The 144,179-nt window shown below is 36.6% G+C and overlaps 2 protein-coding genes across 3 annotated transcripts; one reads left to right on the forward strand and one right to left on the reverse strand.

Moving 5' to 3' along the window:
- The first annotated feature begins 8,258 nt into the window (after positions 1-8,258).
- Positions 8,259-74,354, forward strand: LOC131075961 (sec14 cytosolic factor). 2 transcript variants are annotated; one of them, XM_058012958.2, is made up of 6 exons: positions 8,259-8,901; positions 12,217-12,475; positions 12,645-12,681; positions 12,810-12,915; positions 47,046-47,156; positions 73,890-74,354. In XM_058012958.2, the coding sequence occupies exons 1-6, from the start codon at positions 8,782-8,784 to the stop codon at positions 73,989-73,991; spliced, it is 735 nt and encodes a 244-aa protein (XP_057868941.2). In that variant the 5' UTR covers positions 8,259-8,781; the 3' UTR covers positions 73,992-74,354. The 2 variants fall into 2 exon arrangements, with proteins under 2 accessions (XP_057868941.2, XP_057868940.2); XM_058012957.2 differs by lacking the exon at positions 73,890-74,354 and adding an exon at positions 72,778-73,355 and having other exon boundaries at positions 8,269-8,901.
- A 66,307-nt stretch (positions 74,355-140,661) lies between these two features.
- Positions 140,662-142,414, reverse strand: LOC131075962 (reticulon-like protein B8). Its single transcript, XM_058012959.2, has 5 exons — positions 142,108-142,414; positions 141,605-141,785; positions 141,328-141,469; positions 141,149-141,218; positions 140,662-141,040 (listed from the first exon to the last, which is right to left on the reverse strand). Exons 1-5 carry the CDS (start codon positions 142,298-142,300, stop codon positions 140,883-140,885), a joined length of 744 nt encoding a protein of 247 aa, XP_057868942.2. The 5' UTR covers positions 142,301-142,414; the 3' UTR covers positions 140,662-140,882.
- Between the last annotated feature and the right edge of the window lie 1,765 nt (positions 142,415-144,179).

Consider the following 144,179-nt stretch of genomic DNA (forward strand, 5'->3'; position numbering starts at 1 on the left):
AGAAAGAAGACCGTGAAGGAGTAATAAGACCCTTTTTCTAGTAGCTGATTGACTTCATTATGACAATTTTCAAATTTTGTCTTGCTCATTGTAAAATAATTTGCTTTTTCTTTTGGCAAAATTTCATTCTCATTTTCATCTTTCTTAAAGGTAAAGAATAGATTAATTTTCGTTGAAGCTTAGTAAGATCTTTACTAAAAAACCTATTGCCTGAATTCCTCTTGAAGTTTGCTAAATTCAAGTTGAAGATGGTCAAACTGTTTAGAAAACTATATGCAATTATCTGTTTTTTCATGGACTTTTCTTATTTGATATTTCTTTGATGTTGTTGCCTTTTCAGAAGTGATCCTTGACACTATTTCTTTTCTTTCAATGATAAAAAATAGTCTGATTGAATGGTTATTAGTTCCCAAGGTTGCACGATTAAACTACCAATGATACCATCATAACCATCTATTTCATAGTGCATAAATTTAAGAGATTGTTGTTTTCCATTTTGAAATTGATAGGACAAAACAAAGATAATTGGATAGATGAGCAACTTTACCAAAAGTTAAATTTGTTTGCATTGGTTGCTACTTATCTTCTGGGAAGCAAATACATCTTGCAATATTAAGGTTAGCACCAATGTTTAGTAAAAAATGTAGTACATAAGTTTTTATGGATGGGAAATACATTTGAAGACTACTACCAAGACAACTAGTGACTGTAAAACTTTTCTATGTTTCCATATCCTTTTCTTCTACTTCAATTGTAGCTTTAAGATTTGGAGAATATCTAGAAATAGTAGCGAGATATTCATTTGTTTCTTCTATTGTTAGTCCTTGGGAAGATTCAAGAATATCTGGCATTAATGTTATTTTCTAAATAAATCTTTCTAGCTCTTTTGTTTGCTTTTTTGCTTCATTCATCTCATCTACTTGTTCTTGCATTCTTAAATCTTGTAATTCTTGTTGAGCCTGTCCAATAACTTTATCCAAAAAATCCATTCTTTGATGATGCCAAGTACACCTAGCTAAAGATCCTATTGGACCTGGTATGAGATTATCAACTTGCTAGAATGTGGCTGAGGAACCACTTGAGGTTACTTTGTGGGTTTCTTTTCTATTTCTTGTTGTAGTTATTGTTTTTGAGCATTAAGGTTTGTAAGAAATCTATTTTTTTTCTCCCATAACCCATAATTTCCTAGCATCCCTTTCTCTGTTGTTTCAAGTTCAACAATTTGATTTAAAACATCGGTGAGTTTTTCATCAACGGGCTTAAAATGGGAATTACCTCTCATCATTATACAAAAATAAGAGATTTCACTCTCATCCGAAGAAGTATTATCTGAACTTGATTCAAGGGTTTTAGATTTGGTCGATTCAAAATGAACTTTGATCTTTTACATCAGAAAAAGGAATATCATCCTTATTACTAGGATAAGCATTCACACAGACATAATCATCTTCCTCAGTGATGCCTAATTCTTGTACTTTTATAATTTTTACTTTTCCTTTGTCCTTATATTTCTTAGAGAATTTGTTTGCATAATTGTTCCCCTTGCAAATGTAATATGTGGGAGTCCAATCCTTATTTTTTATGAACTTTCTCTTTTTAAAGAATCCCTTGCCAAATTTCTTGGTTTGCTTCCTTCTCAAGAAATGTTTTCTTGGTATTTGTAGTGTGCATTCAAAACACTTATGTTTCCTTCGTTTTCCAATAGACCTATGTTTATTTTTCTTTTGTTGGAAATAACCATTGTACCCATATCCTATATTGATAGACTTATAGACTGCTGGAGAAAGAATTAGTTTTAATTTTTTTGATCATTTTCTTTTGATTTTTATATCTACATATTTCCTCATTTACTTCTATGATGTAGTTTCATAATTATGGGAAATTAATTTCTTTGAATTCTCTTCCATCTTTGACAAAGGCTTTCAAGAACTTTTGTCAAATAGAAATCTCCAACAGGGGGAAATTTTTTGAGAAAAGTAAAATGCATAGACTCAAAAGCCTGTTCATGCCCACTATAGTAAAAGTTCAGATACTATTCTTTGAAATATTCAAACAATTGAGTAAAATCACAACATGTTGTGATAACAAATATATTGTAATATTGCCTTTCCATAGCTCTTGTTTTTCTAACAAACATGGCAGTTAACTGATTGCATACAACATCTAGGCCAAGATTGAGCATATCATTTTTATAATTAGAATCCAATCGATCCCATGTTTTTGGGGCCAAAATTGTTATCCTATTGAGATCTCAATTTATGACATCTCTTTCAGTCACTCCAATGCTAGTGTTTGTGTAGTTTTGAACCCATTCTCTCAAAGCTTCAATAAGTCTAAGATTCTTAATGGGATAAAATCATCAAAATTTGATCATGGGGGACTTTCAGCCTTGGAGTTCTAGAGATTGGAAAATGGGCCTCGAGGACTTGAAGATTGTCCTTTGGCCATATTAATGACCTAACTTAACTTTTTGATCTTATAGGATCTTGTGTTAGGATCCCATTCCTTCCTTATAAGAGGATGATCCTTGTAAATAGTCAAATGCTTTTATTTGGCTAACATGCTCTGAAAAGAGATTTCATTACCCAAAAAAGATTATCGTGATTCTTCATAACTTTAAGACTGACTCTTGATGCTAGCTGATTCTTGAATAACAAGTTATTGAGTTTGTTGAATAGCTTGCATTGTCATTGCCGAGAAGACAAAGGAACTATCCATGTTGTGTTATGTACAACAGTGTGTAAGTCTAACTTAAGTGCTTTGATTGCTTGTTCTTGCGTGATCCACCGGGGTTCAACTTATGCTTTAAACTAACAATAGTCATTGGAAAGAGAATAAAATTATTGTTAGATAGTATATTGAGACTACAGTTGATTTTCAAGAGTTGCAAGCTAGGCAATAATGTCATGGCGATTTTGATTTAGAGAGGCCCTATACTTAATATTATCAATTTGAGCTATTTTTTTGGCAATGTTGAATATATTGAGTATGAAGAAGGTATTTACAACCAAAAATATTGTTCCAATTGAGAAGATTGCATCCATATGGTGCTTCTGGTTCACCTATTTTAGTAACATGTTGTGGCCAAAAATGGATTTGATATTTGTCTTCCTTATCATATTGCATGAAATCTTTAAATTTAGGAATGATACCAAGGATAACACTTATACTAGTCCATATAGGTGCAACTTGTTTTTCTTTGCATTGAACTATGAGTTCAACAAAGGATACTGACCCAGAAGATGTCATACGAACATTACTAGGTTGATTGAAAAGATATAAATAATTTTTACACCACATTTTTCCTAAACCATCAAATTCTTCAAACTCAATATGTGGACAATTTGGACTATCTAATTGGGGAGTTTGAACAACAATGACATGTCTTGAAGTAGGGAGAGATACACATTTATGACAAACTAAACATTTATGAGTACCCGTAGGATCTAGAACATAATTTCCATGATTACAAGAGGATTTACTTATTTCTTAGATGATAACTCTTGGTGACAGATAAGACAATTTTAAGGATGATTGTGTCCTAATTAGGTGTTCAGGAGTAAGCTCTCTTTTGAGGCTTGGAAATGGGTCTTCAAAGTTTATAATGGATTTGTTAGTAAGTTTTGAAATACTTATAGCTTCTAACTGTGGACACTTTTGTGTGCAATCTTCATCATACAACTCAAGAGCCCATTGTTTAGGAATTTGGATATCCTTCCATTTGACAATTTTTGGTGCCCTAAGTTTTGAGGTTCCACTTGTAGAAGTCCATACTACATTAAAATTATTATGTTGAGGTACATTATGGGGATTATCCATAAGAGACATAATAGTATTGAAGAGTCTAAAGTGGACAACAAAATGTAAAGTATGATAAAAAAATACCTCTTTCATTTCTAGATTCATTGTTTTGAACCGATAGGTCATAACTACATTTAGATTGTCATCTTGCAATAAAATTGAGAAATTTGGGGCAATATCAAAGATGATAGGTCCATTACTCATGGTATCACAGGTAGCCCCTAAAATTTTATTAGAATTTTTAATATGGCAACCATCTTCCAGAGTCATCAAGATGATGACAAGTAAGCCTTGTCTATAAAGTCCTTCAAATCCTATCCGGATATAAGATAGGTGAATATACTAGTAGGCTTGTGTATTGCTTCAAGCCATTTGCCTATATTTTTGAATTTTAGAATTAGAAAATAGTTGAAGATTTCCTTCACTACCATTATGAACTTTATGTTGAATTTCACAGACTTTATGACGCTTCTTAGACTGGTAATGTACTAAACCCTTGATGCCTCTAACATTAGGATAAAATTCAGATGCAAACTTAACAGGGACTTTAAAACGACTAGATCAAAAATTACTTTTCTTTATATTGTCTTGAACTTCCTTATCGAAACTACATCTTGAATAGTAAAAGTTACTTCAAATTGAGTTAAGTAATCTTGATAACTTACTTGGTCATTCCTTGCATCTGACTAATCATTTGATTTTGGGGTATGCTCCATTATGAAATAGATCCTAGAGATTCTCATAGAACTTTGATTGTCCAATATGATTTATTACGTTGAAGATGCCTCTCAATGGATTAAAATTGAGACTTACAACCTCAACAAATATATACTTATGAGAATAATAAAAGGTTCTTCAAGCAAGGAGTAGAAAATAGATGCTTTATGAATGAAGTTTTGGATTACAAAAAGCACACACTCAAAATACATCTGATATAACTGTCATGACTTGGATACCAACTAGAAAAGTTAGGTGTTTGGGATGTAATTGAGATAGTGATTTTATTTCAAGGTGTAATTTTATCTAGATTTTTACAATACTATCTCCACAAAATTTTATCTTTGATAAAAGTTCAGTTGGTAATATCTAAGATGAGGAAAATAGTGATGAGGTTAAGGGGTCTTGTAAGGCTTGTTGTTAAATGACTAAAGTTAAGGACTTCCTTGTACCTTATGACTAACATAATTTTTATGATACAAGAGATAAGAGGTGACAATGAATGTTAATCTGAGGTGGTATAAAATGATAGAGAATTGTTTATTGTTATTGATGCCCAATGAAAGCTAATGGGTAGTTGTGTCAAGGAAAGTACTTGGAGTGTGCATTAATAATGGATGTTACTCATTGACGTAAATAAATAAGTCAATAATCTCGACCTACAAATTTTAGTGATAAATGCACACAATATTGACTTAGTTATCAAACAATGCTTTCTAATAATTTTGAAATGCCTTAGGATGATGTTTTATATACATGATAAAGGCATGATTCAAACTCTTTTCACACATGTGGATGGATAATAGTTACATTACGAGATTTTCAACCTTGGAAAATAGGATTTTAAACTTTAAAAATACGTGAACACAATCATGCACCTACTTTATTTTAGAATATGTAGATTGATCAAAATTCCAGTAGGCAAGCTTTAAATAGAGTGATGTAAGATAATTGAAAGATCAATTAGATCCTAGATTAGTGAAGATACTAAAATAGCTAAATTATACATGTTAAAAGTGTACATCCAAAATATCAATCTAAAGTGGTGTAAAATGAAAGGAAAAAGGTATGACCTTCTCTCATCCATAATTATATCATATTTGGTAGAAGCCACCGTACTATTTTATAAAAGAATATTGAAGAACTATTTGGTCGAAGAGCTCTCTTTTTAAGATATGGGGCAACCAACTAAGAAGAATTCTATTTGTTCTTTAGGTAGGTAGATCTAGAAGGGCCAAGTAGATTTAATTGACAAGTAAATCCCTTTAAATTGAAAAAAAGAACTTGAGATCATAGAACTTTCCCTCTCCCTTATAAATAATAGTAGAAAAAAATGACTTTGATTTGATGAATATAAATAACATTTATTTAAAAATAAAATAAAATTCATATTATTAAAACTTTAAGTAGATATAAAAAAGTTAAAATATTTTAGATACCCATTAAAAAAATAATCTTTAAGTAGATATATTTTACAAGATTTTCATCTTTATACTTTTGTCTTGTAAAAAGAATAATACAACGTATTCAAACAACTCTTTTGTTTGAACTATTACATTATAAAAAATAATTTAAAATCATATAATCATAAAAAATAATATTTAAAACATAAAAATCTACTTTTATGTTTAAGATATATTATATTATATTGTATGGTACATCTAATTGAATAAATGCAATTGATGTTTTTTTTTAATAGGAAGGCATTGTAAGAGGGCAACTCCCATATATCAATAGTTCAAAAACATCTATCAAAGAAGGGATTACATGTTTGTTGGATTAGGGAGATTAGAGGTGAACAAGACTCTTTTTCAATTCTTTCAAATGTTTAGTTTGTGGAGGGGTGAGGAGAATTGATTGCTTCACCACTAGCTTCCAAATTGACCAAAATTCCTTGTGAATAGTCCCACAGATAATAGATCAAGGCACCACCTTAGGTATACATTATTTCATATGTCATTCTAACTAAAAATGTACCCGATGTTTCTAATTGAATGCTTATGATCATAGTTTGAAATTGTCACACATGCCTTTCGGTGATCATAATACAAATCTTATCCAACCTTTTCTACAATTTCTAGTTTGACAATTTTTTTGACTTGGCAAAATTGATACAGATTAGGGAGCCACCTTTAATATTGACCGAGTCTATTTTCTTTGAGATGCATAAATTTAAGCCTTCATGTAGTGCTTTGAACTTTGTCGTGTTGTTAGAGCTTGGTGAGAGTCACTTCAAATATGCCCACATGAGCATTCCCATACCATTTATGATGATAAATCCTATTCTTTAGATCTCAAGATTACCTCATGAGGCCTAATCAAAAGTTAATTTCATTATTCCTCTCGGGGGGACAATAAATGTAATTAATTAAGTGTATATAAATCTAAATAAATTAGAGTTAGGATAAATAAATGTAATTCATAAATTAAATTAAATTTGTGGTTTGATGAAAATAGTTATAATAGTAATGGAATAATAATCTTAAATTTGTGTAGAATAAATTAACCATTATCTAAAAAATAATGTAATTTATTACATGACTTGCTTGAATCTATATTAGGTAAAAAATATCCATGATTCAATTCTAAGAAACATGACGATCTAATGTGTGAGATGGATTTATACCATACAACAATGATTGGACAATTAGATTAATGATGTTGAATAATATAAAAGACAACACTCACCAATATACAAATCAAAGTGCGCCCTTGTGATATTTTCTCTTGCATATCAATTAACTAAATGCCAAATGCCCTTCAATCACATGACACATAACACATTGCAAGTGGATTGAGTTGGCTATTAGTAGTTAGTAAAAAGGGATACAAAAGCTAGAGTGAATTTGAACTTACTTTTTGGGGTCATTGCCAAATATTAGGGAATTTGAACTAAGCCAGTCCAAGTGATGCAAAAATGAACAATGAGAATAAAGTGAGAATTTTGACGTTAGAAATGAATGTATAGAAATACGTGCAAATGAAAGTGATTATAACAGACAACTGATGAAAATAAAGATGAAACAAATGAAGATAAGCTACATATAACACTTAGTGATATATTCAAAACACTCCATCAAATAAACACTAAACTTGTCCAAGCGGTTGAGCTTAATTGGTTAAAATGTTGGGTTTCCATTGTGGAGGCCCAAGTCCAATTCCCCATAGGGACATCCAAAATGGAGTTCTAAGTTGTGACTCTTGGTCTTCCATAAGAGGTTGTTTCCAAATATAAGTGGATTTCTAAGTAGTGACTCTTTGTCTTCCATAAGTGATTTTTAATGTGTTTGCTATTAAGGAACTTGTATTGATGTAATGTTGATGATCATATGAACAAGATATTGTAATCGACATTCAATTAAAAGAAACTAAACCAAATAAAAAAGATATAATTTCACTATTACAAATATTTACTAACTATTTAGACAATATAAAAAAGTTTTTTCATGAATTTCTCACCCAATAAAATAAAAAATCAACAAATTAACAACTTCTAATTAAAAAAACGAAAAAATAAAAATAAAATATCTAATCTAACTCGGCAATCTTTTCATCATTTTGTAGACTAGGTCTAACTTCCTAGACATTAAAAAGTCTTCTATTTTATTATATTATTTCTACTTATAATTCAAAGAAAAGGAATTACTTATCTTTTGGAATACATATTCATCAGATTCAACAAATCTTGAAATGCAATTCCAACTACTAACTGACAACATATTCAAACCTATTAAATTCACAATGTAGACTTTCCAAAAATTATGGACAGAAAAGTAACCAAATTCTTTCTGCAAGAAAAATTGGAAACTGAAAATTAAATGAAAGCTTTTAATGCAGTTCAGAAAACCGGACAATCTATAAAATAAACCCAGATTTTTCCTTTTTTTTAAACATTTACCACAAACCTCCAATTATGGAAGAATATCCGAAACAAAATCCGTCGCAGAGGACCTGGGCATTCGCTAATAAAAAATTTGAAAAATCGCCCACGACTAACAAGTACAGAAGGCGCAAGGCATAAAGATCTAGAAAGAAACAAATATGATCTTTAGATGCCATTCGTCTTTGACTGTTGACAAAATATAGAAGTCTGTCTCGTGCTGCATGCTTTCGTAATTTAATTACGAAATTACGAAAATCGTAATTTAATTACGAAAACCCAGTACTAACTGATAGAAATTCTGACACCCCATGACGCATTTATTTGCGCTTGAGCTCCATTACGATCTTCGACTTCAGGCTTGAGCTTCTATTTTCAAGAAAATGGAGTTTCACAGCGCTTCAAGGCAGAATGGGACGAATGTGGACTACATTTCTGATGCAGATCGAGTTAAGATAGTGTCCATGAGACACGTTATTGAAAAAGAGGACCCCGCCTCTAAGGTACCTCCTGGACATACAAATCATTTTAGTTAATAAAGTTTGTGGTCTTAAAATGTAATGCTCCAATTTTGCAAGGAAGGATATAGTTTTATTCTGTAGCATAATCTTTGGATATAGTTTTATTCTGTAGTACAATCTTTTGAATTCTATGGAACTGGTTTAAAAATAGGAAGAGCCCTTGCTTTGGATGAATTCCATTCGCCCACTTAAACTGTAAAACAGTGAATAATTACAATGTGATTCTAAGCAGAGGATTCCCAAATTTTCAGTGTAGAAAGAATTGCTTGCTGTTTTTGGAATGTGGGTATCATTTTTCTTTTCAATTACAGCTTACTTTTAATCTCTCATTAATTTTTTTTTGGAGGGATAATTTAAAAGATAAATTGGGTATCATGTTTCTTTTCAATTACAGCTTGCTTTTAATCTCTCATTATATTTTTTTTGGAGGGATTATTTAAAAGATAAATTTAGAGGGAAGAGAGAGAATAAAATTTGGAGGTAAGAGTAATCTTGTAGGAATGTGGCAAGAAAGTAAAATAGTGGTTGCAGGATTCGAGCTCCTTTTCTGTCCAGGGCTGGAATATTCATTCGTAAAGATTGTCAACTTCTGTTTTCTAGAAGAAGATTTTAATTTTTCCATAGGTATTGAAGAAATATGTATAAGGCCACTTTTATTTTAAGAATATAAGCAGTTGACCAAAGTACTTTTTTAAATTGTGGGGCAAAGATTATTTAGGGAGAGCATTTCCATGGATGAAGGGAGATTGCTGCAGTAACTAGACAACATTTTAGGATTTCTTATTAGCAAATGGTAGCAGCAGGGTCCTCTGTAGCCACTTAGCTATTTTTTAAGCTGTTCTAAATTTGTAGGAGATTTGTTTAGAGCCAGACGTCCCATCATTGTAATTAAGAGACTATAAGCTTTTTAAATTTTTTTAAATTACCAAAATTTGGAGGCTAAAAAGAAATATACAAAATGAGGGAAGATTATATTTACATCCATGTAGCAGATTTGAGGTTAAGCAATTGCTTGATAAATTCAGCCCTCATTTTATCTACGTCTGAAGTTTCAAATTCTGATCTATAACGCTCCACTATTTTAGGATAAGATTTCAAATTACACTTCGTTAATTAAAAAACTATATCAGACCCCCTGCACCTTAAACAATTAAGCAGTAAGCAATGCATGGGACTATGCTATACCACCGGAATTCATTGTTTTTAATTTAGTTTTTTTTAAACCTTGAAAATACCGTAGCAAAGCAGAAAATTGTATGAGTCATGCCACCATTGCCGTGCAAATTCCTCTTAGAATTTCGTTGTAGTAACAGCACAGAAAGTTTTGGTTTGCCCGTCCATAGGGCCACATTGTTAGAGAACTTTAAACACAGAGAAAGGTGCAAGGGCAATTTTGTGAACCTTGTTACATTTTTCATTTTGGGGAAATAACTGAGAACGTGGTCCCATGGATTGGCAACGACTCCCACTTTTTTTCGTTTGAAAATTGTATGATCTCATAAAGCCTCTTTGTCCTCTATTGTTTAATTTATCACGCCACACCGCTTAAATGGCTTCATGTCCAAAAGTCAACTGCTGTAGGAAACCTGGATTCTGTAATAACTAATAAGGGGTTTTAAATTTGGAGAAGGGCCCATAAAAACGTCTCAGCTTCACACAAATTAGGGAACTCAAGTTATCTAGATAGGAAACTTATATTTCTTTCACTGAGCGAGATGATGATACTCACAGCACATGGAGGAGATACAAAATGCCCCTTGTCACTATTGGTAGTCCAAATGGATGTTATTTGATACTTGTGCTATAGCTATACATGTAGGGTTGTCAAGTATAATGGGCTTTCAATATTATCTATGCAAGACAAAATCAAATGCACAGTGCCTTTGACCCTTCAAGCTATAGAAATGAATCTGTAATTTATCCATCTGCAGCCTACATGGATTTAGTGGTTTACTTCTCCACCTTCTATATAGGAGGTGAATATCATTGCAAGGATACGTGAAGAGTAGTTTATTTTTTTTGGATCTCTTGAAGATATAGCATGGAGTGGCTTCTTTTTAAGAAGTATTGTATGGTGTTACCCTACCTCAAGTGTTGATTCGATTTTTGCATTATCATATTATATTATATAAATACAATATTATATTTTTATAATATATGCATACATGTATATGTATGTATGACATATACATACATATATATAAATTTATACATACATACATCCATATATGTATGTATAATGTATGGATGGACACACCTGCATTGAACCCAGGGAAAAAATCCACTGTATTGTGAATCCAAACTTCAAATCTGTACCCGAACCAGCAACCCGACAATAAAAAAGTGCATTCTTCAATTATTGCCATATAGAATGCTGGAATGCAATTCTCAAGTATTTCATTATTATAGTGAACCCAAGCTTTGAATCCAAGCCTGAACTGGCAACTTAGCAATAAAAAAACATTGTTCAATTCTTGCCATTTAGTTTGTTGGAATACAAATCATCAAGTATTTGATGAATATAGAAAATGAAATGCTTATGAGACATCAATTTTATATTCACATTAGGGAAATTACAGCGGTGGATACTCTCTAGATATTAACTAATTCTTCCTAGTGTTAGGAACATTTGAAGATTGATTCCCAGTCTACAAGAAGTAAAAAGGTTTTAACAGTCTGACTCTGAATGCAGCAACTAATGCTCTGAAAAGGCAATATGACTTCCATGAGGTGACTACACTCTGAGGGTTTGCATAAAGCCTTAGGGTAAAAATAGTATGTTTTGGGACTGAAGATCCAACATATTTTGACTGTATGACACTGTTCTTAAAACTTTATTGCAGTCCCATCTTACCATTAGGATAGAGACATGTCACAGATGCAAGGATGTGTAAAACTACCTTAAATGGTCTTGTATAGATCAAATGCTATAATAACATGGTGGATTTGTTCGAAATCTCTGAAGCATTTTTTTTCAAAACCATTGAAACTATAGATATAAATAACATCTTCCTTACCCATAACTTTTTTGATTGGCTTACTGCTGGTTTTCTTTATTAAGTTTTTACCATGGTTTCATCATCAATACTAAGATTATCTTCTTTGCCATTTAATGTTTTGACTACATTTTCCTGTTTCATATGAAAATTGTCAGTCTTATGTGGGTTTTGTGTTTTTCTCTTACATCCAAATGTGCTTTCGCTTTCTAGTTTTATGAATGCAAATTTTATTATTATACTTTTACACATTTGTCTCAAGAATCACCTGTATCTCTCATACTTGTTAGTTTTCATGCAGGTTGCAGATGATGCTACACTTCGGCGGTTCTTATATGCTCGGGAATCCAATGTACAAAATGCTTCTGAGTTATATCTCAAGTATAGCAAATGGAGACAAACTTTTGTACCCCATGGCTATATCTCAGAAACTGTGATCACAAATGAGCTTAAGAAGAACTTGGCCTGTATGCAAGGTTTTGACAAAGAAGGAAGGCCAATAGCAGTTGTTATTTTAAATAGGCATAAACCCTGCTACAATGCTCTAGAAGAGTTAAAACGTAGGTCACATTTTCAAATGCTGCTAATGGTGTTTAGTTATAATCTTAAGATTTCATATATTTAGTTAAAACACATTCAAGTAGGATTTATCCTGTGATCTGTAATTCTGTAGTCATTTGATCTTTTTCAGTTCCACATTATCTTAATTTCTTGATAATCTTTGTGCAGGTTACTTTGTATATAGTTTCGATAAAATGTCTTCTAGGTATTCTTGTATTTAAAAAACTTATTTGATTTTGTTTGTTCCTTAGTTGTAAACTTGAAGAATCTCCATGCATTTTATTTTTTCATTTAACTTTTAAAACGATATTTGTATTTGTGCAATGACTACAGTACATCAAGAGAACAAGAAAAGTTTGCCATCATAGCGGATCTTGAAGGATGGTCATACAAACATGTGGACATTCGTGGATACCTTGCAATCCTTGAAATCTTGCAGGTTGTATCATCTGTAATATTTTGCAATATAAAAAATTAAATTTATTTTCACTCATTTGTGCCTGTAGTTTTTTATGCTATTTAAAAGTTAAAACATAATGTGTGAGGCTTTTAAGCTAAATCTATATATTTGGTATCTATATTGGTTGTTAACAATGTACCAACATTGCTTGGTTTCTGCTTTCAAATTCAATTTTTTTATATTATTTAATTAACAACGGTCTAGTGGTAAACTGTAATATCCCCCTTGATTTTTTTTAATTATTTTAGTTTACAATCAACACAAACACCCGTTAGGGTTAGAAAATGAAATCCCAATATTGCTGAAAGTAACCCTTTACACCTTTTGATCATTGAGAGCCCAATTTGGGAGGGTGAGAGCATACAATGTTGAGGGGATGGTTAGATGCAAGAAACTGAAATTGATTACAATCCTTGGGCGGCAAGCCAGCCCCTTCCACTTTTTAGCGGGATAATGAGAATACGGAAAGATCGCTTGGCGGTAAACCAGCCAAGGACAAGCCAAGAAACTGAAGAAGCAATCACTCAACCGCTTATCTAGCGGGAGGACTAGACATGAAATTACAATCAACTCTACCGCTTATGCAGTAGGACAGTATCACGATATTCAAAATAAGTGGCAAAGCCAGCCTCTTCCACTTATGCAGTGGGATTAAGAGCAATAATCCAATTAGATAGCTGTTAGTACTTCTAACCAACTTTACAATACACAATATGGATTACAATTTAAGGGAAATCACTATTCCAAAGATAGGCGGCAAGACCAGCCTCTTCCACTTATGCAGTGGGACAAGAAAGAACAATAGAAACTGCTGTTAGTACTACTACCAACATTACAATATGAATCATAGCATATAAGAGTGATGAACCAAGTGCAATAACATGACCAACAATCACAAATGAAACCAAGTCCTTTCTCTTCACACCAATGAACTCACACACCCCAAAACCAACTCCAAACACCAAAAACTCCAATTCTGATATACTCCCAGCACGCTGAAAACACACAGACCAGCAACACCAAATCCCTCTAAAACACTCACAACTCGCTCAATTCTTAACCAAATGACATGAAACTGAAAGCATAAGATCACTAGGAGGTAGTTAATCAATCCCAAGACAACAAAACATGGCAAACTGACCCCGATAATTTATGCACGCATCCCAAAGCACTCAGCCACATGGTACGACTAGCTAGGGTACGATTTTGCAAAAATAAATTCCAAAACACCATTTATGACACTACAAACTCACAAAATGAATCACCCAAACCAAAAAGAGAGATAGAAGAAATACCCAGAATGAGGAGAATGACATATTGAGACCTGCGACCAATAATCTACTTCAGCACACTCTGCGACCAGCAACAAGAACACTTTGAAACCACACAAATCTTCACCAACGTTGAGCCCAATCTGCTCCTTTGGATGAGAAATAGTCATACATTCAGCTAGGTGCTATCGTTCAAGCACAAAACTGAGGCACTAGGAGGTATGCATCCCTCGAAGTAAGAGTCTGATGTCATTTCGACAACCTTTATGTTATCATAACAAGATTGGATACCAAATGAGAGCCCGAGGCCTATATTTATAACTTTTTGCCAACCAAATTCAAATTCAAATGCTCTCAAAATGCGCCCAAACCAAATGCCATTCCATTTCATCCACATTTGGTGTTGCATTCATTTCATTTCCTTGCACAAGTTTGCCCAACTCACATTCACCCAAACTCGCCCTTTTTAATAAATATAAGTGTTATAAAATAAAGTGTAAAGTGGGCGCCCAACTATGATTTCCAAATAAAAAATATTACTAAGGCAATATACTTAGAAAATTGCCCCATTTGCCTTGAGTTATAATTTAATTAATAACACCATGACGACCCCCTTGAAGTCATGCAAATTTCGCCCAAATAGACTTAGGATAAAATTAATATTTTCTCCCCTCCTAAGTCATCCATCCATAAAATAATCAAATATTAATACCTCATGCCTAAGATATTAATATATTAAAAATACCTTCTCCTCAAATACTGATTATTGCCAAATTGAGCCGGATACTGAAGTGCTGGAAATCACCAAAATTGAACTGAATTGAAGCTCTGAACTGAATTGCTAAAAATAGTCATCTGAGTCAATACAGGATCCTGCCAAAATAATACTGCCAGAAATAGCCATTGAGCTGAGTTGCAGAATCCCTGCCAAAAACAGCACTGCCAAAAATAGTACTTACTATAAATAACATACTGCTAAAAATAGTAAATGTTTCCAAAGTGATTTTTACCACATTCTGTGCAACTGCCAAATTTACTAAAAATAGTAAGTCTCGAAAAAGGTCCTCAGATTGGTTTGCATGTTATACCATCGCAGAGCTCTCAAAAAACCCAGAAAAACCCAAAGAACTCAACCGCTTCTGCCTCTATTTACTAAAAATAGTAAGTTGGTCAAACTCCATAACTTGCTATGCATGTACCCTCATTGAGAAGCTTTTTGAAAACCCAGAAGAAATCCAGATTCCAAACTGACAAATTCCAACATGTAAGCCTTCGAAACTGCAGAAACATCCTCCCAGAGGTAGGATACCCTAATTTCTGCTTCCAACTAGCCTACGGGTCTCCGAAATATGCTAACGGTCCCCAAAACAAACTAGAGCGGAAAAGGGGACATTACATGAACCAGTGAAAGTTTCCAATGAATGGCCCAGGTTCAAATGTCTACCTTGAGTTTGACCCTTTCTGGATAGAAAAAATGATTCATTGAACCACAAAGAATATCGTTTGTCCATCCATAGTTTGAGAATATCTTGAATCAATACCAATTTTATGAAGGCATATATGGGCATGAATGAATATCTTGAATGCATCCATGGGCATTGTTGTCAGAAGAAGGCAATACGGAAAAATGGGCAAATTGGACTGTTTGTGCATGCTTATTTATTAATGAAGGAGGAAGTTATATCTGTTGTAACTTATATCATGTAATTTAATTATGGTATTAGACATAATTAATATATAAGACATTTCAACATTATAAGCATATCTCTTGTCATTCGTTAGTTTTTGTCTTATACCCCTTAATGACTAATTAGAGACAATTCAAGCTTGTCTTGAACTTTTACAAATTTGTCAGGCCCAAGTGGTTTAGTAACTATATTAAGCAGCTATCAAATGCATTGATGATGAACTTCAATATTTTTTGTCCCAATTTCAAAACACTTATATTATTGCAGGATAGAGGAATCGGTGTGATTTCAAGTCATAGAATAGCTGTTGTAACCATATTGCTTCAGAAGCTGCACTCTACTTCAGTGGAAAATGACTATGCTGGAGTTTGCCTGGCTATGAATCGTTCATGAATTCATAGCCAGCAGTGGATCTCCTTGTGTCAACAAAACTGGCCCAATCAGATTTTGTCCCGATAGCCTAAACTCTGAAGACTTAAGTTATAATACACGATACCAAAGTCTAGAGTACCTTTACAGATTGGAGGACTTGTTTTGCTACTTGTTAGTGGACTTGTTGTTGTCACAGGAACCAAAAAACATGGTTGACAACAAAACACAAACATGATAAAATTGATTAAAGTGACATCAAACTACCCATCAATGCCCGAATGCTGATTCACTAACTGATGGTGAATTTTATTGGGCAGAAAATCTTAGCTCAACATTAATAGACGTAGATGAGGGATTAGTATTTGCCATCTTGAACTTTTCCAGAAGCAAAGATTATATTATCAAGTTGCCAAAACTCTACATCTAAGTAATTGTCTAGGAGGCCAAATCTATCATGCCAGAAGCTGATTATAAATCTGATTTCACTTTATGGATAGCATTGGCCCTAGCAGTAGTGATGGAGAATCATCACTAAGACAATGAGAATCATAATATCATCAGCATTGCTTTAACATAGAAATTTCAATCAGAGAAATTTCTGATTTCAGAATCTTGAACTGCTGATCGATTTTAATGTACACTGTGGAGCTTGATTAAGTTCATAGAATAAATTCACCAACTAGCACATCTGATGTTCTTTCCCATCATTTGAAACCCTTCAAGTTGTACTGTATAAACCTTTTCATCTAGATCTCCATACAAGAAAGTACTCTTCACATCTTTGTCTGATACACTTTTAATCCAAATTGTGCTGCAATGGAGAGAACTAATCAAAAGAGATCAATTTGACAGCAGGAGGAAGGTCCTCACTGTGAATTCCTCATTGTTGCAAATAGTATTTGGCAACAAGATGGGCCATGTTTTTATCTGAAGTATCACTTGCCTTGCATTTCACCTTATATGCCCGTTTGCATTTAATGGGCTATATATTTGGAGGCAACTCAGCCATTACCCAGGTACGATTCTTCATTAATGCATCATACTCAACCTTCATGGATGCTTTTCACTCCAATCTGCCTTTTGCTTCAAATAAAGTGGTTGGTTCACCTAAAATTAGGCCAATGAGAGCGAAATTCACATCCTCCTCAAAACCAACAAGTTGGTTTCCCAACCTTCTAAGATGTGCATTTGGTTGGAAAAGTTCATCTTCTTACAATGTGGTGTAATCCCACTTATGTCTCCAACACTTAATGCAATACTGCCCAAAACTAAATGCACTTAGTGTCATTAGATTAGGATCCAACAAAGAAACAAGTTCAAACAACAATAGGACTGGTATCAATGATCAACAACTGATTTGAGTGGTTTGGATCAAGATGGTTCTAAAGCTGAGCACATGTTTGAGCAGTGTTTTAGAATAATTGTTAGCTACTTTCAGCAATATATTGATTTTCAGAATGAATATATGGTGAGTTCATGAGTGGAGGAAAGTTCTATGGGATTTCTTGTTGATGGTTTGAAATGTTGCTACAATGTTTGTGGAATTATAATATTTTCATCACTTGTAGGGGAGTTCTTTTAGTACTAAAGTATTGAAAGGGATGTGTTGTTGCTGAAGATCGATTAAGATGCCAAAGTGACTTCAGTTGTTGCTGAAGTTTGTCCATGTTGCCAAGGTGTTGTAGGTAGGCATATGATGCTATTGAAACACAAAAGTTATTGCTGAAGTATGCATGTCACTACCAAAGTGCACAATTGGCGGGAAAATAGGCATTTTGGTTGTTGACTGGGGAAAGGCCATATATTTTGGTTTTTTAGCATGTGTGGATTGCGTTGGATTGGCAAAACACCAAATGGTGTGGGCTGTTGGTTATTTGCAACTGTATCATTGATTTTAGGCTGTGGTTGTAGATCTGTGCTAGTTGGCAATTGATTATCTATTGATATTCCTTGCTGGTGATTGTTGAATTCTCAAGGATGGAATTTTGGGTGTTGTTCTTGGACAGTTGGATGTTGCAAATGTGCATCTTCCATTGCAACCATCTATCTTCCTTAGAGCTAAGTAGCCAAAGAGGGGATAAAGGGGGAATTTTGAGATAGTTGAGGGTTTTGGTTGGCCTAGGAAGTGACTCTCATAGCAGATTCAAATATGTAAAAAATGTGTTGTAGAGTTCTTGTTGTAGCAAGAGTAGAGAGGAGGTAGGGAATTGTGTTTATTATATTGTAACACTACAAAAGACCATTGTAATGGCATTACTACGGAAAGTAACGACAAAAAGATTTCAAGATATTTGATAATCGATATTAACAAAGGAGCGAAAGTTTACCACAATAATGACATGTGATAGACTTAAGATTTTTTGAAGTATCTTCAGTCTGTCCTTGAAAATTCTTTTCAGGCCACTTTCCCTTGCCCTTGTGCTTGGCTGCAAAAACTTGTTTCTGCACTCAGTGAATCATTGCTGTTACCGAACCACTTCTTCCATTTTTTTTGTTGCATATGTCATCGAACTATAGGTCAACATTGCTAGATGTGATGTTGAGTGTTTCTATGAAATGCTTGTAAGACTGGTAAACTTTTTCACCGTTATGACCACCATGTCTTCATCTTTCATTGTGCGATCAATAGTAGCTAACTGATCGCGAGTGTCTTTGATCTTCATCAAATGATCCTGCAAAGACACCTTCTCGTCCATCATGATCAGGAACAACATATTCTTCAAGAAGAATGCTTTTCCTTTATTTGATGTCTCGTATAGATCTCGTAGCTGTGTCCAAATCTCCATAGAGGATTTGCTTGAAGGAATATCCTGAAGCATTTCATTTATGATAGATAACTTCATGAGCATAACTGCTTCACGATTATGCTCATTGTACTTGTCTTGTGCTTTTACCGCAATTGTTGGTCGTGTGTCAATCCAGAGGATAATCCAATCAAGGCACCTATACTAAAGTGAGCATCCTTTGTTTCCAGGTATTGTAATTTTTGCTAGTGAACTTCTGGCTGCCTTCCAACGTGATGTTGGTCAATGAAGCCATCTCTCCCAAACTCAAAAAACACGAAAAACAAGAAACCCACTGATTTGAAAAGAAGACTTCGAAAAATTTTAGTAAGATATTTACAAAAACCCTAAGCAAGGTAAAATCCTCGATTTTATCAAAAAATAAAAAAAAATCTGCAATAATAATTACAATTTTTTTTTGAATGCCCATGTTTTTTAAAAACATCAAGAAAATGATTGAAAACACCACTATTTTTGGAAAAAATAGAGCAAAACCCTAGCCGTCCAAAGAACACCATTTAATGGAGAAAATCGTTCAAATCAGTTTTGGAAAGACATGATTCTGGACAAAAATCATCAAAAATCAGGTCAGAAACCCTTGATTTTATTAAAAAATAGCCAGAAAATGTCTCTAGCCTTGGCTGAAAACCCTAGTCGACATTCTGATACGAGATTGTTTATTGCCCAACTCTACCAATTACAGAAGTAAACGGAATTACAAGTACAGAGCAATTATGCGTTTACAACAGTCAATGAAATGTATGTCATTCTCATTCTTTATTATTCAATGATATGCAGTGATTGCAATATTCATATGTCAGCCTACCAGTCAGTCGCGAGTCTCCGACTATGAACCAAAGATACACTATAAAGTAGGCTGACGTTGGTTAAGATAACCAATTGTCGATAACTACTAATTGACAACCGGATAACCAATTGTCAATAACTACTAATTGACAACCGGTTGGGAACTACCGATTACAATGCATAACAAATGACTAGCAACACATAAGGAAATAAACTCTCAACCAATACAATTATATTTACTTTTAATACTTGGCTGACTACAGAGTTTTACAAACAAATCTCTTGCATGCTTGAGAAAATCATAAAAAATGTTTAGTAAATTGGTCATGTCTGCAGAAATCTGCCAAAAAACCTCGTCGCCTTTGTTGCAGGTTGTCCTAGGTCTGAAACAAGTTCAGAAAACAGCGATTTAAAAAAAAAAGTGCATCTAAAAACTTTAGTAAACCATCGTAGGCTTGAAACCCACAAAAAAACCTTGCCTAAATCTACAAAAGAATGTGTGTGATTTAGCTGTAAATATACACGATTTTATTGAGAATAAACCCACAATTTTTTTTAGAAAAAATTCACGAACTTTAGATAAACATGCATGATTTGTTGTAGAAATGAATGATACAATTTCGAGCAAAACACTACGTGATTTCAACTAAAAAGCCCTTGATCTTAATTCAAAAAATAAATTAAAAAATGTCTAAAAACCCTCTGAAATTTTTCAAGTAAAAAAACCCACGATTTAAAAAAAAAATGAGCCAAAAAATTGCCCATGAATTTATAAAAAAATCGCCAAAACTTCAGACCGAAAACCCATGAAATGTTTTGCCAAAACTTCAAGAAAGAACTCCGAGGTTTATACTTCCTTGGTAGATCCATATGGCAACCTGCAATTTCATATGAGCCCTTTTGATAAATTCTCCATCATTGATCTTGAGGTTCCATCAAAACCAAAGCTTCCTTCTTGTGGTTTAATACCATATTACGAAAAGTAATGACAAAGAATGATTGTCAAGATATTTGGTATTCGATATTAAACAAGGAACGAAAGTCTCCTTAAATAAGAGTTACAAAAAATCTTGAGACAACTAAGAGAACAAAGAATATTCCTTAAGTCTATCCTAACCATAGAAGCAAAAATCTCCTAAAAATTCCAATTATACCTGATTTTTGAGAATCAATCCTACTGATGATTTCCTCCCCCCCAAAAATTGTTGATTGCAATTTTCAATAATTTTTGAGTTTAAATCACCTAAAAATCACATTTAAATTGTGTCTAAAACCTTAATCAATCTCCTGCCAACCCGTGAAACCCTCAAAAGCTAGGAAATGGCAAAATTTAATAAATAATGCAGTGATGGGATATTTTTAGGGCACAACTACAAACAAGAGTTCACCAAGATGTGCATAGAAGGTGCAACTAGTTGCAAACTTGCAAGGAGTCGGGAGGTAGTGCATTTGAGTCAAAGGTAGGCAATATTTTGTTGTAACACTACTACAAATACATTCTATAACTAAATGCCATATAAATAGTATTTACAGTTACACAATTCAACCAGGGCATACAAATAGATGAATAATTTGTTAAATAAAATTTTCAATATGCACATCACGGGGATCTTTCAATTTAAATTAACAAGATGAAAAATGTTAAATCTATTTTATTTTGGTGGGGCTTCCTGTTGATGTTACAGTAGCTATGGTCGGATTCCTTCAGGCCGACATAGAGAATATAAATGTATAAGTGGCCTATCGGCCTTATACATTTAAATGAGCCGACCATGAAGGAGCCATTTATATGTACTAAAAATAAAATATTTAACTAATGTTTATTAAGGGCCGACTAAACTAAGTCCACCACCTCCTTGCTTAAGACGTGTTCTTTCATTAAGGGCCGACCCTTTGTGAAAGGGTGCTACGCACATGTATATATGAGGAATGATCTCATTCATTCCACATCATCCATCGAATACAAGAGCGATACAAATAATAGCAGAGCAGATCGACATTATAAGTGCAGATCGCTATCTATTATAATTGCAGATTGAAGAGGCAGATCAACTTGGTGATAGAGTGGAATTTCTGAAATTGCAGATTGATTTGTGCTAAGGGCGAACTTCATTCTTACATTGTGTGATCTGTGTAAGGCCTTGATTTTGGCCATTGTAAAAGGCATCTTACTGCGTATATTTGAGATATAAATAAAGATACTTGTTGCTGGGTTTTTCTCCGTCAAGTTGGAAGGTTTTCCCAGGGTATATGCTGTGCAAACTTGTGTGAATTGTCTCATATCTGCATTGTTCTAAATCTGTTCATAAAAATAACATGGTAGCAGAGCGGGTTTGAGAAGATCGTGATCAGATTTCCTTATAGCAGTGAAGTTCTCTTTCATCTCTCACCTTCAAGGAGCAATACCAAAGCCTCGAAAAAAAATAAAAATAAAAATGGTGAACGGTCTCAAAGTCGAAGATCGACTTGAAGGTGCTTCAAACTTCACTTCGACTTCGTGGAAGTTTAGAGTTCTTATTGCACTTGAAGAAAATGATCTTCATCAGTTTGTAGAAGAAAAAGATTTATTTGAGCTAGAAGATCAAGCGGAGAAACTTCTATTCAAGAAGAATGCCATAAAAGCGAAGAAGATCTTGATTGACTCCGTGAAGGTCTATATGAGATCAACAACACAAGTAGGGCTCTTGCATTGAGGCAACAACTTCATCAAGTAAAGATGGCAAAAGGAGAGACAGTCATATCATTCTTCATGAAGATCTTAGAGCTGAGGGATCAACTAAGCGCCATTGGAGATCAAGTTGTGGATAAAGATCTTGTCATGTTGGCATTAAATGGCCTTCCTCATTCTTGGGAGCCATTTATTCAAAGTATCAGTGGGAGATCCAAGTTGCCCAAGTTTGATCATCTTCGTGTTGATTGCATACAAGAAGAATCTAGGTTGGCTGCAAGGGGAAATGGAAAAGGCTCTCAAAATGAAGACACTCATGTTGTAATGTCCCCATCCTAGTTAGGGACTTGGGATTGAGGAGTTAGCCTATTTTTGGACCCTTGTAGGCTAATAGAGTATGGATAAAGGGGTTAGTAATGCAGTATCTTGAGGAGTGGTCTATCTATTTGTTCTAGTTCAATGTTGAGTTCAGTTCTGGTCTTCGTTTCATCAGTTTCTGACACTTTATGAGGATTTCCTATTTTTAAGGGAAAAATTGCTAAAAATAGACATGGTCCTATTTTCATTGGCATGACGAACTGTGGCCCTAGCTTCTGACAGATTCAGTTTCCGAGCAATAATGAGAGAGATATGAATTTTTAAGTGGTTCCACAGGCAATTAATATTTTAATGAAATATTAATATAAAATTTATAAAGTGCATCACTTAAATTTATTTTTGTGAAAATTTATTATCTCCTAAGCTAGGCGTTGCTTTTAGGGTTAAGTTGGGAACCCTAAAAGCAAGTTATTATTTTTAAATCCCTAATTGCCAAAAATCACACCTTTTGGGTATTTAGGCAGCCAAGATGGAAATTAAACCTCATTCTTGATATTGAGCATTTGACATTTTCTTCTGAGCACTTGGCTATGGCGGCTAGGGCTTGGACCTGTTTTGGAGAGCGTGCATTCTTCAGAATTCAGTAGCTTTGAGATTATGAAAGATCAATCGAATTGTTGCAGCTTGGTTGGCTTCATTCAGAAGTCAAATTGAATTGAATTGGGGCAGATTTGACTTCTTACAAGGCAGATTTGTTGTAGGGTTTCTCCTATTTACTATTTTGTTGTTGATTCTTCTGTGGTTTGGAGGCTTCTTTTCCCAAACACACAGTTTGCTCATTTATTGGCACCATCTTCCACTGTTTGGGTGTCTTAGTATTTAAATAAGAGCAGATCTGAATTGTTCTAGAATAAAAATCAGAACTTTGTAAGTTGCTGATTTATTCTTTCTTTTCAATAAATTGGCTAAGGACCTACGGGTATGCTTCTAAATTCTCCAATTCATTGTTTCAGTTGATTAAATTCATGTATTATTCAATATGTGTTGCAAATTAAAGAAACCCTCTTCTGCAACTTCTATCTATTTTCTAAAAGACCATCTTAATAATTAAAAATTACAAAGATCTACAAATTACAGCAGGTTGAAGAGTTGAACCAGCAAGGGTTCATCACACATGTTCTAGCCACTCAATCTACTAAGAGGAAAATAAGAGATTGGAGAAAAGACAACTTCAATAGGAATAGAGATCAAAGATCAGATTCTGCACCTGGTTCAAAGAAGAAGAAGAAAGATCTCTCCCACATTCAGTGCTTTAGATGTGACAAGTTTGGTCACTATGCAAGAGATTGTTTAACAAGGCCAAAGCAACAAGTGGCGAACATTAATAAAGTCTCAACTCAAAAGGAAGGAGGAGACAATTCCAATGGATTCCTCTTCATATCTGCCTTATCAAGTCATGGATAGTGACACCTGGTTGATTGATAGTGGAGCTTCTTGTCACATCACAGGCTATCAAGAACATCTTTCAGACTTGGTGGAAAGAGAGACTAATCTTCAAGTGTTCATTGGAGATGATGCATGCTATTCCGTGAAAGGATTTGGTGCCACTTCTCTCCATCTAGAATCTGGCATTCCCCTTCATCTAAGTGATGTCTTGTTCGTGCCAGGAATCAAGAGGAATCTTGTATCTATTTCAGCCTTGGAGGACAAAGGTTATCAAGTAGCATTTTTCAGAAGGGAGAGTTCTTGCATGGCCAAAGAACTCCAGCATCAAGATTGCGTGTGTGATCGAGAATCGACATGAGAGTTTGTACAAGCTTTCCATTCGTCCAGTTCAAGCTCTTCTACATGACTCTTCCAGTTCCAGTGAACTATGGCATAGAAGACTTGGTCATCTACATTACATGGCTCTTCCATCATTGGAAAAGATGGTTAAAGATGGTTTCTCTAGGAAAACTTGGATTTTTTTTTGAGGACTAAAGAATCTGATGAAGTCCTAGGTAGATTTAAAGAGTTTAAGGCCCAAATAGAAAACTTGTCTGGTAAAAGAATTAAAGTTTTAAGGTCTGATAATGGAGGTGACTTTGGTAGCTTTCGTGATTTTTGTATTGAGGCAGGAATTAAGAGGGAGTTTTGTGTCCCTTACAACCCACAACAAAATGGGGTTGCAGAAAGAAAGAACAGATCCATTGTTGAAGTTGCAAAAGCCATGATCCATGCAAGACCTTCAAACATTTCTTTGGGCCGAAGCATTCAGGACAACAGTTTATGTTCAGAATAGAAGTCCTCATCGAATACTGCAGAATATGAATCTAGAAGAAGCCTTTACAGGTGTGAAGCCTGAAGTCAGTGGATCTTTGGATGTCCAGTGTATGTTCATGTACCTAAAGATAAAAGAACCAAGTTGGATCCTCTGGAAAGAAAGGGATATTTGTGGGCCACAGTGAAACTTCTAAAGCCTGCAAAATCTTCATTCCAGGTCAGAATCATATAGAGGTTAGCAGAGATGTCACCTTTGAAGAAGATGTTGCATTCAGAAAATCTAAAGGTTCATGCATGGAGATAGATGATGAAGATCAAGAGACTCCTCAAGTCATGGACATTGATCATACTCCCGAGGTTTAGAGGTAGTCTACTGAACCAGTAGACACTATTGATCCAATTGAACCCTTTGTTGGTTGAAAATTTTGTACACTTGGGGAAATATACAAAATTGTGGTTTCAACCATAGCGTGTGAGTATGATACTCTCCTAATTAAGGGAAGGCTCCCCCTATCTATCTAATACTAAAACTAAAATAGGATGGAACAACAATCTTTCTTCTTTTTTCAAGAAAGCTGATATCCTTTTCTCTCCACAAAAAAGTGATAGCAATTTAACGTAAAACAACAATAACAACTTTTGAAATGAAATGAAGTTTCCTGAAAGCACAAAGACTTCCGTCACTTTCTTCGGGACAAGACAACAATATCAAGCTCAAAGTCTTGAATATGTGAAGTCCTATCTACCCTTTTCGATGCTAATGATATCAAAAACAAATTATAGCAGCACAAAGTCTGAAATATCTTACTCCCTTCTACACAAGACAACAAGAACTAGTATGAGCTCAAAGTCTCACAGCTATTTCCTGTTATAAAATCTACTTCTAATCTCTCTCTCAAGAATAAGTGTGAGCACAAAGACTTATAACTCTTTCCAAGAGAATATTTACTCTAATTTATATTAACCTCCAATACTTGTAGCACAAAGACTGCAAATCAAATTCGATTAAGCTCTCTAAGAAACACTTGCAAGAAAGATAATATGGAACACAAACTCAAGAATGTAGCACAAAGACTCAACACTTGAGTAATCTTCTTCTATTTCTTTCAATTATTCAATTTACACATAAAAGCTCAAAGACTTCTTTGCTGCAAATTTGGCAGAGTTTTTGCTTGCTTTCCAAAAGATAAGGAAAATACAATAACCCCCTCAAGTATTTATAGGAGAGGAGTCTTGAGAAATTCTCTCAACCACCAAGACTTATTTAAAGTTACAAGTCTTATTCTAAATTGACTTGTAACTTGTCTACTTGTAATTACAAAAGTGCAAGTAATGACTTGACTTGCAATTTACAAAATGTTTTTACAAGTAAACATGTCAAAAGAGAAACTACAACTAAGAGATTACAATTCTGAAAATGCAACTAAGTGTTGAAAAACACTTAGGTTGCAACATGTGTAGACATGAATCCTTCAAACTTCTGGATGATCATTTGCAGTTCATCAACATTCGGTTCATGGGTATTCTTTGTCATGATCATGGTTTTCACAATAACATCGCTGCAACGAAGGATTGTGGCATTATTCTTCTCGAAGGAAGACTGAATTTCTTGTAAGAAGACTTGGTATGTAACCAAAGCTTGAATAGATGCAGCTGAAAATGGTTCACTCTTCCACTCATGATGAATCTTCAACTGTAGATCTGAGAGAACCCTTTCTTCTGATAATAATTCTCCATTCTGATCTATGATATTACAAGAAGCTTTCTCACAACGAGAAACAATATCTTGAAATACTTCCAGCAGTCTCATGGCATCATCAATGTCTTCAACAAGTGACTTGAGAATAAGGGCTTTGTTCTCCAAGAGTTCCTAGTATTCTAGATACACAACCCTCGAAGGAATAACGTGATGTCTAGAAGAACACTCAACTTTTGTTGAGGAATCTTGAGCCATGCTGTTAAGCTATCTTCCACCTTTTCCAAGTTATGTTTGAAAGTGTCAGAAACCTGGTTCAATTGTTCCTCGATGGTCTTCAATTTGACCATCATTTGAAAAACCTCCTTCAAGACCTATGCACATAAATTATGAAGCTGATCTACCCAAGATTCCAATGCTTGTACCTTTTGAGCAACTCTCTCAACTCCTTGAATTGATTCTCGTGGACTGGAAGAACTTGAAGGATTGCTCCCTTCACTAGCAAATTTGGTGATCTTTTGAACAGCTGCAACAAGTTACCTATTCTCCTCTTCTAGCTTCGTTTGCCACTCTTCTATTCTTTAATGTCTTGTCAAATTGACACATTAAAAACCAAAGAATGCATCCTGAACCCTCCCGTAATGCAATCTGGTAGGTCTCAAAGGCAGCTGATCATAGTACTCCCACACAGGTATAAGCGAGCAATCACCCTTGGTAGAAAGACCAGGGAAGTGTCTAAGTGATGCTGCTAGATACATAAGAGATGAGTTCATATAGAACGCCATGGGACTGCCTTATAGACATGATAAACTGGTACATCCAGGGTTCAAAAACATTAGAATGCTCTAGACCCAACATCCTACTGAGGAGAGTAATGATGTCTCCAATTTACCACTTGAAGTCACAACGGTATAACTTAGCCCATCTTGTGAAAGCGGCTCGTGGCTCATGGATCCACTTGTTAATGTGGCGTTTGCAATCCTTTTCCCTCTCAACATAGTAATCAATTGCACTATCTTTGGAAATCTCCATATACACAGGTGCTGATGGTATTCAGAAAACCTTTTCAATAGTATCCGCTTCAAGATAGATTATTGCCTCCCTTTCATCATTTTTGATAGTTCTTGTCTCTTTATCAAAATGGTGAGCACAAGCAAGAATGAACTCGGGTTCTAGTGCAGCCACCGGAAAAGAAGAAGCATGGTGAATGTAGCTGTCCAACAATCGCTGCATATTACTATGCTACGGATCCTCCACCCTTTTGATGAAATCTGACCTGTCAACATGCCCTATTTCCGTATCCTTGATATGATCCATAGGAGAAGAAACTTGTGAAGGGGAGACCTCATTTTGGTACTTATCAAATTTGTATTTCATCTTCTTTAGAATGGAAGCTGATGATAAATCTGACATTGATGAACAACCTGATATGCTACGATGAAGACTTAAAAGTGTCAAAGCAACATCAATATCAACTGCAACTAGCATCTTTTCTCTTCAAATGGGAAAAATTCTTAACTCTTGCACTTCACAACTTTGTGAGAGGAGGATGGGAAATAAATAGGGATGCTTGGAACTTGGCTTTTGACCAATTTCGGATCTTGGGGAATGTTTTACAAGTATACAAGTGGGGAAGAACAAACGTGTAATCAGGCTTTTGAAACCTGATTGCAAGCATACTTGTAAAAAAGAGAATGAAGTAGTGAGTGAAAAATGAAATTTTGACTGTGGGAATGGTATGTATGGATGATGGCAATGAATATGAGTGAAAATGAAAAGATTTTGGGAAGATCATCTTTATGAAAATGGGGAGAACTTTCAACTTGTAATCAAGTTTTAAAAACTTGATTTTGAAAGGATGAGCATTTTCCAATTTTGAAACTTGGAATTTCAACAAAAGATGGTTAAGATTTTTCAACCGAAGGGGTAGATCAACTATTTTCATCTCACTTGCAATCAGGTTTTTAAATCCCGAATGCAAGTAAAGAGGGAAAATGGGGAAAGACAATGCACTTCACAAATTGCTTTGCAAACTTGGAACAAAGGGGAAAATCTCTCACAAAATCGATTTTAGGCAAGAACAAAACAAAACTAACATATATACAAACTGATCAAGGAAACCAAAACAAACTAAAATAAGAAAAGAAAACAAGAACAAGGGAAGAAAGCATACCTTGATCAACAAAACGACCTCCCAAGAATAAGAAGCAATCCTTGAAAGAAGAGATTGAATCTCTTAAATAGACAAGAGAAGGCAATTCAAATCCTAGCCACGTTTTTACAAAAACGCCATATGGAGCAAAACACCTATCAAATGCATGAAGAATCGGTCAAATGATGCTTCCAACCTCCATGCCTAAGCAAGACAAGCCAAAACGACTTAGGAGAATCAAGATTCGTGGCACTTCATGAAGTAAATCGTTGCATTTCATGAAACACGTGTTTGCTGTTTGAATGCCATTAAATCAGCAAAACGTCTTCCAAATGGCACAAAAAGAGTTTCAAGATGCATGAAAATAGCTATGATATCAAAACACCTTCCTCCTCCTTGAATTTCTCCACAAAAATCGTTGGAATCTTTCAACAAATCCAACTTCTATAGCTGGTCGGGTTCTTGGGGAAGGGCAACAAGTTTAAAATTGCAAAGAACATATGAAATCGGGTTTCTAAAACCCATTTGCAAGTTTAAAAATGTTCACTATGCATGCATTAAGGCAAAATCGGGTTTGTGAGAGCAAACTACAAGTTTAAAATACATGTAAAAGGGAAATAAAACTCCACTTACAAGTTTTAAACAACTCAACAAAAGACTAGTAAAGGGAAAATAAAATTCCTTTTACAAGTCACAAAAATAAATTGAAAATAAAACTTGTAATAGGGAAATAAAATCCCTATTACAACTTAAAGCGACTTTATAAAACTTGCAATGGAGGAGAAAAACTGCTACCATAACTTAAAATCACTTAAGTGAAACTTTTTAAATAAATTACAAGTTTTGTTTTAACTTTATAATTTAAAGTTCACTTGTAATATGTTCCAAAAGTTCCTACAATGACTAAAAAGCCAAAAAGCATCAAGGGGGAAATAAAAAGTAAGTTACAAGTTCTATTTTTCATAAAGTGCACTTGTAATTAACTTAAAATTTCCCTACAACACTAAAACAAAAGAAAAATAAAACTTGCAATCCAAGAAAACTTTCCCACCTGCAGTCAGGGAGAAAAAACCCGAAATTGAAAGAAAAACAAAGCAAACAAACTCGAAACGCGATGAAATTCGAAATGTGGTTTGAGGATGGACTGAGGATTAGTTTAGTCCAGGGGTAGAGCAAAATTCCACCTCGAGAAGGGTGCCTTAGAGTAAAAGTTTTTTTTTTTGACAAAAAATTCAATGTAATAGTCCATATTTTTTAAAACAAAAATGAGGACAACACCCTTGCATCCTACTAATGGGCCTAGAGATATTATCGTGAATTGAAAGAGACCTCTTGGGCAAGGAACACTATGCAGGAGGCAAAAAAGTTCGTGGCTTCTAGAGGCACATTCAGAGAAAGTAGAAGACCACAGAGATTCTCTAGCTATGTTGCATTGATGAGTATTCTTATTGAGACTGAACCTTCCAGTGTTGAGGAATCCTCAAATCAACAAGTATGGAAAGATGCTATGGATGAAGAATATCAATCCGCTATTAAGAATGATGTTTGGGATATTGTACCTAGACCTGAAGGAAAGTCAGTTGTATCTTCCAAGTGGCTATTCAAGATTAAGCATGCCATTGATGGAAGCATTGAGAAGTACAAGGCTAGATTTGTGGCATGTGGTTTCTTTCAAAAAGAAGGAATAGACTATGAAGAAACATTTGCTCCAATTGCTTGCTATACTTCCATTAGGACCATCATTGCCATTGCAGTAGCTAAGGAATTGGAAACTACTTCAGATGAATGTGAAGATAGCTTTTCTCAATGGCGTAATTGAAGAAGAGGTCTACATTGAGTAACCTGAAGGCTTCGTGATTCATGGGAAAGAGTCTCAATATGCAAATTAAAGAAAGCATTATATGGTCTTAAGCAGGCTCCTCGTGCATGGTATGAAAGGATTGACCGATATATGGTGAGTTTGGGGTTTTGCAAGAATGATGCTAATCCGAATCTTTACTTCAAGGTAGTCAATGGTGAAGCTTTAATCTTGGTTCTCTATGTTGATGACTTATTTCTTACGGGAGAAGAACATCTCATCTTTAGATGCATGGAGTTGACTTCAGAATTTGAGATGAAGGACCTAGGACTTATGCATTTTTTCTTAGGTTTGAAAGTGTGGTAGAGGCCTAATGAGATTATCCCGAGTCATGGAAAATACACCATTGACATCTTAAAGAGATTTGGAATGTTAGATTACAAGTCTATGTCTACACTTATGGAAAGTAACTTGAAGAAGTTGAGTGAATCTGTAGCTAATTTAGATCTTGTGGATCCTACTATGTACAGACAGTTGATTGGATCCTTGATGTATCTAGTTAACACTAGACCGGATATTTGCTATGCAGTGAGTGCACTTAGTCAGTTCATGTGTGAACCAAGGCAGATACATCTAGTTGCAGCCAAGCATATCTTGAGATACTTGCGTGGCACAGTTGGATATGCTTGAAATATTCTTCCAGTGTCGACTTGAATCTACAAGGCTATTCTAATTTTGATTGGGCAGGGAGTGTTACTGATCGGAAGAGCACCTCCGGTTGTTGCTTCAATTTGGGATCTGCTATGATTTCTTGGTGTAGCAGGAAGCAGTCTTTAGTGGCACTGAGCACCGCAGAGGCAGAATACATTGCAGCATGTGTGGTAGCTCGCGAAGCAGTGTGGCTTCAGAAGCTCCTTGCAAGATTGTTTTGACAATTGTTGGAGCCTACAGTTATTCATTGTGATAACCAAAGCTGTGTGAAACTTTAAGTCAATCCTGTGTTTCATGATAGAACAAAGCATGTAGAGATCAAATATCACTATATTAGAGATATGGTGCAAAGGAATGCTATTTAGTTGAGGTTCATTAGCACTAATGATCATATGACTGATGTTCTCACCAAGCCTCTTGCCAAAGTGAAGTTTGTGCATTTTCGAGACAAGCTTGGAGTTGTGGAGAATGAAGCCCTTGCTGGGAGGGTCTCAACATCAGTGATTTCATGAGATGTACTATAATGCATTCTTCTCTGTGAGGGAGAAGTTTGAGGTGCAAGCCCTTGCTAATGCATTCTTCTCTGTGAGAGAGAAGTTTGAGGTAAAAACCCTTGTTCCACCCTCTAGGAGTAGCCATGGTGGATGTCATATTGAGAGACTCCATGACTTAGCACTTGTGTTTATTCACACTCTGGGAGTAGCCATGGTGGTGAATGTCATGATGAGATGGCAACATCACGTTGAGTGACTCCGTGATGGGCACTTGTGCTCATTTGCATTTCCATACGTGGGAGTAGCCATGATGGATCCGCCCTCTGGGAGTAGCCATGGTGGATGTCACTACATGATACAGATATCGAGAAGGATTCCTCCCTAGCTAAGAGGGAGTGTTGATGTTACAGTAGCTATGGTCGGATTCCTTCAGGCCGACATAGAGAATATAAATGTATAAGTGGCCTGTTGGCCTTATACATTTAAATGAGCCGACCATGAAGGATCGATTTATATGTACAAAAAATAAAATATTTAATTAATGTTTATTAAGGGCCAACTAAACTAAGTCCACCACCTCTTTGCATAAGACGTGTTCTTTCATTGAGGGCCGACCCTTTGTGAAAGGGTGCTACGCACATGTATATATGAGGAACGATCTCATTCATTCCACATCATCCATCAAATACAAGAGCAGTACAAATAATAGCAGAGCAGATCGCTATCTATTATAATTGCAGATTGAAAAGGCAGATCAACTTGGTGATAGAGTGGAATTTCTGAAATTGCAGATTGATTTGTGTTAAGGGTGAACTTCATTCTTACATTGTGTGATCTGTGTAAGGCCTTGATTTTGGCCATTGTAAAAGGCATCTTACTGCTTATATTTGAGATATAAATAAAGATACTTGTTGCTGGGTTTTTCTTCATCAAGTTGGAAGTTTTTCCCAGGGTATATGCTGTGCAAACTTGTGTGAATTGTCTCATATCTGCATTGTTCTAAATCTGATCATAAAAATAACACTTCCATCCAAAGAGATAGTTTTTTATTGTTACGATAGGTGAATGGTCTACATTTCGAGGATATATTTTAGTTCACTATTCATACTAATTCTATCTATATTTAGATGCTAGGATTTTTGCCAATATTGTCAATACGTTGTCACACATGGTTTAATTTTGTGTCTACTTCTTACCTACATCGAATTTTGAATAAGATTTTCAATATGCACATTGCAAGGATCTTTCCATTTAAATTAACAAGGTATAAAATGTTAAATCTATTTTAGTTTGGTGGGGCTTTTGTTCAAAGAAATAGTATTTTACTATCATGATAGGCGAATGGTCTAGACTCTATATTTTGGTTATCTTTGAGCTCATTAGGTCTACTTCATATTTTATGTCTACTTTATCATGGTTTAATTGTGTACACTTATCTTGATTTTCGGCACAACTAAATTGCTATTGTGAAGATTGATTGGTTATTTGGTTCAAACAACATTTGATGGTCTATCTTTTTCTACAGTGGTAGCCTTGTAAACTAGTAATCTGGAAAGAAATAATCCATATTCTGGGCCGAATGGCCTGAATTTAATGCTATTTTAGGCTCTTTGTCATATCATTGCTTTGCTTGATGAATATGACAATGATATAGTTCATTTCTTTACAAAGTCTCATTACTAGAAGTGAAGACGTAATGTTATGTGTAGGTCATCTTTGTCTTCATAACATTTTATCCTTCTCTCAAGTTATAGTACAAAAACCATTGGCTGCATAAAACATCAGCCTGATGTTTATATGTAACCTAGTATTGCATCAAGATGTCCAATCTTTGTTACATCAAAATCTTGGTCATTGTGATTTTGTATGCTTATTTTAATATCATGCTTATGAATTCTAAAATGTGTTTTGTGTCTACTACTACTTTATATGAGTCAATACTTGACTAAATTCGAAGGTTTGGTTTAATAGCAAAGCTTTTTAATGTGACTTGGCTTTGTATCTTGAATCATTGAAAATGCATAAATCGTGCCCATTAGACTCTACCTATCATGAGAAATGGTTTCTCTTTTATCGATTGATTAGATTTTTATTTGGATGAAATATTCTTTGAAGTTTTCTACTTTAAAATTTCTCAGTGAAAATGTTTTTTTCTTTTATCCTTTTGGGATGCAAACATGTTTGTTGTAGTTGTTTTGAGGTCTTACTGAGATTTTGATGGTTTCAAAGTTTGTTATGATAGTGCAGTCTCTATGATTAAACATTTCTTTGATATTAATAATAATTTGAAATGCAGTGTTGTTAGTAGCATTTTACCATCCACTCACATCATACAACAAGACTATTACTCACATATCATTCAGTGAAGTGTTCTATTGTTAACTCAGCAATAACTTTATCAACTTCATATAGATCTCACCAAAGAATCATTTACTGGCAAAGCTTACATGTTACACTGCATTCTGCTATTTTAGACAAACTTTTCATTTGGACAATTCATGGCTAAACTCTCTATTTCAGACAATTCATGGGTTAAACTCTCTATTTCATTTGTTCTCTATATCTTTATGCTATGGAAATGCCTTTAAATTTCCAAAACAAGTAGTTTTGTCTCTTTTTCCACATTTTAAAACTTTTTTTTGAAATCTGTTTTTTCTTGATTTTTTGATTTTCCCATTTAAATTCCATTTTTAAAAAAAAGTCTCATTCTTTTAGTTTGCCAATTTTTTCCCCAAAAGATTTTTGCTGCCACCATCCTAACAACTCAATTGAACCTTATAACAAAATATTACAACATTATTTTAATAGGTATTGTTCTCCTTGTATTTATGCTGATTAATGATGGGATGTTCAATGTGTACCCTTATTGGATCTTTTCACCCATCTTGGGGTTTCTTGAGAGGAAACGTCGTGTCATGTGATCTGTATCTTGTATATGTGCCTTGTTGTTTATTGTTTCCTTCTTATTATTTGAATTGCATACTATTGTAGCTGTCAATTCTTTAAGAGTAGCTTGCTGAGAGTTGAGAGGAGAGTTATTTTGGAAGTCGATAGTTGGTGTCATTAGGGTTAGGAATCCAATGATTTATGGATCAATTAGGCATGTCATTAGATACTACATGTTGGTTACTCAGAACTGTCACTACCACCTAAAGAACTAAAAAAGAATGACTTAGTCTGCTTTTTTGTTACATCCCTTCTAACTATGATTTTGTTTGTATAACATGTTGCAGTTGGCAAGGATCCAAGAATCAGCTCTGTATCACTTTCTTGTCACTGTAATTTTTTGAACTGTTTGGAGGTAAACTTGCCCTCATTATCTGACCTATGAGTTTTGACGTGCCTACTAGTCCCATTTTTTACCAATGCTTTGGAATTAAAAATGTTACTAATACATCCCGACTTAAACTCGAGAACATAAGCCCACATTCTCAGAGAATAATCATCAACCAAAAGAAGAAAATACCCTTCTCATGATGTTCTTGCTGATTTCCACGATAGTTCACACAAATCAACTTGAATGACATCAAGAAATCCTTTGTCTCGTCATGAGCTTTCATTTAGAAATAGTCATCTTTTCTTTTTCCAGCCAAGGACCTTGCACAAATATCTTGTTTTTCATGCATGGAAGGCAACCTGTGAACTGTATCAGTTTGATTAAGCATAGAGAGATGTTGAAAGTGTAATTGATTGTATCTTTTCTGCCAAATAATGCTAGTATTGTCCTCCATTGCAAGAGGATGCAAATTTGCAATGGCAGGATCAACAAGTTTATATATAACTCTTTTTCAGTTTTCCTAATACCAAGGGCAACTGCCCTATTCTATTTTACATCAATGACAGAGACCAAGCATTTGTTGCCAATGAATATAACAGTAATGTTTGTGTTTAAGTGAGTTGGGTATTAAATATCAATTTTTTATTCATCTCTTGAACATGCATAACATAGTGAATCGCATACCTAATAGTATCATTGAGAACAACATCAACATCACCTGTTTTTTTAAATGAGTGAGACCATCAGTTTCCTAACGATACGGATTTAGAATTATTATTGGTTGTAATAAAATTTACACCAGTTCTTGTGACAAATGAAATGGCATGATGCATTTGGATCAAAATACCTGCACCCAGTGGCTTTTTTGCCATCTTTTGAGACAACAAAAACATATTCTTCTCCTAAATCCTCTCCCCCTTGTCACATCTGTCTGAGTTTCTGACTTCTTATTAGCCGAATTATATTGTGTTGGTAATTCTTGTTTTATTCAATTTTGTAGTCGATGGCTGTGTCATTCTGGTCATGTTAATCAATGCCCTAAGTTCTTCTTTTTGTCAAATTACAAGGTTTCCAGGGTTAGGCTTAGTTTGTCCTCTAAATGATTTGTAGATTACTCATGGATGAAGAATGATCAAATTCTTGACAGTTGGATCGTACAAGTACAAAATGGAAAAGGATGTAGGGTTGAAGTCTTCAACCAGCATGGCAAAGGAATTCTTTAGCACAAAAGTCTCATGGCAATATCAGCAAATGAACAGTGAAGGAAATATAGTAAATTGTTTAATTTAGGTGCAGTTGCAGCATGGTCAAGTCAATGGAAAATCCGTGCCAAAGGAGTGGCTAAACGACTACAAAGTATGTCAAAACACTTAAGTTGAATTACCACTTAAGTGGAAATTTTTTAGGGTGGGTGAACCACTTAAAATCTCCTCTAAAGCATGTTAAATGACTAACAAAACTGCACCCAAAATTGAGTGGATATGAGACATACAAAGCACAGTTTTACAGTGGCTTAGCCAATAAAAAAGCATGATAATTAAGTAGAAGAGGTGTTACAAAAGTGTGATAAGGAAGAGATGCATTCAACTAAGTGTAAATGGCACACTTTATTGATGTCAATGCAAGTCTAAAACTTTGATTAAGTTGTTGAAGTCAGTAAGAAAATGCAACCATGCATATGAGTGAAGGAAATAAGTGAATCACAACTTTCAAGTGGTTGTACAATTAGAAAATGGTGAAAGTGGTGAGTAAAATCATGACCAGCATGGAGTGTTTTAAAGATCAAGGAAAGTAGTTACACTTTTTGACTGGCAATGCTAGCTCAAAAGTGAGTTGAGCGGAAAGGCTAGTTAAAACTGCAGTTGGCAAAGATCATGGAATTTTGCACTTTTTGAGTGGCATTGCAACATGAAAATTTTGACAATGACAAAAAGGACTACTTAAGTAAAAAAATGCACCTTTTAGGAGGTACGGCCACCTCAAACCTGCACTCAAATCAAAAGTTTTAAAGCAAAAATCTTCAGAATTTATTTATTTTGTTTCATGAAAGATTTTATTGAGTTGTAGCCTTGATGATTTTGCCTCGTAAGACTTGAGTGCATTGTTGGTTTTTTATGACTGGTAATCATGTTCACTCTCCCTATTCCAAGGGTTGGAGAATGGTGCAAGGATGTGTCAAGATGTAATGTCAAAATGGGGAGGGGATGTTGGTGTTCTCTGAGCACTAAAGCACTTAGATGTCTCCCATGGCTGTCCAGACCCTTATAGAGGACATACAAACATTCTTGGGGTGCTCTTGACTCATGTAGGGGATGTCCAGGTCTCCCTAAGACTCTACTAACTCGTGGTCTGTCCAAGCCTTCTTGGGGTGCTCTTGACTTGCATGCGGAATGACTAGACTCCCTTGGGGGTTAGAGGGATGCATGCATGTCCTATATACATCTGCACTGCCTTGCCATAAAAATACTATTTTTATAAGGGTTATCTTTAGTGTTGACCCTCATTGGTCCTTTGTGGTCCCTTGAAATGTTGGAATCTCTATAGTGATCCTTGAACCCTAGTCGCATTTAACTTGTGTCCTTGCCCCCATAACTTGAGGTGGAACATAGTTTTCACCTTATCCTTCATCCTCATTAGCAAGTCTTAAGTGTAAATCCTTATTGAATAAATTGCCAATCTCTAATTTGCATACTTGACGGAGCAAGTGTGGCTTTCTTTTGAACTGTTGCCTTTCAAACTATCTATCTCTTGCCACTTTATTTATGCTGCTTAAAACTCTTTAGATTTCCTCTACGAGTTTTCCCATGTAATCTTTGAAATTGTTACATGGAGACATGGAGGATATGAGTACTTGTATGGGGATGAGGACTCCAATCAAATTAGAGTACACAAGGAAAGAGCACAGATATGACTATAATATGTATATACATGTAGCCACTAGAAATAATGGCTACAGGGACAAGGATGTGATCCATGCTCCTACAATGGAGTTTCCTTGTGACTTTTGTTTTGGCCTTTGCAAACAAATTATAACCCTACATCTCTTCATCTCAAGGCTTGCTAAGAATTTTACATTCTCATCTATGAACTCATCTTTGTGCATGCAATCTTGATCCTACCTTCTTGTCAAGTAGGAATGAGTTTATCCTTGGTTGTTATTAGTATTTCAGAAAGTCTGGGCAGCCAACTTCTCTCCAATTTCTTGAATCATGTGTATAATTGATTTCTTTCAGTTAAAACTCTGGTAGCCTCCTTTTGTCGTAATTTTCTTCTTCAAGCAACCCAACTGTCTATTTGTCCAGTTTTTATTTTGTTGGAATGGCTTGCAAATATGCGTTGGTTAGTGAAGAACAAATAGACTCCAAAGGTTATGACATACCTATAGTTCTACACTCAGTCACCGCATTTGCCGAATTTCCTGCTTCAAGTTTGGAATTCAACGAATCTATAAAAACTTAATAAAGTTCGGAAAAATTCGGCCAAAATTCGCATAGAAAGCCCAACCATCTTTTTTCTTGTGCCCTTGATGAGCCGTGACTTTCTCCCTAGCCGCTATTCTTGTGCCCTTGCCCAGCTGGGATTTTCCCCTCTCGCAATGCACTGTCGCCGTCGGGTTTTTGCTTTTTGTTTTTTGTAAATACATTCTACAGTCTACCAATTACTACTATATTATTATTGAAAGGTGAACATAAAAGTTTTTATTTTTGACCAAGATTAATGCTATTTTAATATAGTTTTAGCTATTAATATTTAATAGAATTAGATTTATTTATTGTTTTATAATTTTAATTTATATTAAATTTTTATTAAAATGCTAATATTTAATATATTTTATTTATTATTAATCTGTTTATAATGCTTTCAAATCTATTTTACAATCTTAAACTATTTTGATAATATATTAGATATATTATTTATATTTAAAAAAAGATTATATAAGGCAAATTTAATGTCCAATTTTTTTCTGAACTTTTTGCCTCCGCCAAATTTGATCTGAATTTTATGGTTGCCGAACTCGAATTCGAATTCGAACGCGGTGACTTAGGTTTTGCATACAGGTGAAAGAGTAACCATTTTATCCATGGACCACAACAAAGAATTAGTCACAATTGAGGAGGAAACAACAAAAGAAGGTTTAATGGAGAATATGATAGAAGAGATTGTAATTATGGAGGAACATGCCATGTTATGTTCTTCACCTGTCAAATCCTTAATACCTTACAGATATCTGATTTAACTTGACAAATAACTAAAAGGTCTATTGATATAGTGGATTTCAAGCTCAATCTAGGGATACAGGAGAAAGACACAAATAGATGTAGAACGTTATATCACTCTAAATGATAGCTTTAACCCTTAATGCATAGTAATAGTTTGAATCAAAGAAACGGGACTCGGACTCGGCAAGGCCGAATCAGACTCAAACTCGGGACTCGGAGTCAAACTCGGCTGGACTCGGGAAAGTGAAAAACTCGATAAATTTAGAGATTTTTAAAGATTTAAAACTTGTTTCATGCACCCTTTATTGAATACACCTTAAAGACACAATAACATCATCAAACTCGGCTCATTTGATTACATACACAAGTATACATCAATCACATTAGCATAAACGCAAATTGTAGCTGAAGGAAATAACAAACATAAATATATAAATATTGTCAAATGTATACAATATTACAAAACTCATGGAATAAAAAATCCATGTCATCATATGATCATCATCAAATGTTCCACACAAATACCAAAGGTAAATACAACTACAAGCCTATGGCTCAGAGGAGTGTGCACCCTCTCACCTTGGCCCCCTGCGAAGGCGTTTAAGGTAGGGTCTTGGATGATTCGGCAGCCATAGTCGCGCCCCGTGACACCATGCCATGCTCACCAACATCAGGAACATCTGTGTCACTATCAGTAACTCTTGTCTCTGCTTGTGCTCTCTGCTCCTCCTTTGCCATGGCTACAGCCTCAGCCTCTATATCTACCTGGTCGATCCAATTAGTGTCAGACTCGGAGGTTAAATTTTCCCTACTTCTATCAACGCAGTTTCCCCCCATATTTTTCAACGGGGGTTTGGGGGCAGTGCCCCCAAGGTGGGGTCAAGGGGCATCGCCCCTTGTGGGGTGTTATTTTTCTATTGGTTGACATGTTGTAACCCTAATTTTTCTCATTCTCAGGCGGAGGTTGTAGTGAACAAAGACGAGATTATTCATTTTAAAAAAACTTGAAAAAATGCATTTTTTTTGGCCTCTTTTTGGCCTTGCCACCGACCAAGCCCCAGGCACAGGACTCGCCAAGTTTGGCTAGTTTATGCCAAACTCGCCAACTCAGCGAGTCGCCAGACTCGGCCGAGCCCGAGTCCGAGCTCTAGAGACTCGGCGAGCATGTCTCGAACTCGAACTTGCCGAGTTTGGCGAGTTTCGGGTGATTTTATAATCTCTGGTTTGAATTGCAATGTTTTTTAGGTTTACCATTTTTTTAATGAAAGAATCTCATAATCAAATGTAACTAAGAACATAAAGAAAAGGATGGGATTGAGATATAGCACACTGTGCTCCTGGACAGATCTGTATAATGATTGGTGTTGGTGAGGATAACGTTTCTACATCTTCCACAACCTCTTCTTGCATTGGAAATCTTGCTTCTTCATTTGCCTTTTTATGTTATTCTCCTTTTCCAAAAGATTCCTATCACAAAACCAGCAAGTCTTGTGTTCGTTTCTTTCCATATGCAGTAAGCAATTTTTTGTACGATCATTCCAAGGTTAGAGAGTTAAAGGACTGAGTGAATTTCAGCACAATTCTTTACTCTCCCCCTTTAGTTTCTTCAAAATAAAAAGCCTAGGTACAGATTGTCAGACTAAAGGTACAAATTGTCAGACTAAACACAATTATTCTTTTTTAGAGGATTTTAAAAAGACTTTCATTTTGCCTTGTTTTCAAATTTTCTGCCTGTAAACTCCAGTATACTAGATATGCACCAAATATGTACATCCAAAGTTCTCCAATAAATAGTCAACGTGATAACTATGATCTCGGCATCACCTCTGCTTCCTTGGTCATCAAACTCATGTTTCCTGTTTTTTGATTTTTCATATTGCACATACATTACATTATGCTCTTTAGTCTTGTGGAGCTTCTCCATGTGTCTTGTTTCTTTTTTTCTCCAAGGAGTTTGTTTTGACGTTTTCACACATCGCCCCATTGCAAATGGGGACCCCCACTTTTTGCTTTTTAGGGTAGATGTTTTGCCTAGTTTCCTAGTGTTAGCCTTTGCTTATGAGAGGATGTCGGTCTGAATGTTGAAAGGATGTTAAAATGTTAAAATTGTCCAAAGTGTCAAGTTGCCTTAGATTTTGATTTATTTCTTGCTAAGTGTTGAGTTTCAATTTTGCCTTGAAATTTGAGCGGAAATATGTCTAAATGAGTATAAGTCGGTGATATTTTGTGCCTAAGTGTCAAGAGGTCCTTTAGGGGTTATTATCTTGCTCCTAGGAGGTAATTCAAGTCAAAATTGCACTTTATCCCAATAAAATTCTTATTTTCTTGCTCAAATTTTTGATAAATTTGGCAAGTCCCAATGCGTAATGATGAATTATAACATGTCCAAGAGTTTTTGAGTGTGGAAATTATTAAATTCCTGATGGAAATCCATTAAATTGATGTCTAAGGTTTTAAAATGCTAATGAGGGGCATTTTTCCCCCAGTTTTGAGCAAATTTCTGATGACCCATGATTTTTCCACACTCAAATTCTTGATGGTGGTCGATTGTTCCCCAAGTCAGTTGATGAACAAGTTTGATGGATTTTAATGCAGATAATTGTCCTGATAGGTGGTGAATTTTCCCCAAGAGTGTTTTATGACGAATTTTGATTTGGATAATCATCCTGATGGGGATCGATTTTCCCCAAAAGGTGAATTTTGGACTTAAAGAGATTTTTGACATGGATTTTTATCTTGATAAGCCACGTTTTTCCCCGGGATAGACTTTTGGACGAAATGAAGCAAGTTTTATGCATGAATTTTATCCTGATGGGGATCGTTTTCCCTAGGAGGCAATTATCATGAATTATTGAAAATTTTGATGTGGATTTTTATCCAAACATGGGGCATTTTTCCCCAATCAGCTCAAATTTGATGAAGTTGAATGAATTTAATGCAAATATGATTAGATTTAATAGTTTTTGCCTTGTTGGTAATTATTTAAATATCAGTAACAATTATTTAATGCCTAGAAACATTTATTTAATGTCAAGATCTTTATTCCAAGGCAAATCAATTTTCCTAGGCAAGTTTTATCCCACATTGCTTGTGTGGTGAAGTTTCAAGGTGAAAATGTGTTTAAGTATGCTTAGCCAGCATTAAAGTAATAATATAAGTTGCTGATGTGATGGTTAAGTGGCTGATTGAAGGCAGATTGGAGGTCTCAGCTGGGTGATTTTTGCCCGTGTGTCATTTTTTGACACCATTGCTAAAGAAAGTTGCAGATTGGAGAGGATTATTTGCCCAATCAGACCTGGGTGCCTCCTTTGGAGGGAAGTTACAGCAAGTTTTGGTGGCTGATTAAGCCACATTAGGCGAATTTGGAGGTGGCACCATTCTTGGAAGAGGCCACAATTTTGTTAGATGGAAACTTCAGACTATTGGGGCAATTTTTGTTGATTTTTCTGAGTTCCATTGATGATAAGGGCTGCCATTGCACTCAGATCAGAATTTCACACCATAGTTGGACATATTTGAACACCATTGTTGGGCACCATATTCATTTCCAGATCTGAAATTTCATTTCCAGCTATCATTGCATAGGGGCGATTTTATTTGAACACCATTTTTGGTGAATTTGAAGGCATTTTGCGTGGACACCATTGCTGGTGCAGGTCTGAAACTTTATTTTCTGAGTTGTCTTTAGACTGATTTATTATTTCTAGCCACATAGTTGTGCTCAGGTGTGGCCATTTCTGAGTTTTGGAGGGTGAAATACTTCAAGTGCAAGCATGTGACATTGCTGTGACTACTTCCAACCTAAGTCACAGGATACGGCGATTTTCATGGATGAGGTTCGAATTTAATCGAATTTCAAACTTCTATAAAAAAAATCGAATTTAATCGAATTTCAAACTTCTATAAAAAAAATCGAATTTAATCGAATTTCCTCTATAAAGCACTGCTATCCATCTCTAAACACAACTCAGCTGGTCGTGGGTATTCTTTGTATCTATTGGGTCATGGGTGTCTGCAACTGCTGGGTCGCCCTCGGATTTTCTCCAACAAGGGTCGCTATTCTGATAATTTATTAGGAGTATGCATATATTTAAAAATAAACAAAATTATAGAAGGCGAATTTGATCCGAATTGTTTTTTGAATTTTTCCCTTGTCGAATTTCATCCGATTTTCATGTCTGTCGAATTCGAATTCGAATTCGAATTCAAACCTTGTGACTTAGCTTCCAACCATTAATATTGATCATTTTCTGAGTGTCTTTAGACTTTTGGAGGACATTTTCAGACTTTGCGAGGTGTGTCTTCAGACATTGGAAGGCATATTCAGACTCAATCCTCATAAAACCAGACTTTATTACAGCTTTGATATAAAAAATCAGTCACTTTCTGAGTGTATTCAGACTTCCAAGTGACATTTTTCAGACTTGGGTATACTTTTTTGAGCTTCAAATCAGTCTTTTTTTGAGTACACCAGGGGAGTCTTCAGACTAATTTATTGCAACCAGACTTATCCTAAGCCTGAAAATCAGGTTTTCTTAAGGAGAATTTTCTAGATCTCTATCCGGATCTTCACATTTTCCATAATTGGTGTTACAATTTTCTAATTTGAACCTAAGTTAAATTGATTGATTATCTATCACAAGTTGGGACAAATGTTGGGAGCAAAGTCCCTATGAGGTTCGGATTTCCACTCCATCAAATAGTGATCAAATCAACGCAAGACTTTCAAGGACAATGAGTCCCGATGGGGATTGGATTTTCCACTTGAGGGTTGAATTACAAAGGAAGGGACAAATCAATTCAAATGAGGATCAATAACAAAGTTGTCCAGATAGGCATCAAATTTCCACCAAGTGAAGGAATGGATAGGGATAATGTGGATGTTTTGAGGACTGATCCGTCTATATGCGGATGGATTTCCCACCAAGGTTGAAATCAAGTTTATCCCATAGGTCTATAATTCGATATTTGTTTGTTTTCTAGGCTTGCTACAACAAAGGAAAGCATGATGATCAAGGTTTGAGGTGAAGGAGGATGCATATTGCAAGGACAACATCACAAATGTGGATAAGGAAGATCAACACTTCAAGGATTGGAAGAGGATTTCAGGATAAGGATTCCAAAGGCAAAGATGTGGACTATCTCAAACATGAAGAAGACTTTACCTTGATGGTGAACAAATGAAGGAAAGCAAGTTCAAGACATGAGCACAAAGGATTACATGAACTACATCAAGGAATTTCAAGGTCAAAGAACAATAAGGAGGAAATAGGTCAAGGAATTCCCTAACATAAGGTTGGAATGCAAAGTATCATAAGGAATTCCAAACGTTATGAAGAAGAAGAATGTTCAAGGCAAATTGATTAAGTCCACAAGGCGAGCTGAGGTGGCATTCCAATCACCATTCGTTCAATCAAAGAGTTCCAAGTTAGCATTCATTCAAGGAGAGAATTGGTGACATATGGCACTACATCAAATATTATTTATCTCACCTACCCTCATCTCTCATTGGTCAATTAATGGTGGCTGTAACAAACCTTAATTGGGGTTTCTATTTTTCGATCTTGGCCATTGATCTTGAATTGATCTGAGCCATTCATTGTAATGAGCTATCTATATAAGGCTCAATGCTCTCATTTGTAAAGGGGAATAATAGAAGAATAGTTAGCAGTAGAAGGGTAGAAGGCAATTAGGAATTAGAAGTTAGAGTAGGAGTAGGGTAGGAGAAGAAGAAATTGTTGCAAAGGCTTGTAAATGAATATACTCTTTTCATTGAAGATATGGTGAAATGTGTTCAACAAGTTGCATAGTTTCCAATTCAAATTTGCTTTTATGTTGATTAGATGAATGGAAGATTTTGTGGATGATTAGTGCTGAAATTCGTTTAATCCATACCACTAGCTTCTTGCTGATTGTAAGTTCGCCTTGTGTGGTCAACTGGAATTTTATGTGAACTTGATTTCAATTATTACTTGTCCATTGGTATGCATTGCCTTGATGGTATTGATGTTGATGGTAGTAATTTGAACATCTATAACTTTACCTTAGAAGATTGCACTAGCTTTGTGTAGTTGTTCATTGATGTCGAAGCAAAGTCTAGTAGAGTCTCACCAAGTCATTCACTACATCCTACATTCCTGGGATTAAATTAGACTCTCTAAACCCTTTCCTTTTGATCTTCCTTTGTTAGATGAGTTAGTCCCGAGTTCTAGCAACGTCCAAGTATTCAAGCATTTATGTACAATGTAAGTCCCCTTGTGATTCCAGCATTATCACTTCAAACCATTGAGCTTATCCACAAGTCAAGACCTGCCATTTCGTAACCTTAGAGTTGTCTCAATTGATCGTGAAGCATAGCATTTGAGAGACTTTGTTCAAGAGAGGATAAGATACCTTGGTATTTTATTCTGTGTTCATGTGTGCATTAAAAACACATCAACAAAGTCAATTTGGGTAGGCTTTTCAAAAGCAATTCCCTGATTTGGATCCTTAGAAACATATGGAAGTGCTTCGGCTTAAGATCAATGATGATTTTGCAGAGGTTTTGAGGGCTTATTGATATTCCATCATCAATGCATGTCGTATTTGTGCACAATTCAGCTTACTTCTAATGTGGTATCTTTGTCAGGTAACATTGTCCAATTGGCATGTGAAGGAGTGCATGAGGGTTGTAGGTGGCTTTACATATTAGTGTTGAGTTTTCTACATGGGCCAATTTTTTGTGTTAAGTGATCCCTATATTTGCCGCGGTATTCTATAATCTTCACTGTCAACAAATGTATAAATTGTGGCTTTAAGACAGTTATTATTGTTTTCTCTCATATATTGATGCTAAAACACAATCCTTGCTATTTAAGGGGATGATTTACTTAGCAAAGAATTGTAACTGTGCTAGGTGGCATCGTGAAAGTTCACGTGCTGTGTGCCTAGGACATCTTGATTTAGCTGTGTGAAGGGTTTCATAGTTGTGCTTGCTGCAGTCATCACTTTTAGGTTTATTAAACAGATGCTCTAAGTTGAACTTAATCATATCTGCATATCTCTACTTGCAGATGCACCTTGATGGTTTTTAAAATTTGTTTCATGCATTTATTTGTGCTTTGAATATCATAGACTTGAATGGCAAGAAACTTCATAAGATCATTATCTATGCAAGACATGAAGCTTTAAGCTTAAGGATAGGGCAAGGTATGTTTCTAGTATGCCTTATGTTTGGCAAAGACAGGACTGTTATTTTCTGAAATATTTTTGGGTTTACATTTTCAAATTTATATACTGAATTAAACAAAGTTGAAGACAAGGCTGCATTGATCACAGAAGTATTATTCAAGTAACCAGTATACTGCCTCTATTTATATCAAATTGCATGAATATTAATTTATTGATTCAGCATGAAAATGAGGTAATAATAAATAAAGAGTTGGTACTCTGTTTTCTGTGAACTTTTATTTATTTATAACATGTATATTTTGCTTGTTTGTACTAAAGTTTTTGTCCAACCTAATTTTGTTAAATTCTAAAAGCAAAGGAGAATATGTGATGCAATTCTATTTGTTTCTTTATTCCAATCTAATTCATCTGAAATTTGACAGAGTTACTATCCAGAGCGGTTAGGGAAGCTGTACATTATTCATCTTCCATATATATTCTGGGCAGCATGGAACATGGTATATCCTTTTATTGACAAAAGAACACGAGAAAAGGTACCTTACATCCTAAAACTATCCAGTTCAAATGCTAAACTTTGTGTTGCTTCAAGTTTCTCTGTCTGTCTGTCTATTTCTATTTCTTTGAAGATAAACAGCTTGTTCAAGAACAATTCATCGTTAAGATTAGAAACTTGGATTGAATAAAGGTCTAAAGGAATCCTTCATCTAAAAAGATTCTAAATAAATTTTAGCAGAAACTCATTATCTTGTGAAATCTTCAATTGTATCACTGTAAGCTTGTCACCAGTATCATATACCCGATTCTCTATATCCATATGGATGCTTGTCTTGAAGGTCATGGAAAATCTGGACTTAATATGTTCATAGGCATGTTGATTGACCTCTCAATTACCTTTAGTCTTGGCAATTTCATGTGGATAAGCATCCTATTATTTTGTAATGTTTCTATTGTACTATTGTGCGAATCGCACACCCATCCCCGTCTTGGACAGGGACCTATTGCGAACTTAAAACTCCCCAATTCTCGCAACGTCGCCTAAATGTGAAGAAAGAGTTAAGGCCTGCAATGACGTTGAAATGCCGATTTTCGCCAAGGGATACAAAGGAGATAAAGAATGCAAAGTGCCAAGGTTGACAAACTCGCCCAAGTGCCAAAAGTCGCATTTTTTAGTGAAAAGTTGGCAAAATGCCTCAAAGGGCCGAAATTCGGACCTTTTAGCCAAAATGTTAGAAAAGTGAAAAGTTGCCAAAATGCCTCAAAGGGCCGAAATTCAAACCTTTTAGCCAAAATGTTAGAAAAGTGAAAAGTTGGCAAAATGCCCAAAAGGCCCGAAATTGGCAAAAGGCCAAAAGGGTCCGAAATTTTCAAAGTGACCAAAAGGTCCGAAATTGGCAAAAGGCCAAAAAGGTTCGAAATTTTCAAAGTGACCTTTAAGTGAAAATGCCTAAAAGGTAAACGTTGGCAAAACGTTCAAAAGGTCCGAAGTTTGCAAAACACTCCAAAATCCCGAAATTGGCCATAAAGGGGTGAAAATGTGAAAGTTTTTTAAGTTTGCAAAAGTGCCCAAAATCCCAAAATTGGCCATAAAGGGGCGAAAATGTTAAAGTTTTTAAAGTTTGCAAAGCACTCCAAAATCCCGAAATTCACCATTAAAGGGTGAAAATGTCAAAGTTTTTATAACTTTTCGAACGCCCCTCTTGCCCGAAATTGCTAGGAACAACTAAATTTGCGGAAGGAGTAAAAGCATTAAAACTTAGGAAATTTTCAAATGACCCTCCAGGCATTAAATTTTAATATTTGTTAAATTAAATTAATTAATTTTTCAAATTGATTTATTGAAATGAAATTGATCGTTCGCAGGTCGCAGGACGTCATTAGAGAACCAGGAGAAAAAACCTGAAACGCAAATCGAAGAAGGATCGCAATCAAGGCCAGGCGCTGAAGACTGGAAAAGAAAAAAGATGTGGGAATGCGTTGCAGGAGCGCGAGAGCAACCAAAAATTGGGAACCGTGCCATTGAACAAAGATGAAGTCCAACACTGGGACCAAAGACCAAAGAACACACTGAATGCTGCAAGTTTATGCCTTCTCGAGAAAAAGCACACAACTGGATTTAATTCTAGGAATTCAATTTCTAAAAAGCTGAAATTGTTTGATTGTAAAACTGCTTGTAGGCCCCACTCAGATATTTTGAAAGAAAGGGGAAACAAGTCAGTTGTGGACAATTATGTCCAACTACCGGATAGACTCAAATTGAAGCCAAATAGTGGTAGGTAGTTGAAATTGTGGTTAATGGATGAGTGAGAATTTAATGGGCATGGGTTAAAGCTGCCAGCTTCTGGAAGGTAGATCAGGACCCTTGGATGGAGTTCATCCTAGTCTTTGATTCAATATTGTAAAATCTTTAAAAGGCAGAGGCCTTTCTTTTGTAAAGAGTTAGAGATTTTTGTTAAATAGTTAGACTCTGGTGAGAGATTTAGATTTTAGAGTTAGAATAGGTTAGATTTTAAGCAGTAGCATAGAGATGCTGCAGAAATTGTTGTAATAGGCAGTTGAAATCAATATATAGACATTGATTTAGTGTTTATTGTCTTGTTTTCATCCTGTTTGCATGGTTTCTTTCAACATTTTAGATAGATCTTTCTGTTATGGGTGTGCAGGTATTTGATAGATTCAAGCTCATACCATTGAGGATATACTGATTGTGTATCCTTTTGTATGGTTAACCTGAGCCTTTAATTGTGCTTAGTTCAATTGTAGGTGTCCGTCTGAGCTGTGCTAGAATTGGGTGCTTAGCCGTGCGTCTCCAGTCTGAAAACCTTCCAAGTCCCTTTGAAGATTGCACCGTTCCTGCAAGGTTGTGAGTTATTCTGGCCAAGCAGGGATTGGTTATGTTGAATCCGTCTACCTGCATACCAATCTTGTTAGTTTTAGGTCTCCTAAACCCTTTCCTTTTCCTCTTTATTACATAATTCGAGAATCGTAGCAGACCAGCTTGTTGCAAATCGTAAGTCCCCTTGTGCTCCCAGCAAATCACATCGACTACTGAGTAATCCTACAGTCAAGACCTGACAATCGAAACCTTGAGGTCGTCCCCATTGATCAAAGAAACAACATTAGGGATTTCCTTATCTCAAGAGAGCATAGGATACTCAACAAGTACATTCTATTCTGCGTTGGCCGTATGGAGTTTGTAGCAATGCGACTTTAGACACGTCAACATGTACTCAGATATGTATGATGTTGTACATATTTTACCTTTTCCAATCTTAAGGATCGCAGTTAATATTCTCTTGTTATTCCATTTCTCTAGATGCATTTTTTCTTGTGGCTTATCCTAGTGGATTGGATTAAATGTTTTTGGTGCATGCCAAGTTTTGAGAATTCTGTTAATTTAGTTTCATTCTTGTCATCTTTCTACTTTTTTAATTTTTGAGCATGCTGATGTCAGCCGACACGGTGCTGAAATAAGGCAAGGTCATGCTGATATCAGCCAAGCATTTGTAAATATTAATGGAATTTCATAAATATTCATGAATTCAAAGAGAATCTATCTTAATTCTTTTTGTGTTTTGTCTTCACTTGTTACTGGGCATTAGAGAATTCTTGGTGTTGTATTGGAATCATCATAGTTGCAAAACTCATGATTTCTTGTGAGCCAGATCCTAGGTCGAGTGACATCAAATAACTCACCACCAAGTTTTTGTAAAAACTTGTGCTTTTTCCTCATAACTCGCTGAAAAATCACCAAATCCCTGTTATTTCTCCATAAAAACTTGCCCAAATGATTTTTGCATGTCATGGTACAGCTGGTTCAGTGAGCACGGGATTGGCAAATGTTAAGTCAGTTATTGTTTTCCTTTCATTTTTGTGATTTTGACTTTCATTTCTGCCATTACCTTGCTTGCAGGTCAATTGAGGAAGTGTCCCAAAGGAAAAAAAGTAAAATTTTAAAACATTTTTTTAAACAAAAAAGTGCCAAATATCTAATTTCAACCTTGAGCGATAAAATTGTGAAAATGGTGTATGCAATGAGGGTTTGTGTGGTTTCAAAGGCTTTAATTTGGGCTTGGTTGTAGGTGCTTTGCCCCTCAACCTCACCTTCTATTGCGCCAAGGGTATGTTGTGACCTAATTCACACATCGCCCCATCACAGATGGGGACCCCCTATTTTCACTTTTTTTTAAGAGGTTTTGTCCTAGCTCTGCATTTTCATAAACCGTCATTTTGAGTGAATTAAGAGTTAGAGTTTTGAGGTCATCCGGGCCAGACTGAGAATTTATGCCTAGAATTGAGTTTGAGTGTTATCAAAGTGTTCAGAAGGTCTAAAGGACGAAGATCGCAATTGTTTTGGGTCATTTCTGACAACCTGCTATTTTTAGAAATTTTTGCTTTTTCTGCTTTTTTGAATCTGGCATCTGGGTTTTGTTCTTTGAGCTATTTTATTACTACCCATTTTGTCAGAATTCGAAAATCTTGCCTCTAGATATAAAAAACAGGGCTTCAATTTTTTTCTTCTTCTGAGATTAGGGTTTTGTTCTTTAGGTCGTTTTGATCTTGCCCATGTCTTCAAATTCTAAAACTTTTGCTTCTAAGTGTAAAAAGCAAGGGTTTGAATTTTTTTGCTTTTTCCAAGATCAGGGTTTTGATCCCCATGCCAAATTATTCCTACCCATGTTCTCAGATTTTGAAAATTATGTCTTTAAGGGTAAAAAGCAGAATGCAAACCCTAATTAGGGTTTTGTTCCAGAAGATCAGCTATAATAACAGTACCAATGTTCTTAGATTTAAGAAATAATGTCTCCAAGTGCACAAAGCAAAATGGAAACCCAGATTAGGGTTTTTGTCCAGATGAACCAGCAAGGTATGAACATGGCATGAACACTGTTGACCAAGTCAAAAGAAGGCAAGTGAAATGGCACATTGAAAATTTCGCCCAGGTTGAATAAATAAAAATGGCAAACAAATTCGACAAGGCTCAAGGTTAAGCAAATGAAATAGCAAATGGTTAGTCAAAATCATCCAAGAATGTCAAAGTATGGAAGATGTTTAAGCACAATCAATGTTTGCCAAGGCATTGGAAAATTGTCCAAGAAAAATTGTCCGACAAGTGTTTAACTCCTACCAAGGGTTAACTAACCCATGGCAAGGGTTACTCAACTCCTGCCTAAGGTTAGCTTATTCAAACACAAAAATGTCTGACAATTTTCGAAGTGCACCTCATGTCCAAGAAAAATTGTCCGATAGATGGCAAATTCCTATCAAGGATCAACTAACTCATGGTGAAAGTTAACAAACCCCTGCTCAAGGTTAAGTAAACAAGAAACCAAGGCATGAAAATGGCTAAGTATGTGCAATTTTTGCCATGTCCCACTTTCAAAATCCGCCTTAAAAATTATGGCAAAGATTCGTCCAAGGCATAAACAAACATGTTGAGGAATTTTCAAAGTCCACCTTGTCCATCATACCTTCAAAATACGCCTTGGCAAGTTTGATCATGGTACAAGGAATTTGGATAAAGTTTGCCAAAGTTTGAGAAAGAATAAAGGGCCAACTTGGATGAAGTTGAAGATGACATGGCAAGAAGGATGACATGGCATTCCAAAAGGGATTGAAGATGATGACTTGGCAAATAAAGCAATAAAACAATGTGACATGTCCTCCTCAAATTCGAGCTTCTAGAAGGAGATTTAAAACATATAAAACTTTCTAAAATATAATGGAAGCTTCCAAAGAAGAGTTCAAACTTCTTTGAGGATGGAATAAAACATTAAAACTTTCTAAAATTGCAAAATCCCTTCTAGAAGAAAGCAATGAAGAGTTTGATTAAAACCACTTTCTTGTGTGCCAAGTAATAGAGTTCGAATCTCTAGAAGGAGGAATAAAGCTTCTAGAAGCCACTTAGGAGGGTAAAGAAAGTTTCATCCTATTATCACCTCTCTTTGCTAAGCAAGTTTGAATTTCTCCAAGGGAGATCAAAGTGAGCAGCTTTCAAGCATAAAGATTATCAGATTCATACCAAAAACTGATAATATTATTAGATTACCTTTGCAGAAGTAAAGGAAATTCAAGGATTTGAAGAAAAATTCAAATTCGTCAAAGTAAGCAGCTCCAAAATCCAATTAGATTATCAAATTTTCAGAAGAATTTGGATGAGAAATAACGCAAATCAAGGGTTTGAAGGAAATAAGTTCGATATTCTCCTCAAGTTTGCCATTGATAACAGTTTGAAGGTGTAAATTCTGCCTTGATACTCCCCAAAATTGACCTTAAGGGATAGAAGCAAGATTGAGGGTTTGAAAGAGGCATTCAAGAAGTGCAGCATATTCTCCAAATTCGCCATTAGCAGCAGATTGAAGGTTTGATGATAAGACAATAAAGCTCTTTATATCTTATCATACTCAGAAAGATTCACCATTGTTCATCCTTGGATCTACTTAAGGAAAGAAAGATCAATCAAATCTGCACATGGACTTCTTAAAAATCTTCCAAATCTGCACTACACCGTATCCAGAAGATTATCAAATCTGCCTTTGATGAGAAAACAAGATAAATTGGAGGAAGATACATATCAAAAACTCATCCAAGACCATCCAAGACAACAAATTGAAAGTGAACTTGCCTAAGGAAGAATAAACTTCGCCCTGTCAATATAAACCCTGCCCTACCAAAAAGAAAGTAATCTAAAGTAACAACTGCTACAATCATGATCAGTAAGGTAGAGGGTAACAAATTAAGGGTTTGCTAAATATTCTAAGTTCTTTATCATCTCCAAACTCGCCTTGGAAGAGAAAGATTGATTGATACACATGTGATGATCTTCCAAATATGATACAAACCTGTCCAAAACTTGTAAATTCTGCCAAGGAGAAGACATTCAAAGTTGAAATATGTCTCACAAAACATGGCAAGACATGATCCAAATCTGCCTAGGGTTGGACAAATAGAGTATCACATGTAGACAAAGTAAATTTTGATCCATCTTTTCACCATGGACAACAAGTACAACAACTTCCAAAATTCACGAAGTATAAAAAAAAAAGAAGTCCAAGACAGAAGAGATGCATGATTATCCAAGCTCACCAAGACATGTTGGATAAAGATTCACCTAAAGATGACTCTCCAAAAGTTCTTCCAAGAATCGATCCAAGATAATCCAAGACATGAATTGTCAAGACGAACAAGATCAAAAGACAAGAAGACAAAATTGTCCGAACTTTTCGAACCCTAAGACATGAAGAAATTGTCCAAACCCTTGCAAGTTTATTCCAATTATCCAAGGCATAAATGGAATATGTGAAGATACTTAGCCAGAGACTTGAAATTTGAGGACAAATTTGTCATGCCAGGAGGATAAGATTCTGATCACAATTCACATGAAATCAGACCAGCAAGGTGGAAGATAATTTTATTTTCCAAAATTTTCAAAATTATTATTTTTCAACACGAAAGAAAATTTTCAAAATTCAAAATTTCTAGAAAGTTCTAGAAGATTCTTGGATAAAATTGAATTTTTGAGAGAAGAAATAAAACTTTCCATTTTGGAAAGATTAAAAGAAAAAAAAAACAATAAAAAATTATTTAAAAAAAAGCAAAACAATAAGACAAATAAAAAACTTCTAAATTTAAGAACTCTAAACTCTATATATTTTCAACCAATTCACTTTCACAATTCATTATTCAGGTTGAAAATTTTGGAGAGCTCTGAAGAGAAGTTTTCTCTTAAAGTTCTGAAGAATTGTCCAGAAGTAAAGGTCAAGAAATCAATAACTTTCTCTGAATTTTCAGAATTAGAGGTAAATTTCAGTCATAAAGAGGATTCAAAACCTCAATTTGACTAAATTTCCACACCCTTTTGTCTTAATTTTATCAATTTCTTGGCCAAACCCTTCACTTTCAATCTGCTTTTTTCAAAAAAATTAACCTTTTTCAGGCTGAAAGTGAATTTTAGGAAGGAGAATTAAAAATTCAGAATTATATTTTGGAAATAATGTTAAGTTTCATGTGTTTTGCAGATAGCAATGAAGTTCACTAGCAAGGGAGTGCAACAGGAATCTAAAATCAAATCCAAATGGAAGAATATCACCGACATAGATCTTGGGCATGTTGATATGGAAGAGTTCAAGAGAAGGATGTATGGATATGATGGACACATTCCTACACCAATTGCTCACAAGATGATGTAGAATGGAATTGTCCAGGCAGTTGGGTTTGCACCAGCCAAGGAATGTACTGAATTGATAGTCAAATGTGCTTTGCACTATAAAGCACACTCGAGAGAAATTATTGCACTAGATGGAAGAATCCTGGCTAATCTTTCAGAACTGTCCATCCAAGAGACCTTTGGCATACTGAAGCACAGTAAAACCACCTATAAGAGTAAGGAGCAAGCTCAAAGGGTTTATGATAGTCAGTTTGAACTTTGTGCCGCGAATGTGAATAAGTATTGGCTGGAAAAGAAGAGACCTCAAGGAAAAGTACCAAAGTATTTGTTGCGTCCATTCTTCAAAGAAGAATATGGAGATCTCATCCTACTGCTGAATCGAATAATGAGCAGCTCTAAAGGTCAATTGTTCCAAACATGGATGTATTATTTCATGGACGAGATCACTGCTGGAACCAAGTTGTTCAATTGGTCACGTATAATCAGTGACAATCTTCATGAGCAGTTGATCAACTTGGATAGGACGAAGGCATTCCACATGAGTTCATACATAATCTATCTATTGGCTGCAACCTACAGATGTTCAGGATTGATCTGTAAGGGCATAGTAGGGAATGGTGAGAATGAATTTAAGTCATATGATTGTTATCCTTAGCTGCAACTTAAGGATAAGAGTTTCCGAATCCATGATGCATTCCTGATGTACACCACCAGAATGTTGCAGGGAGGCACTCACAATCGACTTTCTCATGAATCTAAAAGTTTGATCAATAGATATGGATTTGGTTTATCCAGTTTCCGAAATTCACCTATATCAGAATACAAGGTTTCACCGACCGTCCTTACCGATTGCCAATCTACCCAACCAACAGGATGGTCCTGCTAGAAGTTCTCATACCATTGGAGACATATCCGAGTTTTAAAAGAACAAGGCAGAAGGCAGGTGTATCATTTCCATTCTTTATTGGAAATATGGAAGAATCTTGTTCAGCACAGGTAGCTGAAAGTGTCAGGCTAGAGATGCAGTGGTACCCTTTTACCTTCTACCAATCTAGAGCTAATTTTGATCCTCACCATAACATCAGATCAACAAAGGAAGAAAGATTTAGACATATAGTGGATATAGAAGACTATTGGGCAAATGTAGAAAATGAATTTGATATCAGAAAAAGAATGTGTTCCAGGCTATTAGTAAATTTCATTAGGATAACCGGACCTTTCCTTGTGCCCGATCAGCTGGAAGATGACGGAGAACATATTCAGCCTGACTTTGATAAGCATGCACCCCTTTCTCATATCAAGTGGTCAGAACCAGATCATGCAGACTTAACCATCCTAATGAAACCAGTCATGAAATATACTAGGTGGTGGGTTGGTTAGCCATGTCAAAGGTTGAATAGGGAAAATGTAATTTTTTGACTTATAATCTGATGGGAGTAGCAGAAGGATATTCTTCAAGTGAAGAAGCAACACAGAATGCCAGACCAAGCAAGAATGCTAAAAGGAAAGGGAAGGCAATTGAAATTGAAGAACCTATTCAGCAAAGGAAGAAAATAGAACCATCTCATTTTGCCACATCAAGGATTGAGAAATACATATTAAATATTGATGAATCATTGGTTGAAATAGAAATTCCTTCTTTAGTTCATGAGGAAAATGCAGAATTAGTCCATCAGGAAGATGAACAACCACCATCTCCTACTGCCACATAAATCCTAGAATCTAAGTATGATACAGATATTGAAGCAGAAGGAGGGTTTCAAGAAGGAATGATTTCCGCTCTCTGGAGAATTGCACATGATCAAGAAACAAAAGATGACCAAGAAGTAGAAGGCATTGAGCAGCCTACTGTTCCTACATGGTTGAGGGAAAGATTAAAAATGAACACACAAGCAGTGGGAGAGCCAGAAGAGGATGACATGGCTGATTTCTTAGCCAGATTAGAACAAACTGCTGTGAAGAAGCCGGCTAAAAGATTTTCTACCATCCAAAGAGATGAGACATGCAATTGTACAATACAGATTGCATTTCCTAAAGTAGCCAAGGCAAAAGGGGACATTGGTCCACACGAGTATGAAATCACTACTTTTGACCTGGGACCAACTACAAAGGCCCAAGCAAAGGAAGATCTAGACAATTCAGTCTCATCCATAAAGGCGCAGCTGGATGAAGAAACAAAGAAGAAGCAAGAATACAAGAAAGAAGTGGAACGTTTTAGAGATTATATTCGGCACTTGATTACTAAGCCACTCAATCAAGCAAATCTAGAGACTCCTACTTTTGGATTCACAGCAGGTGATCAAAGGTTCTGAGGAAGATGCAGTAACAACCAGAGAAACTAGAGATTGGATAGAGAATATAAAAGAAGAAGCAACCAAGTTCATAGAGGGGATCACATCAGCATATGATCAAACTTCTTCTTTGCTTTCCAAGATTGAGACTTTGGCAGAAATATGGGCTGATTTCTAGGATGTCCGAGATAGAATCATTCCATCCCTTAGAGAGTTGAGAGGAATCTCATCTCAAGAGTTGGTCAATAAAGAGATAATTGAAGCAGGTGCTGCTTATGATTTCCATAGTTGGCTCTGGACACTGGTTGCACAGAATGAGGTCTTGGAGAAGGTGAAAGTTGATGCTGATAAAGTAGAGGAGCAGATAAGGGCCATTCAGGATAAGACTTGCCTTATAGTTGTAGAATTACTTGAGAAAGAAACAATCCGAGAGAGGATATGCAGTTGGAGAATATGAAGATCAAAATATAGGACAATTGCTTTGCGATCTTAGGATCAGTTTTGAAGAGCCACTTGGCTAAAATATCAAATCTCCTTTCCATTAGGGATGCCTTTCAGAAGCAGCAAGTAGATTGGGAAATCACCTTTGCTTTGTGCGTCGATGACTTGGAAGGATTAGAATGCAAGGTCAACCTATTGCCACATGTCTCCATGGATGAGATTGACCAGATTGTGTCTAGGTTCATCGAGTATTAGAAGAAGGGGGTGCAATCCTAAAAGATAGCATCTCGTGCCACTTGTCTTATGTGCAGTTAATCGTAGATTTTATTTTGGGAAACCCTAATTAGGGTTGTGTTGTTTAGATCTCAGCCGTTGATCTTAGATCGATCTTGGCCATTCATTTTTCTTTCAAAACTTTATATAAACCCCTCTCATTCTCTCATTTCATTGTTGTGGAGAGTTTTATGAGATTGTTGCACAGAGCTATTTGAGTAATAAAATATTCATTATCAGTATTGTTTTGAAATCTTTTTATTGCTAAATGGTTGCATGGTTACATACTCTCTTCAACAATTAGATTAGATTTGCTTAAGTAATTTGTTTTCAAGTTATTAGATGAATGATAGATCTGATAGTATTGATTGGTGAAATCTTGCTCATACTTTTGTTGGATGGATGATTTCCTTTCTATGTGCAAAGTTAGTCTGAGCTATTTTAATATGGATATTTAACTTCTACTTGGAATAATATTGGTCAATTGTTTGTATTCTTCCTAAGTGTGAAAACCTTAAGCATAACCTTAGAAGATTGCACCCGCTTTGTGTAGTTGTCCGAGTGTGGCGAAACAAAGCGTCATTTTCGGTTTCACCCAGTCATTACCGTCTCTTGACTTCATAGGAATAGCTTAGAAGTGGTATAGAATCCCTAAACCTTCATCCTTTTTTATCTTTTTTGAAGTCCTAAATCGAAAATCCAAAAACATAGAGTATAAATTGTTAAATCTGCCTAAGTTCAACCTGTGAATGATTTGAGTTTGCATGTAAGTCCCCCTTGAGTTTTTCAGCATACACTACCCAAGCAGCTATCCCACTAAAGTCGCTCGTTCGCACATATAGACCTTAGATTGCTTTGTGGTCTTTCTCACAATCTTGGCACAAGTAGTGATTTTGTTCAGGAGAGGATAGAGTATCCTTGTGGTATTTTATTCTAAGTGTTTGGTATATGATAAAACGTACACCAACAGGGTGCCAGCCCAAACCCCCACAAGGGGCTTGCCCCAATCACGAGGTGTGCTGCCTTGCAAGCCCATTGGGGACAATACTCGTGGACCTCCATGAGGGGTGCTGCCTCTCAACCACATCAGGGTCTCCACTCCCAAATTTGTAGTTGACCCTATACTAGAATTGGCAACTTTATTTTCAGCATAGAAGTTCATATATATCCAGAGGCTGAACTTGTTTTTTGGTCTATGATATGTACTAAACTCAAATTTTGATTTATATATGATGAAAATCAGCGACATGTTTCACAAATTCAGTTTATATGTGTGTTTTTGAAGAATATTTTTTAAAAACTACGTATTTTTAAATGTTCAATAAATTTGCTTAGTTATTGCCAAGTTTGCCCCTTAGTTTATAATTTTTTTGGGCCTGCTGAGTTATTGCTAAGTCCGAGTTTTTCAAGTATGCAATTCATAACATTAATGCTAATTTTGTCACAATCCCATGAGGGGTGCTGCCTCTCAACCCCATCAGGGTCTCCACTCCCAAATTGTAGTTGACCCTATTCTAGAATTGGCAACTTTATTTTCAGCATAGAAGTTCATATATATCCAAAGGCTGAACTTTTTTTTGGTCTATGATATGTACTAAACTCAAATTTTGATTTATATATGATGAAAATCAGCGATATGTTTCACAAATTCAGTTTATATGTGTGTTTTTGAAGAATATTTAAAAAAAACTATGTATTTTTAAATGTTCAATAAATTTGCTTAGTTATTGCCAAGTTTGCCCCCTAGTTTATAAATTTTTTGGGCCTGTTGAGTTATTGCTAAGTCCGAGTTTTTCAAGTATGCAATTCATAACATTAATGCTAATTTTGTCACAATCCCATGAGGGGTGCTGCCTCTCAACCCCATCAGGGTCTCCACTCCCAAATTGTAGTTGACCCTATTCTAGAATTGGCAACTTTATTTTCAGCATAGAAGTTCATATATATCCAAAGGCTGAACTTTTTTTTGGTCTATGATATGTACTAAACTCAAATTTTGATTTATATATGATGAAAATCAGCGATATGTTTCACAAATTCAGTTTATATGTGTGTTTTTGAAGAATATTTAAAAAAAACTATGTATTTTTAAATGTTCAATAAATTTGCTTAGTTATTGCCAAGTTTGCCCCCTAGTTTATAAATTTTTTGGGCCTGTTGAGTTATTGCTAAGTCCGAGTTTTTCAAGTATGCAATTCATAACATTAATGCTAATTTTGTCACATTCCCATCCAAGTGGTCAATGGGCATGGATAGAAATTAAAAAGGAGAACAGTAAAGAAAAGCTTTTTGACACTTGAAGAGAGGACGAGGGAAACAACATGCATTAAAGAGGACAGGGCACTTCCTTGCAGAGCAGGGCCATGTAATAATATGGTATGGTGCCCAATCATCATGTCAGTCGAAGCTATTGGAACCAGGAGCTAATGAAGGAAAAAAAAACAAAAAACCCACAACCTTCTCTTGTCAACAACGCACAAGGAGACTATGGAGATAATACGAGCAACCAAGGAGAAGATGAGAAATAAGGCAAAGAGCGAAAATGTGAAGAGTAAAGGGCAGAGAGGATTGGATAAAGGAAGAAAAGTTGCAGATAGGAATGGATGTCTCAGTCAACGACTTTTGTAGCATCCTCCATGTCGATATAGGTCACGGATAACTATGAAGATGAAAAGGATAGAGTGATAGGGAGAGTCTGGTTTTGGAGAAGGAAGGGAATGGAATAGGAAGTGCTAAGGCTCGCTCTGTCACGTGGGCAAATGCATTGTGGCTGTTAATTTAGTTGAGCCTTCTGATTCGTGGCACTTGTGATATTGATTCAGTTCCCATGTTGTGTGATGAGGCTTGGCCTAAGTGTTTATGGTAATTGTTGTAGTTACAGTTGTTTTGGTAGACTAGAATGCCGCATTCTCTCCCCCCACCCCTATCATTCTAGAATGTGGAAGCACAAACAAAGCACATGAATTGTTTGACTCAATGTCTAAAAAAATGTGGTCTCGTGGAGTGCAATGAATGCAGCATACACACAAAATATATTTGTTGAAAAGGCTTTTGAAACTACCAAGCAAATGCACTTGGCAAGCGTAAAGATAGATCCTATGCTCCCACTCCAATCTCTTTTTGTCTAAGCAACTTGGAATAGGGTATGCCGCAATTGGATTTGTTGAAAAGGCTTTTGAAACAACCAAGCAAATGCAATTGGTGGGTGTAGATCCAAAATCTACAACTTGTGCTAGCATTCTCCTTGATTGTGTTGCCCTTAGAGCGTTGGAACAAGGTAGGGACATCCCTCGATGTATATGGGTTACAGGGATTCCCAATTGACACCAGAGAGGGGATTTTGGAGTAGACGTTGCAATAATGCCAGGAGAGGAAATCCTAGGAGTAGGAAGTGGCATTAGAATAAGGAACACAATAACAAAGGCACAAGGGGGAAAGATTGTAGATTTTAGCATCAAAATTAGGAGTATCTTTAACTCTCCCCAAAGCTAAGTATAACATCTTTCAATGCTATTGAGTTTGGAATATTTACTTTTCCAATGGTTATGTAAGGATTTTCAAGATTTATAATAAAGGATATGAAACAAGTAGAAAATGGCCATTAAAGTAATGTTATTGACTTCAAGTAATATTCATGTTTCTTTTAGGCTTGTCAATTGCTAATATTATTTGGTATTGGATTTTAATAGTGAGGAAGTTATATTCATTTTTCCTTGTAGCATGTAGAATGTTGAATGATAAAAGAGTATTTTGCAAGGTCTTATTCTAGTTGTAAAATAAGTAGTATGTTAAGGTGCTGTCTCTCTTATGAGTATTGTTACTAATGCTACTTGTTTTGACATTAACCAATCAACTTAAGAGCAATTCTATTGGACCTATTAGTTAGTAGAAGGATAATTTGTGATTGCTCCTTACATGGTCAATTACCAATATTTTCACTTGCACATAGAAGCTTGCAACCTATGAACAATAATATAAACGGTGACTTTGTTTAGTGTTACTATATCCACACTTTGCTAAACATATCTCTAATGCATAAAACTTTATGCTTTGATAATTAGTTGATACCATGGTAAAAGATTTATATGATTGAAAGGTCTATCAACCTTTTAAAGACTAGAACCTGGATATAAGAATCATCATGTGAAGTAAAAGAAGGGTACTATAACTAAATTAGATTTATTTTATTTTAACTATGCAATTATGTCTAATATATGTGTACATATTTGTTTTGGACAAGTTGTCCTTATAAGTGCTCGTTGCTTAGGGCGTGTTATTAATGTTGAGTGATGGTTCGATACTTAGTTAAGATGTTTGACAATTGTGACCACTGAACCTAAAGAAGTTTGGATATATTGACCCTAGTAATGCTCATTCTAGGACATTGAACTAATTCATTATGGTAACGTCATATATGTTCTTATCATTTTCTTACATGGTCTTCATTCATTAAGACTACCTTTGATTTCTCAAGGGTAACTAAATGTCAAGGTTGGGAATAGGGTTGGCTTCCTTGCATATCATTAAATGCTAATCATGGTTGAGAAATAGTAAATGGAATCCTAATAGGTAGATGACTACTTTTATTTGATAAGATTGGATATGATGTGGGTATTAATATAAATTGAGCTGTATGTATATATCTATATATCAACTTCTATCTAATTAAGCCTCTAAATTGTCATATGTGATGATATTAATAAATATGGCATTGTCCCTTGTGGGAAACTCCAAATGGTTTGTACTCCTATATTGGGGTATATGTGACTAATAAACTAATTCAGTTGGAAAAGTATTGGACATAACCATATTGGTCAACTAAGCATTGGAAAATCTACTATAGTGGCAATAGGTTTAATAAGTTCTTCAATGCCATTTTATCTTCCTTTCTTAATACAATAGTAAGGCATACTATATAATTATAGAATGGTATTTGGGGGTTGGGGTAAAGACTTTTATTGACCCTTGAGTATGAGAACCTTAATATATAACATATTATATGTATTTCAAGTGGAGTTGCTTTCCTATGAGTTTGTATAAACCAAGGTAATTTGTGTTGCGTAGTAAACCTAGCCCTAAAATCAATATGATGAAACCTTGGGAAATGTGTGTAGGTGTTCTTTGAGAGACCTTGTAAGGAGAACTACGTGTGACTTTGATCTGTTTGGAAGCGGGAATGTAGGTGGTCCTTGGGTGAAGGATGCCCTTGTGATGTCAAGTTTGTAGGGGTAGAGTCTAGGGGGGATAACCCCAAAGTTTTGGGTAGTTCCTAACCTGTCGACCTTTCCTCTTTAGTAGGCTTCAAATGAGGCCGAAAAGGCATTAGAAGATTATGGAAGAGTTAAGAAAGCCTTATAACTCGTATTTAATATATATTGTGTTTTTGAATGACAAGTTGATAAAGTGAAAGGGTAGACCACCTTATAGTTGGTTTGTTTATCTATTGAGTAGAGGCCATCTTGAGTTGGATCCAAGTGAACTTGAATCTTAGACCTGTAAGACTTGATGTAAATACTCCTTGACTTGTCTTGATTATAATCTACTTTTTCTAAATTAGGAATGTCTCTTCCATTTATAGCACTAAGCCATGTATAGGTGCTGACTTTTACGGCAACGGATGGAGATAGGAGCCTATGAGGGCATAGGTAGAGGATGGTATTCCTCTAGCACGTAGACTAGTCCTCTCTATCCGAGGTGATCACCAAAGGATAAATCCTATGGCCCACTTAAAATAAGCTTATCTGCTCGAGATTGATAGTAGTCAAGGAGCGTACTATGCCGGTAGACTGTTAGTCGTACCCCCTAGTTAGCGGATGGTTATTACCAGTTGCATGCAGGCAAGGGATACCCCACATTGATCTAGGGTATTGGGCAGATTCTGCTAGGAGCATGTAGGCCTAGGGGCCAGTTGCATGCCAGCGACGGATGTCCTTGTTGCTTAGTCGTTCGGTGGACTGTAGGGAAGAGAATTTCTAATGAAGAATAGATAGGTAATAATTGGAACAATCTTGTTGTATAATTTTGGGTATCTTGATGTGGAAATAGTATAATTGGCTTGTTAGGATGAGGATAGACACTTGGTGTAGTATGGGATACATCAAAACTTGTTCTTGCTTGCCTATTGGTGCAAAAGACTGGACAAAGAATGTGTCCCACGGTGTAGCGTGCAATGCACTGACATTTATTTTATTTGGGATGCACTATGGGCAAGTGGTAGCTAGTTGTTATGGATATGTTAGTTCCTCACTGTGTAAATGCTAGTCACTAGGTATGTGATGCCTACTGAAGCTAGTCACAATCTACGAGAGTTGTATATTGAAGCTAGTCTCTATGAATATGGGATGTATGCTAGAGCCAATCACTTTGTACATGTGACGTAAGCCAGAGCTAGTCATCATGTGTGTGATGTGTACGAGCTAGTCCCATGTGTTAATGGGAAGTTTGCTCGAATCACTCTTTATGGAATTGGAAATCTTGGAAGAGTATGACCCCAATGTAATTGTGTATGTACACTATTTGAATGCGATTAGATATTGCTTTATTATTGTTGGTCTAATTTTTATTAAATAGCCTGGTTTAAAGAGAGATCAAAGATCTCATTCAAGAGGAGAGAATGAACTACCTCTAAACTTCATGGGTGAACTACGAAGCCTCTGACTTCCCTCGAAGGGATACGTAGGTAGGGTCATTGGGAATGAACCCTTGAGGCTTAGGTCTAGGTCTAATAGGGATCCTAACCTCTAGAGTTTACCACCTTTGAGAGCAAGCGTAAGTGGTGGTATTGAGTTGTCACCACTATGGTGATTGAATAAATTATGAAGCCAACACTTCTAAGTTGGAACAAGAAGCTCTGTTGATTAAGTTCGTGTGAAATTAAAAAATAAATAAAAAATTAGTAGCAACCGAAGGGCGATTGTTACATAGGTATCAAAACAACCAGGTTCAAACACTAGAGACCTACGAAGCCCACTTGACTTTGGATTATAGGAAATATTCATGCACTATTGAATGATCATATCTAAGTTGGACTCCTAGTACAAATGTATTTGCTTTGAACTTCTTTATGGATTTTAAGCTTGTGAGAGTGACTAGCTAGTCCTAACTAAGACTAGACATAAGGGGGTTTGAAAGGAAATTTTGATATATGAATTGTAAATGAATATTATGAGTGTGCAACAAAAAGTTGTGGTATTTAATTATTGTTGTGATTATTTTGATAACCCAATTCTTCTAGGTGATTTGAAACCTTTCATGTGTGGTAACTGTCATGGTATATCTAAAATATCAAGAGTCTTTCTCTTGATATGGGCATGAATTGCTATCCCATTTATTGGATGAGTATGTATTATGTTAGAGTTGGTACCACCCTCGACGGGTAGTTTGTAGCTACCTTAATATAAAATGTTGTAATTAAAAGCTTGATTGAGCAAGAAGAAATTCTTATCCATAGTAATAAAGTGCTTATGAGGAATGAAGGGTGGGTGGAGACTATTATGCATCCACTACATTCATTGCCTTTGTAAATGATCTACTAACAAGTTTGGAAATGAGTTTGCATTATAATGGGCATAATATGATGTATGAAAAATACCTTAAAAGGAACACATAGACTTGAATTTAATAATTTATAAACTTAGTGATTGAATAAACTTGCTCGAATTAATACTTCTCTAATGTTTAGCAGTGTTTATCAAGAAAAGTAATCCAAAAACCATTAAGACGCTTTGCGAAAACCCTACAAATTGCTTTTTGAGGATATATTTATAAGAATGTGACTTGCTTTTCCACATTTTTTCGTGTTTTCGTCCCGTTTTAGGGTTTTGTGGTGAGCAGCAATTTTTTTAGAATTAATCGTGTGATTTTTCCGGGATTAACCATTTAAAAAACCGTTGAAAATCGGCAAAAAAGGTTGATTGATATATTGCGATTTTTTGGAGAAAAATTCGCTGGCCTTCCCAATCGCCAATTAATCACCTCATTGGGAGTCTTTGTTACAAGTGCGATTGTCGTTGCACTAAAAGATCGACCTGTTAATGCCCGATACAACCACTGACTTATAGAATCCACAGGAGACGGTTAAACCATGTCACGAACCCAAGCGCTGCGTTGCACAACACAAGGAGACCAAGGACACACACCTTGCAACAATCTCCCCCCCCCCCCCCCCCCAACACAAGCGAGGGGTTTGAACCTATGACCAAGCTGTAATAACACTTGTTACAAGTGTGGTTGTCGTTTTGCACCAAAAGATCGACCTGTAGTGCCCGATACAACCACTAGACTTATGAATCCACAGGAGGGGGTTAAACCATGTCACAAACCCGAGCGTTGCGTTGCACAACACAAGGAGACCAAGGGCGCACACCTTGCAACAGTTTTTGCAGATTAATGCTTCTATAGTATCAACAATGTGTGAGGCTGCCAAAATTAATAAGAACAACACCAAAGAATCAACCACCTTGTTGTGACATATTCACACATCGCCCCATTATAAATGGGGACCCCTACTTTTTGCTTTCTGGGGTTTGTTTTTCTAGGTTTTTTAGGGTTTTGTCTGTTAGCCTTTGCATTTTGAGTGTCGCCAGGGGGATCACTAGGATGGTAGGCTCTGCTTGAGCCAAGGTGAGTCTATAGGGCCCCAGAATTAGGGTTTCTTTGAGAGTCTTTCTTAAGGCCTAGTTTTGCTCTTGTTGCTAATTGTGTCTTGCTTGGTGAGTGAGTATCATCCTTGAAGGTCTAAGTTAGGTCAAATTGGTGAGTGATGAAGTTTGGAATGTCATCCTGATCTTCAAATACCCTCAAATTTGGCTAAGTCTGGAATGTCTTCCTGATCCTGAAATTTGACTAATTCTGGAAAACTGAAGAATCCTCCAAAAACTAGATTTTGCATTATAACTCCTGGAGGTCCGAAACCACTCTCAAACATCCTGACAATATATACGGAATATAACTTAAATGTTATATTCCATACATGGATCCTCACGGAGAGACCAAAATGTCAAATTTCGCTTCTGACCCTTCCAAAGGGTCCAAAGCGAATTTCGCTCTTGACCCTTCGAAAGGGTCCAGAGCGAAATTCTCCATAGGACATTCTAGTTTGACCCAAACTTAGAACTAACGCATTCCCAGGCATTATTGAGGGCAAAGCACTTGTTTGGATGAAGAAATGTGAGAAATGAAATCAAGATTTGAGCCTAAATGTGAATTTCGCTCCTGACCCTTCCAAAGGGTCCAGAGCGAAATTCTCCCTAGACACCTTTTTTCTCCTTGTTTTGCACTGGAAACCTTGATTCCTTGGGCATGGTAAGGGCAAATTGACATATTCTTGCCTTAGGAAGTGATTTAAGGTGTTTGAAAGTGTGGATTTTGTCTAAAGCATGAATTTCGCTCCTGACCCTTCCAAAGGGTCCAGAGCGAAATTCACCTTTTCCTCTATTTTACTCTTTCATATGGCCAAGTTTTGGATTTTTGAGGCATAGTTGAGGAGACTTGGATGCATGTTTGCCTTGGAGAGGAGGTTTAAGACTACAAAATGGTGAAAATCAACCTAGAATGGAAATTTCGCTCCTGACCCTTCCAAAGGGTCTAGAGTGAAATCTTCCATTTGACCTTCTATCTTGCCTAAAATGATGAATAGAGCTTGAAAGGACCTTGAAATTGATCAAGTTTGAGAGAGAATTGTATAAATCAAGATTTTCGCTCCTGACCCTTCCAAAGGGTCCAGAGCGAAAATCCTTATAACCCTCATTTCCTTCCTAATTTTGGCTAAAGTGTTGGTCTCTAAGGCATGTTGGAAGGTAGATTGATGTGTTCTTGCCTTGGGGGATGATTGAAAGCGTTGAAAAGTGAAGATTTTGTCCAAGAATGGAAATTTTGCTCCTGACCCTTCCAAAGGGTCCAGAGCGAAATTTCCCATAAACCTCATTTCCTTCCTTGTTTGGACCTACATTCTAGTTTTGAAGTGTTGGGATGTAAGAATGTGAAGGATTTTAGCCTAGAACATGAATTTCGCTCCTGACCCTTCCAAAGGGTCCAGAGCGAAATTCCTTACAAACCTATTTTTTAACCTTGCTAGGGCTTAAAACTTTGTTCCTTGGGTGAAAACGATGAAATTTTATCTTGTAATGAAGAATGAGATTGAAAGGATGAAGAATCAAGTCAAGAATGAGAAATTTGCTCCTGACCCTTCCAAAGGGTCCAAAGCGAATTTTCTCAAAACCTCTCTTTTCTCTCAACTTTGTGCTAGATCAAGTGTGGGCTAAGGTAAATTCAAGAAGGAGATGTCCCTAAGAATGACTTCGAGTTGCTAGTGATCCAGGAATTTGAAGGAATTGAGCAAAGTATGAATTTCGCTCCTGACCCTTCCAAAGGGTCCGGGGTCAGGAGCGAAATTTCTAAAATCACCTATTTTCCTTGCAGGTCAAGTCAAACTTTGAGTTTTTATAGCTTGGATGGGTGTGAGGAGACATGTTTTTGCCCTTTTGAAGTAGATTGAGGTTGAAAGATGGAGGAATAAGCTCAAAACAAGATTTTCGCTCCTAAGCCTTCCAAAGGGTCTAGAGCGAAAAACCCTAAAACCATCCTTTTCTCCAAAATTTGTGTGAAGTCAGGCCTAGGCCAAGATGAGAGAAGCTCTTAGGATTGCCCTTGAATGATTTTTTACTACCAAAAATGTGAATTTTAGGCTAGGACAAGGATTTCGCTCTTGACCCTTCCAAAGGGTCTAGGGCGAAATCCTGGATAGGTCCTGTCCTTGGCCTTGATTTTGAGCGAATTTTCCCTTTCAGGCCTTCTGGGGATCAAGCAAATGTTGTTAAAATTGAGAGATGGATCCAAATGAGGGAATCAAGGGGAGACAGAGTGAGAAGAGTGGAATTGAGTGAGGGAAGACAAGCTAGGAATGAATTTCGCTCCTGACCCTTCCAAAGGGTCCAGAGCGAAATTCTTCAAATCAACTGTTTTTTCCCTTGTATGAGGCCAGGATTTTGATTCCTAGGGCATGGTTGAGGATGGAATGGTGTTACTTTGCCTTGCAAGATGAAGTGAAGTGAAGGAGATGAAGAATCAAGCCTAAGACTTGAATTTCACTCCTGACCCTTCCAAAGGGTCCAGGGTGAAATTCACAAAATGTCCTTTTTTCCTTCAAGTTTGAGCTAAGCCAGGATAGTGGTCAAGGAGGATTAGACTTGGAAATTGCCACAATCATGCATTTGAGTAGGTTTTGAGTCCAAGAGGTAAGGGTTTTGAGCTAAAGAGTGAATTTCGCTCCCGACCCTTCCAAAGGGTCCAGAGCGAAATTCTAAATTTCACCTAATTTGCTCATGATGAAGGTCAAAGCATGATTCCCTAGGCCTTTGAGAAGCTAAAGCTATCATATGTTTGCTTTGGGAGGAATTTTGGAGTAAGCAAGTAATAGAATTATCTTGGAATGCAAAAATCGCTCCTGACCCTTCCAAAGGGTCCAGGGCGAAATTCTTATAGGGCCTGTCCTTGGAGAGGATATTTAGCGAAATTCCGTTTTGATGTCTTCTCACTAATAATTTAAGGTGGAAAATGCTTTGTTGAAATGAATATGTCATATGTGCTTAATCACCTTTGGTTTATTTTGCAGATGGAGAAAACCAAGCCAGGGCAAGGACGACCACTTCTAGTCCAGCATCATCAAGGACGTTCCACTGGCAAAAGGGAAGACTCAAGGTGTTCAAGGAATTGCCAGCTACCTCCAGAACCTTTCACTTTGCCAAACTAAGGAACCACAAGATGACAATGAAAGGCGTTGCCAGCATTTCAAGGAAAGGTACACCACCCATCCATCACGTCAAAGACAGAGGAGAATCAAATAAGGTCAGTGCAAGGGTCCGTTGAAGAAGCAAATAGTTTTAGAAGAGTTAATTAAAGTTAGCTTCTCAACATCATCAAATTGAACATCAACCAAGTTACAAGTGTCAGACAAGGTGGCATCCCAATCATCACTCTAGTCGGATTGGTCCACCTCAGCATGACCAGATTCAATGTACCTAATTTACTAGAGGCAGCACAAACTTCGAGGCACCTACCCCTACTTCCTATTGGTCCTCACTCCTGGAATGTAATTTTCTCATTGGCTAGAGGAAGTTTGTTGTAACAAACTCTAATTAGGGTTTCTATCTTGTAATCCTATCCATTGATTCTAAATCAATCAGAGCCGTCTATTTGTAAAGGGTTTCTCTATATAAGCCCTGGCTCCTCATTTGTAAAGGATAATAGTTGGTTGATAGAGAATAGGAAATAGTTAGAGTAGAGTAGAAAGAGAAGGCAAAGATTGTTGCCAAGATGTTGTTGTAAAGGGCTTGTAAACTTCATTGAAGAAATGGTGAATTCTATGGGTCGATTCAACAATTTGCATGGTCTCTATACTTCTCAAATTTGATTTCATGTTATTAGATGAGTGGAAGAAATGTGTATGATCGATGGTGAAATATGTATATCCATACTACTAGCAGTTTGTTGATTGTAGGCTTGCCTTGTGTAGTCAACTGGAATCATTCAGCTTAAGCTTAACTTCAATTGTCGCATCTTCATTGATATGCATCAGCCTGATGGTGTCCATGCTTGTAGCGGTGATCTGAACATCATAAAGCTTTCCTCAGAAGATCGCACTAACCTTGTGGAGATGGTCCTAGGATGTCAAAGCAAGACTTAGTTAGAATTTCATCAAAGGTCATTCATTGCTCTTACATTCTTAGTATTAGAAATAGATCCCGTTTCAACTTTTCTCCTTTTTCCTTTTTTTTCCAAAATCAACGGCTAGTAAAATCTCACGTTCCGGCAATATCCAAAGCAAATCAGACGTTCGGGTTGTCAAAAGTAAGTCCCCTTGTGATTCCAGCAAAATCACATCATACCACGAAGAGCTTATCCACATGTAGAGAACCTACATAACAGAACCTTGAAGCTTCTCCGATTGATCCTTTTGCGATATCTTCAGCATTCGGGAGCTTTCTTCAAGAGAGGATAAGATACCTCTAGATATTTTATTCTGTGTTTGGTCGTGTACAAAAGACACATCAACACACCTATAGAACGACAACCAACTTGAGACTGAATAGTTATTGTCATCTCATGAGGTAAACAATTAATGAATCTCCTTTTCACTACAAAAACACATCTGATGAAAGTAGAAATATTCTTTCTAATCATTTAATAATTTTCCATTGCCTTGAATTATGCTGCTAAGCTTTTAGAATCATATTATTTTTCTATTTACACGGCATTACAAAAGTGCCAATGGAATTCAATCATACCAGGTTTAAAATGGAAATGTCTGGCAAAAACTAGGAAATTTGAAAAGTGATATCACATTCATAAAATAGAGAAAATCCTAATTTTGTAATTTTATTTCAAATATAATGCACAGTGATTAGAAATAAACAGTATATTAAAAAGCTTTCAATTATAAAAAATTCACAAATAGTATGCTTTTGGAAAAAAGCTATTTTACTTTGACTTTAGAGGGTTTGAGTGAAAAATAAAATTTCATCCTAAAATATTGACTTATACGGTCGTGGAGCATAGCCCTGCAGGACAGTAAGAATATAAAATTAAAAGAAACACCATTTGGATTTTAAATTTAACTCTAAAATAGGTCTGTTTGAAGCAAAAGTTAAAAAGAAATTTTTTAATTGCCCTAACATTATCCTAAAAATTTCCAGCCTTCCTATGCTTCCAATTTTTCTGCCTCTTGGAGGAAAAATGAGCCAGAACAAGGATAGGTATACATAAACATTTTTGGATCTACCATCCGAAAAACTTTGTGAAACATGGTAATTGTGGTGGTTTACGGTTACTCAGGATTAATTGTGACTGTTGGCAGAGTAATGTCACTGTGTTAGAATGCTCACAGATATGTTTGAGCTTGCTTCACAACCCAAGGATTGATATCATTCTTGTAGCAGCAAGATGCACTATCATTGTCAAAATCCCACTTAGGGGATACTCTCACTTGTTTCCTCATCACCAAGGGTGCTTTGTATCATAACTCTGCCATCTTTGTCAATTTTATGCTTGAGATAAAAGCTCCAATCAGAGCAGTAACAGTGTCTTTGATATCTGTCATAGCAGCTCCACATTTCATTGCACAACTACTGTCTACTTGAGTTCCTTTTTTTTTAACTTCTATTAGTCTTTGAATGTTTATATTTTAGTCATCAACATGTTTAGCTAGGTTACTGAAAGGAAAAAGGATAGCATATCAGTATACCCTGAAAAGAATGGACTTCTTTACTTTTCTGCACAATTGAAACTCAAATCCAGTATGGTTGAGGAAGATATTGCTCCTTGTGATGTTTGATGCATTGGTGCTATAAATTTTAAACATCTAAGATATTATGCCATCTGGTGCTGTGGGAGAAATCAAAAAACTTATTTGAGAGTTTGAAATTTCAAAATGATATGACACATGTGGAAATGATTATATCCTTACTATGAATAGTCATTTTCTTTGTTGTTTACAAAAGGGATTACATAAATTGAAGGTGAGATTACTTCGTAAAAAAATACAATCATCTCCAGTTTCTATGAAATTTTAATGTCATTTTCCAGAGGTTCTCGTGAGTTGTGATACTATACCTAAAATATCAAGGAAAGATCTTAAATGCAAGTTTCTGATCAACTTTTTAGTTGGATTTAAAGAAATGTACAATGTAAAATGCATATGCAAGAAAAAGTAGAATGGACTAAATGGAAATTTGTTTCATGATGTGCCTTCCTTGACATTGTTTTTGAGAGAACAATTAGGCTTCCTTAATGGAACATGTGTTGTGCAACTAGGATCTGCCTTTAATCATCATATGAGCACGATGGAAAGAGAACGACTAACATGCTTAGTTATGTTGGAAGTTATTTCATGAATGCAAGTATTTGTTCACTGTGGGATTCCATTTTCAATTCTATGAAGCACATAATTAAACGCCTTTCTGATATATTTATGTTTACTTTTTCCTTCAGGTAGTATTAGTTGAGAAGAAGGATATAAGAACAACTCTGTTGAATGATATTGATGAAAGTCAACTGCCTGAAATCTATGGAGGCGATTTGCCCTTAGTACCAATTCAGGATGCCGTTGTACCAAATGTACCTCCGAACTAAAGAAGACATGTAAAGGCTTGACAGTATCTGGTGTCAGGATGTTCTTAACTTTTCGCTTTGTACCAGAGATGCCAATGATAGCTGGTATCTAAGTTCTTATCCCATAATAAGAAGTTTCCAGTTGTACTATACTTATAGATGTCAACTGATTGGTGTACATCCCCATTTGTTGAATCTATATCTGAGCACCTTCCGCATATCATTGTTGACATCTCAGACCAAAAATGATCAAATATCATTTTTTTTGTGTAAGGTATCATTTTGATATGTGATGGTTATCAAGGTGTATAATGAATAATCTACAAATTCTGTCTCCTAAATAGATAGCCAAAGACAAAAAAGTGGTAGAAGGGAATAAATAATTATATAAAGCATCGATTGCATCCATAACTTTTGAGAGGAAATTATTTAGAACATGGAATGAAAATATTTGTATCTATTGTTTCTCGATAGAATAAACTCCATCCAATATGGGTATTTAAATTAGTCATAATAGTTAAAGAGGTATTCTAGTGTGCCCTGTAATGGTTCTAAGTGTATTCAAAAGTGATTGTATTTTAATATTTAGAAGTTAGTTTAGGATTACTTTTCTGTTTAATGTTCCGAACCATACCTTATTGTAATTGCTCGTGCATGGACCATTTGCATTGGCATTAGAATTTTAAAGGGACGAATGTTAACATCATCGTGGTGTTTTTAAAAACTGTATACTTGTATTGATGATGGGATCTAGTAAGCTACCTTGTGATGTCAGTGGAAACCGCATGTTTTTGCAGCCTCTGATTCAAATTAATTGTTAGTCTACCAATTGCCGATTCATTTATAGACAAAATGGTTCAAAATGCTGTATTAAAATCTAAGAGTCCAATAAATCAGAGACTTTGGAGAATTCTTGGTGTATAACCTAATTATTCTTATTGTTCATGTTGCAAATCTTTTCAATGATATTGCTTCCTTTGCTATTGTTTTAGACAATTATATCCCCAATCGAACAGAGACAAAAAAGCTTCAAGTTAAAGATTAACAGGGTTTTGAAGAAGCCATCATATATTCACTTTGGCAAGTGTTATTGAAGGGGCAAAAGCCGAGAGACATAGGGACTTTTGTAAGGCTTTGAAACTGTACCATGACATGATTTTAGAGACTTAAAAAAGTTGGGCCTTATGTTTTTAGTGATATGCTTGATCATAACCCTATATGAGGAGATTCTTGGCCGTTGTACACAAAATGGATAACACAACTTTCATACTAAGTATCATTGGAGTTGAGCAACTATTGTCGCCCACACTTTGGAGCTCTATATTGATGATGTGTTGAAAAATGCTTTGTAATGAATTAGATATAAGAGTTGGTTGTGTGTTGCTTAGGGTCTTAATTACCGTTTGTTGATGGTACTATTCCCTCCCCTCGTCCCCCCCTCACTTTATTAATGGATGTCAACAACAGCTAGATGTGCTCAATAAATTTGGTGCAGTGTAGATTATTGTTATTTTATGTGGATCAGTTAGGAGTTGAATCTAGGATTTTCTATGTGCACATTGAGGTGTACCATCATTTAGCTACTAGTCCTTTTTGTGGTTGGAAAATTTAATTAGGCTCCTAATTATAGTTATCTTAATTTAAGTAGGTTCTTAATTATGGTTATCTTAATTTTAGTAGGCTCCTAATTATAGTTATTTGTATTTTAAAAATAAAACATGCAATTTCTTTAGATCATGTTGAGTCGAGCCTCCATGTGAATGCTGGATGGAAATTTTAGGTTATGGTGGACTTATTTTTTTAATTAAAGTTAATAGGTTGTAACAAGATCCTAAAACCCTTTTGCAGCAAAGTATGAGAACATTAGCTGATCAACAACCAAACAATAGAAGCACAAAAGAAAAGCCAGTTTCGATTAAGCCATCTTACGACATAATTGCAACCAAGCTATCTTTGGATGACAACTCAAACTTTCACTAGTTGTCTCATGTCATAAGATTAAGACACTTATCACAATTTTCTCCAGTCCTATCTCTCAACCATGTCTATATAAGCAAGGCCTCAGATGTACATTAGTGATTTATGGGGAACTACTATGTTGATCCATTATTAAATATCATACACTATTTCATTCTTAATCTAGCAAATTGTCCTCTTGCTCTATGTTTTTGGAATATATATTGAAAAGCTGATTTCTTCTTTTTCTTATAAGAACCTTTCTATAGTTAATAAATTTAATAATGGTTTAAGTCTAATATAATAGTAAATAAATTCAGATAGAAATTTGAACAATTGAGTATTTCTCCACTTAGAAATGAGTTTTTATTTCTAATAATAAAAAAATAAAACAAAAAGAGAAGATATAATTATCAAGTTTGATTGATTTTATTACATTTGAATATAATAATATCATAAATTAATAAATTATGATTCAAATACTTAATAAACTGTAAAATTAGATTATGTTCTAATAGTAATGCTTTAAATGAGATTTCTTTTAAGTCAAATACTATTATCCTTATTGTGTATCTAGATTATTATATATTATTCTCAAAATAAAATACAAATAAAATATACTTTGTTTCTAGAACATAATTAGATAAAATTGTTAATATTATCTACAATGCAATGTTGATATGTCAAGTTTGAAAGGAAGCTAGGTGAGCAGAAACAACTTCCTACACCAATCTAAGCAAAGGAGTAGTTGCAAAAAAATTCTTAAACACCTGTACAGTTACAGATTTAGATGCACATTCATATTATAAATAGATAAATAATAAAACCATAACAAAAATTTACATGAGAAAAACCCTTTTGAGAAAAAAACTACACTCCAAAAGCACAATATTTTGTATTAGCAATAATAAAAGCGAAGAACAATACAATATCAACACCAAACTATTAATTGAGTTTTCACACTTCTTTAGGATTCTGGAGTAATTTTGGCAACATAATAATACTCCAACAAGCAAAAATACACAACTCCAAAATATAAGTACTCATTATGTAGGTGTTTACAATGCATAAAATAGACATGCAAAACCCAACACCCGAGATTGAAGATGCAACATGGAAGGAACCAAAAACATGAAACATGCATAATGACAAGTTTACACTTGTCAACACATGCAAAATTGCAGCTGCCAATTGTACCTCAACTTGCACATGCAAATTTGCACTTGCCAACATGTAATTGCAATTTCAAGGTGCCCAGATTACATGCAATGATCGACATGAAAGAGAAAGTGCTTTCATGTACAACTAGTCCAGTTGTAATGACAATTTCCAAACTTGACTCCTCATAACTAAAAACTAGAAGTTGTAATCACAATCCTGTTGGAAGTATGTGTTCTTGTGGTTGTCATTGGTGTCAAACTTGTTCTGGATAGTTGTTGGTCCGAAATGTTTGTAGTGTAGAGATATCTTGTTGTGTTGGTGTTGCAATTGTTCTATTGGTTGTTCCAGAAGAGCTTGGGTCTGGGAAGTGTTGCTAATGTTGTTTATATTGTTATCTTCTTTGGTTATGTTTTTGGTATTGTGGATGTGATAGTTTTGTAGTCCGGAAATATCTTTCCGTTCTCCGGATGTTGTGGTATATTTCATAGCCGGTTGTGATATTCTATGTTAATCCTATCTTTTGGTCCGGATATGATTTGTGGAAGGTAATTTGATGTGTTATGGGTCTCACCGAAGCGTGTGGAGATCTGGATTAGAGTGATTCACATTGGAGAGTATGTTTTGGTCACTAATTGTTTATATGGACACGTTACGTGTTGATATGTTGAAGGTTATGTTTTAGTGATTGTGGATCAGTGAATTGATCTTAGGAAGATGTGTTTTGGTCCTCTCTTTCTCCTGGACTGGATCAACGTGTGTGTTTTGGTCCGGAAGGTATATTTTGTTTCAGGTCGATTTGGATCAAGCTTTGATGATCTATCTTATATATAAAGAATGTATGTGGCTAAGTTGGTGTGTGTGTGAAAGTGTAGAGAGTAGAGGAGAGAGTGAGAGGAAGTGTGTGATGTGAAGATAATCAACGAATTTCGGAGAAGAGCAAAGAAGAAGAGTTGTGTTCGAATGATATGCGAGTTGTTTGAGACTGTGGCAGAGGTATGAGATTGAGTCTTGATAGATGAGGTGTGAGTTGTATGTGTTGATGTTGGTCACTTGATGTAGAGTTCAAGGACAACTTTATGATAAAGAGATCCTTCTTTTCAAATCATTTTTGTATCTTGCGTTGTTGTAGTTAGTATCAGGTTTGCAAGTCCTCTTTTTGTATCTTGCCCCAGGAGTAGTTAGCCTTGGTTTGCAAGTCCATAGCAGTGAGCTCTTTTCATTGTAATCTGATATACATAGTGGATATATTTTGTGAGTAGGTGCTCACCATGGTCTGTTTGGGTTTTCCACATAGAAAAATCTTGTGTTGATGTGTTGATTTTGTGTTGTTGATTAAGTGTATGCGCTACATTAATTTTCTTTGGTTTAAAGTGATTCCCCCCGCTCTTTGTACTGCCTTAGGTTCAACAATTGGTATCAGAACAAGGTTCCTCTTGAGTAAGCTTAATCGTTTGAGGTAGATTTGGTATGGCGCATAATGTGCATTACAAGGCTCTGATATTTGATGGTACAAACTTTATGTACTAGAAGGAGAGAATGGTAGCACATTTGGAGACATTGTAGAATGGGATATGAGAGATCATTCAAATTGGATATACACCCCCTTAGGATGGTCCTTAGATTCCAGATGAGAAAAAGTTACAAGAGACTAATGCAAAAGCTAGAGTTGTAATTTTTCAGTTGTATAAGCAATTTAGTGTTTGGAAGAGTAAGAGGATTAAAAGAAGCTAAAGATGTATGGAACAAATTCGAAGACAAAACATGCTAGGCTAATGAATCTAAAGCAGAAGTATGAATATCTGAGAATGCTTGAAGATGAAGGTGTTGAGAACTATATTCATAGAGTGACTAAATTTGTTGATGGTATTAGAGTTGTGCGTGGACATTTGAATGAAAGAGATGTTGTCCAAAAGATCTTTCTAACCCTGCCTAAATCCTACAAAGGAAAAAAGTGTTCCATACAAGAAAACAATGATTTGAGTAAGTATACCATTGATAAGCTTATCGATATCTTAATGACCTTTGAAATTTTAGAATTGGAGGCAGAGAAAAGAGAAAATAGAAAAGAAAGAAGCAACATTTAATGTTTCAAGACATGATGATCCAGAATGTAGTGGAGATATGGATGAAGCAAAATAAAACTTTGTGAAAAGATTGTAGTGAGGCACTGGAAGATACAAAGGTAAGTTACCTCTAAAATATTTTTCTTGTGGTAGAATTGGACATTATGCTTCACACTGCACTTATAGGGAAGACTCTAAGAGACCGGATGATGATGAGAAGAAAAATAGAACTAGGAAACACAACTTTAATAGATGAGAGACGAAATTGGTGATGACTCAAATGAAGAATCCTTGTTATTAGTAATTGAAGAAAAGAAGAATGCATCAAAAAAATTGGAAGAGGAGAAATTAGTCAAGACAGCATTGCATGCAAAGATAGAACCAAATACATGGATCATTGACTCCGGATGTTCAAATCATATGATCGGTGACAAAGACAGGTTTATTAATCTCAAAAGATATGATGGTGGATGAATGAAATTTGTCGGAGAAGATGGTGTAGTTATTTGAGGTATTGTAAGCGTTTCTATTGATCGTAAGCATAAAACTGACAATGTTTACTATGTTGAAGGATTAAGATAGTTTGTTAAGTGTTAGTCATATGAGTAGAAAAAGTTAATGAAGTTTTGTTCAGTAAACTCGAATGTGTGATTAGAAAAAAAAAGCCTCTTAAAAAGGTTGTAGAAGGGGTGGGAACACCTGTGGAAATGTATACTACATCAAGGATAAGAGAGAAAACAAATGTTTTTTAACACAAAAGGTTGAGATTGTTCCAACAATTACAGAGAAGAAAAGTGATTTGGAAGAGAACAAGGAGAAGGAAACAGATGAAGAAGTAGAAGAGGAAGGCTCAACAAAAGTTCCTGCTTAGTATGTTTAGAAACATCCTTCAGAAAACCAGATAATTGGAGACAAGACAAAAGGTGTTTAGACAAGAAAGATTGCGGAAGCTCAAGAACAAGCCAATTACTATTTTCTATCAATGACTGAGTCAAAGACCTATGAGGAAGAAAGTAAAGAAGAAAGTTGGGTAAAAGCAATGGAAGAAGAACTAAATCAGATTCAGAAGAACAAGACTTGGGAACTGGTACCTAGATTGGCAAACAAGAATGTGATAGGAACTAAATGGGTATTCAAAAAGCAAGCTAAGTGAGCAAGGAATAAAGAAAGACTGGTATGTAAAAGATACTCTCATGTGGAAGGCATAGATTTTTAAGAAACTTTTTCTCTGATAGCAAGGATGGAAGCTTTACAAATGTTTCTTGCATTTTCTTCTTGCAAATTTTTTTAGAGTTTATCAGATGGATGTCAAGTCAACATTTTCGAATGGAGATCTAGTAGAAGAAGTATACATTGAGCAACCAGATGGTTTCAAACTGATAGAAGACCCAGATATGGTGTGCAGATTGAAGAAAGCGTTGTATGGACTCAAACAGGCACCTAGGGCTTGATATGCAAGATTAGACATGTATTTGCTACGACAAAATTTCAAGAAAGGTACAACAAATAGTGATCTTAACTTCAATATTGATGGAGATAAGTTATTAATTGTTATAGTTTATGTTGATGACATAAATTTGGAGGGAATGGTAGCTTATGTAAAGAAATTTCTAAAGAGACGTAGAAAGAATTTGAAATGACAATGATTGGTTAGTTATCTATTTTGATCCTACTGAATTTGTTTCTCCTCCTTTTCCCACAAGGTCACAAAATATTCTTTTGCAAAAGTTTCATTGAAACTAAGATCAATACAAAAAACTATTCAACTCAACAAAGGAAACAAAGTCAATTAGGCTTTGGTACCAATTGAAAGGAAGTTAGGTAAGTAGAAACAACTTCCTACACCCATTTAAGAAAAACATTAGTTAAAATAAAATTCTTAATCACATTTGCAATTACAAATTTAGATGTACATTCATTTCATAAACAAAGAAACAATAAAACCATAACACAAAATTTAATATAGGGAAAACCCTTTCAGGAGAAAAACCCCACACTCTAAAATCACAATACTTTCTATTATTAATAAGCAAAATAAAGTACAATACAATATTAGCACAAAGCTCATTAATAGGAGCTTTGACACTTCTTTAGGGTTTTAGAGTAATTTTTAGCAACATAACGATACTTCAACAAGCAACAATACACAACTTGAAAATACAAGTGCTCATTATATAGGAGCTTAAAATGCATAATATATATTTCTAAAATACACCAACCAAGATTGAATATACAACATGAAAGACACCAAAAACATTACACATGCATAACGATAAGTTTCCACTTGTCAACACATGCAATATTGCAACTGGTAGTTGTAACTCAACTTGCACATGCAAACTTGCACCTACCAAAAGTTAATTGCACCTCCAATGTGCGCACATTCCATGCACCACTCAACATGAAATAGAAAATTCCTTTATGCACAACTGCACTTGTAATGACAAATTCCAAACTTGACTCCTCAAATATAGAAGCTACAAGTTGTAACTTAAAATAGGACATGATCTAACTATCAAATGTGGCTCTGACACGATTTGACCTTTTAACAACGATCTTCTAACCTACTGTTAACAAACTATTCGACCTGAGTTTGTATAGGGTCAACACCCTTATTTTGTTGCCTTTTCTTTTATGTTGCTTATGGGTTGTTTGTATATAGGGTCAACACCCTTGTTTTGACCATCAAATGTGGCTCTTGTAGAATCACACAAAGTGGGACATCTACCTTCAAAAATATAGGAGGCATGTCACCCATGTCACTTCACATGTTTGAAGAAAATTCAACTTGTCATTTGAACAAATGACATCAATGGGTGTACATTAATTTAATTGACATAGGCAAATAAAATTATTTAAAATAAATTAAATAAATAATTACCAAACAAATGTTAGGATTCCAAAAGTTGAGACACCCTAATCCCAACAAAGTTTAATTTATTTTAAGTTTTTATAAATTATTATTTTTGAACAATAAGTAAGTTTATTTAAATTATTGCATTTATTTTGTTCTAGTCATCATATGCTCTCACCCTTCCTATTTCAAGATCTACTTGATTAAAAAATTAATGAACCATGGGGATGCATCTCCCTCTCCTTCCCCCTTCCTCCCCAAAATTCTCACGTTTTTTGGATGGGGACGTATGGATGCAAGGGAAATGTTCCTCACCACATTGCCACTACTATCAGAATGCTACCGAGACTTTGGGGATGGTGGGAATGACTAGACGTCCTTGGGACTCCCAGGAGTTCCATGACCGTCTTGGGGATGGGTAGGAATCTCCGATAGCCTCCAATTAGAAACTCCAACCCAAATTAAAAAATGGTGCAAAAGTTGTGAAACTTGTAACTTTGCCCATATACCCTAGCAATGCCAAATTATGACACCCCTCTTGAATACAAGGAGAAACAAAGTGAGACATAATGGGTTCAATGTTGACCCCAAACTACCATCCACCATTCTTATTGTTAATGCAATCATTGTCGCATTTTTTATGTTTATTGGTTTAAACCTCAATATGCAAAAGTTTCATTTGTAATTCTTATTAATATTCTTGGTTTGCTTTGAAAGTTCCAAAACTTTGCCCACCATTAATAATGTTCAAATTTCAATGCAATCATTTTTATGTTTTAATGTTTATTAACATAAACTTTATTTAGTGTGACAAAGTTTCATTTATAGTTCTTATAATTATTCCTTACATATCTTTTTATAAATAATTTTTCAAGTACTATGTATATGGGCCACCTCGTCACCCTCCCCCCACCATCTCCAAAATTAGGCCCTTGGTCCTTTAATCCCCGAAACGCGTCCCCCTGTGACCCTGTTAGGAAACTCCATGGAACTATGTTGAAAAGTGTTAGAATTTTTCTCTTGTTCAAGCTATAGAATTAGTTATTTAAATAGTTTACTTTTGTGCGTTGTCAAGTTGTATCTGATATTAGTTGATATCTAGGAAAATGTTTAAATCTTAATCAAAACATTCATATCAAGTTTAAATTTGCACTGACAACTTTTCAAAAAATAGATTTTATGCTTGTATGATTTCATGTTTCATAAAAAGATTGATTACTTGTGTAAGATTATGTGTTTATATTCATGTGTAAAATTTGGGCATGTCACTTGATATCAATGTATAAGTTGCAAACATTGGGAACTCTAGGATTAAATGAATGAACTTTTAAATTCTTTTATCTTGTTGAATATGTTTGCAATGCATTGGTGCATTTTGGTTTTGATGGTCTTATTGAAAGTAAATATCTCATGACTATTATTTTATTGTCGAAACTTGATTATTCATTTTTTTATAAAAATTTAGAAATATTTTTTCTGCACAAGTTTAGTTCAATAGTGGAACAAAAGAGGCATAAGAGTAAAATGAAAATAATTGATAAGAATAGTTCAACATGGTCAATATTTTATCACTATTTTTTCTTAAAGATACAAAACCAAAGAATAGATTAAAGTTGATATTTTTGATTAAGGGTAAAGCAGGTTTTGAAGGAACCTCGTAAAAATGTTTTAAAAAATGAATAGTGTATGTACAAGATAAGCTATACCAAACAACAACCATCAACCACGCAACAAAAAAACAAATTATGCAAACCAACAACCAACTAGCCACACAAAAATTTTGGCGAGCTCTTGAAACCCTTTACAAATAGCTGAAGGATTGAAAAAATGGAAACTAAACCACCTTTGGAATCTTCCAACCACCATGAGCACCCTTAAATAGGGGTAAAGAAGCATGGTTATTCTTAGGAAGACCTTTGTTTCTCACATTGCACAACCAATGTATAGAGAAAGGGGAAGTAGGAGAACAAGCTCCTAAAGGCTCTGAAGGTAGAGAGATTGGAGAAGAAACCCTAGCTAGATCATCAAGCAAGCAAGCCACAATAGTCTCTAGAAGCAATGTCGAATTCACACATTGTTCAATAGGACCATCACGAATCGGTGAAGTAGCCACAACTTTCAAAGCTAGATTCTCATCCCCAGAATCATCCATAATATTAATAAAATCTCCCATAGTAAAATTCTCATGAAGAGAATCTTTTTACCATGTTGCATCATTATGATGATATTTATGACAATCTACATTCAGGTGATCTGTAGCAAAACACCTCTTGTAGCAAAAAGGGAGACCAACATAATCAAGAACCTAAGAACATTGCCTATACCCAACAAACAAGATGACCTCTCCAGGAAACTAGTTTGAGGTATCAGTATCTACAAAAACGTGAGAAAACGTAGGATGATCATAGACTAGAGAAGAAGAATCAACCATAATAAATATACTAGCAATAACGTTTTCAATAGATTCAAAATAACTTATCCTAATACTAGAGAGGCGGATTAGGAAGTATAATCCAAGTAGGAAAAACACTAATAGATTTAGAAAGGGGGTTGGAGGAAAGGAACCAAAGCTTGAGAGAAAGCGACTGCTTACCCCACAAGCAAACACCACCTTCTAGTACTAGTGCCTTATCATCCTTAGATTGAAAGGTTGCTACAAAATAAACCCTAGCAATATGATAAAGTTTAATCCTATCATCATTAATGGGCCTCCAAGGATCTAAATCTTGATGGTACATGATAACAAGTGTAAACATTTTCCTAACTCTCCAATGTGAAAACAAAGAATTAAATAATAAGTAGAATTTTACTTGGTATCTGTCTATTAACATCTTCAAATGAATATGTTGTATTCACATGTTTTATATTGAGACTTAAATATAATGCCCACCTTTCTAAAAAGTGATTGAATTGACCTTACTAAAGGTCTACTATCTCATCTTAGGTTATTCTATTAATACCTTCTATATGCTATACTTGTAAAGAGAGTTATGCAAAGCTTTCACAAAATTTGAAATGTTGTCTAAATACAATTTCCCTTATAAGTTTTTATATTTATGAATCACTTTGCTAATTTTGTTAATTTGGATTGTACTCCTTTCTTGATCGATGAATATATTTGAATTGGAAAATGTTAGAATAAGCATGTGATGCCTTGATCACCCAAAGGTGTACAAACATTCTTTTTTATTTTTCTGTTGGTAATTGTTATGTTTTATAGTGATTCAAAAAAAGGATTGCATATAACCGTAATTATCAAAGGTTTTGACGTCATGAAAAATTGGCATCCAACATACAATTACTAACAACCCCCCAAATTGTCAAACACAGCTATTGTGGCTCAAAAACGTTAGCATCGTACCGATGACATGCATAACATACATGTATACCCATGCCCAATTGTAGGCCCCCACATAGGTTGTGATGATGTGGACACAACGAGACATCGTGTGGGTCAGGGCTATGACGATGTGGACTCGCCGGAAAGGACGTCCACATAGCACATCATGTCGCCGACTTTGGAGGGGCGTATAACACACAATCGGTCAAACCGTCAAGAGATCACATAGTGCTTTGTTGGGCGGGCGAGAAAGTAGTGGGAGACAATTGTCTCCCACGGCTGATATCGTACTATAACACACATGTAATTAACTTAGAGAGTTAGGTCAAGTCAATAACAACACATTTAATATATCTCTTCATATGTTGTGGCCAATAACATGCCAAACCATTAACTTGGAACACAAGAAAGAGCAGTCATATATTTGTGGTCAATAACATGAAAAGCCATTAACTTGCAATGCAAGGATGAGAAAAATAGGAGCAGAGTAGATATCTGGGAAGGTTAAACGCGCGTTATACAATCGTGATCAGCAGCAACAATGTGGGTGAGGGCTTGGATGTTGTCAAAGCTGCCAAGTATGCTAAGAGAATTGTTCACATGATTTTCCTTTTCCTTATGTGTTCATACAATTTTCCTTTGGATTTTTCTTGCAAAGGGTTGGAAATCGAAGACTAGATGCGCGTTATAGGAGTGACGGGAGTGAGGGGGAAGGTTTGAAGAGGAAGTTAAAAATGTCGATTATAGGAGCGACGACAACAACGCGGGTTAGGGTTACGTTGGATCTATGAAAGGTATGCGTTCTCATGGTCGACTCTAGTTGTTATCTATTCTTGGTTGAATTTTGGTAGAAAAATGGCTAAATTCCCATACTCCTATTGTCCACACTAGTGAAATAGTAGCACTATTATCTTTTACCTAGAGGATTTTCCTATAACATGTATCATTACGAGGTGGATTTACTATTAAAAATACCATTAATACTAGCCAAAAGTCCAAATTCCTCATCTCTACCTACAAGAAATAGTTTTACCCCACCCCAATAAACCCCAGGTTAATTTAATGAGGCCACATCTTTCAAAGTTTGATATGGACCAAGTTTCAATGATAAATATAAAGAAATTAAAGTGTTGTGATTAGCTTCTTCACGACTGTTCAAGTTTCTTTCCATGGCCGTGGCTAAACTGGCTCCAAAATGGTGTTATGAAACTCGTGTTATTGACTTTTTTGAAAGTCAATAACACGAGTTTCATAACCCCATTTTGGAGCCAGTTTAGACGCGTCCACGATTAACATACATTTTTTATGCCTTTTACAACTTGGATTAGATAGTGTGTGTTTTGACGTATTTATCTTATAATCTGTTAAAATTAAGTTGATAGGTTGGTATTAACATAAAAGAATTAAATGATCATTGATTTCAAAAGCCAGTCATCACACAATACTTGCAAGGAACGCGTTTGGATCATTGAAACAAACAAACGGCTACCAGAACTAGAGCATCAGTTGCCATTAACCAAATTCTTGTCTTCCATTTGGTTAATGGCATTATTGAAAAAAAACAAGAAGATGTCAACAAAGAAACGAATGCAATAACACGAAATACACACAAACTCAATAACACGAAATAACACGCAAAGTCAATAACATGAAATACACGCAAAGTCAAAAACACAAAATAACACGCAAAGTGGCTCCAAAAAGGTATGTCAATAACATGCAAAGTCAATAACACGCAATACACACAAAGTCAATAAACAATTTTTTTTCAAAAATTACAGATCGTGATAAAAATCAAAGCCACAGCTAAATCTGATGGTCATGATCAACGATTTGTAATTTTAAAAAAAAATTGTGCTATTGACTATGCGTGTTATTGACACACCTTTTGGGAACCACTTTAGCTACAACCCAAATTTAGCTACGGATGTGATTTTTCAAAAAAAATCAGAAAACTCAATAACACACGTTTTATAACACCTTTTTGTACTGCATGTCATTGACCGAAATTGAAGCAGAGTACTTGTCGTGATTATTGATCATAACGTTTTTTATATCAACATTAACATCTACATTCTGATATGTTAATGTTTGTTTGTTATCACCGATTATAAATAATCGATAGTATTTTTGCTTTTCGATTCGTTCGTGTATATTCGAGTCAATTCATGAACAACTAAATATGATTTGTTTTTTATTAAAAAAGCAGCGATAAAATGGGTGCTGACCCTTTACAAAACTAAACGACTAACTGAAATAAACAGACCAAGCAAGGGTGTAAACCCCAAACAAACAAAGTTAGACAGGGCAAACAAACCCACCTGTCAAACCATCAACAAACCAACCCAACTCAAGAGTGGGGAGAATCCACACCTTGACGAAGGGGGGGCTAGGGAAGGGGGGTAGATTTTCCTTTCCGCCTGCGACAAACAACCGTCCAGGCAACACTGTCATTAGGAATATTCAAAGACAAATCAGGCGGGGGAGACCCCGCAGAGACACTGCTAGACTACTGCAATAATACACCAGTAGACTGATGTTGTAGAAACATAGCAGACTGCTGCTGAAGAAGAACAAAATTGCCAGGAGAAGAGCAAAGCTGAGGATCATGAGCAACGAATGTAGGAGCCAAGGGGACGGAAGAGTCTACAACATTAGTAACCTCGACAAAGGCATCATCAACAATAAGGGGCAGCTCATCTCGAGAGGATTCAACCGAGACAGAGTCAGAAGCATTAATTGTCAAGTGGTCTTTAGTAGCGTCCTTCCACCAAGTAGTAGTGCCTTTGCAGTGGGAGAGAGAGCAATCTGAAGCTAAGTGTCCCGTTGAGAAGCACCTTCGACAGCAAAAGGGGAGGCCCTCATAATCCAGCGGTTGAGCCCATGGCTTATCCCCAACCATAAGCACCACATCCCTGGGGAGGGCTAGAGATATGTCAATATCAATCAATAGGCGAGCAAAGGTAGAGTGACCCATGGACGTCGTGGCATCGTCAACCTTCAGGAAACTGCCAATGGAATTACTGATGGCCTCAAAGCAAGAAGGCTCCCAGAAATGGAGGGGGAGATTGGGGAGGCAAACCCAAGCCAGACGAATAGATAGAGATTCAGTAAGGGGGTTGAAGGAAGAAGATCAGGGCTTAATGGAGAGAGAGTGATCCCCCCAAGACCACAACTTTCCTAGAACCAAATCACGGTCAAGATTAGAGGTAAAAGAAGCAATGAAAAAACCTTTAGCACACGGAAAAAGCTCAATGCCATAAGCAACTAAAGGCTTCCAAGAATCACTCACCCAATGATGAAGGTCTGGAAGGGAAGGCCAAAACCCAACAAATTTGCAGACCAAAGCACTGTGTCGGTAGAAATTGATATTCTCCATAATCTCCTAGCCACAGACCACAACAGGAGAAGTCTTGGCACAAGGAAGAGGACGAACCCCCTTGGAAGGATGGGCAGTAGATCTGGCCACATGAGCAAAGCTACGGTTCCCAACAAAAGAAGGTCTGGGCAGAGCATTAGCACCTGCAGGAGGGTCGTCAGGAGCACCACCTGTAAGAGGAGAGTCTCTATTAACCTGAGCATCAACAGCAGCAGCAAGGGCATCCAAATCCAAAACCGGATCCGGGACACCAACCGTGGGGGAACCAACACAACCCACCACCAGGGGAGCATCACGCACAAAAAGTTCAACAGAAAGGAGAAGGGAGGCAACGATAGAGGGTGCAAAGCAACCCCCACCACTACCCACAGCAGCAACAACCCCAACAGAAGCACCATTCGCATTAGCGAGGGTTGTTTGAACCTGGGCGAGAATCGCAGGAGTCGCGGACATAGGGTTGTTTGAAAAAACCTGGGCGGGAATCGCGGGAGTCGCAGACATCTAGGCGGGAATCGTAAAAACTAGATTATCTAAATATGATTTGTTAATATTGGTTATGAAACTGGTTGTATTAATCATCAATTATTATGGCATGATTGATTTAGTTTATCAGTTCTACATAATCGATCATATTGTTTTCATTTTTCTTATAATACAATTTGTGTTATGAATCAGTTGGTGACCGATTAAGGTTATAAGACACCTTTTAGTTATCTAGAGTCACGTTGTATACTTTGCTATCAGTTGTTGTATATTAGCAATGTACATTTCCCTTGGAAGGTTGATAATTAATAGTGATAATATAGGAAATTTATATATAGCAATTTGTGTATAAGCATTCCATAATTATTACGAACTGCGAGGGATTGACAAGTATATAGAGCAGTCGGTATATATAATAAGATAGAGAAAAATATACTACAGTCTGTGCACATATAGCAGTTAGTTGATTACCACGAACTTGGAGGAAGTTAATTAAGTACAACGGTCTGTCTTAATGAAGAAGTCGTGGACATACATGAACTCTGCAGATTGTATCATCTATGTATTCTGTGGCATACTGAATAAACATACAACAGTTCATATTCATACAACCGTTCATTATATACACACTGTGAATTCAATATACACACTGCAGATTGAATTCATACCTCTCATAATTGAATTAATATCTAACTTATATCTAAGTGCAAATAGTGAAATACAAAATTTAAATTATATGCTTACCCTAATCTGATCCTAAAATTCAACAAATTCCAATTATCTCATTCAGAGTTATGCTGATAGAAGCATAAATCAGGAGAAAATTGTGCTTTTTTTACTATATTGTCCTTCATGCTTTATCCCCCAAACCTCTTATAAACTGAAAGACTTTGCATGAATTATTTGTGTATAAATGGTTTGTGATTAGTTACAAACACAATGATGTCGACATCAAAATTCAATATTATTTTGAGAGGTTTTTGTTTGCATTGTATGTGCATCCCTGTTGTATGTTGTCATGGACCAAATTTGGCTCTTTATAGTTGTTACGGTGTCTATGACTCTAAGTATGAACCGACTATTTGTATGCTCTGTGTACTTTCAATTGTTTGGAAATTGGTGTGTAATTCAGCGATATTGGCTGATATGTAGTTCAATAGGATGTCGATTCACAGAAAATGGTAGCAAATGTTGGGATTGGAAGTGAAAGATGATGGTGAAGGTCTCCATCACTTCTCTTCACGGGATATTTGGTGGACCAAAATTTGGATTGACGATGATCCGACTAAAGACTTTTGTGTGGCGATTCCACTTGCTAGATTGGATGCATTCCTCAAGGGGGAATCGTTGGTTGAAGGTTTTAAAACCAAATTTGTCTGAAAGAGGCATACTGAAGACAATAATAGTAGTATGCACGACAGCCATACGACAAAGATGTACGGCCGGTTAGTAGTCACATTCTTTGGTATGCTTTGTCTATGTTTAATGACCTATCGACTCTTGCTGAAAATATGACAGTTTTTCATGTTTAAGGTATTGGTGTTCTTACGGACCAAAAGACAATAGGAATAAGCCACCGCCTCTGAAGCGGAATCGTCTGTATCAGAAAAAATGAGGTTGTATGTGCCATTTCATTATCAAGGTGTTATATGGTAGGGCAGACATGGCCATCTTGATATACAAGCAACCATTGTATGTAGACAACAATGGTGCATTTTGTCATGGTGTGCATGATACCAACAACGAGTTGCACTCATAATTTGCACCAAATCTGTCTGACGAATGCAAAGCGTATATAGAGAGCTTGTTGGTGATGGATGTCAATGTTGATGCTATAATGGACAGACACCTTGATGATCCTGTTTTTTGTAGCATGTTGAGGAAGAGAGATGCATTCCTAACACGGAAGGACGTTATGAACGCGGCGGCAAGGGTCCGCTCCATTCCATCACGAAAGCATGCGAACGATTCCACACACATCTTAAAATGGAAAAAACAAGATGAGGGTAATTCATTTTTTTTCCAACAGCGAGAAGATCTCGACACACCTTTCATTATGGGAATACAAACGCCTTGGATGCTCGACATGATAATTTGACACCCACATGAGTCAATCATCTCAATGGATTGCACATTTGCAATGAATAAATATGGGGCAAGTCTCCTTAAACTCCTTGTAATGAGTCTTCCTCATATTTTGAAGTTGCCCATTGCATTTAATTGTAGATGGAAATAATTATCGCGTTTGTTGCTGAAAATAGTACCAATTGTATTTGTTCCTTATGTTTGATGAGGAGCAATCAGGGGTGCCCGTCGCATGGGAAATGACATCGAGGATCAAGATTGAGGACCTTGAGGTGTGGTTGGTGGAGTTTCAGAGATGAGAAAAGGAAAAGAGGCCTGATTGGAGGATCAATGCATTCATCACAGATGATGCGAGTGTAGAGATTTAAGCGATATAATACATGCATGTTTCAATTGTTAGCCTACTTCAGATCAAACAGTAAGATATGTTGCTCTACCGTTTTTTGTATATTCATCAGGCACGATTAATTGTTGACTTCGAAACATGACTGTTTTTCAATGTCGTGTGATACTTTGTATCTGGCATGTGCAACGAGCATGGTTGAAGAATGTCTACAAGTATGCGACAAAGGAAAGAGAAATGGACATTTTTCTCTGTTTAGGGCAGATAATGATGGCAATGCATGAAAGTGAAGAGTGCACCACTCAGCAAGAGCACAATTTCTTTGTTGAATTCGCTGATCAACAACATTTTCTAGAGTAATTTTTACAACACATGGTGTTGAGATGGCCGCATTGGTGAGTTTTGTGTTACCTTAGACTTGTTAAGTCTTTCGTTGCGATAGTTGTCGCATTCATTTGTTCGTTGACATCTTCCTTTTTTTTGTCTTTTGGGTAGCAATGTGGGCGAAAAACTTCAAGAATTTCCCTCATGCTAACCAGGACACAAATAATGTCATTGAATCATACCATGGAAAATTGAAGGTGCTACACCTAAGAGACAATAAGAAGATGTGCACAAGGAGGATGGACAATCTGTATCACAAGCTTGCCTATAAAGTGGAACCATTCTACAAGAAAAAGCGAATGTTGCAACATTATGGATTCATTAGAAACTATAGGTTGTCACATTTGTGAACTAGCATGGAGAGGGAAAAGGAAATTCCCAATGCTAATTTTGTTCCAAATGACACGAATTCTGGTTCGTACTGGGTGAAAAGTCAGTCCTCGTGCAATTGGTATGTGGTTACGAAATGCAGTGATCACTTGTACATATGTGACTATCTGTGGAGTTTGCAAGGAAACACATGCAAGTATGCTTTGAAGGTTGTTGAAATGGTGGACAACTCATTTAATGATTCGCGTCTCCTGGGTAAGTCGATGTCAAGTGCAACTCAACTTGTTTGGTTCGCCAATGTTTATGTATGGTGATTTAAAAGATCTGCACTTCACTCTAAGATATTGTTTCGAGCATAACCTATTCCTATGTCAACTCCAACATCTAATAATGTTAATGAACACCCAACACCTCTGCCGGTTGTCGATACCATTTCCAGTGTAGAAGCAAATAAAGGATGCTGACATCATGATGTGGAATGAAGCAAGCACAAAGTTGAAGATGGTTTCGCGAACAATGCCACAGTCATGCGAAAAAATAATGGCATTTGTAGGTTGTGTGGAGAGGTTCATGGTTGATCTTGACAATTCAGGGGCCATGGCATTTTATTCCAGTCCCCATATCGATCCAGTCGCTACAAGCACCGTTCGAATGCGGCCTTGGTTCAATGTAAGTAGGGATTGTGGTTGGATTCAGAGGCAACCTAGGCAAAATACGAGCACTGATATCTTTGATGATGTTATGCACCTTAAGGCCTTTGAGTTCCCCTCGGAGACTACTAGGAGGTGGAAGGGCAAGAGGCTATTTGATGAAGTACCGGAACCACACGTCCTTGCCATAGGTTCTGTTGTAGTATCTAATATAGGTTGGTACACAATTGTGTCACGTTTAAGTGGTTTCCAAAAACGTCAATAACCTTCCATGTGTAAGACAAAATGGTCAATAATTTGCCATGTTGAAGACGAAAAAGGCCAATAATCTGCCACGTTTAATATGAAAATGGTCAATAATCTGCCATGTTAAACACAAATGGTCAATAATCTACCATGTTTATGACAAAAAAGTTCAATAATCTACTGTGTTAAAGACAAAATGGTCAATAATCTGCCATGTTTAAGACAAAATGGTCAATACAGGTTGGTACACAAGTGTGTCACGTTTAAGTGGTTTCCAAACATGTCAATGGTGCACGTGCTTCCTTAGTAGTTTTGTTTCGCAATTGGTGAAAGTGGACCACAGACAGGCGTGACAATGTTCACTACATCCTCAACATCTGGGCAGAGGAGTCCTCGCCGACAATTGGCTTTTGACTTTGCTCAATCCGAACAAGAATCACAAAATGTCCCTCATTAACACAACATTGGTATTATTGGTTCAGATTTGGATATGTGTTGTTTATGTATACCTTCCATATCTACGGATGACTACATGACATTTTCATATTCGTGTCAACAACTAAGATGTGCTATAGAGGTCACTCGGTACATTTTTTGCAACAAATAACACATCACGTTATGCTGCTTTGATCGTGAAACTTTTTTGTTTCGCTACGCTTTGCGTCGGAGGTGGTGATCGCTATTTTATCTGTATCATATTTTAAACCACATGTCAGTCATTACCTTTGTACTACATTTTTCTTAGCTCCATGTTTAGCTTTTTATCGTTCAACATGTTTAGTAATATCGACTGGATTTGTTTGTTGTATTATTGTTGTAATGCTTTGTATTATTGTCCCCAATATTTTTACACACTGTATCTTTCTCAGCAGGTGCCTTTTAGATATTTGTTCGCCTTGTAGAAAGCAATGCCAACCACGTACACTAGCGGTGACAGGAGGAGGTTGTAATTTTGATTCATCCACTTTATTTTTCAGTATTGTGCCTTTATGTATCACATTTATTGAACGCTATGGTTAAATAAGTAAGACTCTTATTGTATGAATATGTCTTACAATTATTGAATGGTTTAGTTAAATAACTATCACGCTTATTGTAGGAATATTTATTGCATTTATTGAATGCCATTGTTAAATAAGAAGCACTCTTGTTGGATGAATGTGTAAGTTGCACCGACATATGGAAGAGTGCAACCAAGAGGTTGCACGACTGAGGATGCGTGCTCGCCTTAGTATTGGATGGCGGGTTGACATACACGGAAATGAAAATGGCCAGACATATTGTACTGTCCACATAACATACCTCTTTTTTTTGTTCTGTCTTTGGAGACAGACTGAAATATATAGGGTGTTATGGCTCGTTTTCAAACTCTTTGACAACTAGCCCGGGGCTCTCCCGAGGGTGCACATAATGTGCACTGTCAGTCAAGATTCAGATCCATGGAGGGGGCAGGTCCGATTGCCACACTCGGATGATGACATTGTTGTCGCCAATGCCCTTTTTCCCACCAATCTAGTGGTTCTGGATTATACGCACCTCTTGATGGGACAGAATAGTCCCCGCCCACCGATGAGGTTTGCGAGGATTGAAAGAAGATTATCATCACAGAGGAGGTCTCTCCCATAAAGTTGTATTATATTTCTTGGCTGTATGACTATGTTTTTTAATAAAACCATTGAAATTTATGTTTACAAAGGGACACGATGGTATATTTTCGTGGACAAAATTTATATTTTTGGTATTCTCCTATAGTTTTTGTGAATGAATATTTATTTATAGTGAGATTGCTCCATTTTTATTTTATTTTCTTGCATGTGCAACCTACATATCAAACTTCAATGTTTCCTGCATTATTAATAAGAATTTAAAAATCACTCCATGTATATCAAAATTAATATCAATAGAGAGACCACACCATTGTTCCCTATATTGCATACATCAGAGTAACACGATACGTTATATTACATACATTATACTAACGCGATATGTTAAATTACATAAATCACAATAACACGACATGTTAATTATTTCTTTCTATCTTTCCTTTACAACATGTTATAATGAAAATTTTGATGAAGTGTGGTGTCGTTAACAAACTCGATGTGACATTGATATCCTTGAAATAAGATTTTATGTATGTGATACAATGCCATTACTAATGCATATTAATTGATAAAAGTGAGGATACCCTGTTCTTAAAAAATTGAATGCCCACTGACTTGCAAACTACGTTCATTGTAACCATAACAAAACTCATTGAAAAGGTCAGATATTACATGTATGAATCATAAGACCATGACTTCTTCTTGGGAGGATATTGGGTTTTAGACAAAGAAACATTAAACTTGTACACAGAGAAGGAAAAGTTAATTAAATATATAAGTAATAATCATTATCTTATACAATTGATATTTCATCCAAAATTAAGTGTTAAAACAATTCAATTTATCAATAGAATGATCAATTAACTCAAACACATTATTTTACATTTATTCATACACATTATGTTACTATGTTATTGACATAATTTAGTTCATTTGCTACAAATGAAACCCATCAACACACATACATTTTCATTTGGAAAGACAAGTTGAAAATGTTGTAAGCATATGAAACTCATATAATAGATGGACAACAAAATGAGATCAGAGCAAAAAATGATATCTTTAATTGATCTTCAATAAATTGAGTGTTGGTACTCAAATCAACAAGTTCCCACACTCTAGAGAAATAGCCACTGACTCATGGTTAAGTGGTAGGATTGGATTTAGGTTTTAATCCCCCAAAGATATTTGAACATAAATGCCTTGCATAAACATTCAACTCAAGAAACAAAACCTTAACTCGATCTCACACTAGTTCATCCTATTTTGCAGTATTTTTTCATAGAATTTAATTCATTTGCTGCAAATGCAACCCATCAAATCATACACAATGATTTTGAATAGACAAGTTTAGAACACTCTAAGCATTTGAAACTCATACAACACATGAACACAATAGGAAACAAGAAGAGAGAATGTATTCTTTATTGATCTTCAAGTCGAAACAAGTACATTCACAAAATTGCGGTAAAATACTCTTGCAGAACTATGTCCTTCTATTACTTGTAAGCCTTTCTTTAGTACATATGATCACAAAATTTTCAGAATAGTACTCAAGGCCCTGCATTCCCTTTTATGACACAAGGGATTGAAACAAACTTCAGGCCAATAAGCATAGATGTCAAAAGACCCTAACTAGGAAGAAGTACATCAAAAGGTGTCCTTGCTGATAGCGTGGTACCCTCCTTGTTAGTCATTCATTCCTTGCTACTTGAGAAGTCACTGTCTAGTGTAGCAGGCTTGCAAGGAAGGGAGACAAAATGGCAAAAACAAAGACCAGTCCTCTTCTTCTTCTTCTTCTTTTAAGGCTTGTTGGAGGACAACACAGTACTTGCTATACCACCCCTCCATCTTGTCAATTGGCCATTCAAATTTTTTTAGGCCTTCCAGCCTATTCATAGTTGTCCTAGTCACCTGTGATGGTACCCTTGCTTCTTCCACAACAAACTTGTGGTACAACCCCTCAACATCCATGATTCTATCCAAAATTGTACTGTATGAGGCCTCTTGGTTTGGGTCTGATTCCAAGGCTTCTAGAACCCCTGAAATGGCCTTTTCAAATTCTCTGCGCCAGGAGACCAAGTCTTTAATGTGTTGCATGGGTGTCAAAATTGAAGGGATATCCCATCATTGCAATCCTTTGAATGATTCAAATCTATCATCCATTGCTTGCTTCTCTTTCTCAATGACATGGAGATCTTTGATTAATGTACATTATAATTCTTCCATGTGACTTACATCTCTTTAACTTCACTCCCTTCCCTTTGTAAAGCAACTAGGAGAACCTCCTTTAGTTGATGCCCTTTAAGAGTCCAAGTAGCTTTAATGGGCAAAAAGAATGAAAGAATGGAATCTAAATCAATGTCAATTTTTTCTAGGGAGGAATAACTGGCATGGACCTCCTCTAATCTATCCATGACTCTGTCAGATACCTTCAAAATTGTATCTCTCCTGATTTTAAAATATGTCCCTAAGGCTTTTTCCTTAGCCTCCTGAAGCTCTCTGGTAGCCCTTTCCAATTCCTTAGGACTTATTCCCCCCAGGGTCCTTGCCTCTACTTTATTCAATTTCTCCTTTAGTTTACAATTCTCAACGAATAACAAATTATAATCATGATACTGCTTGGCCAAACTATCCCTCAAAGAATTATGTTTTGCTTCTAAGTCCTCGACTACCAACTGAGCAAATTGTGTTGCATGGGAAGTCAAAGAAACAACCTCTCATGTTGTGGTGTCACTGGCTATCATTAGGATTGCTTCTCCCCGCTGCTGCTTTATCCCGAAACAAACAATTGGCCTATTTACACTTGATCCCCTAGCCCAAACAACAAAGGCTTTGATATTTACATTAACTCCGGACCCATAGTTTTCATATTCTTTCACATACCTTGGGTCATTCTTCCTAACAACTTGGTCTAACAAAAATAGTTTCACTTGATCCCATCCAGGAACCATAATCATGCCACTATTGGCCACCATTTCTCTAGCTTCCTCGAGGGTTCATTGAATGTTATTGGGGTCAATATTTACTTCTTCCCTCGGAGCTGCATTTTTTAGTTTTTCTTTAATCCAAAAAGACTTAAACTCTGGGGAATTCACAAAATTGTCATCTGATGTGAATTCCCTTGCAGCAACCACCCTTTCATCATCCACTTCCTCAATTGGAATAACACTTGGGACCAGAGCTCTGTCATTTTCATCCAATTGCTCAACAAGTGCCTCTTTATGGAGAAAATCCTTTGGAGGGGAAGGAGGGGGCACACTTGGATCATCGGTCTCAGGGATATCAACAAAATTTGAGATCCTAGTTTTACCTTTCTCCACCACCGGTCCTTTATCCTTGGTGCTTGACCTTGAAGCCTCCGGTTGCCTCTCTAACTTATGTCCCTATTCTCCCACCACCGACCCTTTACCTTTAGCTGCTATCTTTGAAGACTCAGGCTACACCTCTTCTTTGATGACCACCCCCTTCTTGGAAAATATGGGGATGTCTGCATGATGCAAGAGCATCCCCGGTTTATAGCAATCTTGCATCAACCAAAAATATTTTCCTTTTTGTTTTTCTTTCTGTTTGCAGTTTCAACATTTCTTTCTGTGTGTCCTGATTTTGGCTCACCAGATCTTGTGGAGTTGAATTCTACTTGAGGACTTCATCATCTTCCTTATTCCCAAATTGCAAAGCATTTGGATCTTTTTCTGACAAGTTATCGCTATCGGTTTCCATGACAGTTTCCTGTTACCAGTTGACAATTTCCTGTTACCGGTTGCTTGGACCTATTTGCATTTGTGATCTATCAGAGCCCTTTCGTAGCTTGTAGAGCCCCGAGCATTGATTCTGATGTTCCTTGGCATGTGGCCAACCTTTTCCCACGATCTACACTCTATTCTTTGGATTTTTCGGAGGAATCTCTTGGTGGAGGCCGACCTTGTTGGTTTTACACGTTAGGTCTTGTTCTTCGAGTTTGGATCCCTTTTTTGGGTCGAATGGATCCCCTTGGATCGTATAAATCATATATTGAGTATTATAATGAACAATTGAACAATCAAGTAGTTCGATTGAGTGTAGAAGATATATCTTAAGATTGAAGGTCCTGGTTGTGACCGATTTTGTACTTTGAGCATGTTTTAGCAGACCTATGAGTCAGTTTTTGTAACCCGATTGTTACCGGTTGATTGTAATTAGTTTTCATGGAATAAATAAATTTATTCTACATTGCCTCCGTCATATCTTTGTGTTTCTGTTATGTTTACTCTTGCAAACCGGTCCAGAATGATCTCTTTGAGGTCCCTCCTAACCGGTGTCTACTTCTCTGCAATAAGACACTCTTCAAATTTTTGTCCTTTTGCTTTGGTCTCTCTCCTTTCGATTTCACCTTCAATGATCTTATTTGCAGACCAGAGAAGGATAATCATCCTTGCAATATTAGATTGGAACTCTGTTCTGAGTAGCCCTGCGTAGTTCTTATCTTCTTCCATCCTCTCCCTTTCAATTTTCTGTAGCGCGTCCCATTTTTTCTTTCTTTGGATGGCTACCCTGGGTAGAGAATTCCTCAACAAATCTTTAATTTCATAAAATTCATGATGATAGTTCCTCTCCTTGAACTTATTTAGCCTTAAGTCCCCTATATACCCCTCAGGGTCATAATTCCTAGCAATTCCCACTTTGAATCTGTAGTTTGTGACCAAAAATTCTTGGATATTTTCCACGTTATCACAACCAATTTCAAATTCTCAGAATACAATGGCTTTAGGGAGATGCCTCCCCTTCCTCTTCGAGATTTGATCCTTGTCAACCCACATCATTTGCCACATGAATTCTAAGGATGCAACCCTAGGAGAAACAAAAATGGGCAACCTATGGGGTGCCTTTTCAAAACCATAGCACCTAATGATGGTGCAGTCCTGATAGAAAAAGAAGTCTCCAAAATTGTGCCTAAAATCCCCCTCTGCATATTGTACATTTGGAGATCTGCATGCCTGAATTCTCAACACTTTAACTATATGTCTGGGCAGCCTTGGAAATTTAACACTCAACATATCCAAAATCTTCTTGACAAAATAATCAAAGAATAAATAATAGTCTCCAAACTGAGAGCCCTTGTCCCACACTTGTGTCCATCTCTAAACCGACCATGGCAACCATGTATGTGGATCCAACATCCTGATATTCAGCTTTGGGGACTAGACTGGCCTGTTCTGATACAAAAGGAGATGGCACACCAAAGCATAGTGCTTAAAATCTATTGCAGTCTTTTCATCTTTTTCTTTAACCAGGCTCTCACATAACTTTGTTTGAAGAAAGGTTGCAAAGTCATAAAGCACATTGGTAGCCAGGTTTTGAATGAATACTGCTAGCATCATGTAATCTACCGACAACAATGTGAGCCCACAATCCTCTCCCAAGACCTGGCACATGGTATAATATGTTCTTATAAAATATATTTCAAATTTGTCCAGTGCAAATGGCTCTGTCTCAGATTGCAAAATGTTGTTGGGGGTGAACTTGGAGAGATTTCTTAAAAACATTGGTAGATATTCTTTTCTTATCCTTCCCTTCTTCTTTTCATACATTTTTAAAAAGGCCTACTTGTTGATCTTGTTGATGGTTGTCCCATCCAACCCAAAATATTCTATGATAGCTTTCTGAGATATGTCCAAAATAACCTGCCCCTAGAGGTTTATAGCAGAGAAGCTTGGGGTGTTAAACTTATTGGCCAATTTCCTAATCATCATTGGCTCCACAAACACATTTGGGACCACTAGCCCCCCTATGTTTAGCTTCCATGGGTTGCAGATTGGCCTTGGTTGGTCTCTATTTCCATAGAAGGCATGAAAAATATCCCACCCCTTGTGCCCTATGATGGCATCTCTGCACCCAGCCTCCTTGTCTCCCCATCTTATCTTTGTCGACTCTAATGTGCTCGAGCTGGGGAACAACTCCAATAAATCTTGGCTTAGGACCTGGGTTGCTCTAATTTGCTTTTGGGCTAATTTCTTTAATCTTATTGCAGTGTCCCTCTCAACCTCAACAGTTGTTTTGGGAGGCTCAGCTAAGGCAACTGTTTCTTCATGGGACTGTGGGGTTTCTTCTGCAATGGAGGTAGACTCAACCTTCTTTTTGGGAGGGGTTTTCTTCTTCACCTCCTTTCCATTTGATGTTTCTTCTTCCTTCTCTGCCACCTCAGTTGGCTTCTTTGCAACTTCCTCCTTCTCAGTCACTGGAGCCTTTTCCTCACCATCTTTATTTGATTTTCTCTTCTTGGGAGTCGGCTTTCTTGCCTTTGGGGTCGGGGTTTCCTCTGCAACGGAGGTAGACTCTACCTTCTTTTTGGGAGGGGTCTTCGTCTTCACACCCTTTTTCTTTGGTGTTTCCTCCTTTGATCCCTCCGACACCTCAATTATCACCTTCCTCGAATCCCTCTTCCTTTTGGCTTTCTTTGGGGGAGCACTAGCATCACCCTCCTCAGTTTGGGTAGGAGCTGCTTCAGGGTTGGGCTCAGGGTTTGATTCTACAACGGGGGTATCTTGCAACTCTTGCAACGGGGAAACCATGCTTATAGGAACGACCGTGGTAATTTTTGGGTCGCTAGAACTGGCTTCAGCTTCCTGGGATTTCTCAGTAATGGGGCTAGTGGCTTTCCCAATTGGGGAGGCCATGACTAAACTTGTAGAGAGCAGAAAATAAAACCCAGGGCTCTAAAAACACTTACAATTCCTACGGGTATTTCAACTAAAAATACACAGAGATTCTTGAATTGCACTTACTGGTTTGCTGCTCGTGATTGGACACCTTTGAACTAGTTGAATTCTCCCTCAGCTCGCTCTGAAAATTGTCTCTGATCGCTTGAATGCTTCGCGAAGATGGATGTGGCATAGTTATTTCTTTTATTGTAGCGCCATTTAATTACTCCCTTCGAAGCAAAGTGGTCGTTAGTGCAAAAGTTTGAATTTCCACCGTTGATGATCAATTGAACAACCACGATCATTCCTTGAATCCCTCTAGACCACAAAGCTGACCCCATCCTCGTTCGCCACATTTTCATTTTGTTTCAATCACCATGTGGAGCAATAAAAGCCTTGAAATCGTCGTGTTTACTTATCCTACGCGATCTTTGGCAACTTTACTCACTGCTCCGGGATACAATTTCACTATCTCCGACTTTGTTTTTTATCCTGGGGTTCTTCTCTCTATCTTTTACATCTCTCCAGGATAAAATTTACATTGATTTTCATTCTTTTCTTATCCCGGAGAAAAGCTTTGTCTTTCTTTTATTTATTCTCACTGAAACCCAAACTAGTCGCCACTACACCTTGTGCCTCCTGGGATAACTTTTCACTTCACCTTCGTTTGTTATTTTTATCCCGGAGCTTCTCAGGAAGCGTTTCTCTACCCCCTAGGATAAGCCTTCTTTTGTATTTATCTTCACTTCTTTATCCCAGGCCATCTTTCTTTGATCTACACTACCCTCTGGGATAAAGATTTCACTACTTATTTACTAACTCTCTTATCCCAGAGCCCCAATTACCATATGGATATTCTCACTGAAATCCAAAGTCTGGCTCCCTATATTCTCTCTCCCTCTGGGGTAACTTTTTCTTGGTTTTCCTTTATGTTATTATCCTGGGTCCATCAAAAATGCTTTGCTAACCGCTCCGGGATAAAATTCTCTTTGTCTCTCGCTTTACATTTTTTACCTCAGGCCCCGCTTTATTTTCCTTTGGAACCTTTCGGGATAACCTTTTCCCTTTATACTTTCTTATCCTGGGGCATAGTCTTTATCCTTGAAAAGTCGCACGAGGCAAGGAAAGCACTCCACATCTCTCTGTAAAAATTGACATGTCAATAACATGACGGGTCAATAACATGACGTGTCAATAACATGACGTGCCAAAAATTTGACAACTCAAAAACATGACATGTCCATATCTCGACGAGTCAATAACACGAGGAGTCAATCACATGACGTGTCCATAACGCGATGAGTAACATGACGATTCAATAACATTATAGGTCAATAACATGACGTGTCCATAACATGATGTGTCCATAACTCGACGAGTGATGGGTCAATAACATGACGTGTCCATAACTCGACGAGTAACATGATGAGTCAATAACATGACGAGCCAATAACATGACGTGTCAATAACATGACATGTCAACAACATGACGTGTCAACAACATGACGTGTCAACAACATGACGTGTCAACAACATGACGTGTCAACAACATGACGTGTCAACAACATGACGTGCCAATAACATGATGTGTCCATAACTCGACGAGTAACATGACGAGTCAATAACATGACGGGTCAATAACATGACGTGCCAATAACATGACGTGTCAATAACATAAACAATGGAGACAAAGGACGAAGAATTATCCTGGGAAGCACAAGGCAGCATCCAAAGGCCGCCCAGGATAACTCCTAAGAAAGAGTTGGAAGGGGATAAAGTTCTATCTCGAGGTAACTTCCGAAGAGTAAAATCACTATAGAAAAGTTACCCCGGGAGGTTTCAAGTTGGCTTGACACTAGTACATTTGGAGCGATTTTCCAACGACCGTTCGTCGAAACTCAGACAACTAAACGTCAGAATTTAGACGTATTCAGGGAGAAAATCCTTGTCGCTATTTTTTCATCGGTGATTTCACGTCGACATTCCGACAACATGACGTCAAAAATTTCTATGCACCTGCGATTTTTTTTTTGACATCGAAATTTCGACCTTGTTGCATCCTTTATCGTCGTAACCTTTTCCAATGACCCTTTATCGTCATAACCTTTGTCGATGCATTTTACTTTTGCCAATGTCCATTGGGATAAGTCTTACTGATAGCCTCATCGGCTATCGACAAGACATGATTTCTCCAGTGTCGCTAGTGTGTGTTCTGCCGATGGACCATCTTCAAGGAGATGTTGGAATTTTGACAATTACGGTGACAGACGACGCTGCATCCTACGATGTTTTTGTCATCGCAAGTATGGCAACATCGTCAGTTGTCTTGTGGTGTTCGTCAGAATTCCGACCTTCCCCAACATTTAAAATAAAAATAAAAATCCCGACTTCTTTTGTCTACATCGATGACCCTTTATTGTTGTAACCTTTGCCGATGCATTTTACTTTTTGCCAGTGTCCATCAGGATAAGTCTTACCGATAGCCTCATCGGCTATCAACAAGACAAGATTTCTCCATGCCGCTAGTGTGTTTTTTGTTGATGGAATTAAACAGTGTATGTTATCCCGATCACATGCTTCTACTTGTCGGTGTTACCATCAGGTTGACTTTTGCCGATTACAAAGGATTAATATCAGCAACATTAATATCAGTGAGCTTACAAAGGATTAAGCGCAGTAGGTACTTCATTATCAGGAAGATAAAGATGAAATAGCTACAAGAATGCATGAGAAGACTTATCATAAGGAATCATAATAGTAAATGCCAAAAATGTCTTGTAGTCGGTACACAAAGCATTCATAAATAGTCATACAAATAGTCCTATTGTTGTTTAAAAATACTATCAAAGGAGGATATTATAAAGATAGAGACCTAGAACTTAGTATGCAGTCATGGATAACAATGTAGTGTTAGGTATAGTCCTAGACCTTGTTTAAAGGGAAACATGTGATACCGCACGTGCCTAAGGAAAACTCTACTAAATAGTGAGCAGCAAGACTATCAAGAACAATATTTCGGTCTTAGGCATACACAACTCAAGGAGATAATGATTAACAAAGAAAGAATTTACAAATATATATCTAGTCATAAAAGATAATCATTTGAGTTGGAGACATGAGAATATTGGAGAACACAAAGTAGACAGTGCCATCATAAGGCGTACACTCCATTTCAAGGCTCAAAACTTGAGGTCAATACAAGGAAATTCCATCAATGCCAATTGTAGTCCATAAAATCCTTGTCGCAAAGTAAATCAAAGAAAAAGTACAGTCATAGAGAGATAAGAAGATCAAGTCTATCAAAGAAAGAAAAAGAACTCAAAGGCATTCAAAGATGTAATAGTCATAAGGCATGCACAAAGGCTCAGTACAATGGTGATACAGTGTTGCAGACCACTAATGAGGAGTGAAGAATAAGGATTGTGATAGAAATCAGGTTCTAAATACAGAGGCACATGACAGTAAGTTTGAGATTAGACAATGCAACATGGAGATATGATCACCTTCTATGAGAAATGAAAGTGTAGTCATGATAGTATTGTTTAGTAGATTGGACTACCATAAACATGCACATGGAAATGACTAAAGGGTGGGAGTTTCAGTTAAGTGAACTTCAAGTTAGAATGTAAGTTCTTAGTATCATTCATCAGTTCAGGCATTAGTTTTTAGAGAAAATGTGGATTTATAAGTTCATCATCAGTTTGAGGCCTGAAAAGGTGGAGTTTTGAGGATAGTTTCAACAGTTCTACATTAGTTAGAAGACCCTCATAGGTCATACATGAGACAAGATGGCTTTTAGATAATTTAACATGTAAGTTACCGATTCGGGTACGCATACAGATACAAAATCGGGTACGGATTCATGAAATCGGCAAAAAAAAATCCTTCGATATGGGTACTAGTATGTTTGTACACACACACACACATGACATAAAATATACTCCAATGATATAAAAGCAACTAAGAGCAAATGTAATCTTGAATTTATTTAGTTTATGACAGACAGAAATGAAATCAAAGTAAACACTCATATAGTGAATTGCATAGATGCAAAAAATGATTTGATTAATGATTCTCAATTAGGTCTTGAAACCCTTAGAAAAATATTGACAATACCAGAACTAGTCATCAAGATAGTAGGACGGAAAAATCTAGTGATAAACAATGCCACTATAACTATTGGAAGATCTCAGAGCTGATTTATAATCAATATGATAATTGGTTGACCAATAAGAAATCACTAATAGCAGTTTCACATCCTTATGACAGTATGAAAAAATCAACAAAAATAGAAATAAAGATCAGATTGCACCAATGATGACAGGTTGTATATTTATGACAATTGCAATTTGAATAGCAGTTTGGGTCAGATCACACCCCTTACAAAAGGTTGCAGCATATATGAGATAGCAATTTAAATTGTACACTTTGCAGCCAACACTACTTTATTAATTTACCCCCAAATTAGGCATGACAGATGATGGATAATCACTGAGGACCCAACCACCTAAAAAGGAATCCAAGGGGAATCAAGCTCGGACCAAGACCCAGGCAGAATCAGAATCAAGATCGAGGGGTTTTAGTGAAGAATCAGTAACTTAGTTTAACAGTCAGTTTCCAGTGGTTCCACTTCCTTTTATGCATGCTCTTTCTTCAAATTCGACCCAAAATAAACTCAAAATGAACAATGAATGTACAAAATGAACAAATGTTAAGGAATCACTCGATAGCATATCATTTTGATTTATGATGATGAATTCAATGTGTAGGGAAAAATTTATGGGTTGGATCACTCGATAGCATATCATTTTGATTTAAGGCTGGTTGATAAGAGGATGATAGATGGCATACTAGTTCTTGGAATTGGGAAGGATGAATGTTAGTAGGCACATAGGAATCTTTTAACACTTTAGTAAGGATCTCTTGATGGATAGATGATAATTTTAAAATATCAAAAATAGATCAATCAATTCTTCTCGGAGAAGAACATCTACAACAAGGTTTGTGAGGCATGTTGTGGCTCTTGGTCTGTATCTTCTGAATCCATTGGCCATGGTTGCAACATTATGTGGTCCTAGAAAAGAGATATTATCATTGAAGCTTCATTCATTGGAACATTTCCTTAGTCTAGATGACAAGTATGAAGCTGTCGAACAGGTAATGGTTACAGTAACCAGCCACGTTGGTGTTGACATAAACCTAGCAGCATCACATGAATGGATGTTTTCTCCTCTGCAATTTGTAGCTAGCCTTGGACCTAGAAAAGTTGTTTCAGAACAAAGGGCTATTTTGAGGGCTGGAAGGGTTTACAATCGCAAAGAATTGTTGACCTCTCTAGAAGCTATGAAGCAACTTGTCTTTATAATTGGCAGTCACAGAATGGAGAGGTTAAGGAGGTTGAGGATCCATATTTTTCCAAAGTGGATACCATTAAACAAAGTGAACAAGAGAATGCAAGGAAAACAAAGGAACTTGCAAAAAAATCTTGATAAGTTCCACTCCCTAATTTTACCTTTGAGAAAGGCTAATCTCTTTACAATATGAAACATCCTTGACCCCGCATATAAGGGCTAGACAAACACCAAAATTCCAACAAAGGTAAAAAAGACTAGTCCCTAAACCACATGGGCTCAAATTTGAAAGGAAGTTTATGAGGAGCTCTGTCCTCAAGAATAGTAAACAAGATTGCAAAATTATCAGATCCGAGATCAAGAAAGACAATAGAGAAGACCGCCAGATCAGAAGTAATCCACTTTTGAGAAATAAGAAAGTGGTCCAACCTTTCAGCAATCTAAGAGAAATCCTTTCTCATATTAGTCCATGTAAATGGACCATTCTGCATTTTACAATCTATTATACACACAAGCTAAATAAAAAAGCTAAAATCATTTATAATACGCCTATTGGGGAGAATCCCCCCATATTTCTCCTCATTGCTAGATATAACATTAAAATCCCCCAAAAAGTAAAAAATTGATCTTTGAGAGGAGAGGAGACACAAGCCCGATGAACCCAAAGATTTTTCTTCTCCAAGATACCCATGGGCCCATATACATTAAAGAGCCAAAATTTTGCACTTGAAACTTTTCTTTTCACCAATCCCAACATCCAATTAGAAGAGGAAGAAACCAAAGATAACTCAATATTAAACTCATTCCAAAAGAAATCAATTCCCCCTAAAGCCCCTAAAGAAGGGGAGGCACAAAACTTCCATGTTTTCCAAGATGAAAACAAAGCCTTAGCAAAAGATGAATTTAATTTAGTCTCTTGAAGCATAAGAATGTCACACTTCATTAAGTCCAACTAGGACTTGATCAAGCGCTTATTGTTAGGAGAATTTAAGCCCCTAACATTCCAAGATATGACCTTCATTGGCCTTGAGGGGAGACTGTGGCCCCCCTCTTCTTTTGAACATTATCATCATAGATCTTCCCCTTAGCAAATTCTATCTAAATATTTCTCTTCATAGCAACCAATCTGGTGAAAGGAGGACTAAAATTTCTTTCTTTTCCCTTTTCTTTAAGCTGTCAGAAGCAGTAATAAGTGTGGTTTGAATACCAGCAGCAATCTCTTGCCGAGTCTTAAATTTTTTAGGTTCCTACCCCTCTTGGAAGGGGAAGTAAATGGGGAGAAAGGAGAAAGAGGTGTTTGAACCAAAGGTAAGTTACCACCAGGAGCTAGAGAGACTGACTTGCCTTTTGGGGGCAAAATCTCATTATCATTCTCCTTATTGGGGGAAAGCACATCAAAATGGTTGTGAGGAGGAGTAGACAAATCCTTATCCAAATTAGTCAAATCACAATCTACTGAGTTTACTACACTCCTCCTTGTCCATATTTACTTGTGTCACCCTTGCCTTGTGCGCTTCTAGATGATCGGAACAAACTGTGAGCATTGACTCAATCCTGGCTACTTTTGAGAAATCATCCAGAGTCAAGGATTTTGTATTTTGAATGAACTGTATTCTTTCTAGGAAGATTTTTTTCATATTTGTGGCAGCTTCGATTGTCTGGGCATCATCTTTCATAAGCTGGATGTCAATGCATTTAAGATCCTTTTGCATTGTATCAATTAAATATGTCAATCCTTTTAGCAGTTTAGTGGATTCTTCGTGGCCCTGATGTCATGATCAAGAGTCGTGTTATTATCATATACTAATTTCTGAACTTGAGCAATTAATTACTCATCGGGAACAATCACAACTCCCCTAGACTTGGGATTACCCATAGGAGGAATATGCTGTGAATCATTGTTATCAGTATGATTAGAAATCCCCAGCACAGAAACAACCACATCTCCTGAAGTATGATTCGTAATTGTACAAGTCTTATCAAAGACAACCGCAAGAATCCCAATGGCGTGTCACATCCCCTTTTCCCAAGGCCTTGTCAAATTGAGGATGCACTAGAGGAGACATGCTTGTTAAATTATGGGTAGATTGAGGAGGGATAAGATTACTCTTAAGAAGATCTTGCATTTCTGACCAAGAAAGAGATTCCAAGTTCACAAAACCCTATTTAATAGAATGGGGCTCTGTAACTCTTTCCTTTTTATTAGACAAGTGAAAGGACTTGTTTTTAAAATTCAAATAAGGTGGAGAATTCATAATAAAGTTTGATCTAACAAACCAACTAGAGTCCTTAACAGTATCCTATCGCCAGACAGCATCAATCGATTTTAGATTACAAGTTCAAGGAAGGATAGCATTAGGTTTAATTAAGACACAAATTTTCAGAGTAAACACACCATCCTCAAACATGGAATGAGAATATAATAATTTACCAAAATAATCCCCTAACCTCTACAAAATACCAGCATCTATAAACTCATATGGCAAATTAGGTAACTTAAACCATGTTGGAACACGTTTTATAATATCTTGAGATGGCATAAAGAAAGGTTTCCATGCCTCAACAAAAACCAAATTCTGACCAAAACAAAAATAAGGAAACTCTAAGGCCATAACCTTAGATTCTTTCAAATTAAGAACAATTATAAATGTATTATAATAAATAACCTAAAGATAAATCATGTCGTACCATCTATCATGTATCTTATGCTGCAATTTCGAAAGAGATATTATCACCCCATACCTGGATTATTATTGAAAGCAAATGCAAATCTCGAGATTTATTATCTAAAGGACTATCCTTTGTCTCAACCAAGGGAACTGGAAGCCATACCTTATGTGCCTTTGTAGACATAGGGCCAGTATTGACTGCCGAAGGGTTTAGAATAACCTTAAAGAGACCAACAGGTGTTGACATAAACCTAACAGTGTCTCACGAATGGATGTTTTCTCCTATGCAATTTGTAGTTGGCCTTGGACCTAGAAAATTTGCTTCCATACAAAGGGCTATTTTGAGGGCTGGAAGGGTTTACAGCCACAGAGAATTGTTGACCCCTCTAGAAGCTATGAAGCGACTTGTCTTTATAACCGGCAGTCGCAGAATGGAGAGGTTAAGAAGGTTGAGGATCCATATTTTGCCAAAGTGGATACCATTAAACAAAGTGAACAAGAGAATGCAAGGAAAGCAAAGGAACTTGCAAAAAAATCTTGATGACAAGAACGAAAGGATCGACCTCTTGTACAGTTGTTGTCGAGCATCTATCTGCAGCAATTGTGCCCGCTTCCTCCCAATTTTCGCACCCTGAGCCTGCGTATAATGATAGCACATAATTACTTCTTTTTTTTTAAATACCATGTGTTCGTCTGAATTCTAAGGTGAAATACGAAATCTGCACTATCGACAAAAGTCAACCCGATAGTAACACACAAGTAGAAGCATGTGATCGGGATAGAATACACCGATGAAGTCTATCGACAGAGCACACACTAGCGACAATGGAGAAATCTTCTATTATCGATAGTTGATGATGCTATCGATAAGACTTATTTCAATGGACATTGGCAAAAGTAAAACACATCGGCAAAGGTTACAGCAATAAAGGGTCAAAGCTTATGCTGAGGAGACATAACGTATCGGGAGGAGCTACGTCGAGGGAAAAGACGTCGAGGAAATTATGCCCATCACCTAAACACATTTTAAGCCATCCCGATGCCCAATGAGACTAGCGAGATAACTCGCACCAACCAGCAGGAAGAGAGGTCATTGGCTTATGTTATCCTGATGAGTAAGAAGAAATCAAGAGGCTGTGAAAATCATGGGACCAACATATGCCGATCAACAGGTAAAATCCGTGAAATTTTAACACATCAGAATTCTGACGAACACGGGGAAATTTTTGAAAAAAAACAAATTAATCTGACAAAGTAAAAGAAATCCCATAGCTCGTCAAAAAACTGCTCCAAATATACTAGTGATTCGACAAGGACTTCCGACGAACGTGGGCAAGGTTTCAAAAAAAATGGAAATTCAACACAAATTGCATTGTAAAATCCGACAAAGCAAAATAAATCCCATAGTTCGTTGGAAATATTCGTCGGAGAATCCACCCAAATGAATTAGTCTGAAGGGCCCTGGGATAATTTTACAAAGAAACAGAGAGGGATTTCTTTGCCCCGGGTGACTTATCAAGAATAAAGGTTGGGTCTTGGGATAAGAAAATTAGTAAATGAGAAATGAAATCTTTATCCCGGAGAATCGCAAAGGTCAATGAAAAGAGGCCCGAGATAAGAAGACAAGAAGAAATTCAAAGTAATTCTTATCCCAGAGAAAAAAGAATAAGAGAAATGAGCCCCGGGATAAGAAACAAAACCGAAGATGGTGAGAAATTTAACCCGGAGCGGTAAGTAAAGTTGCAAGATGACACTCGGGGAAAGAGAATACAGAGAATATGGAATTTATTGTAAAGGTGGCCAAAGAGGAAATACAAGGGCACCAACTCTGGGGTCATAGGAAGTCAAGGGTTGATCATGGTCGTTCAGTTGATCATCTACGGTGGAAATTCAAATGTTTGAAGCAAACGACAACTTTGCTTTGCACGAAGGAATTAATGATGTCACAATAAAAAAAGAAACTCTGCTACATTTGTCTTCACCAATATTTCAAGCGATTGAAGAGCAGTTGCAGAGTGAAAAGAAAGCGAATTCAAGCAATCTTAAGGCGTCCAAACACAAGCAGCAAAACAGTTGTAGACACCCAAAATTGTCCAGTCTAATTAAATAAATATTTTATTTATTTAATTATTTATTTATTTAATTAATTCATTTATCCTATTCTAGCCTTATTTCTCATTTAAATAAATACATTTATTTATTTAAATTATCATTTTCCTAAATTAAATAAATATCTTATTTATTTAATTGATCTCACTTCTTCTATTAATTAAATAAATCTTTATTTATTTAATTAATTCATTAACCTTTTCTACCCATGACACATGTCATTCATCTCTTAATTCATACACTACCTACCCCTTTCATTATTTTATTATTTCTTTTACCTACCCTCTAATCATAGCCAACCTCCTTTTACACCTCTCAATCTTATCCCTCCATTTCATATAGTGTCTTCTATATAAGGAGATGCTTCCTTCATTATCAAACCCCCCGTTGACTACTTGACTACACTACGCTTTTGAACATAGGCGATCCTACTTGCAACCACATTTCGTTCTTTGTTGAGTTCTTGTGCACATAAAATCTGAGAGCAAATATATCAAGCAAGATCAATGGAGATAGGAAGAATGGAGATCCAAACCCTATTGGACTTGTGATGGTATAATCTTTGTGATTTCATTTGATTTGCATTGTCTTAAGTAATCTTCATATGTTATGGTGGATCTTTGTTGTTGTTAGGCTAGGGTTTTGTGGTTGAATTCATTTAGCCTTTCAATATTGTTGTTATCCATTTTCACCATATACATTTTGACACGCCCCATGGGACATGTATTTTTGTTAGATCTGTGTTTTTTGCAGATTTTTCTAACCCTATATTGTTGTTTTGTAAAACAATTTGGAGAATAACCTTGTGCAGCTAGGGTTTTGGACACAAAATTAAGATCTTGGAGAGATTTGATCATATCTCACAAACAACTTGGAAATTTTGCACCAAATTTTTTTTGCAGGTTGAAGAAAGTATCAGGAGCTCCCAATCCAAAATTCAGAATTTTTGGAGGACATTTTCGTTTTCTATGAATTTTTTATGATTTTTCATAAAAAATTTATTTTGAGAGCAAATGAGAGAATTTTTTGGATTTTCTTAAATTTTTAGAAATCACTCAAAATTATACACAGGATCTATTCTTTGTGATTTTAATTTTGGTGCAAAATATTTCCCTAAAAATCAGATCTTTAAAAATTAGGGTTTTTCCTTATTTTGATCAGATCTCACAAACGACTTCGAATTTTGATATCAAGTTTTTTGTGCAGGTCAAAAAAAAAATCAGAAAAATTCAATAACAATTTCAGATTTTTCGGATAACTTGTTCAATTTATATGAATTTTTTATGATTTTTCATAAAAAATTAATTTTGAGAGAAAATTAGCGAATTTTTTGGATTTTCTTATATTTTTGGAAATATATAAGAATTATACATAGGATCTATTCTTTGTGATTTTAAATTTGATGCAAAATCATTCCTCAAAAATTAGATCTTTGAAAATTAGGGTTTTACATTATTTTACTCATATCTCACAAACTGCTTGGATTTGTTGTAGAAATTTTTTTATGCAGGTTTGGAAGACCATCGGGACTCTCCAGTAAAAATTTTAGATTTTTTGGATTGATTTTGCATTTTATATGATTTTTTTATGATTTTTTATAAAAAATTAATTTTTGGAGCAAATTAACAAATTTTTTGGATTTTCTTACATTTTTGGAAATCTGTTGAAATTCTGCAGGTGGTCTTTTTTTATGATGAATCAGATCTTTGAATCTGTCAACAAAATGCATTGTTGAAGGCCCCTATTTCACAAAGTCTTTTGGATCTAAAATTTACCTAACTTGTGTGCTTGCAAGAAGGGGTGATTATTTCAAACAATCCAAACTACTAATAAATATTTGTTGCAAGTCCTTGGGAAGGGTTTTTGGATTTTTATTGTGTGCCTTGTTTTCATAGACTAGCAAACACTTCAATTGGTGCACTAAAATTGAATCATTGTCTTTTGTGTCTTGAGCAATAGGCTCTTTTTGTTTAATCTTTAGAGGGTCTGTCTTCCCATGTGGTCATTAGGACTACTAGTGAGAAGAGAATGACCCAAGTGGTAGCGAGGAAAACCCACCTCTTCCGAACCACTATAAACAACTGTATTCATGGTGAAAATTATGGATAACGTGTGCTGATTAATTCATACCGACACTATGTCTCCCCATAAACCCGTTTGATCAAATTTATTTGATCAGTTGTAGGGCGTAACCCCTCCCGGCTGGGAGCCTTCTATATTTACAGAGCTGAAAGTGTCGCATGTATGTCCACACAAGCAGATGCCCTTACTAGCACCTTTTTGTTTTAGAAGCCAAAATCCTTCTAGTTGTTGAGGCAGGAGGTCGGACCTCTGGTAGCAGCCCACACACATACGGTTCTTAGTAGAGATACAAAGTTCACCACGGGGAGTTATCATGGGACTGATGCTTGGCTAACCTGAGAAGTGAGTGCCGAGGGTGGAGCCAGTGAGGTCAAGCATCTAAGTATCCGCTCTGAATAGTGTAGCCTCGGGGGTAAAACCTCATGTGGGATCAACAACTATTGTCTTGGCCAGCCATAAGAATTGTGCTTGACTTATTTTAAACATTCAAAACATTCAACACCAAACAGCAAAACATTGTATCTTTTGTGTCTTCAAGTGTATGTAAAATATTTTTACATCAAACAACACACTTTTCTTGGAGTCATTTTGATTCTAAACACTTGCAAACATTGAGTCCTCATCAACATTGTGTCCTCTTGTCACGAAAAACAGTCAAACATTCAGATTTGGTCACAACCAACAACTTCACAAATTGGAAAAATTTTACAGTCCAGCAAACAAGAGCAATCAATTTTGGAATTCTTGAGCTTCCTAGGTTGTTTCTCCAGGTTTTCATCTAGCATTCAACTTGTCTTTGAGTCTCACAAAGTCCATCATTGCTTTACATCTTGCATTAAATTTACATGTCTAAACTTGAGTCAAAAGGTCACTTGCTTGTCCTCATCATACTTTGTCAACACACTACATACAACAACATTTTGCTAAGTGGTCCCTCATCAAGGTCTATCACCTTTGGGTCTCATTTGGTCTTACTTAGAGTCAAGGTCAACTTACCTCATCAAGAGAAACTATCCTCTCTTTGGAAGTCACACCTACTCTACTACATACATACTTGGTCTTACACTTTGGACATTGCAAGTACACATCAGATTCATTTACATTCCATCCAACTCTTGGTCTTCCATACTTTTTCCATTTTCATCTAGTCTCACACATCTCGGTCAATACCTAGTTCATGGTTGAAACCCGTCTTCAAAAATCTAGGAGAGAAACTAAAGAGGCTCAAGAGTTTGCAAACATGAGTTCTTATGAGTATGACAATGATATCTTTTTCAATTCTGATCATACTACATTACCTGACATGGATGCCTATAGAAACATTCCAAATGTTGAGAACATGGACACTACAAACAACAATGATACACACAATGATGATATGGACAACTTTTTAGTACATTCAGCAGATGTGGAAGAATCCATTATGGATCCCTGTTTCAATCGATTGGTTGAGAAAATAATGAGGAGAGATAGACAATACTTCTTACAAATGATGGCACAAAGTGGAGCCAAGATACCTCATGATTTTGACATGTCTCAAATAATGGAAAATCGACCTTTGCAACAACCTCACTCCAACATGGATCAAAGGAGGCCTAATAGTGGAGGCAATAGAAGACCACATCTTGTGCCTGAATCACCATCATCTTTGTTTCAAAAACCAAAGGTCCCACATACACATGGTCAAGCATATGATACTCACCTTCGCAGACCATTATGGAAGTCTTATGTAGAAAAATATGCTCAATCACATACCAATGCTAAGGATCAACCACCAAAGCAATTGGATACTCAAAGGCATGCTCAAAATTTGGACACAAGGAAACCCCGCGTCAAATTTGGGGGCAACACATTAGAACATGACATGCCTGTAAAGTATGGTATACATGGACAAAATAGATATTTCGTTCCTCAACATGAATCTATACCAAGTGGTCCATATATGCAGCATCACTATAGACCTCTTCCATATTAACATGTGTATGATCAATATCATCCATATATGCAACATGCTTCTCCTCCAATTGGTGCCTCAAGCATGGGGTATGGTCCAAGAAGTCAATCTCCACCTAAGAACAATTTGGAGCAACAAATCAGGGACTTACAAAAGAAAATGGAGGACATAAATACACCGAAGCCAACATACACAATGAGAGACATATGTCCTTATCCATTTTACAAGAGCATTCCAATGCCTCATTTTCCTACACACTTTGTGACACCTAAGTTTGATAAGTACAGAGGAAAAGGGGATCCTAAGGCACACATAAGACAGTTTTTCATAGCTTGCATTGAGATAGCAGCAGAAGAAACATATTTGATGAGATTATTCCCACAAAGCCTAGGTGATCAAGCTATGGAATGGTTCTCCCAATTTCCACCTGGTATTAAGTCATGGGGTGACTTAGCAGAGACATTTATTCAACATTTCTCCTACAATATAGAGACAGACATGTCAGTCACTACTTTGTGCAACACCAAGAAAAAAGAGGGAGAGTCTTTTGCATCATTTTTACAAAGATGGAGGAATCTAGCCAGCAGATGCTCTTGTGAAATTCCACAAAAACAAATGGTAGAGATGTTCACCCAAAATGTTAACAAAGACATTGGCTATGATCTAATGAAAACTTGTTTGTCCACCTTCAAGGATGTCATTGAAAAAGGCTTAGCAACAAGAAAGGTCCTAATTGAACAAGGAGTCATTAAGATATTCAAGGAAAACAAAGATGACTTTAAAGGAAAAGATAAGCCAAGATTTTGGAACAAAAACAAGAACACAGTCAATGATGGTGTTGTTGATGCTAATACGGTACGACCAAAAATCATTTTTTCTGGATCAAGCTCTACAAACAATCAAGTGAATACTCAAACAACTTCTAAATCACGAAGGAAGTACACTCCATTGGGAGAACCACTTGAGTCAGTTTTCAAAAAGCTAGTGGCAAACAAGGTAACCACTATTCCAGATTTTCCTCCATATGAACCAAAGGTTAAACCAAATTGGTGGAATGATGATGAATATTGTGAATTTCATAAGAGCAAAGGACATAAAACATGAAATTGCCATCGACTGAAGAACATCATACAAGATCTCATTGATAGAGGTGACATTGAGATTGAAGGACACTCATCCAATCAAGAACATGAGATGTTTAAGGAACCATTCCCAAAACATGACAAGGGAAAAGCTAAAGCCACATATGACCAAAGCAACTATACCAGAGCATCTTATAACTATGATTCAACTATTAATCACATTTCAATGGACAATTACGTCTCTACCATTATCATCAAGGACAAAAACCCTGAGAATTCTACCCAGAGACCTAAGATTGTCTTAAAAGGCGTTGGATCTTCTTCCGAACCCACCTTTGAATGTAATGCTACAACTCGTCGAGGTAAATTCACCTTGCAAGGTGCCCCAACTAAAAACACTACTTCCTCATCAACCAAGCCTGAGTATGACCTTGTAGAACAGTTAGGGAAGACACCCACACTTATCTCAATCCTTGAGCTCTTACGCATATCCCCCGCACATAAAGCCATTCTTGACAAAATCTTGAGAGACACTTCTGTCCCTACTGATCTGAACATGGACCAGTTTCAAGCCATGGTGGGATACCTTTCCATTCCACACTCCCTTACATTCACAGAAGTCGATGACGCCTCCGTAAGTTAGCCACATAATGCACCTTTACACATCGAAGCCTTCCTACACAAACATCGAATAAAACGAGTCCTGATAGATGGAGGAGCAGGTCTAAACATTTGTACATTGAGCACTATTAAACAATTGGGATATTCAGACAAAGCTGTGAATGTTGCAAACAAAATTACTATCAAAGCATATGATGATGAAGAGCGTTCATCCAAGGGCACAATCATTTTACCTCTCAGAGTTGGGCCAGTTACAAAAGATGTGATTTGTCAAGTCTTAGACCTTGATCTTACATACAACATATTGCTAGGACGTCCTTGGATTCATGAGATGAGAGCAGTCCCATCTACATATCATCGATGCATCAAGTTTCCACACAATGGAGTTGAAGTGACTGTCAAAGCTGACCCAAATCCATTCATATATTGCAACAATCTATGACCTAGATCAGAAATAACAATCCCAGTCAATCGACAAGCTATTCCTTCTTCAGCATATGTGGATCCAGAATCCTTGAAAGCTTCTACATCAAAACAAGCAGAGCTAAAAGAAAAGTTCAAGATTAAAGACCTAGGATGTGGTGAGTATATCTTTCATGTTGATCAACTCCCACTATCTCCTAACACATTTTGTCGACAGGAACAATCTACAAGCAATATGCAAGACCAAGGAATTGGGTGTGAACCACTTAGTGTTGTGGCTACTAAGTCTGAATGCAAATCTCCTCTAGCGGTGCAAGCATCTCTTGATATCAATAGTCCTAAGAGTGGTTCCTACGAAGAATCTATTGAGTGTATTGCTAACCCTCTTGAGAACTCTCATAGCCTTACCATTTCATCCACTCATTCCATTTCCACTCCACTTCCAGACTTGGATCAACAAGAATTACAAAAGCCCTTACTCATTGGGGATCAAAAATCAAGCTTTGAAAAGAAAAATCTAAAAGTCAATAATAAAGAAAAGTCCTTTAGTCTAAATCAAAATCAAAAGCTATTGGACTCTACAAAAATCAAAGTCAAGGATAAAAATCCTATGAAAGAAAAGGAACAAAATTTGATCTCTCATAATATCAAAATAACTGGGGGCAAAAGTTCTACAATTTTAAGTCATAAAGCATACTTGTTGATCCTAAGTATCCATCATGCCATCCTACTTTCACTTCTTTTCGCAATCATAAGCCTTCATAGCTCATCCACTTGTTCCACACATCCATTCCCTTCTGGCGATACATCATGGACCTTTAATGGAGCTTCCTCGAAGGACTTCGTTATCAGAGATGCCCAAACTTCTTTAGGTGACACGCATATGGGACTATGTAATCCACACACTAGTATTTCTATCTCAGTTCCTTTATCAAGGAAGACAGTCACTCGAGCTACACATCATTCAGTCAAGGAACAATGCAGCTACAATCATAAAGTCAAGCCTCGCACATTTGAGGTAGGTGACTTAGTTCTCAGAGAAAATCCTAAAAATCAGCAAGACAAAGAGAAGGGCAAGTTCGAACCAAACTGGCTTGGTCCTTACATCATTACAGCAGCATATGGATCTGGGGCATATCAGCTCTCAACTACAGAAGGTGAACCTTTGGAGGATTCTATCAACAACTTGCACCTTCACAGGTTTTACACATAGCTCTTCAAAATATCCTAATTTAAAAATACAAAAAAAAAAATCAAAAAATTCAAAAATACAAAAAAATTATAAAACAAAAAAATCGTTACTTGGTGAAAACCTGACAAACATGCGCCTTGTGACACAAAAAAAAAAAACATTGAAAAATCGAAAAAAGTAAAGAGAAATAATTTCGTCCAATGGTGAAAACCACTTCGGTGGCGCCCTGGGCAAGTACCGTGGTGAAAACTGGGTCACCAGCGCCATGCGTAGAGACATTGCTCCTCCCTCCTTCAGGATTCACTTTCATCCTTTCATTTTGCACACACTCACAACCTATTCGTTCATAATAAACTTACCCATTCCCATCATGGCTTGTTATTGATCTACCCAAGATTGGTTAGCCATTCATAATAAACCTCCCTTTTTACCTCCCTTTCCATCCATAATAAATCCGATCCTATCTGTGGCTAAGGCAAATCCTATGTCTAGTGATGGGTGTGGAACTGAGAGCATCACATGTTTTCGAGGAGTACAGTTTCTTCCAATTTTCTTCAGTCTATCTGCGCACAATCCACAATAAAGAAACACTTGCATCGCCAATCCGTAATAAAGTTTCGTCTTCTCCGTAATAAAGTATCTGTTTCATGGATTCAGTCAGTTTCAGATGCGACACAACAGCAACAATGGGCTTCAACAAATCAAATCTTTCAATAGACTCAGACAACATATGGTTCAGTGCTATCTATCCTTTTTGTGAAAGTAAACATTGTGACCACAATCAAATAAGACTTATACAAGTGACAAGAGACACTAAACTTGAGGACTACAGTGGATGTTGGTGTCGAGTCTTGGTTTTCTTTTGATTTTATCTTTTGGTGACATGTCTTTTAGCTTTTTCAGGATGTCTCTGACTAGAGATTCTATCTCCAGGATGTCTTTGACTAGAAAGGCGAGGATGGAGTATCGTCACCTATTTGTATTTGCTATCTGTGGATTGTCTCTTAGTAATGCTATGACTTGTCCAAGGATATGAGGACACTGTGAGTCTAGTATGAACTGGGGCATTCTTTGTTTGTGACTGTCTTATCTCCATGCAAGCAGGTACAATGACTTTCTGGGTCGAACATATGTCTCGATTGTCATAACCTACTTGCCATAATAAAGCTCAATGATGATAACGCACAAGAAGCTCTTTCACTTTCATATCTTCTGTCTTTCATCCCCCTTTCTTGATTGACTTCCATCATCCTTCTCGAGTCCGCGTAGCCTCCTATCACATGACTGAGTATAATGACACACCAAAAACATTTGCATTTCATGTAGTTGCACCTGCATTACCACATATAAGCATTTCATACATACATATAGATACCACAACTGCATCACATCCTGCACATAACACCTGTTAGCACAATTTACATTTGCATTATCATATTCATCTGCATTACATACATTCACATTTGCATCATGCATACACATATAAAACATAAAAGAACAAAAAAATATATATTGCATTGCATCATATACATATTTGCATCCATATCATAAGCATCACATAAGAACATCTCATCACATAGGTACGCATGCATATAGCTGCCGCAAAGATGAATCATCTCATATATATATAAAGTGTCATGATACAATGATGTCAAAAACATATGGCTACAATCACCCGTAGGTGTCTACATCATCATACAAAAATGGTACAATACTGATACATAGGGAGCCCTCTACGACTATGATGAATTCGCTCCCTCAGAGCCGACTGGACTCGACGGAGTCTGAGCCCTAGAAGGACCCGCCCCAAGATCATCTCTCCTAGCCCCTGTGTCCTCTGCAGCCACCCCTCGTGTCGCCCTATCCGGACAGAGGAACCCACTAATAACTCCTGCCAACACTGTTGGTAGTGCTAATCCTGTCCATGTCATGGTGTCTCATGCCACGTGTCCCACCCTCATCTCCAGTCCCAGATCTTAGAACACTCATCTAAGGGCATCCCTGTCTCCATCTCGATCGTACGGAATCAGCTCCCCATCGATCGGTATCCGGAGAATCCTATATACATCCTCCAGGGTGACTGTCATCTCCCCCATCGACAAATGGAATGTGCATGTCTCAGAATGCCACCTCTCCGCCAGTGCAGTCAGCAAACCCATGTTCGCCCGAAACTCAGGCACATACAGAATATGTCTCAATCCCATAGCCTCAATCACAGCTCGGTCCTCGGCTGTCAACTCAGTTCGCAACCTCTGAGTCGATGGGAATCTCTCCCGTGACTCCAGCATAGATAGATACTCCTGCAGTCACACAAATCAATCATCTCAGTCCTAGTGACACTCACTGTTCATCACAAAGTGTTGCTTCTATCCTAGTGGTACTCCTTGTTCATCACAAAATACTACGTGTTTGGCACTCCCTGTTCATCACAAAGTGCTGCTCACATTTGCACTCACTATTCATCACAAAGTGCTACTCATATTTTAGTACTCCCTGTTCATTACAAAGTACTATATCTTGGTACTCAATGTTCATCACAAAGTGCCTTGATCTATCCTATCCTAGGGCCTCTGCTTGAGTGAATCCTCTTGAGTAGTTTCCTAATTGGCAACGTATGTTCTATCACAGAATTGTCAATCCTAGCCCTATTTGCTATCCTAGTTTTCCCTAGAGGACCTGCTTGAGTGTATCCTCCCAGCAGCTTATCCAATTGACAGCGTATGTTCATCACAGAACTGTCGATTTGACCTAGAAGACACAAATTCACATTTTTGGACACAAACGCGCTATCCTGACATAAACGCGCATTTATTACATTACCTAGCATGCATTAATGACAACAATAAATGCATCAAAGTACAAGGAGGTTTTGTGGTACTTACTGGCTCTCCTGCCTCTGCTGGCCTCTGGAATCGGCAAACGCGGTCGAATCTATGAACCAAAGCCATCACTACTGACTATTGTTGCTCTTTTCTCTCTCTGCACTCTAATCTCTTAGAGGTGTAGATGACAATGAGGATGTATTTCCCTCGTGGTCTATCTTATAGACTGTCCTAGCCCTCATTTCCCGAGTCAGTCTTCATTATTCCGTGACTCTGTCACTTTATTCAGTCAGTCCATTCTATCCCATCTTTCTTATCGAGAGATTGTCTGCGATCTTTTCAGACATTTTTTCATCCAATCTCTCGAGGGGGCATATCATTCCCATCTTGGGGCAACTTTGTATCAGTTCATATTATCTTCTTTGAAACAACGCGACAGGCCGCATTGTCTCAAAGAGGGGCAAAATGTAGACACCCAAAATTGTCCAGTCTAATTAAATAAATATTTTATTTATTTAATTATCTAAGCTTAATTCTTCTATTAATTAAATAAATCTTTATTTATTTAATTAATTAATTTATCCTATTTTAGCCTTATTTCTCATTTAAATAAATACATTTATTTATTTAAATTATCATTTTCCTAAATTAAATAAATATCTCATTTATTTAATTGATCTCACTTTTTCTATTAATTAAATAAATCTTTATTTATTTAATTAATTCATTAACCTTTTCTACCTATGACACATGTCATTCATCTCTTAATTCATACACTACCTACCCCTTTCATTATTTTATTATTTCTTTTACCTACCCTCTAATCATAGCCGACCTCCTTTTACACCTCTCAATCTTATCCCTCCATTTGATATAGTGTCTTCTATATAAGGAGATGCTTCCTTCATTATCAAACCCCTCGTTGACTACTTGAATACACTACGTTTTTGAACATAGGCAATCCTACTTGCAACCACATTCCGTTCTTTGTTGAGCTCTTGTGCACATAAAATATGAGAGCAAATATATCAAGCAAGATCAATGGAGATAGGAAGAATAGAGATCCAAACCCCATTGGACATGTGATGGTATAATCTTTGTGATTTCATTTGATTTGCATTGTCTTAGGTAATCTTCATATGTTATGGTAGATCTTTGTTGTTGTTAGGCTAGGGTTTTGTGGTTGAATTCATTTAGCCTTTCAATATTGTTGTTATCCATTTTCACCATAAACAACAGTAAGTAAAATTCAAGCCCCTCTATGTAAATTTGGTTGAATTGCGCGTGTAAAGTTGTAGGTGTAAATTCAAGCCCCTCTATGTAAATTTGGTTGAATTGCGCGTGTAAAGTTGTAGGTGTTTCAGAGCCCAAGGTTTTTTATTTCCTGCTATCCGTAAATTAGCTATGACCTCCCCCATTGAGAAAACCAAATCCCTGCTACTAAGAAAACCCAAGAAACCGGAACAAGCTCAAGTGTCCCTAGTGTTATCCATGCCATCCCTTTGAGCATGGTAGCCCCATTACAAGAATTACAGGATACCTCCGCTGTTGAGCCAAACCCTGAATCAACTCCTGCACAAACTGAGGAGGCTGAAGCCAGTGCTCCCCCCAAGAAAACAAAGAGGAAGAGGGAAGCAAAGAAGGCTGCAACTATGGTTTCAGAGGAGAAAACAGGGGACGAAGCCCCGACCCCAAACGCAAGGAAGCCCACTCCCAAGAAAAGGAAATCAAAGAAGGATGGAGAGGCTGGAGCTTCCGCAGAAGAAATACCTGCCCAATAGACCCCTCTTGTGATCGAATTGGGAGAAGTTGCAGAGAAGGCAGAGGAGCCACCAAAAAAGAGGGAAGAAAATAAGAGAACCCCTCCCAAAAGGAAGGCTTAATCTTCCTCTTTTGCAGAGGAATCCCCACAACCTCAAGAGAAACCAATAGCACCAGTTGAGCCTCCCAAGACAGCTACTGAAGTGGAAAGGGAAACAGTCATTAATTTGGAAGAATTCGCTAGGAGGCAGACCAAAGCAACCTGGGTCTTGAGCCAGGATTTGCTAGACCTATTCCATGGCTCAAGCTCATTGGAGTCGACCAGGAAAGTGTGGGGCGATACAGAGGCTGGATGCAGGGATGCCATCATGGGACATAGGGGTGGGATGTCTTCCACGTCTTTTCTGGAAACAGGGACCAACCTAACCCAATATCCAACCCCTGGAAATTAAAATTAGGAAGGCTAGTGGTCCCAAATGTATTTATTGAGCCAATGTTGATTAAGGAATTGGCCAAGAAATTTGACTCCCCCAAGATTTGGTGTCAAAGACCTTCAAGGACACGTTATTTTGGATATCTCTCAGAAGGCTATTAGTCAATGCTTTGGGTTGGATGGGTCAGCCATTAAGGGGATCAACAAGTAGGCCTTGTTGAGGATGTATGAAAAGAACAAGATGAAAATCAGGAGGGACTATCTGCCCATGTTTTTGAGAAAGCTCTCCAGGTTTTCCCCAAGCTATATCCAGCACATCCTGCCCTCTGAGACTGAGCCTTTTGCATTAGATAAGTTTGAGACTTATTTTATAAGGTCATACTATGCCCCGTGTCGGGTCTTAGGAGAAGATTGTGGGCTTACTCTGTTGCCAATAGATTACATGATGCTGGCATATCCATTCAAAACCTTGCCACCAATGAACTTTTTGATTTTGCTACAATTCTCCAAGCCAAGTTATAGGAGATCCTAATAAAGGCAAAGGATGAAAGAATTCCATTGGATTTCAAGAACTATTCTTTGGTGTGGCATCTCATTTTGGATCAGAACAAGTCAACATGGTCACCAAAGCTAAACGTCAGAATGCTAGATCCACATACAGGGTTACCATGGCCTGTTCAGAGATGGACACAAGTATGGGATAAGGGCTCTCGCATATCTCTGGGATAAAATTTACATTGAGTTTCATTATTTTCTTAGCCCAGGGCAGAGATTTGTCTTTCTTTTATTTATTCTCACTGAAACCCAAAATTCAGTCGCCACTACACCTTGTGCCTCCCGGGATAACTTTTCACTTCGCCTTCGTTTGTTATTTTTATCCTGGAGTTTCATTTATATTGTTTTCCTGGGTGTACTAGAAATGCTTTGCTAACCACTTCGGGATAAAATTCTCTTTATCTCTCGCTTTACATTTTTTACCCCGAATCCCACTTTATTTTCCTCTGGAACCTTCCAGGATAACCTTTTCCTTTATATTTTCTTATCCCACGATACAGTCTTTATCCTTGAAAAGTCGCACAGGGCAAGGAAAGCACTCCACATCTCTTTGTAAAAATCAACGTGTCAATAACATGACGATTCAATAGCATGATGTGTCAATAACTCGACCAGTCAATAACATGACGTGTCAAAAACATGCGACTCAAAAACATGACATGTCCATAGCTCGACGAGTAAATAAAATGAGGAGTCAATAACATGATGGGTTAATATTATGACCTGACAATAACATGACATGTTAATAACATGACGGGTCAATAACATGATGTGTCAATAACATGATGTGTCAATAACATGATGTGTCAACAATATGACGACTCAAAAACATGACGTGTCCATAGCTCGACTAGTCAATAACATGACGGGTCAATAACATGACGTGTCAATAACATGATGAGTCAATAACATGATGAGTCAATAGCATGACGTGTCAATAACATGACATGTCCATAACTCGATGAGTAACATGACAAGTCAATAACTTAACGGGTCAATAACATGACGTGTCAATAAATCGACGAGTAACATGACGAGTCAATAACATGATGTGTCAATATCATGACGTGTCAATAACATAAATAGTGGAGACAAAGGACGAAGAGTTATCCTAGGAAGCACAAGGCAGAATCCAAGGCCGCCCAGGATAACTCCTAACAAAGAGTTGGAAGGGGATAAAGTTATATCCCGAGGTAACTTACGAAGAATAAAATAACTATAGAAAAGTTGCCCCAGGGAGGTTTCAAGTTGGATTTGAAGGGCCCCGGGATAGTTTTACAAAGAAATAGAGAGGGATTTATTTGCCTCGGGTGACTTATCAAGAATAAAGGTTGGGTCCCGGGATAAGAATATAAGGCCATGGACAGAAAAAATATTATCCCGTAGTGTTTAGCGAAGTATCTCTTGTGGTCTCCGGATAAGGAAGTGGGATGGAACAAAGAAAAGTTATCCCAAAGGAATAGAGGGCATATACAGAGCAATACTTTGGGTTTCAGTGAGAATATGCAAATAGACACTTGGGCTCCGGGATAAGAAAATTAGTAAATGAGAAATGAAATCTTTATCCGGGAGAATCACAAAGGTCAAAGAAAAGAGGCCCGGGATAAGAAGACACAAAAAAATTCAAAGTAATTATTATCCTGGAGAGATAAAAGAATGAGAGAAATGAGCCCCGAGATAAGAAACAAAGCCGAAGATGGTGAGAAATTTAATCGGGAGCAGTAAGTAAAGTTGCAAGATGACGCTCAGGGAAAGAGAATACGATGAATATGACACTTATTGCAAAGGTGGCCAAAAAGGAAATACAAGGGTGCTAACTCAACGGTCAGAGGAAGTCAAGGGTTGATCGTGGCCATTTAGTTGATCATCTATGGTGGAAATTCATTTTTTTGAAGCCAACAACATATTTTCTTTGCACGAAAGAATTAATGGCATCACAAAGAAGAAACTTTGCTACGTTTGTCTTCACCAAGCTTTCAAGCGATCAAAGAGCAGTTGTAGAGAAAAAAGAAAGCGAATTCAAACAATTTTAAGGCGTCCAAACACAAGCAGCAACACAGTAAGTAAAATTAAAGTCCCCTCTGTGTAAATTTGGTTGAATTGCCCATGTAAAGTTGTAGGTGTTTTAGAGCCCTAGGTTTTTTATTTCCCGCTCTCCATAAATTACCTATGGCCTCCCCCATTGAGAAAACCAAAGCCCTGCTACTGAGAAAACCCAAGAAACTGGAACTAGCTCAAGTGTCCCTAGTGTTACCCATGCTATCCCTTTGAGCATGGTAGCCCCATTACAAGAATTACAGGATGCCCCCATTGTTGAGCCAAACCCTGAATTAGCTCCTACACAAACTGAGGAGGCTGAAACTAGTGCTCCCCCCAAGCAAACAAAGAGGAAGAGGGAAACAAAGAAGGTTGCAACTATGGTTTCAGAGGAGAAAATAGAGGACGAAACCTTGATCCGAAATGCAAGGAATCCCACTCCCAATAAAAGGAAATCAAAGAAGGATGGAGAGGCTGGAGATTTCATGGAAGAAATACCTGCCCAACAAACCCCTCTTGTTATTGAACTGTAAGAAGTTGTGAAGAAGGAAAAGGAGCCACCAAAAAATAGGGAAGCAAAGAAGAGAACCCCTCCCAAAAGGAAGGTTGAATCTTCCTCTGTTGCAGAGGAATCCCCACAACCTCGAGAGAAACCAATAGCACCAGCTGAGCCTCCCAAGATAACTGCTGAAGTGGAAAGGGAAACAATGATTAAATTGGAAGAATTGGCCAGGAGGCAGACTAGAGAAACTCAGGTCTTGAGCCAGGATTTGCTAGACCTATTCGTCGGCTCAAGCTCGTTGGAGTTGACCAAGAAAGTGTGGGACGACACAAAGGCTGGATGCAGGGATACCATCATGGGACATAGGGGGTGGGATGTCTTCCACACCTTTTATGGAAACAGGGACCAACCTATCCCAATATCCAACCCCTGGAAGTTGAACTTAGGAAGGCTAGTGGTCCCAAATGTATTTATTAAACCAACGTTGATTAAGGAATTGGCCAAGAAATTTTACCCCCCCAAGCTTTGGTGTCAGAGACCTTCAAGGACAGGTTATTTTGGATATCTCTTAGAAGGTTATTAGTCAATGTTTTGGGCTAGATGGGTTAGCCATTAAGGGGATCAACAAGAAGGCCTTGTTGAGGATGTATTAAAAGAACAAGATGAAAATCAGGAGGGACTATCTACCCATGATTTTGACAAAGCTCTCCAAGTTTGCGCCAATCTATATCCAACCCATCCTGCCCTCCGAGACTGAGCCTTTTGCATTAGACAAGTTTGAGAATTATTTTATAAGGACATACTATGCCCTATGCCAAGTCTTAGGAGAAGATTGTGGGCATACTCTGTTGCCAGTAGATTACATGATGCTGGCAATATCCATTCAACACCCTGCCACCAATGAAATTTTTGATTTTGCTACAATTCTCCAAGCCAAGTTACAATAGAGCCTAATAAAGGGAAAGGATGAAAGAATTCCATTGGATCTCAAGCACTATTCTTTGGTGTGCCATATCATTTTGTATCAGAACTGGTCAACATGGTCACCAAAGCTAAACATCAGAATGTTAGATCCATGAATAGGGTTACCATGGTCTATTTAGAGATGGACACAAGTATGGGATAAGGGCTCTCGCATCTCTCCGAGATAAAATTTACATTGAGTTTCATTCATTTCTTATCCTGAAGCAAAGATTTGTCTTTCTTTTATTTATTCTCACTGAAACCCAAAATCCAGTCGCCACTACACCTTGTGCCTCTCGGGATAACTTTTCACTTTGCCTTCATTTTTTATTTTTATCCTAGACTTTCTCAGGAAGCCTTTCTCTGCCCCCCGGGATAAGCCTTCTTTTGTATTTCTCTTCACTTCTTTATCTCGGACCATCTTTCTTTGATCTACGCTACCCTCCGAGATAAAGATTTCACTGCTTATTTACTAACCCTCTTATCCAAGAGGCCCAATTACCATATGCATATTCTCACTAAAATCCAAAGTCTAGCATCGTGTATTCTCTCTTCCTCTGGGGTAACTTTTGCTTGGTTTTAGTTTATATTATTATCCCGGGTCCACTAGAAATGCTTTGCTAACCGCTTCGGGATAAAATTCTCTTTGTCTCTCGCTTTACATTTTTTACCCCGTGCGCCACTTTCTTTTCCTCTGGAACCTTCTGGGATAACCTTTTCCCTTTATATTTTCTTATCCTAGGGCATAGTCTTTATCCTCAAAAAGTTGCCTGGGGCAAGGAAAGCACTCCACATCTCTTTGTAAAAATCGATGTGTCAATAACATGACGTGTCCATAGCTCAACGAGTCAATAACACGAGGAGTCAATAACATGACGGGTCAATAACATGACGCGTCAATAATATGATGACTCAATAACATGACATGTCCATAGCTCAAATAGTCAATAACATGACAGGTCAATAACATGATAGGTCAATAACATGACGTGTCAATAACATGATGAGTCAATAACATGACATGTCCATAACTCGACGAGTAACATGACAAGTCAATAACTTGACGGGTAAATAACATGACGTGTCAATAACTCGACGAGTAGCATGAATAGTAAATAACATGATGGGTCAATAACATAACATGTCAATAACATAAACAATGGAGACACGGGATGAAGAGTTATTGCGGGAAGCACAAGGCAGCATCCAAAGGCCGCCCGGGATAACTCCTAACAAAGAGTTGGAAGGGGATAAGGTTCTATCTCGAGGTAACTTTCGAAGAGTAAATTCACTATAGAAAAGTTGCCCTGGGGAGGTTTCAAGTTGGCTTTGAAGGGCCCCGAGGTAATTTACGAAGCAATAGAGAGGGGTTTCTTTGCCCCAGGTGACTTATGAAGAATAAAGGCCAGGTCCCAAGATAAGAATATAAGGTCGTTGACAGAAAAAATATTATCCCGCAGTGGTTAGCGAAGCATCTCTTATGGTCCGGAGATAAGGAAGCGGGATGTAACAAAGCAAAAGTTATCCCAAAGGAATAGAGGGCATATACAGAGCAATACTTTGGGTTTCAGTGAGAATACGCACATAGACAGTTGGGCTCCGGGATAAGAAAATTAGTAAAAGAGAAATGAAATCTTTATCCTGGAGAATCACGAAGGTCAAAGAAAAGAGGCCTGGGATAAGAAGACACAAATAAATTCAAAGTAATTCTTATTCTGGAGAGATAAAAGAATGAGAGAAATGAACCCCGAGATAAGAAACAAAGTTGAAGATGGTGAGAAATTTAATCGGGAGCAGTAAGTAAAGTTGCAAGATGACACCCGAGGAAAGAGAATATGACGAATATGACATTTATTGCAAAGGTGGCCAAAAAGGAAATACAAGGGCGCTAACTCAACGGTCAAAGGAATTCAAGGGTTGATCGTGGTAATTCAGTTGATCATCTACGGTGTAAATTCAAATTTTAGAAGCCAACGACAACTTTTCTTTGCATGAATGAATTAATGGCATCGCAATAAAAGAAGAAACTTTGCTACATTTGTCTTCGCCAAGCTTTCAGGCGATCGAAGAGCAGATGCAGAGCGAAAAGAAAGCGAACTCAAACAATCTTAAGGCATCCAAACACAAGCAGCAACACAATAAGTAAAATTTAAGCGCCCTTTGTATAAATTTAGTAGAATTGCGCGTGTAAAGATTTAGGTGTTTTAGAGTTGTAGGTATTTTATTTCCTGCTCTTCGTAAATTAGCTATGACCTCCCCAATTGAGAAAACCAAATCCCTGCTGCTGAGAAAACTCAAGAAACCGGAACTAGCTCAAGTGTCCCTAGTGTTACCCATGCGATCCCTTTGAGAATGGTAGCCCCATTACAAGAATTACAGGATGCCCCTACTGTTGAGACAAACACTGAATCAACTCTTGTACAAACTGAGGAGGCTGAAGCCAATGCTCCCTCCAAGCAAACAAAGAGGAAGAGGGAAGCAATGAAGGTTGCAACTATGGTTTCAGAAGAGAAAATAAAGGAGGAATCCCCGACCCCAAATGCAAAGAATCCCACTCCCAAGAAAAGGAAATCAAGGAAGGATGGAGATGTCGAAGCTTATGTGGAAGAAATACCTGCCCAATAGACCCCTCCTATGATTGAATTGGAAGAAGTTGCGGAGAAGGCAGAGGAGCCACCAAAAAAGAGGGAAGCAAAGAAGAGAACCCCTCCCAAAAGGAAGGTTGAATCTTCCTCTGTTGTAGAGGAATCCCCACAACCTCGAGAGAAACCAATAGCACCAGCTGAGCCTCCCAAGACAGATGTTGAATTGGCTACGAGGTAGACCAAAGCAACTCGGATCTTGAGCTAGGATTTGCTAGACCTATTCCTTGGCTCAAGCTCATTAGAGTCGACCAGGAAAGTGTGGGGCGACACAGAGGTTGGATGCAGGGATGCCATCATGGGACATAGGGGGTGGGATGTCTTCCACGTCTTTTCTGGAAACAAGGACCAACCTAACCCAAAATCCAACCCTTGGAAATTGAATTTAGGAAGGCTAGTGGTCCCAAATGTATTTATTGAGCCAATGTTGATTAAGGAATTGGCCAAGAAATTTGATTCCCCCAAGCTTTGGTGTCAGAGACCTTCAAGGATAGGTTATTTTGGATATCTCTGAGAAGGCTATCAGTCAATGCTTTGAGCTAGATGGGTCAGCCATTAAGGGGATCAACAAGCAGACCTTGTTGAGGATGTATGAAAAGAACAAGATGAAAATCAGGAGGGACTATCTGCCCATGTTTTCGAGAAAGCTCTCCAATTTTGCTCCAAGCTATATCCATCCCATCCTGCCCTCCAATATTGAGCGTTTTGCATTAGATAAGTTTGAGACTTATTTTATTAGGACATACTATGCCCTGTGCCAAGTCTTAGGAGAAGATTGTAGGCTTACTCTGTTGCCAGTAGATTACGTGATGCTAGCAGTACCGATTTAATTCCCTGCCACCAATGAACGCTTTGATTTTGCTACAATTCTCCAAGCCAAGTTACAGGAGAGCCTAATAAAGGCAAAGGATGAAAGAATTTCATTGGATTTCAAGCACTATTCTTTGGTGTGCCATCTTATTTTGTATCAGAACAAGTCAACATGCTCACCAAAGCTAAATATCATAATGCTAGATCCATAGACAGGGTTACCATGGCTTGTTCAGAGATGGCCACAAGTATGGGATAACGGCTCTCGCATCTCTCTGGGATAAATTTTACATTGATTTTCATTCTTTTCTTATCCTGGAGCAGAGATTTGTCTTTCTTTTATTTATTCTCACTTAAACCCAAAATCCAGTCGCCACTACACCTTGTGCCTCTCGGGATAACTTTTCACTTCGCCTTCATTTTTTATTTTTATCTCGAAGTTTCTTAGAAAGTCTTTCTCTCCCCCTGGGATAAACCTTCTTTTGTATTTCTATTCACTTCTTTATCCCGGGCTATCTTTCTTTTATCTACTCTACCCTCCGGGATAAAGATTTCACTTCTTATTTACTCTCTCTTACATCGGAGCCCCAATTACCATATGCATATTGTCATTGGAATCCAAAGTCCGGCTTTGTGTATTATCTCCCCCTCGGGGGTAACTTTCATGTGGACTTCCTTTATATTATTATCCTGGGTCCATTAGAAATAGTTTGCTAATCACTCCGGGATAAAATTCTCTCTGTCTCTCGCTTTACATTTTTCACCTTGGGCGTCGCTTTCTTTTCCTCTGGAACCTTCCAGATAACCTTTTCCCTTTATATTTTCTTATCTTGGGGCGCAATCTTTATCCTTGAAAAGTCGCCCGGGGCAGGGAAAGCACTCCACATCTCTTTGTAAAAATCGACGTGTCAATAACATGACGAGTCAATAACATGATGTGTCAATAACTCGATGAGTCAGTAACATGACGGGTCAATAACATGACGTGTCAATAACATGACGTGTCAAAAACATGACGACTCAAAAACATGACGTGCGCATAGCTCGACGACTCAATAACACAAGGAGTCAATAACATGATGGGTCAATAACTTGACGTGTCTGTAAAATGACGACTAATAACATGACGTGCCCATAGCTCGACTAGTAAATAACATGACGAGTCAATAACATGACGGGTCAATAACATGACGTGTCAATAACATGATGTGTCCATAACTCAAAAAGTAACATGACGAGTCAATAACATGACGTGTCAATAACATGATGTGTCAATAACATGACGTGTCAATAACTCGACGAGTAACATGATGGGTCAATAACATGATGGGTCAATAACATGATGTGTCTATAACATGACGTGTCAATAACATAAACAGTGGAGGCAAAGGACGAGGAGTTATCCGGGAAGCACAAGGCAGCATCCAAAGGACTCCCGAGATAACTACTAACAAAGAGTTGGAAGGGTATAAAGTTATATCCCGAGGTAACTTTCGAAGATTAAAATCACTATAGAAAAGTTGCCCCGAGGAGGATTCAAGTTGGCTTTGAAGAGCCCCGGGATAATTTTACAAAGAAATAGAGAGGGATTTCTTTGCCCCAAGTGACTTATCAAGAATAACGTTTGGGTCCCGGGATAAGAATCTAAGGTTGTGGACAAAAAAAATATTATCCCGCAGTGGTTAGCGAAGCATCTCTTGTGGTCCCGAGATAAGGAAGCAAGATGGAACAAAGAAAAAGTTATCTCAGAGGAATAGAGGGCATATACAGAGCAATACTTTGGGTTTCAGTGAGAATATGCACATAGACACCTGGGCTCTCGGATGAAAAAATTAGTAAATGAGAAATGAAATATTTATCCCAAAGAATTGCGAAGGTCAAAGAAAAGAGGCCTGGGATAAGAAGACAAGAAGAAATTCAAAGTAATTCTTATCCCATAGAGATAAGAGAATCAGAGAAATGAGCGTCGAGATAAGAAACAAAGTCAAAGATGGTGAGAAATTTAACCCGGAGCGGTAAGTAAAGTTGCAAGATGACGCCCTAGGAAAGAGAATACAACGAATATGGCATTTATTGCAAATGTGGCCAAAGAGGAAATACAAGGGTGCCAACTCAGCGGTTAGAGGAAGTCAAGGGTTGATCGTGGTCATTCAGTTAATCATCTACGGTGGAAATTCAAATTTTTGAAACCAATGACAACTTTGCTTTGCACGAAGGAATTAATGGCTTCGCAACAAAAGAAGAAACTCTACTACCTTCATCTTCACTAAGCTTTCAGGCAATCGAAGTGTAGTTGCAGAGCGAACACAAATCGAATTCAAGCAATCTTGAGGCTTCCCAACACAAGCAGCAACACAGTAAGTAAAATTCATGCGCCCTCTATGTAAATTTGGTTGAATTTCTTGTGTAAAGTTGTAGGTGTTTCAGAGCCCTAGGTTTTTTATTTCCTGCTTTCTGTAAATTAGCTATGGCCTCCCCCATTGAGAAAACCAAAGCCCTGTTGTAGAGAAAACCCAAGAAACTTGAACTAGCTCAAGTGTCCCTAGTGTTACCCATGTCTTCCCTTTGAGCATGGTAGCCCCATTACAAGAATTACATGAGGTCCCCGTTGTTGAGTCAAACCCTGAATCAACTCCTACACAAACTGAGGAGGCTGAAGCCAATGCTCCCCTCAAGAAAACAAAGAGGAAGAGGAAAGCAAAGAAAGCTACAACTATGGTTTCAGAGGAGAAAACGGAGGAGGAAGCCCTGACCCCAAACGCAAGGAAGCCCACTCTCAAGAAAAGGAAATCAAAGAAGGATGGAGAGGTCGAAGCTTCTGTGGAAGAAATACCTACCCAATAGACCCCTCATGTGATTGAATTGGAAGAAGTTTCAAAGAAGGCAAAGGAGCCACCAAAAAAGAGGGAAGCAAAGAAGAGAACCCCTCCCAAAAGGAAGGTTGAATCTTCCTCCGTTGCAGAGGAATCCCCACAACCTCGAGGGAAACCAATAGCACCAGCTGAGCCTCCCAAGACAACTGCTGAAGTGGAAAGAGAAACAATGATTAAATTGGAAGAATTGGCTAGAAGGCGGACTAGAGCAACCCAGGTCTTGAGCCAGGATTTGCTAGACCTATTCCCTTGCTCAAGCGCATTGGAGTCAACCAGGAAAGTGTGGGGCAACACAAAGGCTAGATGCAGGGATGCCATCGTGGGACATAGGGGGTGGGATGTCTTCCATGCCTTTTATGGAAACAAGCACCAACCCAGCCCTATATCCAACCCCTGGAAATTGAACTTAGGAAGGCTTGTGATCCTAAATGTATTTATTGAACCAATGTTGATTAGGGAATTGGCCAAGAAATTTGACCCCCCAAGCTTTGTTGTTAGAGACCTTCAAGGACATGTTATTTTGGATATCTCTGAGAAGGCTATCAGTCAATGCTTTGGGCTGGATGGGTCAGCCATTAAGGGGATCAACAAGCAGGCCTTGTTGAGGATGTATGAAAAGAACAAGATGAAAATCAGGAGGGACTATTTGCCCATGTTTTTGAGAAATCTCTCCAAGTTTTCCCCAAGTTATATCTAGCCCATCCTACCCTCCGAGACTAAGCCTTTTGCATTAGATAAGTTTGAGACTTATTTTATAAGGACATACCATGCCCTGTGCCAAGTCTTAGGAGAATATTGTGGGCGTATTGTGTTGCCAGTAGATTACATGATGCTGGCAGTATCTATTCAACGCCCTGCCACCAATGAACTTTTTTATTTTGGTACAATTCTCCAAGCCAAGTTATAGGAGAGCCTAATAAAGGCAAAGGATGAAAGAATTCCATTAGATTTCAAGCACTATTCTTTGGTGTGTCATCCCATTTTGTATCAGAACAGGTCAACATGGTCACCAAAGCTAAACATCTGAATGCTAGATCCACAGACAGGGTTACCATGGCCTGTTCAGAGATAGACACAAGTATGGGATAAGGGCTCTCGCTTTGGGGATTATTGTTTATTCTTTGATTATTTTGTCAAAAGGGTTTTGGATATGTTGGGTATAGTGATAACAAGGCTGCCTGCATATATAATTAAGGTATTAAGAATAAAAGCCTGCAAAGCTCTAGATGTACAATATGCAGAGGGAGCTTTTAGCCATAATTTTGGAGACTTCTTCTTTTATGATGACTACACAATCATAAGGTGCTATGGTTTTGAGAAGGCTCCTCATAGCCTACCAATTTTTGTATCTCCTAGGCGTGCATTCTTGGAATTCATGTGGCAAATGATGTGGGTTGATAAGGACCAAATCCCAGAAAGAAAAGGGAAGCACATCCCCAAAGCCACTAGCTTCAAAGAATTCACCATTGGATGTGATAATTTGGAAAAGATCCAGGATATTTTGATCTAAAACTACAGGTTTAAGGTGGCTATAGCCAAAAATTATGATCCTAAGGGGTACATAGGGGACTTAAGGCTAAATAAGCTCAAAGAAAGAAGCTACCACCATCAATTCAATTAGATAGAAGACCTACTAAGAAATGCTCTGCCAGGTGAAGCCATCCAAAGGAAGAAGAAGTGGCATCTGCTGAAAAAGATAGAGCAGCAGAGAATGGAAGAAGACAAAAACTACAAAGGGATTCTCATAGAGTAATTTCAATCCGACTTTGCCAGAATGATCATTCTCCTTCGGCATGTTGATGATATAATCAAGAATGACATTTAGAGGAAGGAAGTCGGGGATAAGGGAGAAAAATTTCAGGAGCATCCTGTTGCTGATATCCCCACATTCTCCAAAAAAGGGGTGATTATCATAGAAGAAGGGCAACCCGAGTCTTCCAAATCAACAGCCAAAGATAAAGGGCCAATGGTGGGAAAAATAAGAAGGGTGGAGAGAGAAAAAACAAAGATTTCAAATTTTGTAGACATCCATGAGACTGACGACCCCAATGTGCCCCCTCCTTCCTCTCCTAGAGATTTGTTCAGTGAGGATGAAGCAGTAGAGTAGCTGGATGACATGGACAGAGCTTTGGTTCCTAGTGTCATCCCTACACATGAGGTGGATGATGAAAGAATGACTGCCTCAAGGAAATTCATGTCTGATGACAATTTTGTGAACTCCCCTTAATTCAAATCTTTTTGGCTCAATGAGAAATTGAGAAATGTGGCTGAGGGGGAAGAAATAAATGTAGACCCTGATAATATTCAATGTGGCCTTGAGGAGGCGAGAGAAATGATTGCCAAAAGAGGCATGCTTCTAGTCCCGGGATGGGACCATAGAAAAATATTTCTGTTAGACCAAGTAATCAGGCAAAATGACCCAAAATATGTTAAAGAATATGAAAACTATGGGTCTAGGATAAATGTAGATACCAAAGCCTTTGCAATTTGGGCTAGAGGATCAAATGTCAACTAACCAATTGTTCCATTTGGATTGGAAGAACAGAGGGGGTGGGGAAAAATTTTGATGACATCCACTGATACCACTGCATGAGAGGTTGTCTCTCTGACTTCCCATGCAGCCCAATTTTCTCAGATAGTGGTACATGATTTAGAAGCAAAGCACATTACTCTCAGGGACAGTTTGGCTCAGCTTAATCATAGTTATCATTTATTATTCATTGAAAATTGTAAATTGATAGAAAAATTGATTAAATTGACAAAAAAAATTGATTAAAGAATTAGAAAAGGACACTAAGGAGGTACAAGAAGCCAAAGAGGAAGCTTCAAAGAATTAATATGAGATCAGAAAGGCTTCAATTTTGAAGGTAGTCGTCAAAGTAATGGAAAAATTAGAGGAGGTCCATGCTAATTTTTCTTCTCTAACCAAAATCGACAGTGATTTGGATTCCATTTTTTCATTCTTTCAACCTATTAGGGCCACTTGGTTTCCAAAGAAGCAACAATTGAAGGAGATTATTTTGGCATCTCAAAATAAAGGGAGTGAGGCAAAAGAAATTGAAATAACATGGAAAAATTATAATCAATTGATTAAGGATCTCTCAAACATTGATAAGGAAAAGAAAACAATGAGTGATAGGTTTGCATTGCTCAAGGGGCTACAACGGTGGGACATCCCATCAATTTTGACACTTATGCAACACATTAAAGACCTGAACTTTTGGTGTGCAGATTTTGAAAAGCTATAGCAGGAGTCCTTAAAGCATTGGAATTTGATCCAGATTAGGAAGCTTTGTATGGTACAATTTTGGATAGGATCATGGATGTAGATGCGTTGCATCATAAATTTGTTGAGGATGCAGTAGGGGTCCCACCTCAAGTGACTAAGACTGCAATGAATAGGTTGCAAGGCCTTAAAAAATTTGATTGGACGAATAGAAAGATGGATGGATGGTACAGTAAGTTTTGTGTTGTCCTCCAACAAGGCGAAGAGGATGAGGAACAGGAAGAGGAAGACTAGTCACTACTTTTACCTTTTTATCCCCCTCCAATTTTGGAATGTGTTGGCATGTTGGAATAACTGATGGAGATGATGGTGTACCAGTAAAGGAATGTTGGTGATGATATATTAAAGGATTGTTGGTGATGATATATTGATGGACTGTTGGTGATGATATAATTATGATATGGTGCTTGATGATCAATTATTTGTGTTGTCATTAATGACAACCATATTTGTCCATGTTTTTTTATGCTTGGTATGTCATCTAAGTCTACTGGTTAAGTCTAACAGGTAATGGATTGAATTGAATTGAGTTGGAAAACAAAACTGCCAAGTGATAGTGCACTGGTAAGCAAGAACAGAGAAGGAAATGGTTGCGGTAGTGATCCGTGTTGAGTCAGGTGTTAAGGTTTGGAATGTGTGATTATGACATCATAACGAGTCTATGACATGAACCTATCATGTTTGGAGAATCGAAAGTCATGTTTGTAATTGACTATTGTATAATCAGTTAGGGTTTGAGAACCGATATCAAGATCCTTTGATCGATGATTTTTTATAGTTTGGCGGCGATTCTTTTCATGTTCATAAATTGATGATGACGTGTCAAAATCCGTGTGAAGAGATTAAGATGTTTTTTTGGCGCATACAAGGATCAAATTTATTGAGAGGCAACGAAGTGCTTAGCAAAACGTGTTAAAGGTTTGACAGCTTATTAGATCAATGTGCGGTGATGAGTTATGATCATTCAACGACTCTAATTGTCTTGTGATTTGTTGTAATGATCTATATGATGATCTGTAATGATTTGTAATGATCTAATATGATCTATGATGTAGATTCATTGTAAATTATGGTTATGTAACCAACCTAATTGTAAAGTCTATTTAGGTCAAGTTTTAGAAGTTTTATTGCGTCACTAATCAGAGAAGTGTGTGTGTGCCGAACCAGATTGAGATGTCTGCATGAGAGAAGTAGATTGGAGCTTACAAGGATCTGTAATAGCAAGTTATGAAGTGTTAAGTCTAGATCATTTATCTGTTGTTTCCTAACAGTTGCAGCAACATTAAAATCCCTAGGAGCATTTGAAGTTTCATCAAACAGTAAAGAATACTCTTAACAGAAATATGGATACTGGGCATGGCAAACTGCATGGCTTTGAGTGATAGAGTCAAGAAGGCAGTCATTGGAAGAGGGAAGAAGAATTGTGTCTCATTTCTGCCAATGAAAGGCACAATAAAGAATACTGGTCATACCTAGGAGCATTTGAAGTTAATCAAACAACAAAGAATACCTGTCATATCAGAATTTCAAAAAGTTGCAGCCAAAACATTTTTGCAGTTAAAAGAGTAACCAAAAGAAGCAGACTTCAAGATTCTCACTCTAAGAAAGGCCAATGTTCAATAGCGCTGCACTGTCTATCTTCTAGAGCCTACAGAAAGTTGAAAAAACCCTGATTTTACTACAGTTGCATACAATATCTGAGCAAACAAGCAAGCATAGAACCCTAATTTTACTAAAGTCAACTGTAAGACTGAAACAGAAAGGAAGCAATCATAAATGCACAAATCTTGCTATACTCAAATAACAAAAATATAGTCATATGGAACCTTTATTTTACTTGAACAAAAACAATACTCAAACAAGTAATGCAGTCATAAACTCTGATATTGTTAGTTGTCACATACAGTTCTCAAACAAGAGAATGTAGTGAAAATTCACAATTGCATTTAGTGGGAGAAAAGACCTGAAATGATTGTAAAGTGAAATATTATATTTTAATTGGCTCAGTTGAAAAAAAGCAAGACAAGCTGGCTGTCACTATCAATACGTATTACAAGCTAAAGTTGTATTCATGATTGAAACAAACAGAAAAATAAGGATATACCCAAATTCTACTAGTAATCAAATATCATATTGAAACCACGAGATTCAAATAAGCACTAAAGCAGGCATTGAGTGCTGATTTCATTGCTTTTCATATAAAGGATATATACAAAACATGCAAGATGACTAATATAAAACCATGAATTTCTATTCGACTACACAAATAGAAGATAATACATCCATTGAATTTACAAACAATTTGTACTTTTTTTGGCAGACGTGTGCATACAACAAATAAGGATTAAAAATATTCAAAAATAAGAATAAATTTACAAAAATGAGAGGCAGAATTATGTAAACATAAATTTTCATAAAACGTTATTTTACTTGTAACACACAATACTCGAACTAAAAGCATGGCAGCCCTAAGTTTGTAAAGATAAATCATAAATGTTGTCTATGCAAGTCCAGAAATTTTTTGCTGACAGACGTGAAAAATCATTATGCACAAGGCAAAGAATTCTAAGCTGCAATTTGCAATGCACAAGATCCTCAATGCATGCTTCAAGATTGATACACTATTACATTTTCAGTGTTTTCAGTAAATGAAAATATATATAAAAAAATATCTAGAACAGAATTGAGGAAACCCTGCATAGGTACTAGAGGAAAAACATCCAGATGACTGTCTCAAAATGGGGATTTACAGAAAACCTAAAGCATATTTGAAACATCATTTTGCATCTGAATGCAACCACAGTTGCCAAAATTTTCACCGTTGGAAAAGAAAAATGGTCCAGGTTGTTGTTATCATCAACACAGTTAGTACAAGGATCATGTTCATTCCCCGTCTCCCTGAACTTTCTCAAGGTAAAATTTGTTTGTTTCTCGACTCAGTGAAAATGCAATGTCTGTTTAGTAAGGAAGTGAATGAATCATATCAAAGGCTGAGATTCTGCATAAATGTTGGCAAAGAGGGATGCGTTTTGAGACTTGAAGTGGAGAATAGTTCATTTTTTGACAGATAAGCAGAAAACTGTCATTTTCTTACATTTGAAGCAGAGAATTTTGAAAAATCCACATCAATCTTCGACATGGCAGTCTGGATTCTTGGGAACCACGAGGGAACCAAAATACAGTTCTTAGATGCGAAATTCAGTGCAGAAGTAACTGAACAAAAGGAAAAATCGTTATTGATCAGTCTGCAATAAATTACAAGGATATCAAATGCTTGTTCACTTTCATCAATGGATCAGGGATCTTGGTCAAACTATTTGGTAGGCAAGCCTCCTTAGAAGGATTCTGGCTACCAGAAAACTGGAAAATTCGAACAAGGATGCTTAAAACAATCCAACTTCTATGTTGCAACTGAGAAAAAACAGATGACAGCAGTTGAATAGATGCAATATCAATTGTATCATCAATAAACATCAAAACGTTTTAGGATTGTAATTTACAGTGATGTTAAATTTTCCCTCCATTTTGTAAAAGTGAACAAAATCTTAATGCCTCATTATTTATAGTAGCAGTTGAATTTAGAATTTCAATTTGCATCTGGACCCCAGATACTCTGTTCAAAAGTCCCTTGCAAAACTATCAGTGCTCATCATGGATTTTGGAGGTAGCATCCATGCTTCTAATGATGAGGATGATGATGATAATGATATGTTAATTTAAATGCACAATGATGTTGTGAAAAAAAAAAATTATCAAAGACTCTAATGATACAGATTCCATGGCACTGTCTCTGCAGAGATGCAAATTTCATCTGTGCCTTTGAACAACTGTATCTCCGTATTAATTTATTTTCCCACTTGCGTTATTTGAAAGCTTCTCAATAGTTATACCACCTAAGTGCAGGGTCTTGGCATCTCAACTTAAGAACTCCCCTAAGAGGAATTGGCCAGTTAAAAAAAGATATATTTACCACAGTCAATAAGTTCACAATTCAGTAGTAGTATTTCATGTTTATAGGTCAGAAAACCAAATTTGCTAATTAAAATAAAAAGAAAGCCTCCTTGTTATGTAAGCCAGTTCCATATGATGTAAAGTTTCTAGAAGAAAGATTAACTAGAGTTTACAAGGTCACTGATTGGCAAGCAATAGCTTATCAGAAATAAAATGTACTGTACTGAAGCTACACACCAATCATGCGACCTTTTAGATCAATAGTGCAAAATATGCAAAGGTCCCCAACAATAAAAACTAGCGCACTCCTCAATGAGATTTGTTTCCCTTTGGTATCCTCGCAAGGACTTGGGAACCAACACGCCCATAATTCCGCTTCGTTTGATCCCAAGCATTAGAAATAAATGAATCTACTTTGTCCTCATGTTTCTCATACAACACGGGCAATATATGTGCAGCGACCAACCCTGGAAGAGGACGTCTTAGTTGCGTCAGTTACCAATCCAAACCAACAAATGAAACAAAATATTCATACTGATGTACAAGGAAACCCAGAAGAAATAACTGTCACTTACCTATGTACACTATTGTTATAAAGTTGCAATAACTGCCAATTATACCAGTAATAAACAAGCTTCCTGCAACCTGCAAAGCTCAACAATTAAATCAAGAATCCACATGACTTAGATTTTAATGGATGCATCATGATATACGACTATAGAGAAAGAACACGAAATTAAGGAGAGAAAAATACCACAAGAAATTTCTTGACGTCTTTCCCTACTGCAACATTTTGTAGAAAGCTTAAGAACATATTCACTTCATTTCTTATATTAACAGCAGCATCAATAAAGATTTGCTCAGGAATGGAAATTCGCGGAACGCTTGGAGCAGACCTGAAAAGAAATAAATACAAAATCTTAAGTTCCTGTTTCAATGCACAAAACCCATTAAAGATAGACTACTACATTGAAAAATAAATCTTAACCTATACTACAATATGAAGTGGTACATAAAAAAATAAGTCTAACCTGTTGAGGAAAAAAGAAGCATTCGACAAGAGAAATAAGATCGTCATACAAAATACCAGGCCGATGCAAATCAGCGTCAGCAAGTGGTATTCCAGCCATTCTAAAAGCAGCCATACTAATGTGGCAACAGCAAGAACGCCCACAGAAATCCGCTTGTTTCTCCACAATAAGACATCGGCAGCTGTATACAAAACCAAACATTAAAAAAAAAATAGCTCGATGAAAACTAAAATTTTATTGTCTGAGACCACAAATGGCCCTGCTCCTATTGCACTTAGCGATTCCTAACAACTGTACGGCAGCCCTTATTTTGCATTATTGTAAAGCAACCATTACTACAAAGCTCTTATCTGATTTTTTTATCTACAGGAAAACAATGAAATCCCAAAATCTAGATTTTGAAAGACTGTTTCTAAACTGCAATACAATACAAATCTCCCCTGTAAATGAACACCATTGCTCAAAATATCAACAAGAGGGCTTCAGAAAAAATTTCTCCTTACATTTGCCTCCACCGAGCAGATGATGGACGGGTTTCTGGCGTCCAAAGAGCCGATTAAATGACTCTGAAACTGATGATTTTTCACTCCTTTCGAAGAATGTCGACGAGCTCTCTTTGGGAATGCTATCCGCAAACGATTCCACGAAATTGTTGACGAGATTTTCAGCTGCTAGCAAACCCGAACGTTCCGACATGGCTGCTGAAAAACAAACTAAGCTTTCAGAAATATCTGTTTCTGCTGTCTGAAAAAATTGGGGATTTTGTGGATAGGATGTTTTTTCGTTTACCGCTATTTAAATTTTAATTATTAAGCCCAATACTTATTTATAGTGGAATATAACGGCGTCGTCCATTTTAAATATGTCAGTGATATTTTTTGAAAGGTCTATTTCATTTATGTACACATTAAATTGATTAAAAAGTAGTAGGTATTGCTATACAGGAAGGGCAGTTATAGACCTGCCATTTTTTCATAATTTTTCCTTTTTGTGGTGGTCTTGTTTTTATCTTAAATAAAATAGGCAGTCATTTATTTTATTTTAAATATATTTATTTATTTAGTATTTGTTCTAAATATTTGACAAGAATCTTAAAATAAAAATTAAATATGACTTACTTGTGCTCCTCTTGAATATTGTCTTTTCTCCCCTCCTTAATTTATACTCTCCCTAATTTATTATCTTCAGTTTTTGGCACTTTTATTTGCTCTTGCTAATAATTTTTCTCAAAGTTACTTAATTATCTTTCTTTTTCTACTTGCTATTTATTTAATTATTCTAGTTTGAAATGTTAGCATTGGAAAAGGTATGACTTTTGATTAAAAACTTTATGTATTTTGGTTTGAAATGTTAGTATTCCAAAAGGTATGACTTTTTAATTAAAAACTTTATTTTGTAGGCTTTTTATATATTTTATTAACAATTTTTTTTTAACATGCTCCCCACCACACCTCTCATGTAATAATTTCAAGATAAGTAAAATTTAATTATTTTGAAATAATTATAATGTTATTTATATTTTCAAATACAAATCTACATTTATATTAGTATAGATATCTTGAATACATTTATCTAAAAAATGCTAAGAGATATCATTTTGGAGCTAGGAGAAGAGTACCAACTCATTCCTTGCTCACCCAACCTCAATTACTAATTTTGAAGAAACCAAACAAATGATACCATTAATAAATTCCACATGTACCAAATTTTTCTTTTGAAAAAGCCACCATCTCATAATTCTATATATACCATGATAAAAAATTTACATATAAAAGAATTAATGTCTACATAATAAAATTAAATAAATGAATGAATGTTGATATATTAATTTTAAAAAATGTATTTTATATTTCTAGTTAAGTATTTAGTTTCTAATATGGTGATATATTAATTTTAAAAAATGTATTTTATATTTCTAGTTAATTATTTAGTTTCTAAATAATAAATAGTATTTATACATCTTTAAAATAAAAATAAAAGTTTTGATGAGAACATATATTTGTTAGTTTCTATCCATAAATAAAGGCTTGCATTCAATTATTTACAATAGTTCGGTTATTCATTACACGGAATCAAAAAAATTGTGTAAAATTTCTATAATTTTTAATTAATTTTTTTTTTAAAGTTATTGTTATTATTTTCTATTTTTACGAACTCAATCAATCGTCAAACAAATTTAAAAAATCTAGCAAAAAATCTATAGGTGTGTTAGAATTTCCAAGTAAAATGTTCATAGATATGTAAGAATTGCCTACTAAAAAATATCCTCCCTAAATTTTGACACATTTATGAAGGTAGTATAGGTCACAAGAAATGGTGATCCATATCATTGCAAGCAAAGAGATGAGAAGAAAATATTTTTTGTTTTTATTTCATTGTTGTTATTGTTATTATGACAATACGTTAGTTAAAAAATAATTACACGTTTTAATGCATTTAATAAATTTTGATTGACATTTAATGAATTCTTTGTATTGGAAATGGTCATGGGAGTCTAATGGAGAGAGATGCATGGTGGGTATGCCCTAGCTTTTCCAGTCACTCTTTGATGCAAGGAAGGTTGTCATTAGTTTAG

Source organism: Cryptomeria japonica, chromosome 9 (assembly GCF_030272615.1).
Source record: "Cryptomeria japonica chromosome 9, Sugi_1.0, whole genome shotgun sequence".
In the NCBI taxonomy this organism is placed as follows: domain Eukaryota; kingdom Viridiplantae; phylum Streptophyta; class Pinopsida; order Cupressales; family Cupressaceae; genus Cryptomeria; species Cryptomeria japonica.

Coding starts and splice junctions, on each gene's coding strand:
- LOC131075961 (XM_058012957.2), top strand. CDS start 8,782: ATGGAGTTTCACAGCGCTTCAAGGCAGAATGGGACGAATGTGGACTAC. Junction 12,916..47,045: donor CAATCCTTGAAATCTTGCAG/GTTGTATCATCT, acceptor GAAATTTGACAG/AGTTACTATCCAGAGCGGTT. Junction 47,157..72,777: donor ACAAAAGAACACGAGAAAAG/GTACCTTACATC, acceptor TTTTTCCTTCAG/GTAGTATTAGTTGAGAAGAA.
- LOC131075962 (XM_058012959.2), bottom strand. CDS start 142,300: ATGTCGGAACGTTCGGGTTTGCTAGCAGCTGAAAATCTCGTCAACAAT. Junction 141,786..142,107: donor TCTGCTCGGTGGAGGCAAAT/GTAAGGAGAAAT, acceptor TTTTGTATACAG/CTGCCGATGTCTTATTGTGG. Junction 141,041..141,148: donor TATAACAATAGTGTACATAG/GTAAGTGACAGT, acceptor GTCCTCTTCCAG/GGTTGGTCGCTGCACATATA.